General features: G+C 37.9%; 2 protein-coding genes across 2 annotated transcripts; one reads left to right on the forward strand and one right to left on the reverse strand.

Annotated features, from left to right (window-relative positions):
• Positions 1-10,876: 10,876 nt before the first annotated feature.
• Positions 10,877-23,561, forward strand: LOC113084961 (interferon-induced very large GTPase 1-like). The gene is given in 5 exon segments (XM_026255041.1): positions 10,877-12,476; positions 13,617-13,678; positions 18,772-19,776; positions 19,778-19,972; positions 19,974-23,561. Coding segments are annotated over 5 exon segments (6,450 nt in total).
• Positions 23,562-43,194: 19,633 nt separating this feature from the next.
• LOC113084960 (RNA binding protein fox-1 homolog 3-like) lies at positions 43,195-110,512 on the reverse strand. Its single transcript, XM_026255040.1, has 12 exons — positions 110,381-110,512; positions 82,623-82,859; positions 78,064-78,201; positions 68,417-68,470; positions 64,883-64,975; positions 63,856-63,916; positions 63,715-63,768; positions 53,292-53,424; positions 52,623-52,662; positions 49,443-49,501; positions 47,242-47,320; positions 43,195-43,616 (listed from the first exon to the last, which is right to left on the reverse strand). The coding sequence occupies exons 1-12, from the start codon at positions 110,495-110,497 to the stop codon at positions 43,572-43,574; spliced, it is 1,110 nt and encodes a 369-aa protein (XP_026110825.1). The 5' UTR covers positions 110,498-110,512; the 3' UTR covers positions 43,195-43,571.
• Between the last annotated feature and the right edge of the window lie 7,381 nt (positions 110,513-117,893).

The following is a 117,893-nucleotide window of genomic DNA, read 5'->3' on the forward strand; positions in this document are numbered from 1 at the left end:
CATCAAAGACAGATGAATCAGAGGCAGGCCAACTTTCAAAGAAAGATGAACATTCTAAGACAGAAGAATCTCTGAAAACAGAGGAATCACCAAAGAAAGAAGAACCTCCTGAGACAGACAAACCATCTCAAAGTGAAGAGCATCTAAATACAGAGGAACCTCCAAAGAAAGAAGAACTTCCTAAAAGAGAGGAGCCATTAAAGACAGATGAATCAGAGGCAGGCCAACTATCAAAGAAAGATGAACTTTCAAAGACAGGAGAACAATCTAAGACAGAAGAATCTCTGAAAACAGAGGAATCACCAAAGACAGACAAACCTACTAAGAGTGAGGAGCATCTAAAACAGAGGTATCTCAAAAGAAAGAAGAATTTCCTAAGATAGATGAGCCATCAAAGACAGATGAATCATCAGAGGCAGGCCAACTTTCAAAGAAAGATGAACTTTCAAAGACAGGAGAACCCTCTAAGACAGAAAAATCTCTGAAAACAGAGGAATCAACAAAGAAAGAGGAACCTCCTAAGCCAGACAAACATCCTAAGGGTGAGAATTATCTAAATACAGAGGTACCTCCAAAGAATGAAAAACTTCCCAAGAGAGAGGAGCCAACAAAGACAGATGCATCTTCAGAGGCATGCCAACTTTCAAGGAAAGATGAACTTTCAAAGACAGAAGAACCTTCTAAGACAGAAGAACCTTCTAAGACAAAAGAATCTCCAAAAACAGATGAAGCTTCAAAGAAAGAGGAACCTCCTAAGACAGATATGTCTTCTAAGAGTGAGGAGCATCTAAATACAGAGGTACCTCCAAAGAAAGAAGAACTTTTTAAGAGAGAGGGGCCATCAAAGACAGATGAATCTTCAGGGGCAGGCCAACTTTCAAAGACAGGAGAACCTTCTAAGTCAGAAAAATCTGTGAAAACAGATGAAACTACAAAGAAAGAGGAACCTCATAAGACAGACAAACCTTCTAAGAGTGAGGAGCATCTAATTACAGATGTACTTCCAAAGAAAGAAGAACTTCCTAAGAGAGAGGAGCCATCAAAGACTGATGAATCTGCAGAGGCAGGCCAACTTTCAAAGAAAGATGAAATTTCAAAGACAGGAGAACCTTCTCAGACAGAAAAATCTCTGAAAACAGAGGAAACTCCAAAGAAAGAGGAACCTCCTGAGACAGACAAACCTTTTAAGAGTGAGGAGCATCGAAATACAGAGGTACCTCCAAAGAAAGAACTTTTTAAGAGAGAAGAGCCATCAAAGACAGATGAATCAGAGGCAGGCCAACTTTCAAAGAGAGGAGCACCTTCTCAGACAGAAGAATCTCTGAAAACAGATGCATTACTAAAGAAAGAGGAACCTCCTGAGACAGATAATCCTTCTAAAAGTGAGGAGCATGTGAATACAGAGGTACCTCCAAAGAAAGAAGAACTTTTTAAGAGAGAGGAGCGATCAAAGACAGATAAATCAGAGGCAGACCAACTTTCAAAGAGAGGAGAACCTTCTCAGACAGAAGAATCCATGAAAACAGATGCATTACCAAAGAAAGAGGAACCACCTGACACAGATAAACCTTCTAAAAGTGAGGAGCATGTAAATACAGAGGTACCTCCAAAGAAAGAAGAACTTCCTAAGCGAGAGGAGCCATCAAAGAAAGATGAATCAGAGACAGGAAAACTTTCAAAGAGAGGAGAACCTTCTCAGACAGAAACATCTCAGAAAACAGACGAACCTCCAAAGAAAGAGGAACCTCCTAAGACAGACAAACCGTCTAAGAGTGAGGAGCATCTAAAAACAGAGGTACCTCCAAAGAAAGAAGAACTTTTTAAGAGAGAGGAGCCATCAAAGACAGATGAATCTTCAGAAGCAGGCCAACTTTCAAAGACAGTAGAACCTTCTAAGGCAGAAAAATCTATGAAAACAGATAAAGCTTCAAAGGAAGAGGAACCTCCTAAGACATACAAACCTTCTAAGAGTGAGGAGCATCTAATTACAGAGGTACTTCCAAAGAAAGAAGAACTTCCTAAGAGAGAGGAGCCATCAAAGACAGATGAATCTTCAGAGGCAAGCCAACTTTCAAAGAAAGATGAAATTTCAAAGACAGGAGAACCTTCTCATTCAGAAAAATCTCTGAAAACAGAGGAACCTCCAAAGAAAGAGGAACCTCCTAAGACAGACAAACCTTCTAAGAGTGAGGAGCATCTAAATACAGAGGTACCTCCAAAGAAAGAAGTACTTTTAAGAGAGAGGAGCCATCAAAGACAGATGAATCAGAGGCAGACCAATTTTCAAAGAGAGGAGAACCTTCTCAGACAGAAGAATCTATGAAAACAGATGAAGCTTCAAAGGAAGAGGAACCTCCTAAGACATACAAACCTTCTAAGAGTGAGGAGCATCTAATTACAGAGGTACTTCCAAAGAAAGAAGAACTTCCTAAGAGAGAGGAGCCATCAAAGACAGATGAATCTTCAGAGGCAAGCCAACTTTCAAAGAAAGATGAAATTTCAAAGACAGGAGAACTTTCTCAGACAGAAAAATCTCTGAAAACAGAGAAACCTCCAAAGAAAGAGGAACCTCTTAAGACAGACAAACCTTCTAAGAGTGAGGAGCATCTAAATACAGAGGTACCTCCAAAGAAAGAAGTACTTTTTAAGAGAGAGGAACCATCAAAGACAGATGAATCAGAGGCAGGCCAACTTTCAAAAACAGGAGAACCTTCTAAGGCAGAAAAATATCTGAAAACAGAGGAAGCTTCAAAGGAAGAGGAACCTCATAAGACTGATAACCCTTCTAAGAGTGATGAGGATCTAATTACAGAGGTATTTCCAAAGAAAGAAGAGCCATCAAAGACAGATGAATCTTCAGAGGCAGGCCAACTTTCAAAGAAAGATGAATTTTCAAAGACAGCAGAACCTTCTAAGACAGAAGAATCTCTGAAAACAGAGGAATCACCAAAGAAAAAGGAACCTCCTGAGACAGACAAACCTTCTAAGAGTGAGGAGCATCTAAATACAGAGGAACCTCCAAAGAAAGAAGAACTTTTTAAGAGAGAGGAGCCATCAAAGACAGATGAATCAGAGGCAGGCCAACTTTCAAAAACAGGAGAACCTTCTAAGGCAGAAAAATCTCTGAAAACAGAGGAAGCTTCAAAGGAAGACGAACCTCCTAAGACTGACAACCCTTCTAAGAGTGATGAGGATCTAATTACAGAGGTATTTCCAAAGAAAGAAGAGCCATCAAAGACAGATGAATCTTCAGAGGCAGGCCAACTTTCAAAGAAAGATGAACTTTCAAAGACAGCAGAACCTTCTAAGACAGAAGAATCTTTGAAAACAGAGGAATCACCAAAGAAAGAGGAACCTCCTGAGACGGACAAACCTTCTAAGAGTGAGGAGCATCTAAACAAAGAGGTACCTTCAAAGAAAGAAGAACTTTTTAAGAGAGAGGAGCCATCAAAGACAGATGAATCAGAGGCAGGCCAACTTTTAAAGAAAGATGAACTTTCAAAGAGAGCAGAAACGTCTCAGACTGAAAAATACCTGAAAACAGAGGAACCTCCTAAGACTGACAAACCTTCTAAAAGTGAGGAGCATCTAAAAACAGAGGTACCTCAAAAGAAAGAAGAACTTTTTAAGAGAGAGGAGCCATCAAAGACAGATGAATCTTCAGAGGCAGGCCAACTTTCGAAGACAGGAGAACCTTCTAAGGCAGAAAAATATCTGAAAACAGAGGAAGCTTCAAAGGAAGAGGAACCTCCTAAGACTGACAACCCTTCTAAGAGTGATGAGGATCTAATCAAAGAGGTACTTCCAAAGAAAGAAGAGCCATCAAAGACAGATGAATCTTCAGAGGCAGGCCAACTTTCAAAGACAGTAGAACCTTCTAAGACAGACAAATCTATGAAAACAGATAAAGCTTCAATGGAAGAGGAACCTGCTAAGACAGACAAACCATCTAGGAGTGAGGAGCATGTAAATACAGAGGTACCTACAAAGGAAGAAGAACGTCCTAAGAGAGAGGAGCCATCAAAGACGGATGAATCTTCAGAGGCAGGCCAACTTTCAAAGAAAGATGAACTTTTACAGACAGCAGAACCTTCTAAGACAGAAGAATCTCTGAAAACAGAGGAATCTCTGAAAACACAGGAATCACCAAAGAAAGAGGAACCTCCTGAGAGAGATAAACCTTCTAAGAGTGAGGAGCATCGAAATACAGAGGCACCTCCAAAGAAAGAAGAACTTCCGAAGAGACAGGAGCCATCAAAGACAGATAAATCTTCAGAGGCAGGCCAACATTCAAGGAAAGATGAACTTTCAAAGACAGGAGAACCTTCTAAGAAAGAAGAATATCTGAAAACAGAGGAACCTCTAAAGAAAGAGGAACCTCCTGAGACAGTTAAACCTTCTAAGAGTGAGGAGCATCTAAATACAGAGGTATCTCCAAAGAAAGAAGAACTTCCTAAGAGAGAGGAGCCATCAAAGACAGATGAATCAGAGGCAGGCAAACTTTCAAAGAAAGATGAACATTCTAAGACAGAAGAATCTCTGAAAACAGATGAAGCTTCAAAGGAAGAGGAACCTCCTAAGACATTCAAACCTTCTAAGAGTGAGGAGCATCTAATTACAGAGGTACTTCCAAAGAAAGAAGAACTTCCTAAGAGAGAGGAGCCATCAAAGACAGATGAATCTTCAGAGGCAAGCCAACTTTCAAAGAAAGATGAAATTTCAAAGACAGGAGAACTTTCTCAGACTGAAAAATACCTGAAAACAGAGGAACCTCCTAAGACTGACAAACCTTCTAAAAGTGAGGAGTATCTAAAAACAGAGGTACCTCCAAAGAAAGAAGAACTTTTTAAGAGAGAGGAGCCATCAAAGACAGATGAATCTTCAGAGGCAGGCCAACTTTCAAAGACAGGAGAACCTTCTAAGGCAGAAAAATATCTGAAAACAGAGGAAGCTTCAAAGGAAGAGGAACCTCCTAAGACTGACAACCCTTCCAAGAGTGATGAGGATCTAATTACAGAGGTACTTCCAAAGAAAGAAGAGCCATCAAAGACAGATGAATCTTCAGAGGCAGGCCAACTTTCAAAGAAAGATGAAATTTCAAAGACAGGAGAACCCTCTAAGACAGAAGAACCTCTGAAAACACAGGAACCTCCAACAAAAGAGCAACCTCCTAAGACAGACAAACCTTCTAAGAGTGAGGAGCATCTAAATACAGAGGAACCTCCAAAGAAAGAAGAACTTTTTAAGAGAGAGGAGCCATCAAAGACAGATGAATCAGAGGCAGGCCAACTTTCAAAGACAGGAGAACCTTCTAAGGCAGAAAAATATCTGAAAACAGAGGAAGCTTCAAAGGAAGAGGAACGTCCTAAGACTGACAACCCTTCTAAGAGTGATGAGGATCTAATTACAGAGGTATTTTCAAAGAAAGAAGAGCCATCAAAGACAGATGAATCTTCAGAGGCAGGCCAACTTTCAAAGAAAGATGAACTTTCAAAGACAGCAGAACCTTCTAAGACAGAAGAATCTCTGAAAACAGAGGAATCACCAAAGAAAGAGGAACCTCCTGAGACGGACAAACATTCTAAGAGTGAGGAGCATCTAAACAAAGATGTACCTTCAAATAAAGAAGAACTTTTTAATAGAGAGGAGCCATCAAAGACAGATGAATCAGAGGCAGGCCAACTTTTAAAGAAAGATGAACTTTCAAAGAGAGCAGAAACGTCTCAGACTGAAAAATACCTGAAAACAGAGGAACCTCCTAAGACTGACAAACCTTCTAAAAGTGAGGAGCATCTAAAAACAGAGGTACCTCCAAAGAAAGAAGAACTTTTTAAGAGAAAGGAGCCATCAAAGACAGATGAATCTTCAGAGGCAGGTCAACTTTCAAAGACAGGAGAACCTTCTAAGGCAGAAAAATATCTGAAAATAGAGGAAGCTTCAAAGGAAGAGGAACCTCCTAAGACTGACAACCCTTGTAAGAGTGATGAGGATCTAATCAAAGAGGTACTTCCAAAGAAAGAAGAGCCATCAAAGACAGATGAATCTTCAGAGGCAGGCCAACTTTCAAAGACAGTAGAACCTTCTAAGGTAGAAAAATCTATGAAAACAGATAAAGCTTCAAAGGAAGAGGAACCTCCTAAGACAGACAAACCATCTAGGAGTGAGGAGCATGTAAATACAGAGGTACCTACAAAGAAAGAAGAACGTCCTAAGAGAGAGGAGCCATCAAAGACGGATGAATCTTCAGAGGCAGGCCAACTTTCAAAGAAAGATGAACTTTCACAGACAGCAGAACCTTCTAAGACAGAAGAATCTCTGAAAACAGAGGAATCTCTGAAAACACATGAATCACCAAAGAAAGAGGAACCTCCTGAGAGAGATAAACCTTCTAAGAGTGAGGAGCATCGAAATACAGAGGTACCTCCAAAGAAAGAAGAACTTCCGAAGAGACAGGAGCCATCAAAGACAGATAAATCTTCAGAGGCAGGCCAACATTCAAGGAAAGATGAACTTTCAAAGACAGGAGAACCTTCTAAGAAAGAAGAATATCTGAAAACAGAGGAACCTCTAAAGAAAGAGGAACCTCCTGAGACAGTTAAACCTTCTAAGAGTGAGGAGCATCTAAATACAGAGGTATCTCCAAAGAAAGAAGAACTTCCTAAGAGAGAGGAGCCATCAAAGACAGATGAATCAGAGGCAGGCAAACTTTCAAAGAAAGATGAACATTCTAAGACAGAAGAATCTCTGAAAACAGAGGAATCACCAAAGAAAGAAGAACCTCTTGAGATAGACAAACATTCTAAGAGTGAGGAGCATCTAAATACAGAGGTATCTCCAAAGAATAAAGAACTTTTTAAGAGAGAGGAGCCATCAAAGACAGATGAAGCAGAGGCAGACCAACTTTCAAAGAGAGGAGAACCTTCTCACACTGAAAAATCTCCGAAAACAGAGGAACCCCTTAAGACAGACAAACCTTCTAAGAGTGAGGAGCATCTAAATACAGAGGTACCTCCAAAGAAAGAAGAACTTTTTAAGAGAGAGGAGCCATCAAAGACAGATGAATCAGAGGCAGGTCAACTTTCAAAGATAGGAAGACATTCTAAGACAGAGGAATCTCTTAAAACAGAGGAATCTCTAAAAACAGAGGAATCTACAAAGAAGGAGGAACCTCCTGAGACGGACAAAATTCCTAAGAGTGAGAAGCATCTAAATACAGAAGTACCTCCAAAGAAAGAAGAACTTTTTAAGAGAGAGGAGCCATCAAAGACAGATGAATCAGAGGCAGGTCAACTTTCAAAGACAGGAGGACATTCTAGGACAGAGGAATCTCTGAAAACAAAGGAATCACCAAAGAAAGGGGAATGTCCTGAGACAGACAAACCTTTTAAGAGTGAGGAGCATCTAAAAGTACCTCCAAAGAAAGAAGAATTTCCTAAGAGAGAGGAGCCATCAAGGAAAGATGATTCTTCAGAGGCAGGCCAACTTTCAAAGAAAGATAAACTTTCAAAGACAGGAGAACCTTCTAAGACAGAAGAATCTCTTAAAACAGAGGAATCTCTGGAAACAGAGGAATCTATGGAAACAGAGGAATCTACAAAGAAGGAGGAACCTCCTAAGACAGACAAAATTCCTAAGAGTGAGGAGCATCTAAATACAGAAGTACATCCAAAGAAAGAAGAACTTTTTAAGAGAGAGGAGCCAACAAAGACAGATGAATCAGAGGCAGGTCAACTATCAAAGAAAGATGAACTTTCAAAGACAAGAGAACCTTCAAAGACAGAAAAATCTCTGAAAACAGAGGAACCTCCAAAGAAAGAGGAACCCTCTAAGACAGAAAAGCCTTCTAAGAATGTGGAGCATCTAAATACAGAGGTACCTCCAAAGAAAGAAAAACTTTTTAAGAAAGAGGAGCCATCAAAGACAGATGAATCTTCAGAGGCAGGCCAACTCTCAAAGAAAGATGAACTTTCTAAGACAGGAGAACCTCTGAAAACAGATGAACTTTCAAATAAAGAGGAACCTCCTAAGACAGAAAAACATTCTAAAAGTGAAGAGCATCTAAATACAGAGGTACCTCCAAAGAAAGAAGAACTTTTTAAGAGAGAGGAGCCATCAAAGACAGATGAATCAGAGGCAGACCAACTATCAAAGAGAGGAGAACTTTCTCAGACAGAAGAATCTCTGAAAACAGATGCATTACCAAAGAAAGAGGAACTTCCTGAAACAGATAATCCTTCTAAAAGTGAGGAGCATGTGAATACAGAGGTACCTCCAAAGAAAGAAGAACTTTTTAAGAGAGAGGAGCCATCAAAGACAGATGAATCTTCAGAAGCAGGCCAACTTTCAAAGACAATAGAACCTTCTAAGGCAGAAAAATCTATGAAAACAGATAAAGCTTCAAAGGAAGAGGAACCTCCTAAGACATACAAACCTTCTAAGAGTGAGGAGCATCTAATTACAGAGGTACTCCTGAAGAAAGAAGAACTTCCTAAGAGAGAGGAGCCATCAAAGACAGATGAATCTTCAGAGGCAAGCCAACTTTCAAAGACAGCAGAACCTTCTAAGACAGAAAAATCTCTGAAAACAGAGGAATCTCCAAAGAAAGAGGAACATCCTAAGACAGACAAACCATCTAAGAGTGAGGAGCATGTAAATACAGAGGTACCTACAAAGAAAGAAGAACGTCCAAAGAAAGAGGAGCCATCAAAGAAAGATGAATATTCAGAGGCAGGCCAACTTTCAAAGAAAGATGAACTTTCAAAGACAGCAGAACCTTCTAAGACAGAAGAATCTCTGAAAACAGAGGAATCTCTGAAAACAGAGGAATCTCTGAAAACAGACAAATCTCCAAAGAAAGAGGAACCCCCTGAGACAGACAAACCATCTAAGAGCGAGGAGCATCTAAAAACAGAGGTACCTCCAAAGAAAGAAGAACTTCCTAAGAGAGAGGAGCCATCAAAGACAGATGAATATTCAGAGGCAGGCCAGCTTTCAAAGAAAGATAACCTTTCAAAGACAGCAGAACCTTCTAAGACAGAAGAACCTCTAAAAACACAGGAGCCTCCAACAAAAGAGCAACCTCCTAAGACAGACAAACCTTTTAGGAGTGAGGAACATCTAAATACAGAGGAACCTCCAAAGAAAGAAGAACCTTTTAAGAGAGAGGAGCCATCAAAGACAGATGAATCAGAGGCAGGCCAACTTTCAAAGAGAGGAGAACCTTCTCAAACAGAAGAATCTCTGAAAACAGAGGAACTTCCAAAGAAAGAGGAACCTTCTAAGACAGACAAACCGTCTAAGAGTGAGGAGCATCTAAAAACAGAGGTACCTCCAAAGAAAGAAGTACTTTTTAAGAGAGAGGATCTATCAAAGACAGATGAATCTTCAGTGGAAGGCCAACTTTCAAAGAAAGATGAACCTTTAAAGACAGCAGAACCTTCTAAGACAGAAGAATCTCTGAAAACAGAGGAATCACCAAAGAAAGAGGAACCTCCTGAGACGGATAAACATTCTAAGAGTGAGGAGCATCTAAACAAAGAGGTACCTTCAAAGAAAGAAGAACTTTTTAAGAGAGAGGAGCCATCAAAGACAGATGAATCAGAGGCAGGCCAACTTTCAAAGAAAGATGAACTTTCAAAGAGAGCAGAAATGTCTCAGACTGAAAAATACCTGAAAACAGAGGAACCTCCAAAGAAAGAGGAACCTCCTAAGACTGACAAACCTTCTAAAAGTGAGGAGCATCTAAAAACAGAGGTACCTCCAAAGAAAGAAGAACTTTTTAAGAGAGAGGAGCCATCAAAGACAGATGAATCTTCAGAGGCAGGCCAACTTTCAAAGACAGGAGAACCTTCTAAGGCAGAAAAATATCTGAAAACAGAGGAAGCTTCAAAGGAAGAGGAACCTCCTGAGACAGATAAACCTTCTAAGAGTGATGAGGATCTAATTACAGAGGTACTTCCAAAAAAAGAAAAGCCATCAAATACAGATGAATCAGAGGCAGGCCAACTTTCAAAAAAAGATGAACTTTCAAAGACAGCAGAACCTTCTAATACAGAAGAATCTCTGAAAACAGAGGAATCACCAAAGAAAGAGGAACCTCCTGAGACAGATAAACCTTCTAAGAGTGAGGTGCATGTAAATACAGAGGTACCTCCAAAGAAAGAACTTTTTAAGAGAGAAGAGCCATCAAAGACAGATGAATCAGAGGCAGACCAACGACCAAAGAAAGATGAACTTTCAAAGACAGGAGAACCTTCTATGACAGAAGAATCTCTGAAAACAGAGGAATCTCTGAAAACAGATGAATCACCAAAGAAAGAGGAACCCCCTGAGACAGACAAACCATCTAAGAGCGAGGGGCATCTAAAAACAGAGGTACCTCCAAAGAAAGAAGAACTTTTTAAGAGAGATGAGCCATCAAAGACAGATGAATATTCAGAAGCAGGCCAACTTTCAAAGACAGTAGAAGCTTCTAATGCAGAAAAATCTATGAAAACAGATGAACCTTCAAAGGAAGAGGAACCTCCTAACACATACAAACTTTCTAAGAGTGAGGAGCATCTAATTACAGAGGTACTTCCAAAGAAAGAAGAACTTCCTAAGAGAGAGGAGCCATCAAAGACAGATGAATCTTCAGAGGCAGGCCAACTTTCAAAGAAAGATGAAATTTCAAAGACAGGAGAACCTTCTCAGACAGAAAAATCTCTGAAAACAGAAGAATATCCAAAGAAAGAGGAACCTCCTAAAACAGACAAACCATCTAAGAGTGAGGAGCATGTAAATACAGAGGTACCTACAAAGAAAGAAGAACGTCCTAAGAGAGAGGAGCCATCAAAGACAGATGAATCTTCAGAGGCAGGCCAACTTTCAAAGAAAGATGAAATTTCAAAGACAGCAGAACCTTCTAAGGCAGAAAAAATATCTGAAAACAGAGGAAGCTTCAAAGGAAGAGGAACCTCCTAAGACTGACAACCCTTCTAAGAGTGATGAGGATCTAATTACAGAGGTACCTCCAAAGAAAGAAGAGCCAGCAAAGACAGGTGAATCTTCAGAGGCAGGCCAACTTTCAAAGAAAGATGAAATTTCAAAGACAGGAGAACCTTCTAAGACAGAAGAACCTCTGAAAACACAGGAACCTCCAACAAAAGAGCAACCTCCTAAGACAGACAAACCATCTAGGAGTGAGGAGCATGTAAATATAGAGGTACCTACAAAGAAAGAAGAACCTCCTAAGAGAGAGGAGCCATCAAAGACAGATGAATCTTCAGAGGCAGGCCAACTTTCAAAGAAAGATGAAATTTCAAAGACAGGAGAACCTTCTAAGACAGAAGAACCTCTGAAAACACAGGAACCTCCAACAAAAGAGCAACCTCCTAAGACAGACAAACCTTCTAAGAGTGAGGAGCATCTAAATACAGTGGAGCCTCCAAAGAGAGAAAAAGTTTTCAAGAGAGAGAAGCCATCAAAGACAGATGTATCTTCAGAAGCAGGTCAACTTTCAAAGACAGTAGAACCTTCTAAGGCAGAAAAATCTATGAAAACAGATGAAGCTTCAAAGGAAGAGGAACCCCATAAGACAGACAAACCATCTAGGAGTGAGGAGCATGTAAATATAGAGGTACCTACAAAGAAAGAAGAACCTCCTAAGAGAGAGGAGCCATCAAAGACGGATAAATCTTCAGAGGCAGGCCAACTTTCAAAGAAAGATGAACTTTCAAAGACAGCAGAACCTTCTAAGACAGAAGAATCTCTGAAAACAGAGGAATCTCTGAAAACAGAGGAATCACCAAAGAAAGAGGAACCTCCTGAGAGAGATAAACCTTCTAAGAGTGAGGAGCATCGAAATACAGAGGAACCTCCAAAGAAAGAAGAACTTCCGAAGAGAATGGAGCCACCAAAGACAGATGAATCTTCAGAGGCAGGCCAACTTTCAAAGAAAGATGACATTTCAAAGACAGGAGAACCTTCTAAGAAAGAAGAACCTCTGAAAACTCAGGAACCTCCAACAAAAGAGCAACCTCCTAAGACAGACAAACCTTCTAAGAGTGAGGAGCATGTAAATACAGAGGTACCTACAAAGAAAGAAGAACGTCCTAAGAGAGAGGAGCCATCAAAGACGGATGAATCTTCAGAGGCAGGCCAACTTTCAAAGAAAGATGAACTTTCAAAGACAGCAGAACCTTCTAAGACAGAAGAATCTCTGAAAACAGAGGAATCACCAAAGAAAGAGGAACCTCCTGAGAGAGATAAACCTTCTAAGAGTGAGGAGCATCGAAATACAGAGGTACCTCAAAAGAAAGAAGAACTTCCGAAGAGAATGGAGCCACCAAAGACAGATGAATCTTCAGAGGCAGGCCAACTTTCAAAGAAAGATGAAATTTCAAAGACAGGAGAACCTTCTAAGACAGAAGAACCTCTGAAAACTCAGGAACCTCCAACAAAAGAGCAACCTCCTAAGACAGACAAACCTTCTAAGAGTGAGGAGCATCTAAATACAGAGGAACTTCCAAAGAAAGAAGAACTTTTTAAGAGAGAGGAGCCATCAAAGACAGATGAATCAGAGGCAGGCCAACTTTCAAAGAGAGGAGAACCTTCTCAAACAGAAAAATCTCTGAAAACAGAGGAACCTCCAAAGACAGAGGAACCTTATGAGACAGATAAACCTTCTAAGAGCGAGGAGCATCTATATACAGAGGAACCTCCAAAGAAAGAAGAATTTTTTAAGAGAGAGGAGCCATCAAAGACAGATGAATCAGAGGCAGGCCAACTTTCAAAGACAGTAGAAACTTCTAAGGCAGAAAAATCTATGAAAACAGATGAAGCTTCAAAAGAAGAGGAACCTCCTAAGAAATACAAACCTTTTAAGAGTGAGGAGCATCTAAATACAGAGGTACCTCCAAAGAAAGAAGAACTTTTTAAGATAGTGGAGCCATCAAAGACAGATGAATCAGAGGCAGGCCAACTTTCAAAGAGAGGAGAACCTTCTCAAACAGAAAAATCTCTGAAAACAGAGGAACCTCCAAAGACAGAGGAACCTCCTGAGACAGATAAACCTTCTAAGAGCGAGGAGCATCTATATACAGAGGAACCTCCAAAGAAAGAAGAACTTTTTAAGAGAGAGGAGCCATCAAAGACAGATGAATCAGAGGCAGGCCAACTTTCAAAGACAATAGAAACTTCTAAGGCAGAAAAATCTATGAAAACAGATGAAGCTTCAAAAGAAGAGGAACCTCCTAAGAAATACAAACCTTTTAAGAGTGAGGAGCATCTAAATACAGAGGTACCTCCAAAGAAAGAAGAACTTTTTAAGATAGTGGAGCCATCAAAGACAGATGAATCAGAGGCAGGCCAACTTTCAAAGAGAGGAGAACCTTCTCAAACAGAAAAATCTCTGAAAACAGAGGAACCTCCAAAGACAGAGGAACCTCCTGAGACAGATAAACCTTCTAAGAGCGAGGAGCATCTATATACAGAGGAACCTCCAAAGAAAGAAGAACTTTTTAAGATAGAGGAGCCATCAAAGACAGATGAATATTCAGAGGCAGGCCAACTTTCAAAGAAAGATGAACTTTCAAAGACAGCAGAACCTTCTCAGACAGAAAAATCTCTGAAAACAGAGGAACCTCCAAAGAAAGAGGAACCTCCTAAGACAGACAAACCATCTAAGAGTGAGGAGCATGTAAATACAGAGGTACCTATAAAGAAAGAAGAACGTCCTAAGAGAGAGGAGCCATCAAAGACAGATAAATATTCAGAGGCAGGCCAACTTTCAAAGAAAGATGAACTTTCAAAGACAGCAGAACCTTCTAAGACAGAAGAATCTCTGAAAACAGAGGAATCACCAAATAAAGAGGAACCTCTTGAGACAGATAAACATTCTAAGAGTGAGGAGCATCTAAACAAAGAGGTACCTCCAAAGAAAGAAGAACTTTTTAAGAGAGAGGAGCCATCAAATACAGATGAATCAGAGGCAGACCAACTTTCAAAGAAAGATGAACTTTCAAAGACAGGAGAACCTTCCAAAACAGAAGAATCTCTAAAAACTGATGAACCTTCAAAGACAGGGGAATCTCCAATCGCAGACAAGGCTCTGCAGTCAGATGAATCTTTGCAAACTTCTATAATGGAAGGTAAAATTAATTATCACATGGTTAAGAAATAATCTGCTTTCACACTCAATAGTTGTATCAAACCCAGGTGCGTTTGCAGTCACTTTACGTCATCGCAAATGCACATGGAAATCGCATGGAGAACACAACGCGACTGAGCATAGTTGTATTTTTTGTTATTTTGGTGCTATTTTGCACAGCATAATAATTTATTTAAATTATTTCATTTTAATTAATTTAATTTTTACTTTTAGGAGTGTGTGGAACCAACCTCGGCTCTCTCGTGTGTTGAGGAAACAATGATATTGACAATGTTACGTATGCGCAGGATACTTTACTTCCTGAATAAGTGCGCACCCGAGTCCATGTTGCTTGCACATTCACGTGAACCGCGCCATAGTTCGGGAGCAACCGAACTCAGACCACCTTCTCCAGGTAGTCTCGGGTTCCATACCCCAGTGCACACCAGGGTCCGATGACAGCATTTACATTAGCGATTTTTCATGCGAACCGTGCCCCTTTCCGCACTAAACTGCCAGTGTGAAAGCCCCCTAAGTATTCAGACCCTTTGCTGTGATACTAATATATTTAACTCAGGTGCTGACCTTTTCTTTGTATCATCCTTGAGATGGTTCCACACCTTCATTTGAGTTCAACTGTATTTGATTATACTGATTGGACTTGATTAGAAAAGCAACACACCTGTCTATATATGACCTTACAGCTCACAGTGCATGTCAGAGCAAATATGAGACAGAACAGAATTGTGGCAAGTCACAGATCTGGCCAAGGTTACAAAAGAAATTCTGCTGCACTTAAGGTTCCTAAGAGCACAGTGGCCTTCATAATCCTTAAATGGTAGACGTTTGGGACAACCAGAACCCTTCCCAGAGCTGGCTGTTTGGCCTAACTGAGCAATCGGGGGAGAAGAGCCTTGGTGAGAGAGGTAAGGAAGAACCCAAAGATCACTTTGGCTGAGCTCCAGAGATGCATTTGGGAGATGGGAGAAAGTTGTAGAAAGTCAACCATCATTGCAGTCCTCCACCAGTTGGGGCTTTATGACAGAGTGGCCCAAGGAAGCCTCTCCTCAGTGCAAGACACATGAAAGCCCACATGGAGTTTGCTTAAAAAAAAAAAAAAAAAAAAAAAAAAAACAATCACCCGGAGAAATAAGACTTTCTGCTCTGATGAGACCGAGATATAACTTTTGGGCCTTAATTCTAAGTGTGTGGAGAAAACTAGGCACTTGTTTGTGTAGCCTAGCGAACCAAACTGAGAGACCATTTTGAAGGCTCAGGAAACCTTCCTTCTGAGATTATTAAGGCCTCTTTTTTCTGAAATCAGTACTTCCATTCAGTCATTGATTAACTCGTCCCTGAATGCTGGGGTAGTCCCAAAATATTTTAAGCATGCTGTAGTTCAACCTTTCCTTAAGAAACAGGGTTTGGAGGAAAATTACCTTGATAATTATCGGCCTGTCTCTAAGCTTTAATTTTTATCAAATCTTTTAGAAAAAGTTGTATATTTACAAATGATTTCCTTTTTGAATGCAGCTAAATTAACAGAACCTGCCCAATCTGGTTTATCTGCCCATCATAGCTTACTTTGCTTAAAGTGTTCAATTACATTTTGCTTGCATGGGTAGTGGTAAAAATACAGTTCTGTTGCTTCTTGATTACATCTGCTTTAGATACAGTTAGGTATAGGTTAGGTTTAGATACAGTGAGACAGGTAAGTTTTCTTTATCTGTTGCTCCTCTAGGTTAGGACAATACACAAATAGACGAAACTCAAAAAGACACAGACAATTGAAAACAAAACGTGAACAAAAGGCGAAATAACCAAAACTATCCAAAGAAATAAATCAAAGAGTTAAAACAAAAGGCCAGGATCCAAAAATGAACTGCAATATCAAAAACAGAGTAAAAGAAAACCTAAATCAAAAAGAAAAAACAAAAACTAGATTAGGATGCACACAATCAAAAAACAAGACATAGATAGAACTAAAAGGCCAAAAAGGAGCCGAGGCTATAAAATAACTAGATAAGAAATCAAAAAATAGTTTAAGCAAGATCAAAAGGTAAACACCAAAAACAAACCAGCAGAGACCCAAGGAAACTGAACCCAATATATAGAGCAGTCCACATGAGGATCAGGTGAAAACAATCAAGCCAACAAGGGCTAAACAAGGGGCATGACTGGGGTAACAAGGAGGTGGGACAAGAGGAGAACGTGGAAGAAACAAACAAAGACAGAACCATGTGCTTAGACACAAAAAAACTAAGAAACATGGAACAGAGACAATATGTACAGGACTGTCAGCAGGATCCTGACAACACCTTGAGTCCTTTCTACTTCTGTTTGAGTCTGCTTATGCTGCATCACCGCGGTCTGTGGATTGAAGAGCGCGCTGAAAGACAGGGAGGAGATGAAGTATGACGACGTCTTCATATGAAATTAGGTGACTGACTCTGACTCGGTTTTGTGGGGCTAATCACTGCAGACCCGCTAAAAAATGACATAGCGACCAGGACGGAGAACCAGGACAAATATTTCAGTTGATCACCCAGGCATTAAGTGCCACCGAAATGAGGCACCGAAATCTGTGTTCTGATTCGGTTCGGTGCATACCCAATCCATAGGTACCGGTGCCATATTGGTTTTGTTACCCAACCCTAGTCAAAAGTTTGGACACATTACTATTTTAATGTTTAAACATTGCATATATTTATATTATTTGATAAAAAATACAGAACAAGATTGTAATATTGTAATATCTTGGTGGGGGGTCTTGCCAAAAAAACGCCTTGACACCACCCTCCCGCCCCACCCTCTTCCTGATCAAAAAATATATATATCCGGGATAAAGATTAAAAAATGTTTCTCTTCAAACTACGCAGAAAAATAATAATTGATTATTTATTTGACATTTATTTGTACACTGAACCGAGAACTGTTTATGTCGGACGCGACAATCATCACCAATGACGTCATTACATTGAGCGCAAAATAACTGGTGAACCGTTTTTTTATTTTTTATAAACTTGTTTATTGAATCAAATTGTCCGAAAGAACCGGTTCGCCGAAAAGAACCAAGCTTCCCATCACTACTGGTGATCCGAAAACCGATGCAACTGGTTCTTGACTCGAGAATGAGTCAATCGTTCGTTCGTTATCTGACTCGAATCTGTGTTCATCTTCAGTTCTCTATTCACAGCAGTTCAGACAGTGTACTGTTTAAAGTTTTGACCCTTTAAAGTTTGAGCATATTGTATGCAAACTGCAATTGATTAATTAATTAAAAACAAAGCAGGTAATATGCCATATGTTTTTGTTGTTTAGTAGCAGTAATATGCAGTTATTAGCAGTGCCCACTGTATTTTTTGTTGGTTTTCATGAGATGCCTTCATGAGAAATTCCTGCAAAGTTTCAAACTTGTAATTTTCAAAAAGTTCCCATGGAAATTTTCCTTTGCAACCCTGGGTATGAAAACAGCTCCTTCTGACATTCAGTTTAATATGATAAAAGTCCATTGCATGCTAGATTAATCCAAGTTCCCTAATATATAAATGTACGGAATTATTTATTTATTATTATATTTCAAAATTAACTAAATGAATAATATCTGAAATAATGGTTTTCAAGTTAAAATAAAAGTTTAAAAATAAATGTTTTAAGTAAAAAAATTGATTATATTATATAGAGAAAATAAAAGAAGGAAAAATAGCCAGAGGCAGAAGAGAGAGAACAGGCTGGTCACTCCTTTGAGGTCAGAATCAACAGACTTGTCTTAGAAAGTATTGCCTTCTTTTATTTCATTTGATTTCAACTCAGGCTGTGGCTGGAACTCTGCTGTAGTTTTTGTGTTTCTGCTCGTCTCATCTCTTTTTTCTTTCCTTCAGTGATTCTGCTTATTAACAGCAGGTGTTTGTCGTTAATAATGCACAATCAGCATTAATTAAACACATAATTATCTAATTGACTGCATTTGCACTGCGTGTAAGGGGAAATGGCAGTGTTCCCAGGTAAAAGTTATCCATAAACTTTATTTAACCAAATTAAACTGCATAATTTAAAAAGTGTTAAAAATAAAACTCAGTGTTAAATCCCACAATGATTTTGCATTGTCAAAAACAAGTAAAACAAAATTATTCTGCAAATCTGTTGTTGGCCATTTAATCATTTTAATTATTTTATAATATAGTATTGTTCAATATTCAGTCAATATCAGACACCGAGTTAACCAGCTAGAACAGCGGTCTGTCTAAAGGCTTGTGGTCAGATCAATTATTAATAATGTCATTTCCAGGTGTAAAAAGAGAGTGGAAAGAAGGATATGAAAGTGAGAAGGATGGGGTGAAGAACATCTGCACTGAAACTGATAATTCATTTCAGGTGAATGTTCAGAGGAAACTCTAGAAAACTGAATTTATACACTAGTATAGAACAGGGGTGCCCAATACTGTTCCTGGAGATCTACCTACCTACACCAACACAGCTGTCTGTAATTATCAAGTGCTACCTAAAATATTAATTAGATGATTCAGGTGTGTTTGATCAGGGTTGGAACTGAATTTGCAGGATTGGGCACCTCTGGTATAGGATATGGAAACCAGAAAGGAAAAAAACACATAACATTCATGTTGTTTTTGTCTATTAAACAGAGCGAAAACAAAGATGTTGAAACAGCAGGAGTCAAAGCTGATCAAGATAAAATACAGGATCTATTTCACAGACTTAACCTTGAAGGCAGACGCCACAATAAACTGAGAGCTGCAGATGCTCTTCAGATAACTGAACATTCGTTACAGTCTCATGAGTCTTGTGTTGAAGAGGAGCTGGTTCAGACTTTTATTGAAAAAATACTGATGATGGACTACAGAGCGAGATTCATCAGTGTTAAAGAGACAAATGAACAGGATCAACAGAGAGATGCTTATTCGTCTGAAGATGAGGGTGATTTGTTTGAATGTGTTCTTCACATTACTTCGTCAAACACAGTAACAGGCCAATCTGAGCGAATCCACCCGATGGATGTTCAGATGGCTGTGTTTCTTTCTGCTGATGGTTTCCTGAAGCAGCTGATGGTGACTAAACTGTCCCAGTGTCAGTACGCTCTGCCTCTGCTTGTTCCTGATCCAGTCACAAAACAGATTGAGTTTCCTCTCTGGACATTCAGACAAATCAACAAGAGCTGGAAGATGAGAAAAACCAACAATGAAACCATCAGTAAATCCCAGCCGATCTACAAGGCACAAACTCCAATGGTGTTTTTCTTCAGGTTTGACTCTGTGTCTTCATCCAAGTCTCAGCTGATGAACAGTCTGATCAATGAGAAACACAACACGTTCTTCCACAGGAACTGTCCAGGCAGCAGCAGAACCAGAGTCCTGATGGATGGAGTGGTGGAGATCGCCTGGTTCTGCCCCTCTGGGAAAAACACAGATCAATTCACTGACTGTGTTGCGTTCTGTAATCTACACGGTGATGCAGGAGACCATGAGAAACAGCTGCAGATGCTCACTGAAATGGCATCAGTCAATGTTGTTCTTCTAGCAAAACTAGACAGGAATGACAGAAGTGCAGCAATGATGAATAACCTGTTTGGAAACAAAAAGCCACTCATTTGTCTTTTTACGGAGGATGAATTTACTGTAATGAAGATGAAGAAAAAAAAAAATCAAAATCGGTTTGAAATACAGAAATCAGTCAGATGTGTCTGAAGAACTTAGAAGAACTATAAATGAGTGCCTCTCAGAAACATCTACCAATTTCAGACTTGAAGATGTGTCCAAACACTCAGATATCAGAGTAGATGAGGAAGATGATGACTGCAGGAGAGGAAGAGAAGCAGCACAACAGATGATTGAGTTTACTGGAGAAGAAAGATCTGACAGAAATCAAAGAATCATTTCTGCCTCATCAGGGGAAACTGTGGCATCAATGGAGTCAGAAGAACAAAGAACTACATCGACCTCAAGGAGAAGAAATAAAAATGGAAATAAGTGCAAAAGCAATACAAATGAATAAAATACGAGGAAAACAGCATGAATCTGACATGAGTGAGTTTATGAAGATATTTATTAAAGAAATGAGCTCACATAATGAACATGGAAAGATGTTTTTCCTCAAATGGCTCAGAATCCTGTTGGATGAACATACATCAAGTGACCTTTCTGCTCTTCTTCACAAATATGATAAAGCATGGTCAGGAGTCTTGAAACTGAAAGACAGCAGTAATAAATCTGAACGACATGAAGCTAAACAAACTGAACTTGAGAAGATATCTGAGGAGCTTCAAGCTGCAGCCTTTGGTTTGGAGCACATCATGAGGGAGATCGGTCAGATCTATGAATCATGTTCATCTGTGCAGGAGAACAAGAAAGATCTGGAGGTTCCCTTCTCTTCTCTCCCGAGTCTTGCAGCAGAGATGATGATCTCTGGATTTCCTCTGGAGCTGATGGATGGAGATGCTGCTCATGTTCCTGTGATCTGGATCTCTGCTGTTCTAGATGAACTCGTCCAGAAACTGGGAGACCAGCGAGTCTTTGTGCTGTCAGTTTTAGGGATTCAGAGCTCCGGGAAATCCACCATGCTGAATGCCATGTTTGGACTTGAGTTTGCCGTCAGTGCTGGAAGATGCACCAGAGGAGCTTTCATGCAGCTGGTCAGAGTCTCAGATGAGATGAAAACACAGATGAAGATTGACTTCATTCTGGTTGTTGATACTGAGGGTCTTCGTGCTCTAAAACTGTCTGGAAGATCAACAAGAGATCATGACAATGAATTGGCCACATTCGTCATTGGAATTGGAAATCTGACCTTGATAAACATCTTTGGAGAAAACCCGTCCGAGATGCAGGACATTCTTCAGATTGTTGTTCAGGCCTTCATGAGAATGAAGAGGGTCAGGCTCAATCCCAGCTGTGTGTTTGTGCATCAGAACGTTTCAGACGTCACAGCTGAAGAGAAAAACATGGAGGGAAGGAGACGACTGCAGGAGACACTGGATGAGATGACAAAACTCGCTGCTAAAGATGAAGTCTGTGATGCAGAATGTTTCAGTGATGTCATTAGATTTGATGTTCAGAAAGATGTGAAGTATTTTGTTCAGCTCTGGGAGGGCAGCTCACTAATGTCACCACCAAACCCAGACTACTGTGAGAACATTCAAGAACTAAAGGAATCTGTTATTTCTCATGCTGCAAAATCTCATGGAATTATGCTGAAAGACTTAACAGTTCGTGTTGAAGATCTCTGGAAGGCTTTACTGAGTGAACGATTTGTCTTCAGCTTCAGAAATTCTCTGGAGATTTCAGCCTACAGGAAACTGGAGACTGAATACAGCAAGTGGTCCTGGAGGCTACGCAGTGCCATGATGGAAACTGAGAACAAACTACACAACCAAATAGAAAATGAAGTAATTCATGAGGTTGAGAGAAAATATCTTGAAACCCAACTGAAGAAGACAAGTGAAGAAGTAGAACAATCAATGTTTGATTTAATTGAAAATGACAAAGATAAAGACATACTGATTCAGTGGAAAACATCATTTAAAATCAAAATCGAAGAACTTCAGGAAAACATTGTGAGGGACACAGAAAAGAAACTAAATGAGGTTCTTAAACAGCGAGACTTGAAGAAAGAGATTGATGCTCAGAGGAAACATCGTGAAGACACTCTCTATGAAAAGAGCAAAGAACTTGCCTTAGAGCTCAAATATAAAAATAACAATGAAGAAACATTGAAGAAAGAGTTTGATTCCTTTTGGGAACACTGGATAAAGGAGATCATCACAGACACCTCTCCGATAAAAGAAATTAACATAATGAGAGATGTGAGAGAGATCCTCAGGGACATCTATGGAAGTGTTATAGATCACTTGAGGGAGAGCAATGACTACAATAAAGTTGTCACTGTGCAGAGTTATTCAGAATATGTACAGTTTAAAAAAAACAGTGGATTTAAAGGACAGGTTAAACATGCCTTCAACTCAGCTTTATGTTTTGATCCTTTATCTAATGAGGATGAAACCCAGATAAGATCATTTGTCACAGATGTTGTTCAGCAAACAGACAAAGAGATTCAGTCATTTAACATTTCAAAGATGGGCTACAACAAAAGCTGCATTCAACAACTCACAGGTTACATCAAGGCAAGAATAATACAACATGAGGAAGGATGCCTGAAATATGTGTTGAAGAATGAATTCTTTATGGATTTGGTTCTTTCCATCTGTGAGAGAGCAAACAAGATGATCACTGAAGAACACACAATGTTTACAGAAGCCAATAATCCTGTCATATATGTTCAGAAAAAGAGAAAAGAGTACTATAGTATTTTCCAGAAATACTGTCAAGGAGCAACATCAGCTGCTATTTGTGGTGAGATCATCTGTCAGAAACTGAAAGAGCCCATTGAGCAGAGTGTCTACAAGAAGACTGCTAGAGATCTGGCAAATGAAATGAGAACAGAATGTCCATCACTGAAAGAAAACCGATTAAAACTGGAGAAGCACATCTTGGAGACACTGGCAGAAGAGGAGGACTTTGACAAATACATTAACTACATTCATAATCCCAGAGATCACTTCAAGAGTTTCATTAGAGATGAAGTCAATCAATATATCACTGCTAAGTTCAGTGACAGTGTTTTACCCAAAATGATGGAGAACACTGAACTCCTGCAGCAGAAGATCATGAAAGCAGCTCATGACTCTATTGAACAAGTTCAAGAAAAGAGAGGAGATAAATCCACTAAATATGTTCAAGAGAACAGAGGAGATGTTGGTTTGTGGTTAAAGAGTTTCACACAGCATCTCTCAGATGAGCTGATCTTCTCTGAAAAAGACCTCAGTGGAGTGAAATATGACGATTTTGATTTCAAACTCCTAGAAGATGTGATGAGAAAAGAACTTGATCATGTGATCTTTATTTGTGAAAGTAGTTTCAACACAAATACTTTTAATGAAAAGCTGGACCTAAAGTTCAGACCAGATGAGCTTCTGTTTTCTCATTTCTGTCAGTGCTGTTGGGTTCAGTGTCCGTTCTGTGGAGCTTTCTGCACCAGCACAATAGACAACCATCCTGGAGATCACAGTGTCCCTTTCCACAGAGTGACTGGAATTAAAGGAACTTCTTACTATCAAACAGATGATCTCTGTGCTGATTTCTGCACAACTTTAGTGACAAGTAGAAAACAATTTCGTGTTTCAGATAAGAGTTTTCCATGCAGTGACTACAGAAGTGCAGGAGGAGTTTATGCAGAGTGGGACATCACTCCTGACCCTCATGGACTGCCATATTGGAAGTGGTTTGTGTGCACATTCCAGGGAAAACTGGAAAATCATTATAATAAAAAATTCAAGGATCAGGGCGAGATTCCACCTGAATGGGGAATGAACGAAAAACAAGCTGCTATTCAGAGTTTGAACAAAATGATTGTTACAAACTAATGGAACCGATAAGACTTAAACGCCCTTTTATACCACTCATTTAAAGAACAATCTAAAATATAAACATACAATTCCCCCTACATTATAAGACTTGTCATGGCAGGTGATTCATTAGATGTGGGGAGGAACGCGGAGGAAAACAGGACAGAATCTCAACTGATGGAGCAGCAGGAAATTGTTTTTAGAATAAGAATGATTTAACTTATGCGAAAATAGGAGGATTTGAATAAGACAATTATGAGAATTCTGAAAGAATTGATTGTGTTGGTGAACTTTAATTTGGAGCTACAATCTCTCGCAAATTATATTAGGGCTTTGAGACTGCAAACATCTGCCGCTAAACCTGAAAAGCCTTGAAAGGCAATAATGAGATATACATTCTGTTAGAGTTTGCTCAACAGTTAAGACACATATATATACTTTTTGCTAACTGTATCATGATTGTGTGAGGAAGTGCATTTTGCAATAACTTTGCAGAATGGACCTTCTTTCTTAAAGTGTTGTATTGTGATATGTTTTAGCTTAGATGTGTTGTTTTTTGTGACTATAAAACATTATTGTTGGAACACATTCGCCACTGCAATTTGGGGTGAATACTTCATGCTATTTACTTTTATTGTTATTTGCTTAATGAGTTATTGTTTTAATAAAGTGAAACCATTTCCTATAGTGATGCATTAAACTTTTTAAAACATCTCTGAGTAATTATTAAGTGTAAATCTATTATCTTGCTCTATACCTGAACCTGCATTATGAGTTCCAAAGTGGCAATGACCTCAGCTGAGCTGATTTAATCTAGACACCGGTGGGAAGAAGTATTGAAGCTTCTATTGCATATGATAAATATCCGAGGTAAGAGCTATATTTATATATTGCAAATGCTTGTGGGAAACAAATATGTGAATAGAGGGTTTCTATATATTATTTAATCTGAATAAATAACACATACAAATCTGTGTCTTAAATAAGGCTGTTATTTAGACTATTTTCCATAAAGTGAATGGAACACAGTGCACTATAGAAAGGATAATGAACAATTCAGACAGTATAAATATGCTTTCCACTTGGGGCGAACTGTAGGATTTATGGATTCTAAATGCAATGTTTCAAGAGAGCAATCATGCATTTTTATTCATTTTTACTCATACATTAAAAAAAAAATTATTTATCCTTTAACAATTTTCCTAAATATGCAATTTAAGTCTTGGGTCTTCTTTGTGGCATCTTCCTCTTTATGATGTGCCAAATGTTTACTATGGGTGAAAGATCTGGACTTAGGCTGGCAATTTCAGTACCCGGATCCTTCTACGCAGCCATGATGTTGTAATTGATGCAGTATGTGGTCTGGCATTGTCATGATGGAAAATGCAAGGTCTTCCCTGAAAGAGACGACGTCTGGATGAGAGCATACAGTATTGTTCAAAATAATAGCAGTACAATGTGACTAACCAGAATAATCAAGGTTTTTAGTATATTTTTTATTGCTACGTGGCAAACAAGTTACCAGTAGGTTCAGTAGATTGTCAGAAAACAAACAAGACCCAGCATTCATGATATGCACGCTCTTAAGGCTGTGCAATTGGGCAATTAGTTGAAAGGGGAGTGTTCAAAAAAATAGCAGTGTCTACCTTTGACTGTACAAACTCAAAACTATTTTGTACAAAAAAAAAATTTTCTGGGATTTAGCAATCCTGTGAATCACTAAACTAATATTTAGTTGTATGACCACAGTTTTTTAAAACTGCTTGACATCTGTGTGGCATGGAGTCAACCAACTTGTGGCACCTCTCAGCTGTTATTCCACTCCATGATTCTTTAACAACATTTCACAATTCATTCACATTTCTTGGTTTTGCTTCAGAAACAGCATTTTTGATATCACCCCACAAGTTCTCAATTGGATTAAGGTCTGGAGATTGGGCTGGCCACTCCATAACATTAATTTTGTTGGTTTGGAACTTTGCCCGTTTACTAGTGTGTTTTGGGTCATTGTCTTGTTGAAACAACCATTTCAAGGGCATGTCGTCTTCAGCATAGGGCAACATGACCTCTTCAAGTATTTTAACATATGCAAACTGATCCATGATCCCTGGTATGCGATAAATAGGCCCAACACCATAGTAGGAGAAACATGCCCATATCATTATGCTTGCACCTCCATGCTTCACTGTCTTCACGGTGTACTGTGGCTTGAATTCAGAGTTTGGGGGTCGTCTCACAAACTGCCTGTGGCCCTTGGACCCAAAAAGAACAATTTTACTCTCATCAGTCCACAAAATGTTCCTCCATTTCTCTTTAGGCCAGTTGATGTGTTCTTTGGCTAATTGTAACCTCTTTTGCACATGCCTTTTTTTTAACAGAGGGACTTTGCGGGGGATTCTTGAAAATAGATTAGCTTCACACAGACGTCTTCTAACTGTCACAGTACTTACAGGTAACTCCAGACTGTCTTTGATCATCCTGGAGGTGATCATTGGCTGAGCCTTTGCCATTCTGGTTATTCTTCTATCCATTTTGATGGTTGTCTTACGTTTTCTTCCACGTCTCTCTGGTTTTGCTCTCCATTTTAAGGCATTGGAGATCATTTTAGCTGAACAGCCTATCATTTTTTGAACCTCTTTATAGGTTTTCCCCTCTCTAATCAACTTTTTAATCAAAGTACGCTGTTCTTCTGAACAATGTCTTGAACGACCCATTTTCCTCAGCTTTCAAATGTGATTGTGATTTACATTATATTAGCATTCCTGTACGTGATGCAGTGCCGTCTAAGGACCCGAAGATCACAGGCATCCAGTATGGATTTCCGGCCTTGACCTTTAAAGGTGCTGTAGGGAACTTTTGTAAAAAAAATATTTTTTACATATTTATTAAACCTGTCATTATGTCCTGAGAGTAGAATATGAGACAGATAATCTGTGAAAAAATCAAGCTCCTCTGGCTCCTCCCAGTGGTCCTATTGGCATTTGCAGAAACTCCATCGCTCCCGGTAAAAATTAACCAATCAGAGCTGCGGTCCGTAACTTTGTTTGTGTTCAAAATGTAGAAAAATGTATATAATAAGCGAGTACACCATGAATCCATTTTCCAAACCGTGTTTTTGGCTTGTCCAGAATCAGTAGGGTGCACCTATAATAAGTGTTTATATTTGGACTATTTTAGATTGCTTCGGGGATACCGCGGCGGAGTAACCAGTACCTTTGTGATTCTTCATAGACATAAACAGAGAGAAGTAGTTCCGGCTACGATGTTCTTCCGCAAGACGCAAGCAGTTCTGTTTATTAAATGTTAGAGCGTCAAATGTTCCCTACCGCATTTAAGGCAGGCATACACGGTGCGATTTTTACTGTTGTACGAGTTTGCAAGTGATTTTTTTCAGTCGTGTGGGAATAGTGTGTGCTCGTATGGTCGCGGCTCGTATCATGAGAGTGGAATTATGAGCCTAACATTGCTTTGGATATTGGTAGGCTGTAAAATTGCATTCTATATCACCTTATCCGTATGATTTTCAGATAAACTCATTCGTGAGGTGTGCATGGACATACTGTAGTATGATCTTCCAAACATCTGAATTCGCACCGTGTACGCCCGCCTTTATGCACAGAGATGGTTCCAGATTCTCTGAATCTTTGGATGCTATTATGCACTGTAGATGATGATAACTTCAAACTCTTTGCAGTTTTTCTCTGAGAAACTCCTTTCTGATATTGCTCCACTATTTTCCACCGCAGCATTGGGGGAAGAGGTGATCCTCTTCCCATCTTGACTTCTGAGAGACACTGCCACTCATAGCCTTATGCAACAATTACATATGTAAATTTTCAAAAATTTATAATTATGACATTACACATTTAAATTTCCATGTAACAGCCAGTATTTAGGGGCCAAGCACTGAAGGTGCATAGGCACCTATTGTTTTCGTTGGCGTTCTTCTTCTTCTTCTTCTTCTTCCGCTGCAAGTCTATGGCAGCCCATAGAACCGATTGCGGGAAAGTTGTATAATTTGGCACACTGATAGAGGACAGTCCCAGCATTAACTATAGCTAATTTGAAGTCTTTAACTCCTACTCTCTAGCGCCACCACATGTCCAAACTTTCAATGTTTGTATGCTAATAACTTTTGAACCGTAAGCCAGAAAATGGAAATTCTTTTTTCCTCTGAATCCTTGGCTCATGCCAAGTCAAAATTCAAAAATCGCAAGGTTTAGTTTTTTCGCTATTTTCGATTGTTCGAAAAACATACTTTTCAAACTCGTCCTAGACGGTTAGTCCGATTGCCACGAAAATTGGCTCAGATCATCTTCAGACAAGGCCGGCAAAAAGTTATGGAATTCAAGTTGATTTGTCTAAACGTTGTCGAATGACACGTAAACAAATTTGACGAAAAGCACGCAAAAATGCACGTGAGGCTATATCTCAGCAACGGTTTGTCATATTGAGACCAAACTTGGTGTGTGTTATAATAAGCATGAACTGAGACTACCTGCAGTGTTTCGACACAGAATATCGGTTTTTGGCAGCACTTGTTTAGTTTTAAAGTAGACATATCAACTTTCTATAGATATCTCTCTCATGTCTCTTCACTGAGTATTCACCGAGTTACAGTTCATTTTAATGACGTGTTTGTAAAAGACAAAGGCTGCAGACAGCACACATACGGATAAGACGCTCGGGAGAAAACAAACACATAACTTCATAATCATACTTCGCGTTGTGATTCGGAGATGCTCGTTGGTCTAAATAAAATTGGTAATGAACCCTCTTTTATGGCCAAACGCTTTGAAAATCCCGCCTTGTACTCACCGAGATTAGAAAAGCAGTCATCAGTGAAAGGGATTTGTTGTACTGCTCTGGTATTGTGGTAAAACTGAATTTTAGCCATTGGTTCTTCTGATCTTCATTCTTTGGCAGTGAAAATAAAACAAACTTGCCTTTACAATTAAAAACACACTGTCTCCTCGACATGATGCTAACACACCAAACAGAGCGTCAGTGTGTGGGGGTGGGGCAGGTCAGAGATCCGTTTCTCCCAAGACGGCAGGCGGAGATTATTATGCAAAGTGTTCCTAGTGACGTACATAGAGATGGGCAAAAGATTTGAAATCTATAACGACTCGTTTCAGAGATTCAGAGTCGACTCCTTACTTTAGAAGCCAATAACTTTATAAATCGTGTACTTTTTGGTTTAATTACTTTGCACATTGTTTACACTGATGGACAGCTACATCATACACTGTAATACAGGTAATTTTTGATTTTCCATCCCATTGATATGCCATGTCAGACGGTGACCACTCTACAGACCACGGGCAGGGTGGCTACTCCAGCTCAGCTGGTGAGGGATGCGTCCATTTCTAGCATTACATGGAACCAAGGAGCTCCCAACACCAGGTCCTGATTCAAGGTCCTAAGGTCCCCAAGGTCCCAACACCAGGTCCTAACCCTAACCCTAACCCTAACCCTAACTCTAACCCTAATGTAGGCAAGAATGGCATCTGGATGTCGAACAGCAATCTTCTCTGATTGAGCTAAAATCAACCAATCATCCATATAATTTAGTATGCGGATGCAGTCGCAATGGAGCCAGGGCAGCATCCACACACCTTGTAAATGTGCGAGGTGAGAGTGCAAGGCTGAACGGAATAATTCGATATTGGTACGCTTCGCCCCCAAAAGCGAACCTCAGAAACTTCCTGTGATGTGGAAAGATGGAGACATGGATATATGCGTCTTCGAGATCTACATTTACAGTTATTCATTTAGCTGACGCTTTTATCCAAAGCGACTTACAATTGCTATATGTGACCCGTCACGGAAACCAGTGACACAAGTCAGCAGCACAACTTTCGAGCAAAATGAGAAAGAAGCGTTTTTTAAAAAAAATTTTATTGGTGATTTTCATTTTTTTGCAGAATCTGTTAGTTGATATCACAAAGAAGCCTCTCCGTGTTTGAGATAGCAGTATTGGTATATTTAAAAGCGTACATTTTGAGGTTGAAATCAGCTAGTTTGTCTGCGATTCTAGCACGCAGTAGGGGCGTTTCATTGTCTCTCTGTATTTCCATACTGGATAAGCTGGCTTTTGTTTCTTTTGTTATTGCCCCTGCCCTCCGAGGGAAGCGTGGCTACTTAGTATGCAGCGCTCTGGCTGGCTGTAGCGAACAAGCACTCACTGATTCTGAAGACGATCTGAGTGAAGATGAAAGTGGCATAATAAGACTGTATAATATCCCTAATCTACAACTGAGCGAAGATGACGACGAGGAAGAATGTATTGGACTGGCGTCAGACGAGTTGGACTGTAAGATATCAGAGGCTATATCGATAGTAACATTTGATGGGGATAAAGACAGAGAAATGGGGAAAATCCGTAACATTTAGAGGCAAACAGACGCACAGTGCAAACTTCGGATCTGCAAGAATACTTTTCTGTTTCTTATGGGGTGAGTTTCCATAAACATCAAAGTTTGTCGTTTTGTGTTCATTCTAAGAACACACGTTATCTCATGTTTAGTCCATGTTTAGACCTTCCCATATCTACCTATTGTTATTAGCTAGCTCATCGGTTATCACAGAATCCTGTTAAAAAGTCCTAATGAAATCAATTCACCAAGTTTAATGTAGAAAAACAGCAAATAACAAATAAAATTAGCATCAATATGTACTTTTTGTTAACATAAACATTAAAATAATAACATAAAAAATGATGGCCACATTTGAAAGATTAAAGATTTTTTATAAAAAGATAAAACTCACATATTTCAGCCTCTAAATCATTTTTATAAAAGTCAAAAAAGATAAATTACAGACATTTATAATGCACATTCTCCTTTATTATTAATAGTAAGCGGTCCGATTTTTCCCGTTGTGGCTGTCGTTGCTATGCAGGGGGTATGGCTTATCTAAATGAGATGTAAATGAGCCCCATTGTCACTCGCAGCACTAAGACCTGCAAATCTTCAGAGGCTATTTCTGCTGTTTGAGCTTTTTTGAATGCCTACCTTCAAATGGCCACAACTTCTCCAAATATTATCAGATTTCCATGTGTTACACTTTCAGAATCTGTGAATAACTCAAAATGCCCCAGAACCGACTTGTGTCCCTACTTTCCGTGGTTGGTCACATATATGTCATAGGTCGCACGCCTCTGGAGCAACTAGGGGTTAAGTGTCTTGCTCAGGGACACATTGGTGTCTTACAGTGGATTCGTCTCTCACACCAAAGGCATGTGTCTTATCCACTGCGCCAACACCACCTCCTCTATCATGGTTGATCTATCATGACAAACCGGTCTTCAGACCTGATTTGAGGTGCTTGATGGTGAGCATTTTGTTCTTCAGTTGCATGATTGAGTGGTTTAACTGATGCAGATCAATGATCAGACACAACCCCCCATCCTTCTTTGGAACTAAGAAATACTGGCTGTAAAACCCAGATTCCCTGTTGTGAGGAGGGACCACCTTGATGGCCTCCTTCCTTAATAGGGTATTCACTTCCTGTTTCATAACCAGAGCCTGCTCAGGTCTGAAGAGAGTCAGAATAACCCCGTTGAATCTCGGTGGTGGAGAATCAAACTGAATGCAATAGCCTTTTTCTACTGTGTGCAGGACCCATTGAGATACATTTGTCAGTAGTTTCCATGCTGCTAAATAATCTACTAAGGGAATCAGTCTCTCGAGACTGACCTCTGGTGTTCTTGAGGCAGCTAGATCGGTACCCAGAATGAGAGCACCCGCAGGGGGCAACCGGTCTAACTGTTTTAGAGACACCATGATGGGGTAGCAAGCCTTTCAGCTCTGCTATACTCGTGGGTGGAAGAAACTGAGAGCAGTGCTCGCTGGAAGCTGCTGCACCCAGGAGCTCTGCCAGGGTTGGCAGATCGACTTTCAGAGTGCCACATGTTTCATTCTGTGGGCTGTCAGTATGATCTATCCTGGATGCAGATTTGTGGTAATACCAGACTCCACTTAATCTACTAGTCATACTGATTTTCAATAGAGATCAGAATAAATCAAATATAACATTTTATTTGTCAGGCAAAAATGTATCACGCTAATTAAATAATTAAGCAATGAGAATCCAATTTAGAATTAAATTCAGTTAAAATGAAGATGAATACATAACATCAGTTACTCAAAGTTGAATCTAAAAGAGTGAGAGACGCATACCCAACATCTCTTCCCTAGATTAGCTTTATCGTTTTGTTGCATGGCATCTGTTTTGTGGAGTTCCTTGAGTTTGGTCTAATGGGGAAATCATTTCCGGATACATCACTTCCTGATTATGTTTGCAAAAATTCAAGAATCACTGAGATCTGCTGCTTGTTGTGAAACAATCTTCTCCAAACGCCTTTTTTTGGTATTGACTTAATACTGATTCCTATTACCATTTTTTTTTTGTTTTTTGTTTTTTTTATCAGGACATTTTCATGGACACTAGGATATTGTCACTATGACAGCAGAGAGTAGTGAATTATTAAGACACTCGCATATGGTTTGGTACTTTTACAGAACTTTCTGTGGCCAGACATTTTGTCTCATGAAAATAAATCATAGATATCATGACTGATTTTGATATTCACTGTTCAAACCTGGGGTGCGTTTCCCAAAAGCAAACATTCTGAAACATCTACTTCAAGTTTTGAATCAGCTGCAAAATTTTACCATTAGATGTCAGTATAGCCACACAGAAGTTTCCAACACGATAAACATCAATGCGTTTATGTGCTGTAGCCTTTTCTGGTTAGTATTAGTATTTCCATTAAATAGTCACACATCCATCGACAGGTGTTCAGTGGTCTCTTTATTCTGTGAATTAATTTGACAATGAGCTTTTTAACCACTTGGCTTGTGTCTGGTTTTTACTGAAATTCACTGGAAAGAGTGACACAGTCCTAATTTATTTACATACATTTATGTATTCTCTGTTATCTAGCACCTCTAGCATGTGTTTATGGAAATGTTTTACAGTTCCTGCAAACTCTTGTTTATTGTCCATTGTGGTCTATATGTCTCTGTGTAATGGCATGCATGTTTCTGCAGGGTCAGATTAGTTGAGATCGATGCCGCTCTTAGGTAAATTGTTGCCTAGGAGATTGACAGGTGCTTTCGATCTTACAGTCTTGAGAGGGAAGCAGGAAGACAAATTCTCTCTTCCGTTCTCACATCACCGTGGAAACACTGGAATGCAATCGACCAGACGTCCAGCTCAGCACACTTGGATTCTATTAGCAAAGATTTTTGATTCTTACATGCGTAACCAGTGCAGGGTAAATTACTCACAAATTGTAGTTCATTACTGATTCCAAACTGCACGACAATACTAATTTTTATTATTTTTGACCCAATGCCTTTTTAATGTGCTTGAAAGACAAAAGCCTTCCAAAGACACCTTAATACATGCTTAAATGATAATTAGTTCATCAGTAGTTGATGATTTTAAAAGGAACATTTAAAAGACGAAAAAGAAGAATTAGGAAGAATCAATAAATTCTGAATAATTTATTGCCATTATGTTAATAATATAATCATGCAATCCACAAAAAGCAGTTGGATTACAACTATTTAAAATCTAATCTAATCACAAGTACTTAATTTTTCTGAATCTGATTACGTAATCTAGATTCAATTTTTCATCCCAGTACTGTGAATAACCTACTGCAAACTAGAAATACTTCACTGCTGATGGGGAAAGTATAGCTAATGTATCGTAAGACTTGACTGGATGTGCATAACTACATATTTTCAAAATTAATTCAATGTTTTCTTGAGGGCAATTATCTTAGGACTCAAGGGGTTTCAAACTTTCTATGCAAAACATTATGATCCCCTTCCTAAAATATAACACTGAATATATGAATGTTCACGTATTGAGTTCTAAAGTCATGTTTCCAGAATGACTAGATTCAAGTAGAACATAAATGATTAAAACATTATCTGGAAATATTAAAAAAGGAAAGGATGGATGTTTGTAAACAATATAGAAACAAAAACTCCACCAAATGCTGCAGTAGACAAGTTTATTTATGTAATAATAATGATGGTGTTCATATCAATGGGTACTAATAAATATGATGTCATAATAATAACGATGATAACTTTAATGTCAGAATAAGAAATAGAGTTTTCATCTGAGGTTTGTAGCAATAGCAGAAGAGAAAGAAAACACAAACTGATACGGTCACAGATCTGGAGGGCTTCAGAGAGACACATTTATCTTTCAATATTTCACCTTTAAACCTTTTTTTTTTTAAGATATTTTATCATTTGAATGCTTACAAAAATGAGAAAGAGAGAGATTTTTAAAAATCCTTACAAATAAACCTTAGCGCTTTAGAACAAAATACAAGATTTTGCTTGGTTGAAGGGTAGAGGAGACGGGGCTGATATTTACAGCACGGCAGAGATAGAAAAACAAGCGTTTACCACGGTAAAACCAGACAGATGCACTTCTCACACACACAGTTCTTCACTTTCCTCCTTCACCTTGAAGGGTGAAAACTTTTAGACGTAAACATATAGACGTATGAGAATTATGCTTCAGAATTATGATAGATGAAAAGCATGTGATCTCAGCTGTTTAAGCAGAACCGGATGAATCTCTATTTTTCATGTTGATTTTGAAGGGGAATCTGTGAAATTCTGTTGAATTCATTGAAATAGTAAAATGTGCAAACAAACAGAAATGGGATGTAGATGTATAGAACTTTATACATCTCCATCCAGATTTAATAATCCAAATTGGGGCTATTAAAATAAAACTAAAACCATTAAAACAAACAACAACAACAACAAAAAAAAGTTCCCAGTACTTGGAATATGTTAACTAAATATAAAACATAAAAAAGTTACTTAAAAAACATAAAGAAGGTTTGATAAAGTGTATAAAAATAAAAACTAATCCAAAATATTGATCAAACTATAAAAGTAGACACTGAACTGGCCGAACTGTTGATCATAAGTGAGATTTTCCAAATTGATGTTTGCAAAACCCTGGGGATTTACCAGGGAACTGCAATGAAAAGCTATAACTTATTTACAATTAGAAAATATTATTGAAAATAAAAATGATAAAATCAACCACTTACTAAATGAAATAGTTCATTTGTTTACCTGCATGTCATTTGACCATAAACAAACATCAGAGAACTATGAACACATGAATGTTCTGTTAAATTATTGAAATATGAATGTATACAAAGACATCAGGGGGTTCCGCTGACAGAAATTTTTTGGAAACCCTGATGTAAACTCTTTAATAATCAGTAAATGTAAACCTTTAAAAGTGTTCTTTTACCATGTATCATCACACTTGGATAAATCCAATAACGTGATTTCACTTTGCATATAAAGCGCCTTTACTAATGTTCTGCTTGCTACTTCAAGTTTTACAGAAACGTAGACTTGAATTACTTATAAAGAAATTTCTCTAAAGATTTGGTTGGACAAATAAAACTGCTGAATAAAACACTAAATCAAGTCTTAATTGAACTAAACAATACAGAGTTTCTGTAGGGCATTTAGAACGGCAAATATAAGAAGCTTAATACTAAAACAATAGTAGTCAAACTGAAAGAGTATTGATGTATTAGAAGCTTAATAATAAAGCATGATTTGATTATGGTTGGATTAAAAAAATAACAAAATACACATCTCACCCATTCAGACACACACATACATACACCCCGTGCCATCAACCCCGTCAGCCTGATAATAAATATGTTATGTATGTACAAATACAACTACTGTTACACTCTTAACATATATCAATTCACTCTTGAAAACACGTGGATAGGGAAAATGTGCTTTAAAAATTTAGCTGTTTCCCCAAATAAAATGTTCTGTTTGTTATGTTACATCCCATCCCTCCCTCCCTCCCTCCCTCCCTCCGAGGCGTATCAAACCCCAGAAATACTTCATACAGCTGACAAAATTTACCAAAGAACAGGTTAACAGTCACTGTTGGTGTAAAACATTGTTTAAAGGAAGCATTTAATGTAGGCGTAGATAAACATGTGGATATATTTGTCATATAGCACTATGATATTTCAATGAATAATACTTTACTTTTCATCTATCTCTCTTTTTTTGTTTCTAAGTTAAATACTAGATGCATCCGCGGTTCGGTTCATTTTGGCTGGAAGTTTGTCCCCTGGTTTAAAAGTAAACATTTTAATCTCACGCTTCAGTCAAGTGAGTTTCATAGACCACAAGTCACTGAACAATTTTTCTCTCGGCACATGATGTGAACGGTGGGAGTGTTTGTTCAGGTGAAGTGTTGCTTTGTATTTATGTGTAAATGTCAAGCCTATTTAAAAAAAAAAAAATGTGCATAAATTGTTGCATAAATATTATAATTAAATCACATAGATGATCATTATACCCAAAACATCGGTCGGGTGCGGATTGTTTTTACATTGACCCACGCATCACTGATCCTTAGTGAGTAATGGTATTTGTTTATAAAAAAAACAACAACAACAACACAAAAAAACTAAACAAGACAAAACAAAAAGATCTTCTAAATTGTAATAACTTTTCACAGTATTATTGTTTTAAATTATCAATATCTGTCGTTTTGATCAGATAAATGCAGATTTGGTAAGCAGACGAGATAATTTAATAAACATTAACACATTTGAACTATTCCTTAATTATTCACATCTTCTAAATGGTAGTTCAGATTAAGTACTCTTAGGGAATGTTCACACACAATGTGTTTATTTTCCAGTTCAATGCATTACTTTTCTATTGTTTTTCTACATAAACATGCACTAGGTGATGTGTATGACCGCTTGTGTCATTTGTAGCATCTTGCATGAGCGCCAATCTCGATGTCATGTCAAATTTCATCTGCTCATCCGTGTCAGTTCCAAAACACTGGACCAATCAGACATCCCCAGAAGTGGGGAAAGGGTTGCAAGCTTTTGTGTAAAGAAAAAAAGTTTAAAGGCTTTGCAACCGTTTTATTCGACAGCGATTTGGCAAAGCACCTGTCTTGTGTTTTTAGATGCAAAGCCACATTCTGTGTGAACAGGCCCTCATTCTGAATGAAACAAGAGCAATAGAATGAATATCAATGTAAACTGTGCATAAAATCATTCTTATATAAATTGTAAATTCGAAATTTTGCTGTGCCCCTTCTGAACCAACACTCTCACCGTGCACTCTACTGCTGTACATAATTGATCAGTAGTTGACATCTTTAGTTTAAGAGTCCTAACCAGGAACACCACAGGAAGTTGGTCAGCAGCATGGCCAATCAGCTGAGTTATGACATCAGCCACAGGAAGTGAATGAGCGGCTCCGCCCACACAGGATGAACTGTATCCTGCAAGCGGTCTGGCGACGTCTCTCCACAGGAAGTGGGTGAATGAATGACCAATAATGATGTGAGCTGAAGCACATGATACAGGAAGTGTGGTGAGATTGATATCCTTACTGGGAAGTTTTGCAAAGCAACCAATCACAGCACGCACAATGACTCCACCCACAGGAAATACATTAGTCATGCAGCCTTCGGCATGTCTTGGCTCCTCCCCCATCGTAAGTCGCTTCCGATTGGTGGATCAGTTGTGGGCGTGGCCGTAGCGTGAGGATCCCTGCACGGTCATATCAGTGTCAGTTTACCTTCGTCTCTGAGATGCACACACGTCTCTGCTCCATCCATGAACATTAACATATGGAAAAATAAAATGTTTCCAAATGTGTTTTCTTTCTTTCTCTTCCATCTGTTTGTATTTGTGTCCTTCTTGTTCTCTGCTGGAACTTTTCTTCATTCTCCTCTGATTAATAGATTTTCTTTTCTCATGATGGTCCTTGCTTTCCTGAAGTGCTCAGTACAGATCTCGCTCTCTCTCGTTGTTTTTTCTTCTGCTGTATTTACTAAAAATCAAAAGCAGATAAGAATTTATTCAGTGATGATTGCTGGCTTCAAATTATATTATTTCAGTTTCAGGATGAAATCTACAGCAGCCCCCCAAATCTCCCATGTCAACCCAAGGTCACTTGTACACTATATTATACGTTTTATGAGTTGAATGATGCTTTATGTGAGGAAAATTAACCCAAATTAAAGTTACTGACTGTAACAAATACGTTAGATTTGTTACATAATGGTAAAACATCCGTTTTTAAATAGTGTTACCATGACTAACGTTTCAGTATTTTCACTGAGAAGTCTATCGGTCTGTACCTCACATAAAGATATCATACATTGCAAAATAAACAAATACAAAATAAATAAATGGATGAAATAATGAAAATAAAACAATAGGTACATTTAAAATACAAAAAAAAAAAAAAAAAAAAAAAACTAAAATAATAGTTCCCTTTCAAGGGAACTTCGAACTGCATCCTCTAGGGTGCGCTATGGAGAACACCTTTTCATGACCCTTGTCTGAAGCATACATTAAAAAAACAACAACCAGCTGACCATAGCCCTCCAGCTCAGGTGAGCCTTCCATTTCTGCCTGATCTCCATACAGAGATCGAAAAGAAATGAAAGAGACCATTTTCTTCTCGCATCCATCGGTTTTGACTTAAGAGTTGTGCCGACATCGAAGCGATGCGCGAAAGCGGCTATGAGAGGATGCCACCTGATCAGGTAGCCGAGCTGCGCCGCACCACGGATCTCACTCCATGCTACCAAGCAGGCTGCCACCACCATGGGCAGGACTATGGCGGCCATGGTGGTAGTGGAGAGACATCTATGGATGAACCTGGTAGACATCTGGAAGAAAGGAAAGGCTTTCTTCTCGATGCTCAGGTTTCGCCTTCTGAACTTTTCATTATTTCCATTGAGACGGTGATCTGGAAGTTCAGGGAGATGAAGGCACACTCCGCTGCTTTCAGATCCTTCGTTCCATGAAGGTCCAGGTCTGAGCCCGAACAATATAAGGGTCCTGGCCTGTCTCGATACGAGGATCAAATACGGGCACAGAAGGCTAGTGTCGCGACTCTTGCTCTTGCCCACCAGCAGGTAGTGTTAAAAGGAATCGTGGGTCACGAGGAGGTAAGCAGAACCTTAGCAATGTTATCCAGATGAGGCAGCGTTATCATCTGAATCAGAGTGATACCTAGGTATCCCTTTGTGGACTTCTGCTTTTATACTCTTCTTCCTAATTCCCCTGTAACCACTAGCTCTCCACCTGATCAAGGTTAGGTGGAAACCCCTCGCATAACAGTCTCCAATGCTTGCTTACCTTACTGATGGTCTGTAGGAGGCGCACCTTGAGTGGGGCTCCAGCGCAGGAGGCTGGGAGAGTATGTAACCCTTTGCTGGTGGTTATGTGTCTACAAATAAACTCTGGGAGTTTCCTTTGCAGTGCTCAGTTACAGTGTTAACACTGTACACAATTCGCATGCTAGTATTCTGCGTTCTTTCTACAATCCTATATGGTGAGGGCTTCGTGCGGTTGCTTCGTGCCCTTTTTTTGAGTTGGTAAAAGCCCCGTTCATCTTGAGCACCGCTCAACATATGTATCCTCGGATACCTATCTAAACAGGGTGCTGCTATTAGGGATCTTTTGAGACAGCTCCTTCAGCAAGCTTATGCGAAAGCAAGCGGTAGCCCCTGTGTGACAGGCAACACTTGGTATAAAATGCTAGGTTATTAGCTGTATCCCTTTAAAGGAATCTTTTGGATTCCAAGCCTTCAGTTCTACCCCGGGCCGAGGCCCTAATGATCAAGTTGGGTATGTAGCTTAGGCCTTTTGGCCGTAAGGGGTACTGTCACAGACAGCCGTCTAAACGTCCCAGGGGCAACTCCCTTGGAAATGATAGAGTTGGTACTTAGTGCTCACCATAATTGTGGCCTGCACTCCCCTCAGCATGGCGGCGTGGGTATACTGTTCCCCATAGCGCCCCCTAAAGGACAAAGTTCGAAGTTTCCTTGAAAGGGAACGTCTCAGGTTATGAATGTAACCATGGTTCCCTGAGTCGGGAACGAGACACTGCATCCACTAGCGCCTGGCCATGCTTTGGACGCAATCTTCAGATGAATAATTGAATGACATGTTTTCCCGGTGCCTTTTTATAGACACTCCGGTAGTGACGTCAGAGGCTGTTGCTGGCCAACTCGTTGGTGTTTTTTCAATGTATGCTTCAGACACGGGTCACGACAAGGTGTTCCCCATAGCGCCCCCTAGAGGATGCAGTGTCTCGTTCCCTACTCAGGGAATCATGGTTACATTCGTAACCTGAGACGTTTTTCATGTACATTTAATTTTGTTTTAAGGACGTTTAAACATTTTAATTAAAAATGTGATACAGAATGAAAAGATTCTTTAAAAAAATATTGTCTTCAAAAAAAAAAAAATTGAGATTATGAGAAAAACACAAGGGTGAATCAACTATTACTTAAATCATAAAATAAAATATTAAAGCAACTGTAATTTATTTTCAAGAAGGACAGCAGAGGCATTTTGTAAGCACAGCCTTTCTTAAACATCATTGCAATGTATCTAAATACGTTTTGGAGCTGCTGTTTTTTATATACATATAAGAGAAGAGACCTCAGCTCATGTAAGCTCTTTATTTTTTGTAGACATATTCATGAATTATAATGAACTTGTATATATAAACATCAAATATTTTTATATTCAAAAAGACCACGTCATATACATGTGTTGAATATATCAAACAAAAGTACTTTTGACAAAACTCTCAGACAAAAACAAATGAAAATAAATTACATAAAGTTTAAAGAATAAAAAATTTCAGACACAAAATCCATTATACCTGTGTACTGAAACGCTTATAGAGAATCATATGATATTTATGAAGTATATATACATGTATTTAAAAACATGTTTGTTTTTTTTTTTTTTGCTTTTTGTTCTTTTCTTTTTTGTAATTGTGTCTTTAATTTTTTTTTTTTTTGCTCAAACAGCAGGTAAACATGCTGGTCTGAATGAGTCGAGACCTGAAGACTTCAAAGACACGAGTAATAATCATATCAGCCCCTGTGCTGATATGGTGAATAATTTGGTGACCCCTCATTTACTTAATAATATATTAAAACAATAAGCAAACACATGACAAATGTATAGTTTACTGTCTGCTGGTTCGTTTTATATTAACTTGCATTGAAATAGTGGAAATAAAACATCAAATAACATCTTTCACATCCACAGGGGCTCTTTCTGGTTGAACATCAGAAGCAGCAGCCTTAACAGGTCAAAGCAGAATAAAATTGCAGGAGATACAGAGAGGAAAACACTGAGCAGTTGTCTTCTGAAGACTTACATATACTGCAATCCAGTGCTAAAACGTGTTTTATACTGGAGTGTAAACTGTTCTCTTACGCTTTGATGCAATTTCCCTTCACAGAATATACAATTTATACACAACAAAAAGACAACAGCTCCCTCAAAACAGCAAAAAAAAGTCCCTAAAGGTCAGTCAAACAATGTTGTGAATGTGACCGTGAATTTAAGAAATGAAAAAATCGGAAAAAAAGGAGATGAGGAACCAAATGTCCTTAAAGATTCTGCTGATATGTTTGGGTGTAAACATTGTTAACTTGTACTAAACTTATTTTAATCCTAAAGGCCCTTTTACATGAGTCACATCACTCAAAGTTAAGTTTCAACATACACCTCAAGGATATAGCCCTAATTTTGTGAATCAAATGACATTTTACAGCGCATGGGAGCTGAATTAAATCCAAAGCATCATAACATGAGCTCAGGGATGTGAGTTTCTTAATTTTTAACAAATATCACACTACTTAAGATCTCTATCCATGTTTTGCATTTGAATCAATGAGGTAGAGACTGAACTGATTCACATTTAATCATTAATGCATTCAGATTGAAGGTGTGGAAAAGGAATTGCAGGACATTCTCATGACATCTGAATGAGTTTCTCTCTATTTCTTTCTCTTACACTTTCCTGTGATTCTTTATGCCTGACTGTATCTCGGTATGTTTATTAAGGTAAGACACTACAGGTGAACAGAGTAAATATTTGGGCTAATATATCACCCATACATACAGTACACAAAGAAAACTCTGTTGTATTATACGTTTTCAGAATTGTTTTGTTTAAAAATGCAAATAAAGCATTTTCTAATTAAATATGCACTAATTTGCAAAAATTGCAAAGAATAAATCTTAACACTGGATAAAACAAGATTTATTTATATTTTTCTTGATTTTTTGACATAGTAGTGTCAAAGGTTTTTACAGAAGGGATTTTTGATATATCTTTTTATCACTCTTTAAATCATAAAATACCACCAACAGGCAGAAAAAAAAAACATTTCCATTATGTTTTAAGAATAAAATGCAATATATATCGGTGCAAATGATATATGAACAAACCCTTCTATAAAAATCTTCAGAATATAGATAGAAATAAAAATAAAATTTGGTGTTCGCGAGTGCTGCTAAAGCGGAGAAACAAACTTATTTCGAAAAGTTATTTTGTAAGTGCTATTGATGAGGAAATACTGTCGAAGACAGAATATATTTTTTGCATGTTTTATAAAATAAAATGGTACATAAATATTTTTGAGTAATATATGAACAAATCCCTCAGTAAAAATCTTCAGAATATAGATAGGAATACAATTGTAAAGTTTTGTATATTTCAGTACTACTGAAATGGAGATAAACTAATTTGAGACAAGGTCCTTTAAATATATGTAATGTAATTGAAATCTACAGACATAAATAGTTATAGTGCAATAATGAAATCAAGTGAATGATGTATGAAAAACCCTCTATAAATACCTTAGGAATATAGATAGGAAGAAAACAGTTGGGTTATGTAAGTGCTACTGATGAAGAAAAACTGTCAACAGACAGGAAAAAAATGCACTTTCAGTTTTTAAAAAATAAAAAATAAAATGGTATACAAATCATTGTGAATGACTTATGAACAAATCCCCTCAGTAAAAATGTTCAGAATATAGATAGGAATAAAATTGTACAATTGTGTATATTTCAGTACTACTGAATTGGAGAAAAAACTTATTTCTGTGGAAACTTACTTTAAATATATGCATTGTAATTGAAATCTACACTTAATACTAAACTTAATAAAAAAAAAAAAAGAAAAAAAAAATATATATATATATAATTTTTTAAAAATAATAATAATTTAAATAAATTTAAATAGATAATTTAAATAGAAAATTCTTTGCACATCTCTTCAAGTCCCGCCAAGTTTCCTTGTATTTTCATGAATCTAATTATTTGTCCTTCTTTTGAAAATCCAGAAAATCATATTGCTCCCAAAGTCACTATGTTAACTTGTAAAATTACTTTATGTAATATTTCCATATATGAAATGATCTTTTAATCCTTATATGTTAATGCACAAGCACTCACACATTCATTCAGCATTAGTTAGCGTGAGTTAAATCTGTCCACTGTGTACAGAGGTAAATATGTTAGTGCAAACGTGAGAGAACACATGATGAGTCCTCTCATCTCTGAAACAACATGCATAGAAACCCTTAAAATAAAACCCCAGCAACTAAACAAGAACAGCTTATTCATACAGCAAACACACAGTTTCAGACCACAGAGAATAGAGTATGCTGGCAATATCTGGTATATATATATACGTATGTCTGTCTGGGGTGGTTTTGGATCCAAAGAAAAGTTGAAGAGAGTCCTGAGATATTGTCTCATGTCTGAATTCAGTCTAGCAGCTTATATACATAACAAAATTATTAATAATGAAAAACAATCATCTAAAGGACCACATGATAATTCACTTTCTTCCCATTTTAAAATGCTTTTTCAAACACTGTCCTTGCATTTGCAGACAAAACACAAATGAGAAAACAAATTTGACTTTAAAAAATCTGACATCAACTTCACATTTATGAGCTGCTCTTCTGATTTTCCCACTGATTTCCACAATGTCCACTTGAGAGAATGTTGTCGGGATGAGGTCATTGGGTGACCTGGAAGCATTTTTGATTGAAATCACACTCCGTGTAGCAGAAGGAGTCTAGTGGTTTTGTGTGTTAGTTTGAGTAATCAGTGGTTTAGTCTCTCTAGTAGGGTGTGAAGCGGCTGTAGCCTCCTCTGTACAGGCTCGCCTGCAACATCAAAGATGACAGAGCACCAATCAGAGTCAAGCTGGTGGTCACGGCAACGACGGAATTCCTGCTTCTCAAATTTCCTTCCTTTAGAATTCTGGCATTGTTATAAAGGAACAGTCCACTCAAAAAAGAACGCCAGTTTGTTTGTAGAAAAGTTTATTTTTCTTTTCTTTTTTTTCTTCTTCAGTAGAACAGTTTTGGATAAATATATAAAATTACATAACTCACCAATTGATTATCTGTATTAAATGTATTAAACTCCAAACAGCTGATTAAATACATGTTGCCACAATCCACCGACATTTTGTGTTTTGGCCTGTTTTGGTTTGTAAACTATGGAGCCCCGCACATGACATACAAGAAAAAATAAATAAATTGTGTGCACGATTTACTAATTAATTCCCTTGATGTACTAAAGCATACGCACGATTACTATTGCGTTCCCTCGATTTACTATTGCGTTCCCTCGAATCATGTGCACAATTTATAAATCGAGTGAATGCAATAGTAAATCAAGGGACAGTAGTGATCGTGTGCATGTTTTAGTACACTGAGGGAACGAATTAGTAAATCGTGGACATGATTTAGCCTTATATTTTTCCTGCGTGTCATGTGTGGGGCTCTGTAGTAAACAGAGCTAGAGCTTTGCATATTTCTCTCCTGATTCAGACAAGACGACCTTTTCACTAGGAGAGCAATATTATGGACTATTTTAGCCACTATTTTAGCAACTTTTCTCCTCACAAGTCATTAGCTGATTGACTGGAGTGGTGTGGATACTTGTGGATTATTGTGATGTTTTTATCGGCTGTTTGGACTCTCATTCACTGCAAAGGACCGATTGGTGAGCAAGTGATGTAATACTACTTTACTAATTTCTAAGACTAATAATTTCTCCAAATTTGTTTTCTTGAAGTAAAACACTCATCTAACATCTTAAGGCGGTCGAACACCAGACGAGAAGCGCTGCGTTGCGTCGCACCACATGTAGGACAACTCAAGGTATCGCACACCGGACGCACACATTCTATATGCACGAGCTCAATTTCGCAGCAAGATGGGTTAGTTTTAACTTAATCTATTATTATTATTTTAAATATATGATTTTAATTGATAAAAGCTGAGTTTTGAACGTTAATTAATGAAAAGAATCTGTGTTATAATTAATCTGTTATTGTTTTGTTGTATCTGTTGTCTAGGCAACTGTGCAGCCTGACTGAAAACGTAACCAAACACTTTGTAATGTTTTATTTGAATGAAACAAGTGTACTGTATTTTAGTTTCAGTTTCAGTTTATAACATCTGGGTTTTTTTAATATAAACTATGCAGATGGCGCTCTGTGGCGAGGCAGAAATTTGAACAGCGTTCTGAGTCGTAGCTGGGCACCGCGGACAGACACCGAATGGTGCCGCCGGTGTGTGTACACTCATAGAGAATAATGTGTTCGAATTTTAAAGACGTGGTGCTGCGCTGCGCTTCTCGTCTGGTGTGGGACCCCCTTTACATGTCCTGAAGATGAGAAAATGTTCAGCAGATGTACATTTTTGGGTGAACTATTCCTTTACCGGTTTGTGTGTGTGTGTGTGTGGGTGTTCACTAATGCTGATGAATTATGAGAACTGATTTAGAAAACTTCTCAAAACTTAAGTTAAATAATGGTGAGATCAAGGGGTCACGTGCTGCCCATGAAGGGTTCTGCATTCTTTTTGGAATCTCATTACGGAGTCACTAACTAGTTCCGTCTGGACGCATTGTGGCATCGGCTGACTTTGAACGCATTATAGACCTCAAACTACGGTGCATCAAATGAATTCCAATGGTGTTCAAAGGCACATACAATTATTCTTTTTAAAGTTTAGTGTGCAGAAAGCTTGCAGGCGTGGGAGCGAGTGATGATCTTCGAACACGCCCCGCGATACTGGACCATACGTGTAATTTACTCCAGAAATCATAGACCTTCAAAGGAAAATTCTCCCTAATTTAGGGGCGACCCAGCTCGCTGGTCTGGGTGGAAGCCTTCTGCAATTTCATGACGCTGGTAAAACCAGCAAAGAGAATTTAATGCAACCTCAGAGGAACTAATTATTAAAGGAATTTTAAAAGCGTAAAGCTCTCCCATCTTGTGCTGTTGCGTTAATCAGTTATGATGAAAGAGCCGAAAACCAAAGTGCTCTTTTTCTGACAGACGAGGGATCATTTGATTGCTCTGTAAATCAGAGTTCTCAGGTTCTTCTGCATCAGTACTCTCTCTCACACACACACACACATAGATAAATGGACAATTTGGGTCCGTTCCAAAACCTAGTGAACTCCAAAAATAGACAGCATTGTAAGATCATGTAAATTATATTTAATACAGTATTAGAATTTATTTTTATATTCAAGTTTTTATTGTCATTTTTTGTTGTTGTAATTTTATTAGTTTGTTTTAATTAGTTGTTAATTTAATTAGCTTTTTGTTTTCATTTTAATTTTAGTTAGTTGCCAATTCTTTACAAGTTTGTACCTTAATTCAACTTATTTCTCATAAAAATAATTTTATTTTTAGATTACAATTTTATTTTAAATATTGTGATTTAATTGTGACAAAATACTATGGCAGAGAACTTAGTTTTTGCAATTCATCCATGTGTGTGGTCCCAGAATGCATTGCAACAAAACATCCATCCACAATTGTGTAAGAAAATAATACTACAACGTAATATAACTGATGTTATATATAATTAAATAAATGAAAAAGGTCAGTCTAATTAGAAATGAATTATTAACACTTTTTAACATGTTGTGTCAAGTTATTAGTTCAACTTTGAAAAATGGTGCTCTCTCTAGCAGTTGTTAATGAAAGAGCCTTCTCTTTGGAAGCAGTAGACAGGTGGCTCACTATGTTTTGGAACGGAGCCACTGACGGGGCTTCTCGGCTTTGTGATGGGGTCATTTTTCTCACTGTTGATGAAGAAACAAGGAAGGAAATTTGCAGGGAAGCAGGAATTAAAGAAAAACGTACAGTCAGAGTCTTAATTAAGTAAATGAAGAGAGTCTCAAACAAAGCGTCTTAATTAATGAAAGCTTTTAGCTAGCAGCTGCACCGGGGAACTGTTTACTACTGCCTCTTTTTTCTATTTTCTTATTCTGTTTTAATGTGTTTTGCTGACGTCCTTGTCGTTGAGAAATTGCATGCATGCCGGAGTGCCAAACAAGAGTCTTTTTTTTTGTTCTGTCTGATAGAGAGAGGTGGTTGGAAATAAACCATCCTCTGACATCTCCTACCTTTAATCGAGTCTGTCCCACGGCACACTGCTGCATGCGTTACATGCTCGTTAATTTAGGGGAAACAGAGAGCAAACGACGCAGCGGAGAAGAGCTCTCCTAACTCTGACGGCCCATTAGTGCCTTCATCTTTGATGTTAGCTGCAAACGCTAGCTAAAAACAGACATTAACCAGCTGACTTCCTCTCGTCAGGGAGCATGTCATGGAAAAACGACTCACAGAAACACCTGCCACAAATGTGGTGGACAAAAAAGGTGGGAAACAGTTCTTAATACAATTCTGGCAAAGTGCGCAATACATTTGCGTGCTGTTTCTGACACTGTTTCACTGTTTGTAACAGTGGTTTATCTTACCATGGTCCCCACGCTGTAGGTGGCTGCCGGGGCGATGGTGTGGTGATATGGGTCAGTAGTTGCATAGACTCTCCCATAACTGCAGAAACATTAATCAGGAGATGCTTTAACACGTGCAAACACTCATTCACAACATGAAACAGCATTTACAATCTATTTTACTTCTGTAATGTCACTCAAATGTCTTATATGAGTCAAATATCGAAATTAAAATACACTTTACGCAACAAAACTATTCTCACCAAGTTAGAAGCTTCACCAGAATATTCTGACTTGGTGTGAATACTATACTAAAACCAAATAAATACCAATTAAAGTAAATAGAAATACCAAATTATAACAACCGGCATCACAAATGTAAAGCACCGGGTGCGCTACTGAGCAAGCTTACCATGTCAGAAAAGCCATACATATGGAGCTTGCTATGTGATGCAAATATCAGAAAAACCAGGTGCTATTTAAAAAAGTTTTTGAGGTCAAAAGATAGTATTGTGCATGAATATAAGTTTATTAATCAATAATATGCCCCTGTAATCAAAATGTGTGCACAAGAGAATAAAGGTTGTTGGTTCTTTACTGGAAACCGCAGTGAATTCTATCTTTTGTTTTTTTCCAGTGAGGGAGGCTGGAATTTCTACAGAAAGAAACTACAACAGAACTTTTAGACTTGAACGGGTTCATAGGGAGTCAAATTGTGTTAGCTTTTTTCTATTTTTATTTTTATTAAAATCTGCGTAAGAAAAACTTTCTGTCGAACGTCCCTCCTAACATATTTTTATTTTTCCAAGAAACAAATTCAGGTAAATGACAAGAACAGAGAAGAAACATTAAACATGAGCACAAAAGAATGAGTGAAAAGAGATAATGAGTGAGGGAAAGAAAGGTGAAAGAGGCAAGCGAGGTGCCGCAGGCTTGTGTTGCTGGTTTGGAACTAATCCTCCACAGGAAGGACAACACGTGTCATTTCCTTTCATTTATATATTGCACATTTTCCACTCTCTTCTGATTCTTCTCCACATACAGCTTGCAAATGAAGGTCTGCAGAGAGCAGATAAGAAAACACAAACCCTCGGCTGCGGGCAACAACTCCAGCAGACGAACGGAGGGCGAGAGAGAAAAGGCCAGCTTTACTGTAAGAGATATATACGCTTTAATGTCTGTGTGTGTGAAACCGGACGTTAATTGTGCTGACTCAGTCTGGATTGGCAAGAAACCTGCTTTGAAAGCATAACACTGACTTCAGCACAGCGCAAAACGTCATTTCATTCATCTTTGTAATCAGTATTATTATTTTGTGTTCCAGTAAAAATGGCTAAACATCCTTTAAAACAACAAACTTCTTTGCAAAGCAAAACTGTGTATTAAAACTGTGACTTGGTTTCTGGGACCGGTCTTAAATTAAGTTTATTTCTCTTCCTCATTAGCAAATTGCTGCTTCACTCAGACTTCCAATACAGACTGTGGCTGAATATCCTCTTTAGTGAAATAAAGTAGATGGAAAACTTAAATGAACGTTGTAGAAAAATAAGCTTAAGCACTAAAATGACTAAAACTGAAATAAATGTAAATTAAAGCTGAGAAGTATTTAAAAAGCAACAAAACAATAGAAATAACAAACACATACAGACTGAACAAATAAAAGCTAAAATATTAATATATAATATTAATATAGTAGTCAACATCTGAAGTGGATCAAAAAAAGATCATCAAAGTTGTCCTAAGACAAGAACGCATTTTGGTTTGAGTTTTTAGGACAACTTCAAATATATATATATATATATATAGATTTTTTTTTTACTAGTGTACATGACTATATTAACATGATACTGTTTTCAGGTCAGTTTAAACAAAAAAACTAAAATCTTGAAATAATAAAACATGTACTACTGCTATAGAGAGTGAGCAGTTGCATAAAAAAAGATGAATTTAATAATTAAAAACAATATATTAACTTCAACAGTATAGTACTGTTCATTATATATAAACAAGTAACCCAATAAAAAGCAATACGTTTTTGTAATCAGTGGTTATATACAAAAAAAAAAAAATCTATAAAACAAAAATTTAAATAAATACAAACTGAAGCTAAACAGAAAAAAAAAACGAACTGAAATTGTAATATGAAAAACTGAAAATGCATGCCAAAATAAATGTTTCTGTTGATATGTTATGCAACACTGCATGTGTGAATAAAGTCGAACCTGTCGCTGTACGCTGTAGCCGTTGCAGGCTGAGTATATCTGTACGCCGCATATCCACCCTGAAAACACAAAAACACAAAACAATCATTTATCGCTCACACCCCAACATTCATACAACACACACCTACTGTGAAATACTTCATCATCTGATGGCCTCTAAATGACCAACATGATGCTCCATGCCTTCTGTCGTCTGATTGATAGTTTAGACTTTTTTGCAAGTAAAAGGCCTTTTAGTATAATTATACAAATGTACATCTTCAGCTTGTGAATCACGTGTCTCTTTTGAGGAACAACATTTATTATCTCTCAACTATCATTGTATTGTATTGTATAAATCATATCATCATCTTACTAAGACATATTATTGGAGACATAGATTGACGACTGATATTTATATCGTTTTACGTAAGTAGGCCTATCTGTTATACAGTTATAAAGATCTCATTGGCTAACAAGCTATTAGAATTTTTAATCTCACTTTTTGTCCATTCCAATATCAGCATCAGCACAAAATTACATATTTTTGCTCAGTTTACATGAGTTTCCCCTCCTAATTTTCATTATCTCATACTATAATAGCCTACTCAACAATAACCACATATGCAAACTTTTGTGTAAAGTTTTAATAAACGGTTCCATTTTTAAAAATAACTTTATTATTTCATACGTCAGACTTTACAGGGTTAATTCTGCAGCCTAGTTTCTGTATAGCATCCTCAGAAGTGTGCGTATGATGCTTTCAGATGTCGTCTTTATAGGGTTTGAAACACATCTCTCTTGGTTCTTGCTGGTTTCTCCGGAAAACGGAGCAGATTCTGTAGATTTGTCGCTTGTATCATAATCAGCAGAGACTCTGAGGTGGAGTGGAGCTCATTTGTCTGTAGGCAGATCGCTAATAACACACATTAATCAGAGCGTCAGAAAGAGAACAGCCGCTGTTTTACATTCTCCGGCCCGACAAACACACAACGCCCATGAGCGAGAGCGACACGCCACTGGGGGGCGCTGCAACACGCGATAACACTGCTGATTTCTGTTTGAGATGCTGAGTGTGGAGGCTTACACTGATAATGTGTGCCGCATTTAAATCGGGCACGGAAAGTTTATTGAGTGGAGAATTTGAGACAGTCAGCACAGAACGGTTGGTGCGCTACTGAAACGAGCACACGGAGACTCTCCAACGCTACGGGAAGGGCTGGGTTTCCCATCACTCGGAAAACAATTTGAATCGGAAGAAGTTTGGGAGTGAAAGTAAAATGAAATCAGGTTAGAGGTTGAGCGGGGGATTGTGAGGTCATGTGACCCCTCCCCTGGGGACAGGAAGTGAAGAGGAGCAGGCGTGGTGAACTTCCTGCGGGACCGCACTGATTGGAGCCCCCGCCTGCGAACACACTGGGTAATAAATCAGACTGTCAGCACCTCCGGCCCAATACACAGAACATGGCTTTATCAGGACACTAAATATAACAGACCACACCGCTGAAGATGAGACGGGGGGAAGAATGAGAAGAGCCACGAGGAGAGAAGGGCAGAAGAGAAGAGAAATGGGGAAGAAACACAATAGACGAGAAAAGATAGAAAGGAAAAGAGAAAAGATAGGAACCGAAGTGAAAAGGAGTGAATCTTGAAGAGGAACAAAACAGACAAAAAGTGAAAAGAAAAAAGGAAGGAAAGAAAAGGAGAACCATGAAAGAAAATAAATATAAAAGAACATAAAAAAAGGAGAAAAGAAAAGAGAAAAAAGAAAAGAGGATAAGAGAAAAAATAGGAAGGGACAATGAAAAATAAATGAAAATAGAATAAAGGAGCAAATAAAATTAAAGAGAAACAATAGCATCAAAAAAAAAAAAAAAAAATCAGTATGTTCCTCACAGAGTCCCATTTGGATAAAATCAATTCACAAAATAAAAATAAAAATATATTAAAAATATGCAGTATTTCAAACTTTTTTTAAGGTAAGGAATGAACTGAGAGCAGAATGAAGAGTGAAAGAGAGATGGGTGATTGAGTTTGTCCTCCTGCGGGTCAGTGTGTCACTATCAGGGTGTGTGTGTGTGTGTGTGTCTGTGTGAGAGAGAGAGTGAATAGCAGCGCCGGCAAGAAGATGAATCCATTTATCTGAAGCTGCTTCACCTCTTCAGTGACTCACTGCAGAGCAACCACAAAACTCACACTACTGAGGGTTCACAGCCAACAATCAACAAACCACTACAACACACACACACACACACACACACATGCACCCACACACACTCACATCGTCCAGTTGAAGGTTAATTTTTTTTTTATCCATTTATTAGCTACAAAAAAATTATTTTACCCTTATTTTACCCACTTCATTGACACACAATGTAACTTTTTCGCAGTTTCTTCTTATTTTTACCATTTGTATTTGCTAATAAATGTAATTTATTTTATCATTCATTTCTTATTGTAAATCATTTTAATTGGCCACCAAATTTATTTTTTTTTTTTTCTCATTTTATTGCACACCAAATGCACCTTTTTGAGAGTTTATTCTTCTTTATTTTGACCAATTTTGTATTTAATTATCGTATATGTCCAACACTTATTTTCCCCCTTTTCTGGCCAGCAAATACCTTTTTCACCTTTTTCTTATTTTCCCCCATTTCATTGGCTGTAAAAAGTATTTTTGAATTCTCTGCTCTCAGTTATCCTCCTAACAGCACAAGCAGCAGATGCAAATAAACACTAAACTGGAGTCTAATTTGTTCTCTTTGAAGTCTCACCTCAGTGTTTTACCAACATACTGCTGTTTAAACAAGTCAAGTTTTCTATTCTTTTTGAACTCTTCAGGCCTGTAGCACTGAACTAAGGTCACGGGTTTGATTCCCAGTGAATGCACGAACTGATAAACGTATAGCTTGAATGCAACACAAGTTGCTTTGGAGAAACACTTCTGCCAAATGCAGGAGTGGTTTGAAAGCATGCTTGTGTGTGTGTGTGTGTGTGTGTGTGTGTGTGTGTGTGCTGAAGCTGGAGGACATAGAGAGCGCTTTGCTCATTTGCCAAACTCTGTGTTTATGGTGACTGAAGGGAATCTAGAATTGGGTTGTCAGGTTTCTTGGCAAAACTGAGGCATCTCTTAATCAATGCCAGAGATCCTGGACTGGAATTACACTCCGCTCTCATCCCTCAAGAAACAAAGTTACTCACGTAGATCTCTGCACCGTAGAATCCGTCCTGATACACCATCCTGTGAGACAGAGAAGAGACGACGAGAGCATTTCATTATCACACATACATGTACCACAAAACTTAAGTCTTAAGTGTAAATTTTTCAAAAATTTGATTCATACATTATCTGAAAGATGAATAAATAATATTTCCATTGATGTATGGTTTCTTAGGATAAGACAAAAGTTGGCTAAGATGAAACTATTTGAAAATCTGGAAACTGAGGGTGCAAAAAAACCTAAATACTGAGAAAATTACCTTCAAATATGTCCAAATGAAGTTATTAGCAATGCATATTACTGATAAGAAATTAAGTTTTGATATATTAAGGTAGGAAATAAAAAAAAATATATCTTCATTGAATATAATCTTTCCTTAATCTCCTAATGATTTTTGGCATAAAATAAATAAATGTAATTTTGACCCGTACAATGTATTTTTGGGTTATGCTACAAATATACCCCAGCGATTTAAGATTGTTTTGTGCTCCAGGGTCACTTATAAGCATCAAAACTGCTGCATCAGTGAGAAATAAGTGACTTCACGTCCAAATACAGCTGTCAATTGATTATTTTTTAATTGCATTAATGATGTATCAGTTGATGTAATTACTATGGCACGGATCAGTATTTGCTGAGAAAGACTCACGCGCCGTACGCTGGGATGGGTGGAGGAGGAGGAGCTGTGCGGAAGGTGTTGTAAATGGCCCGGCCTCTCCCCCGCAGGTGAGCGCCTCTGTACGCCACCGCTGCTCCTGCCGCGGGATACGGGAAACCCGTCACTGCGCACACACACACACACACACACACACACACAGGGAGCGTTTATAAGGAAACACAGGGCAGTAGATGAGGTGCATGTGTCTCTATCACACAGTGAGGCTTATAAAGACGACCGGATTGCTGTTAGAATCAGTCATTGAAATTACATACTGTTCTCTGTTTATGCTGCGCCGGCGTCCGTGTCATGTGATATATGTAAATGAAGCTGATAATGAGCAGGCGATAGGCTACACTGCCTCAATAAAAACACATTCATCAAACCAGCTGACATGCTGTGGCACAAAACACCAGAAAAAAAAAAAAAAATCTCAGAAGAGCAGAAAGAGAGAGAGACATAAGAACACAGAGAGTCAGTGAGGGGATGGTTAGTCTGGTAAGCAGCCGCTCAGCTGTTTAATGCTGGTTATTGTGAAGAGTTGCAGTGAGTAATCCACACACAGGGGAATAGACACAGATTCATCAAATCAACAGCAAGTGCTTCATTATGTCCTTAATGTGCCGAGAAACAATCAGAGAGCTCATCTCCACTCATTAAAACACTTCAGACCGGATCAGACCGGACTATACGAGAGCTTAAAGAGAGAGATCTGAAGAAAAATCAACATTGTGTCATCACTGACTGCTTTAGGGGCTTTTATTTGCTTTTAGGAGCTTAAAAGTGTGCATTCAAGTGTGTGTGTGTGTGTGTGTGTGTGTGTGTGTGTGTGTGTGTGTGTAACTTTTAAAAGCTTTATACTATTTAAACATTTTTGTAAGAATTATAACTTTTTATGTAACAGAAATAATATAATTAGGTTTTGATTATATAATTATTGTGACGACCTGGGTATTCATTGGGTTTTTTTCCAGTAGAAGTCGGATGACTCCGCCCCCCGTAACCTGGTTGCATCCGTGACACCTGTGCCCAATTTCCCTTGCCTCTTTATAAGAAGCAAGCTTGATGGCAGAAGAGCGGGCGGCCAACTTGATTGTTTTTCGTTATAGTTTGATGTTTCTTTTTGCACACATCACGAGACCACACCACAGGATACTACATTCTTGCCCATGCCTTTAGGATGCCGTTACTGACTTTGAATACTATCTTAAGACGTTTTGGTTGATCTAAATAAAACGTTTTTTTTTGTGAATTGGCTTTCTTATGTCCCAGTTTTTGTTGCGTCCCCTTTTGAGTCACGGGACGTAACAAATGGGGGCTCGTCCGTTCTTAGGCTAATTCTATGCCTTAGTTGAACATGTTTGATTATTTGGATTGTTTTGTTGTTTTCTATTCCTTTAAAGGGGATTGGAAATTATTTGGTCGTGACGTTTGGGGGATCCCAATTTGAATAATTACGTCATGATAGCTGCTTTGGGACATCTGAAAGCGTTTGGTGTAGCTAGTTGTTTGGTCGTCGTTTGAATCCTCCGACTGGTAAGTTTCCTTTGTGCAATAGTGTTTGTTTTGACTTGGAATTTATCCCTGGTAGGTTTAGCGGTGTGTTTCCTTTGAAACATATCGGGTTTTGTTATTTTTGTAGTGTTGTGGTGAACGCGGGTAGTAGCAGTTGTCTCGGGAGCATTTCCATGGTGTTGAGAATTGTCGCTGGTTTAACCAGTTGCAGTTCCACCCACTGGGCTTGTGTGCTTAATTTCCCCCCGCCAGTATCCACATGAAGATTTAGGTTTTAGTTAAGTAGGTAGATTTTTGAGGGTTAGATAGTGGGCTAATTTCCAAGTATTTGATTGCACATTTGAATACTTTCAGTCTGTGGTTTATTTGCTTATGGCTGATATTGACCAGTTTGTTGAATCGCCGTCGCACGAGTTGTTAAATAAATGTACAAAAGAACAACTTTTGAAAATCGCTGAATATTATGAAGTAAAACTTAGCGATAAGAGAATAAAAGAAAGTAGTATTAAAACTGAGCTGAAGAATAAACTGGTTGATAAGAAAGTTCTGACAGCTGAAATGAGTGAAAGTGACCAGCATGTAAAAAGTTTGACTACACAGTCTGCTTTAACTTTTGACCAGCAAAAAGAGTTATTATTGTTACAAATGGAACATGAGAAAATAAAGCAGAAATCGGAGCGTGATAAAATAGAATTGGATAAAGCAAGGATGGACTTGCAGTATTTAAAGCTGAAGCTCATTGAAGAAGGTAAAGTTGGTGACGTTGGGTCAATTGTTGGTCAGAGTGAGAAGTTTCCACTGAATCAAAGCTTAAAACTTGTTCCTAAATTTAATGAGGTTGATCCGGATGTTTTTTTTACTATGTTTGAACGTGTTGCGGTGTTACAAGGTTGGTCTAAAACCGATTGTGTTCTGTTACTACAGAGTGTATTGGTCGGTAAGGCGCAGTTAGCTTTTGCTGCTTTGAGTACAGATGACTGTAGAGATTATGAAACCGTTAAATTCGCAGTTTTGAAAGCATATGAGTGTGTACCAGAAACATATAGACAACGTTTTAGGTCTTGTAAAAAGGAGCAAGGACAGACTCATTTGGAGTTTGTGCAAGATTTAAGACGACATGTTACTCGTTGGTGTGCGTCGCTAAAGGCCAAAACATTTGAGGAACTGCTGGAATTGATTATAGTTGAACAGTTTAAACTTTCAGTTTCTGATCCAATTGCGATGTATATCAGTGAGCACAAAATTGAGTCTCCTGAGGCGGCAGCATTGTTGGCTGATGACTTTGTGCTCACTCATAAAAACACTGCTGCTGATTGGAGAACACGTGAAGTTGCCGCGAATCGTGTTACATATGCTGGTTATCAGGGTGGATACTTTTCTTCAGGGAAGTTTGATTCGTCTAAAATATGTAATTACTGTCGGGGAAAAGGCCATTGGAAAGGGGACTGCCCTATACTTAAAGAGAAAAATAAACAGATTGACGTAAATAAGTTTAAGCCTGCTGCAGTGGCAAATTCTGTTCATTCTAGTGGTGCTGAGTCTGAGGATAAACGGTTTAATGATTATTTGTCCACTTATGCTCCTTTTATTACAGAAGGTCGAGTGTCATTGTCAGATGGAGTTGAAGTTCCTGTCAGAATTCTACGTGACACAGGTGCTATGGATTCTTTCATTTTAGAGTCCATTTTGCCGTTTTCAGTGCAATCTGAAACTGGTAATAGTGTTTTAGTTCGAGTTCGTGTTGGAGGTTGCACACGAAAAGTCGGGGCATTCTGGGGTGCGTAAGACCTATGATCGTGTTTTGCAGTATTTTTTTTGGCCACATCTAAAGAGCCATATTTCAATCTATATACGGTCATGTCACGTTTGTCAGGTAACCAGTAAGCCAAATCAAAAACTGAAACCAGCTCCATTACATCCGATTTCTGCTGATTGTAATCCCTTTGAACATCTTATAGTTGATTGCGTGGGCCCTATGCCACCTTCAAAATCGGGAAGCAAATATTTGCTTACGGTCATGTGTTTGGCTACACGTTTTCCTTCAGCCTATCCATTGCGAACAATTACATCGCGGTCAATTGTAAGAGCTTTGTCACAATTTATGTCATTTTTTGGCATTCCTAAAATCATTCAAAGTGATCAGGGTACTAACCTTACCTCTCATCTCTTCCAACAGGTTTTAAAACAGCTTAAAATCAAACATAATCTTGCTAGTGTGCATCATCCGCAAAGCCAGGGAGCGTTGGAGAGATTTCATCAAACGTTGAAATCTCTTCTTCGTGCTTATTGTGTGCAGTTGGACAGAGATTGGGAGGAGGGTTTGCCCTGGTTACTACTGGCTGCACGTGGGGTTGTGCACGAAAGCACTGGGTTTAGTCCCAATGATTTAGTTTTCGGTCATAAAGTTCGTGGGCTTGTGGGAGTGTTACAAAGTTCCGTCAAAATTTCTGACTCACCGAAAAATCTGTTGTCGTACGTTTATGGGTTTAGACAGAGGTTAATTGAGGCTAGAGCATTGGCCAGAGTTCAACAAAAAAAACAACAGGCAGGCATGAAACGGTTGTATGATCGCCAGGTGGAATGTCGTGTTTTTGAGCCAGGAGACCAAGTTCTTGTGTCACGTCTTTTGCCATCTTCTCCTTTTGAGGCAAAATTTGAAGGCCCGTATGTGGTGAAGCGTAAATTGAGTGATGAAAATTATGAGATTTTCACTCCGTCTCGGAGAAAGTTAACTCAATTATATCATGTGAATTTACTGAAACCATATTATGAGAAGTCTAATGGGGAAGTAAACCCTGTTTGTTCTGCTCTCCTTGCTGTTTCAGGTGTTGGAGCTGGATTTTGCTCAGGGCAAATGGAGAATGAGGGTAAAGAACCAGATGATGGTATTTTACGTGGACGTTTAAATAATTCTGAGTCTTTGGAAAGGTTAAACGATGATCTGGTCCACTTGTCTCCTTCGCAGGTGGCGGAGTTGAGTGCACTTTTGCGGAGTTTCCCTGGGTTGTTTGGAGATACGCCGTCTCGAACAGATTGGGTTGAGCATGATATTGATGTGGGTAATGCTTCCCCTGTCAGACAGCGTTATTATCGTGTGTCACCAGAAAAAAGAGATTTGATGGAAGCAGAGATTAGGTATATGCAAGAAAATGATATTGCAGTTTCTTCGTGTTCCAACTGGGCGTCTCCATGTCTATTAGTAGGAAAACCTGATGGGTCTGTAAGGTTTTGTACAGACTTTCGAAAGGTAAACGCTGTGACAAAGCCTGATTGTTTTCCACTCCCTCGGGTGGACGATTGTGTTGACCAGGTAGGCTCAGCTAGGTATGTAACTAAACTTGACCTGCTAAGAGGTTACTGGCAGGTGCCTTTGACTCAGCGAGCTCAAGAAATCTCTTCCTTCATTACTCCATCAGGTCTTTACTCCTATAAAGTAATGAGTTTTGGGCTTAGAAATGCTCCTGCCACCTTTCAACGCCTGATGAATCGTGTGGTATCAGGCCTTGAGGGGTGTGCTGTGTATTTAGATGATCTGGTTGTCTTCAGTGACAGTTGGGATTTGCACTTACAACGTCTGCCTGCAGTTTTGATGCGCCTTTCGGAAGCTAGCTTGACTGTGAATTTAGCCAAGTGTGATTTTGCTCGGGCCACTGTGACATACTTGGGTAAAGTGGTCGGAAGTGGTGAAGTTCGACCATTAAATGCAAAAGTTCAAGCTATTCAAGAATACTCTGCGCCTACTACCAAAAGAGAGCTTATGCGTTTTTTGGGTTTAGTGGGTTATTATCGTTCCTTTTGCTGTAACTTTTCGTCAGTTGTTGCATCACTTACCGATCTTTTGAAAACCAAAACAAAGTTCATATGGTCGTCAAATTGTGCGCTAGCGTTTGAAAATGTTAAGTCTCTATTGTGTTCGTCTTCTGTCCTTGCGGCTCCTTGCTTTGAAAGGTCCTTTTCTTTGCAGGTTGACGCAAGTCAGGTTGGAGCTGGAGCTGTTCTCCAACAGTCTGATGAACAGGGGGTTGTTCGGCCTGTCAGCTTCTTTTCGCGCAAGTTTAACTCATACCAGCTAAATTATTCCGTGGTGGAAAAGGAGGCTCTAGCATTGATTTGGGCGTTACAGCATTTTGACATCTATGTTGGCTCAAGTCAACCTGTTGTTATTTATACAGACCACAACCCCTTGACGTTTTTAAATTCTCTTCACTGTCCTAACCAAAGGCTGATACGTTGGTCTTTGTTTCTTCAGGCTTATTGCCTTGATATTAAGCACATTAGAGGGTCTGAAAACGTTGTGGCAGACGCACTGTCACGTTCCCCTATGAATGATGCTTAAGTTGGTGTGTAAAAAAAAAAAAAAAAAAAAAAAAAAAAAAAAAAACACTATTTTGGCTCTGGTTGCTGTCTTTGGTACTTAATTTTTTTCTTTTCTGTATGGTGTTTGTTTTAGTTTTAATTGTTTGTTTGTTTGCAGGGATTCTTAACAGATCCCTGTTCTAAGGGGAGGAGTGTGACGACCTGGGTATTCATTGGGTTTTTTTCCAGTAGAAGTCGGATGACTCCGCCCCCCGTAACCTGGTTGCATCCGTGACACCTGTGCCCAATTTCCCTTGCCTCTTTATAAGAAGCAAGCTTGATGGCAGAAGAGCGGGCGGCCAACTTGATTGTTTTTCGTTATAGTTTGATGTTTCTTTTTGCACACATCACGAGACCACACCACAGGATACTACATTCTTGCCCATGCCTTTAGGATGCCGTTACTGACTTTGAATACTATCTTAAGACGTTTTGGTTGATCTAAATAAAACGTTTTTTTTTGTGAATTGGCTTTCTTATGTCCCAGTTTTTGTTGCGTCCCCTTTTGAGTCATTCTTGAGAAAGAATTTTGCATTGTAGTATTATTATGTATTTTTATATACTTATACTAATTTTGATACTTTTTTTATATATTTTATATATTTAAATTACTAATATCATATATTCAAAACAATTAAACTATTGAAATACTATATAAACTGTATAATTATACAAATGCATATCTTTACAATTTGTTATATACTTTTATAAATATTTTACTTTTTATACTAATAATTATTTTTGTTTTGTATTTAATATTTAAGTTACTAACAAAATAGAATTTAGAACAAGGCAGCGGATATTTACACTAAATTTACACACACACACAAAAAGCTATAGATACCATAAATAAGTCCATGTATAGTACCATAAAATGTTCATCCAATCAAATTATTCAGTCGAGCGATTACGATTACGGTTGTCCTACCTGTCTGTCAGTGTATGTATTTGCACCTCTGGAAACTGTTAGCGCAGACATGATACAATATCGGCATGTTCATTACACTATTGCCATTGTACTAACATGTACTTATAATGTACTTATCTAAGAAAGTTCTGGTAATACAAGGTAACTACATGGGGTAGGGTTAGGTTTAGGGGTAGGTTCAGGGTTAGTACCTAGTTATTACATAGTTATTGTAATCACTATAATAAGTACATAGTATGTACATGAGGAACAGGACTGTAAAATAAAGTGCTACTGCAATTCCAACTGAGAATGGAAGGTGTTATTACTGTAATATTATACACTTTGTACGTTAATGTTTTCTCAGCTGGGAATAAGACATGAGGTAATCTGATAGCGTGTCGCTGGTTAGTCTGGTTACTCCTTTGAAGGAAATCCTGATATAGAAAACCCCTTCTATCACTGTGAGAGCTGCTATTCTTCTCTTGTTAAAGTCATCTGAAAAGATCTTTAGCAATCACTGCAGCGGTTACTCTCTGAGCTCATTACCTCACACTCATCACTCATAATACTGCAAAATATACACACCTCTCAATAAAACACATGCATGTGACAGCAAAACACGCGTACACACATACAAACACAAACACACACACACACAAGTGAAACTGCACTTTACTGTAACAAACACAGATATGACCAGAGACTGTCCAACTACAAAACCATGCAAAAGGCACCATAAAAGCATACTAGGAGTATCTTAAAAATAATATCCTAGTATTAAATATGTTTCTAAGGATAAAGTATTTTTTATTTAAATATACAATTACATATCTATGCTTGCAATTATTTATGCTATGTACCTACATAATTATATAACTATATAAAACAGTATATATGACTTGGTAGATGCCACTTTTAAGTGCAAAAACATCTGAGTGCAGTGAAATCCACATGTAAGTGTGATTGAGGGGGCCTAAAAAAACAACAACAACAACAAACTAACAAATAAATAAAGTATTGATTGTTTGGAAGGGATGGATGAGCGAGTGTAAATGATGATTTTTTTCTTCTGGTGATGGAAACTCTTTCCTGAGCATGTTAGCGTCTGCAGGCTTACAGCCAACCGCTGAACATGTGCTGATGTTTAGTCCGGATAAAGTGTGTCTCAGCAGCAGACGAGGAAACACACACCCCTGAGAGGAGGCGCAGTGTTTAAAGGGTCAAGTGTAACGGCAGAGATCTGAGATGGACCCTGAACTTCCTCCCGATTAAACCATAGCGGCTTGTCTCATCAGTAAACGGAGAGAAACCCCCGTGAGTGTGTGTGTGTGTGTGTGTGTGTGTGTGTGTGCTGGCAGCATCACTCACTCCAGCGCTCTCGTTCTGTTAGACGACTGAAAGCTAATCTGAGACACACGCAAAGTCCACCAATAGTACAGAGACCCACAATCTGATAAGATAAGAAAGAGTTAATACCTATAAATACCTGGGCATATGGCTTGATGAAAGGTTGGGTTTTAATATTCATATTGAAAATCTCTTAAAAAACCTCAGACCCAGATTGGGGTTTCTTTGTCTTTTAAAGAAATGTCTTCCTTTTGAAGCAAAAAAGAGCATTATTCAAAGCTGTTTTGTTTCTGTGCTGGACTATGGCGATGCGATTTAAATGTATGCTAATGTATCTTCACTAAAAAAAGTAAAACTGATTGTATATACCATGCTGCAATAGGATTTGTGACTAATGCTTCTACACGTACCCATCAGTGTACTTTGTTTGATTTGGTTGGCTGGCCCTCCATGCATCAGAGGAGAAAAATGCATATGCTGATGTTTATTGTCAAAGCTCTAACAGGTAAACTGCCTTTGTATATCTGTAGTCTCTTATCTAATTGTTCTGGTAGTTATAAAACTAGATCGTCCTTTAAATTACTTTTAACTGTGTCTAGATCATACTCTGAGTTTGACTTCTGAAAAAGTTAAAATCAATTATTTGTATGTACCATTATAAGGACCGCTGTAACATTTTTATAGTACCATAACTAATTGTGGAACTACTCACTTTTGGGCGTTTTCGCACCATCGCAACTAGGTGCGATTTTAGTAGCGGACTGCCTTTTTCAAGAACCAAATTAGCTCCTTCTCTGGAGCGGGGTCTAAGCAGCACAACCGGTACTACACGTGACATAAGTAGACATTTATTGGCCAGACGAGTTCGAAAATGCCCTGACCAGCCATGATTTAAGACGCAGTGTAACATACTGTAAACATTGAGTCAATTTATTTCGCAAGTATGGTGAACAGAGATAAATGCATGGACACTTAATTGCATTCACTTGTAGCAAATCTAGCACTGCCAGTTGTCATTGGAGATTCTTAATCCTCCTTTCCGTTCTTTCGTACAGGGAAATTGCGCGAAATTGTCCGGGTACTTGTAACTAAAGTGGTGCGAAAGGCCCTATATTTACAATATAATTCTGAAATCATGAAAGCATTTGATTTTTTATTATTATTTTTTGTACGTTACTAGTTTCACAACTCATCAATACAACTTCAGTGACAAAATAATAGGTTTGTAAATAAGTAAATAAGTTTGATTCATTACTGTGAATCAGTTTAAAGTGTTCATTTCAAGTAAATTGATTCAAAACTCTTATAACTCTCTCTGGCATCTTCACTTAAACTGTTTAACAAGGATTTAAATATGTAATATAAATTCTATCATCTATATATCAAAATATTGCAATATATTATTATTATTTAAAATGTAAACCTACATACATATCTGTGTATGTCTATCTATCTATCTATCTATCTATCTATCTATCTATCTATCTAGATCTGTAGGTAAACCTGTGTGTTCTGGTGAATTAGCTGTGTGTGTGTGTTAGTGTATGGCTCTGCTGAGCTCAACTGTCATTTCATTTTCCTTATGAAAGACTTTTACAGTCATCGAGACTCGAGGGCGAATCAGAATGAACTCAAAACAGAGCATGTGAAGCGGACTAAAGCCAATTACTCTGCGCTGAATTCTTCATTTGTGCCACCGAGGAGTTTTAAAAGAAATGTGATCCGTGACTGCTAATCAAATGGAGCCCAGAGCTAACTAGCAGCGCTAATGATACGGCCACCATCTGACTGCCATAAATTACAGCAGCCTTCAACAGCCTGTGCCTTTACTGGGAATGGAAAGCAACGTGGCGTCTAGTTTGGCTAATATCACGCTAGCATGAGTCGTTTTATTGGTTGTACTGGATTGGCGGCTGAGGAGTGCAAACGCAGCGCTCTCTGCTTCACCTCCATAAAGTGGGAAATCACTGACATCAGCACTGCGCCTCTGAGCAAGACATTTAACCCCGCATCGGCCCGGACGGGACAGAGCCACTAATACATGACAGACATCACTACTGATCAAACCTCTACACCATATTATCTATCCATCCATCCATCTATCATACTAGAAACCAGCTCGAACACCCTAGAAACCATTCTTTGTGTGTGTTTTCTTTGGAAACTAAAGAGCAAAACATTCTTGACAGATCATCATTATGACACAACAAACTCAAGCTAGTTTACATTTGAGGGATGTGGGGAAATGATTCATTTTGAACGTTTTTCAGTGAGAAAGCTCCTCACCTGCGTAGAGCTCTGGTGCGTAAACTGCTCCGACCACCGGATTGAGTTTCCAGCCTGCAGAAACGGGACAGAGATGTGCTTGAACAGATCCCACAGAGAGTCAGATGTTTCAAACAGCTGTGTGCTGAGAGGAGCTCTTACTGTTTGTGTACGGGTTTACCACTTTCTTATTCGTCATCACTCTCGCCGTGGCATTGTTCACCTGAGATAGAGAGAGAGGGATGAGAGTGTGCTGCAGAAACATATATCAGAAACGCATGCATATGAACACTGCGCTCATGCAAACACACATGCATGTGATTAATATCCGTCTGTGATTCCTGTAATGACCCACAATGCATCTCTTTTGGCTGTTCTGAGCCATGCACAACACACTTTACAGAATGTGTTTTTACAGTCTGATATTTTGCTTCACTTTTGCAGTTTTTTTTGTGTTTTTTTTTTTTACTGCAAATAGTTTGGAATTGATGACATACACAAGCAATGGATAAAAAAAACAAAACATGAATAACAGCAGTAAACAACACTTTGATCATGATATATGATCTCAAATACAGTTTGAAAATACAGTTACCCAATAAAAAATGGTGGAAGTTAATGAACATAATAAAATTCTGCACTTTTTACTTAATATATTTCATAGTTTCAGCTTTATATATATTTAATAATTGGTTTAGCATCCAACAGATTAAATTCCTCTCAGATATCAACAAAAATTAAAGAAATATTCTGGGAAATTTTCAATTTAATATCTATTGACAGTTTCTGTCAAATATTTGGTATTTTTTTATCTAAACTGAACAAATATAATATAATATATACAAATACCTACAATTAAATGCATGCTAAATTCATCTCAATTCAGTACTATTATTTTTATCACTGTACAGTAACAGGAATTTTAATTATTGTTACGATGCAACAAATATTAAAATTAGTAAAACAGTATAAACATACTGTATACAAAATATAGTTTATTTTTTATTTCTTTTGATTTTGGGGTGAAATGTTGTTAGAGTATAACCCAGAATATTGCTTTCAGGTGTCACAAACACACACACACATATGCACAGCTTTCGTGCAGATGCTGAAGAATCTCAGGATGAGGACAGGAAATGAGGTCAGCAAGCAGGAAAGGAGGACGGAGAGAAGGGGAAAAGGAAAGCACCTCGATTTTACGTCCTTCTACGATTGTACCGTTTAGTTTCTCCCGTGCACGATCTGCGTCTGTGCTCGTTTCAAAAGTTACAAAGCCAAAGCCCTGCGGACGCATGGAGTGAAACAGAAGGAGAGAGAGAAACAGCACTGAAGGGGTTTGGAGAGAGTCAGGAGCCCACGACAGGAGGAACATGATCAGGAGCATTACAGAAACACCAGCAGAGAAACACAGATGCACAGTCTGTGTGTGAAGAGCTTCATTCAGATCATGTTAGTGACACCTACAGTATAAACCTCTTTTACAATATCACATACCTTGCTCAAAGTTCAAAAAGTGACTAAAGAAGCTTTAAAGCAAACCAGTTCCTTCGCCGGACACATTCATAACATATTAGACAACTATTTTAAGCAGTGCATGTACAACTCTGGCTGTAGGTATAATTGATATATTTTTTTTTACTCTATTGCAAAAATAATACAAATATATAAATAAATAGAAATATAAATAATATAAATATATGCTGTGGAAAGGGGGTGGGGCTTCATATGATGGACGGATGCTGTTTGACCAGGGGTGCCGCTAGCAATTTTGGGCCGTATGAAAGAAAATGAGGCTGAGCTCCCTGCTGTTCCCATTCCACACTTCCATAATCTTTGTCCCCAATTTAATAATACTGACCTTTTAGTTATAGTTTTGCTATTGCTTTTGACCACTAAGTATCAGTATTTAGTAAGAGACCTACCCATAGTCGCAGGAATATATTTTATCTGGGGTGCAGGGGGGCGGGGCTTGATGTTGAAAAGTGGGGGGTGGAGTGCGGGGGTGGAGAATTTTAAACAAAATTTTTTATTAAACACTTAGAGATCAACATACAAATTAATGAAGTGTTACATAAAAAATATTTATATTTGTGCTTTTGTGATTTAATCTCAATAATATTTTTTGGTTCTTTAATATTTGTATTATTTTAAAGGGGGGGGGGGGGGGGGTTACTAAATATTAACCTCTAAATTCTGCACCATTTATCTTCTGCAATATCAGGGTGTAACATCTAGATGGCTGTAGAGCCCTTTATATAAATACATATAAGTACCTTTTTATTGTTTGCAGCAGAGTGAGAGAATTAGGATGTAAAGCGCGTTACTTGTATCAGGTTATTAATTGATATATTTTCAGACGATATTAAAGACAACATTCAGTAAAAGTTGATATTTATGTTGATTTGAAGTGTCAGTTATTATTACATCTAGACATATAAAGCGTTTTGTGTGGCTAATCATGCTAGCTACAGTGTGATCACTCAAAGTTATCATAATAAATATTGGCTCAGTGTGACCAGGGCAATATTTTAAAACAGAGTGTTTACATACAGTGATGTTCTGTGGTTAAGATGTACACCCTATTTGAAAAAATCTGCATCGCAGTCAGCAACTGGTAAATTGAGATTCAAGTAGCTTTATTGGCATGACAAAAAGACTTTATAAAGCATTCACAGTACTTCAAACCAATGGTATTGAGCATTAGAGGCTACAATTCATAGTTTTCAGTCAAGTGACTGGTTCGAAGACCTGTCGGGCAAAACATCCATTAGAAATGCAGCAAAAGCTTGTCAATTTTCCTTTTGTTTCCAATCCACAAATATTTAGATCTTCGACAAACTCGAAGACTTCTCTAATTTGACAGTTTACCTTTGACTCTAGTCTGCATGCAGTGAACAGTAGTAATGCAATCACGCAGTAATTGTTGCCGAAATGCTGTAATTTAGTTTTATTTGTAACTCTTTGGTAGATATACCTTTATAATTTCCATTGCAATACTATTAGTACTGTTACCGCTAATAAAACAGATCTCTGAGGGCCCCAAAAGTGTGTGTGCCCTTAGAATTGTCCTAACTGTGTTGGGCTAATGCAGGATGAGCTACTAGCAGCTCGAGGGGTGGGTTTCTATCAGTCAGAGAGATAAAGGAATAGACGGAGGGCCGTATGAGTCCCGTGGACGTCTCACACGCCTGCATCTGCTCTGGTTTATCACGCAATAATGAGCTTACACAGAGGGCCAAAACACAGCCCATTTTTCAAAAGGGACAAACATATTGAATGCAAATTGCTGCTTCTTAGAGAATAGATTGTTTATTAATGGGCCGGTTGGTTCATTATACTGCAACGCTGTAGGTGGGGACAGCAAGGCATCATGGGTAATGGGCTTTGTAGGGAACACAGCAGCGAATGGTTGTCATCTTCATCTTATCTAGCCGTGGGGGACAGAGGACACTGACTGCTGACAGAAACTTCAGCACGCACCTGTCGAACATGCTCCGTCTGCGGTCAGAGAGGTTACTCATAAGGCAAACAGTAGCTAATATTAAAGCATTTCTGTTATATAACTGTACTGTGATATAAAACTGTACTGTGAGTGTTTATGAAAAATGCATGGCGACTTTTTTTGTATAACAGGGTTAAAGCTTCAGTCAGTATATATACTGTAGCTGTAGAGGAGATCTGGGCTAGTTGTCACAATAAAACCACACTGACATACATTAATTGAATCAGGTCAATTTTGTAACAAATACAGGCATTTTTTTTTTTATTTCTATTGAAAATTAAATCTATTGCAAATCAATTTATATTTAATATGTTAATTTTTGTTGTATTTCTATGATTTTAAATAGTATTATTTATGCACCATTCGAGTGATATTAATATTTTGAATTATGTTTGATTTTGAATTGGATTTCTTTATTTGTTTGTTTTAAATATTACTATTGAGGTTCGATTGGTTTAATTTATAATAACCTAGGTTTACTTTTATTATCTTTTTGTAATTTTAGTGCTTTAAGTTTTACGTTTTTTCACCTAATATTTGTTTTACACCCTAAATTAACAAAAACATTTTGAGTTATTTATTTATTTATTTATTGTATTTTCTCATTTAGATTCACTATATAATTAAAGTGCTTTTAAATTTGTTTAGTTTTTTGTCATTTTTTTTTTCTGCTTTTAAACATTAATAGGTTCAATTTATTAATTCATATTTTAATGCTTTATTTAGTTCATATTTTTTGCATACAATTTTAATATTTTTATTTTCATTTATATTTTATTTCCATTTCAGTTTTATTTTATTAACAATAACATTTTTGTTCATTTTATTTATTTATCTTAGGTTTTAGATACACATTTAGGGCACTTTAATGTTTAACGTTCCAGCAGTAGGTTTTGGAGGGAAAACAGTTCACGTTGACATTATTAATTTTAGTTTTACACATACAGCACTGAAGTGAAGATCAGCAGCACAGGAGTTTGTACTTTATTCTGTCTTTTGTCCGGACACACAGTAGATCAGGTCCTCAGCTGACCTCTATCCATGACCATTGTTCTGATTATGTGCACTGCCGAGTCTGTTTTGTTCTTTGACTTTATAGTCTTTAATCTGAGTAGAGAAAGATCAAACCGGCGTCTCTAAGCCAATAAAGAGTTCAGAAGAGAACGAGAAAGATCGTGGCTACACAAACAGAGAGGAGAAGAAAGCAAGCGTCATACATACCTTTGATCCTCTTTCATTAAAGATAATCTCCACGTCTAAGATCTTCCCAAATTGCTGCAGAAAAGGAGAGCGAGAGAAACAGAGAGCGAGGGAGAGAAAAGCAAGATGAAGACGGGAATAAGAGAGAGATAAATCGATTAGGAGCCTCTGTGTCCATGAGAAAGTGGGGTTCGAAACCTGGGATGAAATAATAACATCACGCATCCGGCAAACTGGAAATTATATAACACACAGGACATGTTAGATGCTTCCCACTACAGGCTTCATAAAACAACTTTTCCTGAGTTTAGATGGTGAAAAACTTTTACAATTCTGCTGCTACTGTATAATCACATTCCACAGCATTATTAAGTGTCTGCAGACTCTGAGGTCTCTGGCGTGAGGTATGTAATGTGAAGCCTGCGGTGTGAGGTTTCTAATAAGATGTTTTTGGAGTGAGGCTTCTAGCGTGAGGTCTGCAAGGTGAGGTTTTCATGGGAAGTCTGTGGCGTGAGGTTTCTAACGTGATATTTTTGGAATGGGGTCTCTGGCGTGAGGTCTGCAAGGTGAGGTTTTCATGGGAAGTCTGTGGCGTGAGGTTTCTAACGTGATATTTTTGGAGTGAGGTCTCTGGCGTGAGGTCTGCAAGGTGAGGTTTTCATGAAGAAGTCTGTGGCGTGAGGTTTCTAACGTGATATTTTTGAAGTGAGGTCTCTTACCAGAGGTTTTCTTTAGAAGCCTGTGATATGAGGTTTCTAATGTGACACATATGAAGTCTATTGCATTAGTTTATATTGTAAAGTCTGTGGTGTGTGGTTTCTAATGTGATTATTTTGCAGTGAGGTTTCAGCGGTAATGTATATGGAGTCTCTGGCATGAGGTCTCACATGTGAGGTTTTCCATTAGTGTGAGGTCAAAAGGTGTTTTTGCACCACATAGTGCTAGGATTCGTTTGTATGCATTTGAGAAATCAGTGTACACTTAAGTTTACTCTGAAGTAGGAGCTAATTTAGTTCCCACAACTTGAGTTTCTAGAACTAAAAACTAAAACCACCCAAAAATTGGTATATTGGTATATTTTAGTATTGGTATATATATATATACAGTCTTGTTCAAAATAATAGCAGTACAATGTGACTAACCAGAATAATCAAGGTTTTTCGTATATTTTTTTATTGCTACGTGGCAAACAAGTTACCAGTAGGTTCAGTAGATTCTCAGAAAACAAATGAGACCCAGCATTCATGATATGCACGCTCTTAAGGCTGTGCAATTGGGCAATTAGTTGAATTAGTTGAAAGGGGTCTGTTCAAAAAAATAGCAGTGTGGCATTCAATCACTGAGGTCATCAATTTTGTGAAGAAACAGGTGTGAATCAGGTGGCCCCTATTTAAGGATGAAGCCAACACTTGTTGAACATGCATTTGAAAGCTGAGGAAAATGGGTCGTTCAAGACATTGTTCAGAAGAACAGCGTACTTTGATTAAAAAGTTGATTAGAGAGGGGAAAACCTATAAAGAGGTGCAAAAAATGATAGGCTGTTCAGCTAAAATGATCTCCAATGCCTTAAAATGGAGAGCAAAACCAGAGAGACGTGGAAGAAAACGGAAGACAACCATCAAAATGGATAGAAGAATAACCAGAATGGCAAAGGCTCAGCCAATGATCACCTCCAGGATGATCAAAGACAGTCTGGAGTTACCTGTAAGTAACTGTGACAGTTAGAAGACGTCTGTGTGAAGCTAATCTATTTTCAAGAATCCCCCGCAAAGTCCCTCTGTTAAAAAAAAGGCATGTGCAGAAGATGGTACAATTTGCCAAAGAACACATCAACTGGCCCTAAAGAGAAATGGAGGAACATTTTGTGGACTGATGAGAGTAAAATTGTTCTTTTTGGGTCCAAGGGCCACAGGCAGTTTGTGAGACGACCCCCAAACTCTGATTCAAGCCACAGTACACCGTGAAGACAGTGAAGCATGGAGGTGCAAGCATCATGATATGGGCATGTTTCTCCTACTATGGTGTTGGGCCTATTTATCGCATACCAGGGATCATGGATCAGTTTGCATATGTTAAAATACTTGAAGAGGTCATGTTGCCCTATGCTGAAGAGGACATGCCCTTGAAATGGTTGTTTCAACAAGACAAAGACCCAAAACACACTAGTAAACGGGCAAAGTCTTGGTTCCAAACCAACAAAATTAATGTTATGGAGTGGCCAGCCCAATCTCCAGACCTTAATCCAATTGAGTACTTGTGTGGTGATATCAAAAAATGCTGTTTCTGAAGCAAAACCAAGAAATGTGAATGAATTGTGGAATGTTGTTAAAGAATCATGGAGTGGAATAACAGCTGAGAGGTGGCCACAAGTTGGTTGACTCCATGCCACACAGATGTCAAGCAGTTTTAAAAAACTGTGGTCATACAACTAAATATTAGTTTAGTGATTCACAGGATTGCTAAATCCCAGAAAAAAAAATGTTTGTACAAAATAGTTTTGAGTTTGTACAGTCAAAGGTAGACACTGCTATTTTTTTGAACAGACCCCTTTCAACTAATTGCCCAATTGCACAGCCTTAAGAGCGTGGCATATCATGAATGCTGGGTCTTGTTTGTTTTCTGACAATCTACTGAACCTACTGTTAACTTGTTTGCCACGTAGCAATAAAAAATATACTAAAAACCTTGATTATTCTGGTTAGTCACATTGTACTGCTATTATTTTGAACAAGACTGTATATATTTAGAGTGAAATCTCTCAAGTGAGGTCTATTATGTCAGCTTTCATTAGAAGTCTGTGGCGTGAGCTCTCTAATAATGGAATTATATTTATAATGTGATGTCTATAGAGCCTCTGGCGTGAGGTCTATCATGGGAAGATTTTTTTCTTTTCTTTTGCAGCAGAAGTCTCTGGGGTGAGGTTTGCATTGTGAAGTCTGTGGTGTGTAATATGATGTTTTTGCAGTGAGGTCTCTGGCTTGAGGTCTTCAGTGGAAGTCTGTCGTGTGAGTTTTTTAATGTTTTTGCAGTGAGGTCTCTGCCGTGAGGTTATATATCTATCGGTGGTGTGAGGTTTCTAATATGTTGTTTTTTCAGTGATGTCTCTGGTGTGAGGTCTCTCAGGTGAGCTTTTTCTTTTTTATATATATTTATTTTTTATCTAGGTTTGTGGTGTGAGGTTTCTAATGTGATGTATCTGGAGTATCTGAAGTGAGGTCTCAAGCATGAGACTTATAAAGTAAAGTCTGCAGCGTAGGCTTTCTAATAAGATGTTTTTTTTTTTCAGTGAGGTTTCTCAGTGGAAGACTGTGGTCTGAAGTTTCTAATGTGATATATGGAGTCTCTGGTGTGAGGTCTACCAGATGAGTCTTTTTTATTTATTTTTATTTTTTTAATTTTTTTTTAGAAGAAGTCTATCGTCTGATATTTGTAATGTAATGTATCTGGAGTGAAGTCTCTTGCATGAGGTCTATCATGTGAGCTTTCTAATATGATGTGAGGTCTTTGGGGTGAGGTCTCTCAGGTGAGGTTTTTCATTAGAAGTCTGTGGTGTGAGGTTAAATATGTTGTATCTGGAGTCTCTGGCATGAGGTTTCTAATGTGATGCGTTTTGAGTGAAGTCTTTGCTGTCAGGTCTCTCATGTGAGGTTTTGTTCGGATCTGTGATTTGAATTTTCTGAATGTGATGTATCTCTGGAGTGAGCTATCTAATGTGAAGTCTGCAGCGTGAGCTTTCTCGTGATTTATTTATTGATTTTTTTTTTTTTTGTAGTGAGGTTTTCTAGTGTGAGGTTTCTCATTAGAAGTCTGTGATGTGGATTTTCTAACGTTATGTCTCTGCAGTCTCTGGTGTGAGGTCTCTGGCTTGAGCTCTTATCAGAGGCCTGAGAGTGAGGGGAAAAATAAGTAAAACAGGCTTTTAATTATGTACACATTTAATTTGTATTATTATAAATATAAGCTAAACTATGTGTGTACAGTCTGTTTTTTTTCTTCTGTCTTTGACTGATGACAAGCTCCTTTTTCCTCTCTCTTCCTCTCTCTCTCTCTCTCTCTCTCTCTCTCTCTCTCTTGTTTTTGTTGTGTGGCATTGCTCCCAAGGGGGGAAACGTTCGACAATCTTCGATTTAGCTTCCGTGCTGTTTGGATCGTTAGAAAGCAGAAAGGGATGAGGGACGAGCGCAAACCCCTTTAATGAGTGCACAGTGAGGGTGGCTTTTAATTGATGCCTGTGATGGTCGTATTATTTCATTAAAAGTAATTACCCTGTCGAGCATGCTGCATCGCCATTATTTGGCCACTGCGGTAGAAAATAAAACCTCTGCGAGTGGCGTGCAGGATGGAGAAAGATGACACTGGAAGTGCTAATAGGATCAAAAGTGGTGCAGTTGTCTACAGACACAGACTACAAAAAAGGGATCGACGCTAATCAGGGGTCAATGCTAATCAGACTACATGCTAATGTTAATTAGCTGTTTGTGTGAGAGAGGAGAGGTCAGGAAAGAGTCACTAGACATGAGATGCAAAGATTCGGGAAGCCTTCATCTTCATTAACAGTACTGCAATTAGGATAGAAAAAAACACACACACACACACACAAGATGTGTTTAAAATTGTGGTTGTTTCTCCTAGACATCGGTTAGATGAAATGAAGAGTCAATGCATTCTTTTGAATAAGATTCCTGCTTCTCAGATGAGAAAAAAAAAAACTGTTCCTCCTGGACTTCAATGAAATGAAATTGAGACGTACAGTATGCTGAAGACTTCCATTTCTCCAGGCAAACAGACTCCAGTAATCTCGCATTTCTCCTCTAGAGTTTGAGTAGAGATCTCAACAATGTCTCACACTCTGCTCAGATTTACCAAGATACTAAAATCTGCAAACGGCAATATTTCTCATCAAATGAGCTCATATGCACTAAAAATTAATTTGTATGCCTCTAGTTTTATTTCCCCAAACTTGAAGTGCAACATCTGAAAGCATGCTGATGCTAAAACAAACCGTGTGCGATAACATTTCAAGAATGTCTCTGTGCTCATGGTCTTTTTGTTTGTGCTACAGCTGCAATGGCTTATTGCTCATCCAATCAGCATCTGTGTGAAACTGTAGGCTGAAATCTATCAATTTATTCAAATGAATGCACATTCTGCAGAGGGCTCAATCAGAGACACACAAACACATTAACTCCCCAGCGTGATCTCCGTGTTGTATGGTGGGGTTTTCCCTGGCTAGCGTGCTGCAGATGCTAATTGTTTTAACCAGGCCTAATGGACCAGTGATAGAGATTGATTAGTTTGGTTGGGAAGTTGCGTTTGGCTGGGGAAGTGGTCGTCTCTACTGAGCATGCTCAGTTACCCCCTGTGGTGGCAGCTTTCTCATGCATATATGCAGTAAAACCTTAGCACAGCGCTGCAGGGAATGAAGCACTTAGTAGTTTTGCAGAGGATTGAATACAACTGAAGCTGCTTTGAATAAAAGTGCCTGTCAAACACATAAATGTCTGCCAAATTATTACATTATGATATAATTGGTTGTGATCAACAGCTTGCCAGTATCACAGTTTGCTAAGGGAAAAAAAACTGTATACTGGAAGCTTACAAAGTGAGATTTTAACAGAAAAGCATTCAAAGACGTTCTACACATGTGCAGTGTATTCTGGGAAATGACGTGTTCTGAAAGGCCAGTTTAAAAAATAGCAAATTTTAAGCTTATTTTCACAAAATTAGCTTTTCTAGTTTAGAAAATAGTTTTAAATGATTGATTATCAATCCTGTTTGCAACCTCTATTCATATGCAGTAATTAAACTGCAATTTAAAAGGCATTGTCAATTAAATTCTGAATGGCCAGAGTGAAAGCAGTCTCCTTCAGAAGCTGGATTAGCTGGATTCCCCGGCAGGGAATTATGCACAAAGTACCCTGCCAAAAAACTCATGTCGTATTCTGCCAACCACAGCAGTATTGAAGGCAGTTTCTGAGCCCTGCGTCTTTTGAAGTGCTCCGATTGGTGGGGTTTTTTCCTTTAATGCGAGTGTTCTCTCCATACCGATTTGGAGACTTGTTCACTGCTCACAGGAGTCAGATTTAAGCAGATCTTTAATTCCGTCTCTTAAAAGTGGAGAGCCGCAGGTGGAATGCTAACATAGTGTCTGCACAGCGGGAAAGCCGATGATGAAGGTAAGGCCCCCTGTGAGAGAATTTCCCAGCAGCCCTTGAGGCCCACGGGGCAGAGGGGAAGAAGAAACAGCCCTAAAGCCAACACAAAGCCAGAGGTTTTACTTCTAGGAATGCTCTCTCCTACCTCACATTTCCGTACGGACATCCTCAGTAATAAACCACTCGGCTCTGGATAATGAGCCCAGTACTTCTGCACTCATTAGCGACTCCCAGACTCCAGCGCTTTAGCATGTGACGCTAACCTGACACCCCACTCATTGACTCTCCGTTAGCCAAGCAGCTAATTAGCTGCACTACTTTCTCTTGGCAAATCTTCAGCCCTGCTAACCACAGGCTAAATCTCCATTAGCCACGAGGCTAATCAATGCCGCCAAGCTTTGTAAGCGTGGGATCAAGTCATTAGCGTGGCTTACTTGAGTCTGTGCAGCCAGATGGAGCTTATAGTGAGTGATTACGTCTTAAGTGTTGGGCTTACACGGCTAAAGTATGGCCATATTTCCTTTGTTTATCTTCTGTGACTTCTTATGCAAATGCGGCTAACTTTCATCATGCTAACAGGATGCAAAAGCACTGTAGTGCTTCAAGCAATTACAGCAGAGTGCAATCCATTTGGTTCTACTACAATGTAAAACTTTTTTTTTTTTAAGTTGTAAATAAACCAATGATTACTGGAGAACGGTTTAAAGAAAATCATATTTCATTTTTCCTACTTCAAGGGGTTTTTGAGTAAAAACATTTTACTTTTGAAGGAAAACAAATTCGAATTTGCTGAAAATGCAGTCACCTTCAGGTCATAAAATATGTGATTTCTTCATCAGAACAGATTTGCAAAAATTTAGCATGTTCTCTGCAGTTAATGGGTGCCGTTAGAATTACAGTCCAAACAGCTGATAAAAACATCACAATAACCCAGAAGTAATCCACACTACTTCCACATTTTTTACTTTAAAACGCTTCTCCCATCCAAAATAAAATACAAAAATAATATTAATATTAAATTAATTAATACATAGAGTCATTTATAATGTTTTCTCCAGTCATAAAGACGAGGCGACTTGAGAAAGAAATATTATGGATCATGGATTTTAGCAGGAACTAATCGACTGAAGTTAAAAATTGTTGTTACTTTCAAACATCCTTTGCTTCTATTGTGGATGTTTTTATCAGCTGTTTGGAATCTCATTCTGACGGCACCCATTCACTGCAGAGGATCCAATGCTGAGATAGTGGTAGGATTTTCTCAAAATGCATCTTGATTTAAGAACATTCAGATATTTATAATGGAAAACAAGACCAAAGTATTGAGTAAGAAAGGATGCCAGCTTGGTTAGTAGTGATTAAATAAATCTCCCCAGTCGCCCATATTGTTTTTGGCATCCATACTGAGTTTGCATCATATATCTCTGGACGACCTATGCACAATAACTGCAAGCTAATTACTGTGCTGATTTGGCATACACAAACCTGGCAGCCTCGGAGAACAATAATCCAGCTATCACAGAGCATGATGGGAAACGAGCGAGGGGCCACAAAGCATGTTGTATGTAATTTATATGGCTATGCGGCGGTCTGTGCTGTAATTAACATCATCTTTTCGACAGAGCCACCAGCCGACACCAGCCCAAACAAATGAGTGCTGTTTAAAGCAGCTTTCCTGGCCAGCCTGCTGCTGACGGGTCATTAAGATGATTGAGATGATTTTAGCAAATAAGAAGGAAGCGGTGTGTGTGTGTGTGTGTGTGTGTGTGTTCATTTAGTCAGCCTGTAGTCGTCTTATTTACCCTAAAGGTAAGTTCACCATATCATATGCAGAGAACGTTTAATGTAATTCATATATTCAGATATATACAAATGTTCTAACTCAGTATTTTTGTCTTGTTTTCCATTGCAAATATTAACTCAACTCTTAAATAAACATATAGATATACTTGAAGCAAAACAACTTAAAGGGTTAGTTCAACCAATAATCAAAATTATGTTATTAATAACTAACCCTCATGTCGTTCCAAACCCATAAGACCTCGGTTTATCTTCAGAACATAGTTTAAAATATTTTAGATTTAGTCCGAGAGCTTTCTGTCCCTCCATTGAAACTGTGTGTACGGTATACTGTCCAAAATAACTTTTGGTTTTGGTAAATGTATTTTCGATGCTTCGACTAAATCGAAAATATCTTAAACTGTAAGTTTACCCTAAGTGAGTTTATGCTTAGAAAAAAAAGCTCTCTGCCAATGAGGAAAGAAAAATAAGGAAAAAAAAAATGCCCTTGTTTCAAAGGGAAATCGAGATTATTTTCTTACCCCAATGGCATTTCTTGTTCTCAATTTTCAACTTCATTTTTTTTTTTCAGATTTTTTTTTTTTTTTTTTGAAGATGTGATATCTTAAGTAACAAGAGCATTTAATTATACTTGATAATACTTTTTTTTATTAAAATTACGTGATAAGTAGTTTTGCTTTTCAAGTAAATGTAAGTTAATTTAACAATGCCTAGATACTCATAGTGGAAAACACAACAAAATATTGAGTAGTAATTATTATTATTATTGAATTGTATTTTTTTTTAATGAAATAGCTAAATATTTAATATTTGACAACTGTTTATGAGACAGATGACCAACAGCAATTATCCTGGGATACAAACTATTCATTCTTTTTATTTAATTTCACCATACTAAATTAAAAGATCAAACTTAACATTACATCACTTGCTCACCAGTGGATGCTCTGCAGTGAATGGGTGCCATCCGAATGAGAGTCGTAACAAAACGTATATAGTTCAAAATGGCAAATATTTCTCTTATACCAAAAATCATTAGGATATTAAAGAAAGATTGTGTTCAATAAAGATATATTTATTAATTTCCTACCTTTAATATATCAAAACTTAATTTTTGATTAGTAATATGCATTGCTAAGAACTTCATTTGGACAACTTTAAAACTGTTTTCTCAAATTTTCGATTTTTTTGCATCCTCAGATTCCAGATTTTCAAATAGTTGTATCTGAGCCAAATATTGTCCTGTCCTAATAAACCTTACACCAATGGAAAGCTTATTTATAAATCTATGCATAAATATTAGCTTAAAAAAATGTGCCTGGTTTAGTTGTCCAGAAAGCAATATCATGGATAGAGATGGAGGTTAAAAACATGTTATGATGGATTTGTCTATCAGAAAGATATTAACTGATGGACTGGAGTGGTGTGGATTATTGTGATGTTTGTATCAGCTGTTTAGACTCTCCTTCTGACGGCACCCATTCACTGTAGAGGATCTGTTGATGAGCAAGTGATATAATGATACATTTCCCCCAAATCTGATGAAGAAATCTACATCATGTATTGCCTGAGGATGAATACATTTTCAGCACATTTTTGTGTGAACTATTCCTTCAAAAAGCATGAATCCTGAGGGGATGGAACCAGGAAAAAAAGGCTGCTGGATAAAAGCAAACAGAAATGTGTCACAGTGCAAGTAGTTGTCAAACTCACCCCAAACATTTGCCGTAAATCCGGGTCACGGAAGCGGAAGGGGATGTTGGAGACGTGTAACCGTTTGGGCTGCTGTTTTTCCGTGGACTCTGAATGCGGCACCAGCTGGGAAACTTCTGTTTGTGTCACGTCTTCCGTCTGTCCGAGCACAACAAAGACAGAAGAGCCGTCCGTTAATGAGAGCCTCCAGGTTAAACTCACAACCAAAGAAAAGGGAATAAAAAAAAAAAAAGATGAAGGATAGTAAGTTAGCCTACTTATCCGCGGCTATCATTTTTCACTCCGGCGGTACGCGGCTAAACAGACGTTGAGTTATGGTGGCCTACCTGAGGTCATGCATCTACAATAAGATTATTAATCTCCACCTGTTACTGTCTGAGGAGCCAAACACACCAGATATACTGACAAATATCCAGCAAACACACACACACACACACACAGGCGCTCTTGGAGGCCATTGGCTTGTTGTTTCCATCATTATGTTGATGATCCGCCACAAATGAAACTTTAGACGTGTGTGACAGATGTTTTCTCTCTCCGCTAGCTCAGTCGAGCAGAACGACACACACACACACACACACACACTCATTTTCATGTGCTCGCTTACAGCAGCATGTCATCAGAATGTCATCATTGAGGTAAAAAATGTTCAGATTCATTCAAACATGCACACGCACACACACATATGCATGTACACAACAACATCAACAAATCTCCCCAGAGCATCATGGGCTTCATCAAAACATCCACACACAGCACCAACATTATTGCATCAGCTCGTAACGGAGACACACACACACACACACACACACACACTGTGTGGCACGTGTGCAAATACATGCAGTCAGTTCTGCCAGTATTTTGACAAATCTCACAAAAACATAAAAGTATCCTGTATGAGATATTGCCAGAAGTATTGTAAATGTAACAGATGATGCTTTATGAGAGAAAAGGGCACAGATTTAAGTCATTATTCACTGAAAAACTCATCTACTGCTGGTCTAAAATGTGACTTACAGAATTATTATCGTTAACTAAAAGCATAAAAAACAGTTCTTATAAAAAAAAGCTTAAGTATAAAAATTCAGCATTTCTCATTTTTTATGTTTAGTTTAACTATATGTACTTAAATAACTATATGTACTTAATAATAATAATAAACTATACAGATATATATATATATATATATATATATATATATATATATAATTACAAAAAACAAGAATAGAATAAATAAGAAATTAAATTTAAATGAAAACAAATCCTTAAAACTATTCGTATAATATAAACAAAGTTGTACTAAAATAACACTGGTCACTTGTAAATTTCAAATACTACTGGTTCTCACAAATGCATGCATGGCAAAAAAAGAAAAAGAAAAAAATAAACAAAAAGGTTATCACAAAAACACATGTTAAAATTAAACCTTATTTTAATACTATTGCATTGCACTGACAAAAAAGCCAATAAACACATTTTCAACACAAAATCTCATTAGTGTAACACATATGTTTGTTTATAGCTCACATTGATGATTCTCATTATATTCCCATTACTGTAATAGTCTCATTTTTTTTATGTGATTGTCGTAAAAAACATATATATTTTTTTTTCTTCTTTTGTTTTTAATCAGCAAGCTAATGGCATTAAAAAGTAATAATGCTACAAATCCTGTAATTTAAATAACATTATTTATACTTTTTTTTCTCCATTACAGGATGTAAAAATGGGGAAATGTATATAAAAGTCATGAAATAATGTTCTAAAAATATGAATGACTTATTTTCCTTTTGATTTCAGGGTGAAATATGAGCATGTTTTAAATTAAATGATCATATTATTATTATTATTATTATTGACAATACAGAAAAAAGTTGAATTGGTGGATTTCAACTTCCTTACAAGTTTCCTGACATTCACCTTGTTTTTTTTTTTTATACATGCGAAACACGGCTTGTGCTGGTGTGGAGTCATGCGGCGCGTGATTTATGATCACACGTATGTGCATGCAGACACATGCAGTACATAATTCATTACACACACACTCAACGCGCTGCTCTGTGCGATACATCATTCTCATTTATCTCCCGGCATTAATCACCCCAGCATCATCATCACCATCATCATAACCAGCGTAACGACCGTCAGCTTTATTGTTGCCATTATGATAATCAGTGTCCCGGCAGTAACGAGGCTCGTTTGTGCTCTTTTATAGCTCTCGCCTGCGCTCTGACACGCTCTGTTCTCACTGACAGCTGTCTGACTCCATCGCTCTGCCAGTGTGTTTCTGGGGCCGCAGGTGAAGACGGGGCCACCAACCCCGCTCCTCCCCCTCCCGCCTCACTGCACCCTGGGTAATGGGAGGACGCGAGGAGACGTGTGGAGGTTAATATCACACAAAGATTTAGCTCTCTTTCTATCTTATTCTTTTATCTAATAATTTCTTGTAATCATAATTCTAACTAAATTATTATATTTAAGCTTAAAGCTGTAAACACTTTTATACTTTTACATTGTTTTATACATAAATGTGTGTTGGCAGCGTCTTTACGCAACCACCCTATTATGATAAATACCCAGTGCTTCTATTTTTTTAATGCCAATAAATCACCAGAACTGTCACAGATCAAGACATTCTCAGATTCTTGGCTGTGTGATGTCACACGGACGAAGGCCACTCCCACCATAGTTGATTGACAGTCCGCCATTGTTTCACCGCCGGAGCAGATGTAGACAAGAATGTCTCTTAAGTGATTGAGATGATTTGTTGTTGGGTGTAATAGCAGTGGTCATTTACTCCTGATATCTGGGCTTGTGAAGACGCAGTGGATTATGTATTTAAAAAAAAAAAAAAAAAAATGAAGGGAATGCACCTACGAGCTACATAAATGTGTCTATGTTCGTGCGAATCATTCGTGATCCAGCTTCACCTACAGAATAAGTATAAGGTGTTTTTAATGAATCTTTGCAAACTGCCTTTCCTAATATTGTGCTAATTAGCAAGTTACACAGCTAAATCCTGCTAAAGTTCGTGAGAAGGGCTCTTCATCCCGAGGAAGGGAAGGGCGGGGCAAGCAGAGCTAATTAGCATTTAAAGGCACATACACTTCAACGGACTGCTTTGAAAAGAGCTAAGAGAAAAGAGTAAAAAGGGTGTTGTTTTACACTACCATTGAAAAATTATAACATAAAAGTATGTTATAGATTTTTCATTAACCCTCTGGGGTCGGAGGGTGTTTTGGGGTCCTGGAGAAACTTTAACATGCCCTGACATTTGTGTTTTTTTTTCCAGTATCTTAAAAACTAACTAACTGAAGACCCTAAAGAATCACATAAACTTGTGTAAAATGGGAATTCGATGGCCCCTTTAATACACGAACAAAATATTATTATTAATATTTTTAAGCACATTTAATAAGCCATACTCTCCATCAACACAACAATAATTTATAATGAGGTTTAAGCGCAGGGCCCTGAGTGTCTGAGAAGCATTATCAGCCACAGAAGAAAGAAATCCACCTGGCCCAACGAGATTAACTAGTGAGCGTGTCCACCTTTCTGCTACGCTAAATTATTCATGCTACAGCATGTACACGCATAAAGAAAACAGGCCAGGAGGAAAAGAAAAAGCAGAAATCTAAAAGAGCATTACAGAAAGACGAGACGATTTTCTGAGCACAACCGCTGAGAAAACTACACTTTGCTTATTATATAAGATGCAATATGCTAAGAAAGGCCTCAAAAACTAATGAAACTGTCAACAGGAACTGCATAAAGGCCGCTGCACTGCATTCGTGTTAACACTCTCCAATGCACTGAGTACATAGTGCTGGTTTTTTATACGAGTCTTCAGCACAGAAACATCAATTAACGTCCCGACTGCATGAAGCAGGAATGATGCAAACAGACACGGCACTTATTCGGTGTCACTCTGTCTGCGAGAGGGAGCTAGTAATACATGACAGTGATGATGTCATTCCACCCGCAGCGAGGTGACACGTCGTTACAGTGGCGTCAAACGCTCGCTCTCGCCTCATTATTTTGGACAGAGGAGCATGTACTCCCAAAACACAGCAGCGCCTCACACACCTGCTCATGCACAGCTTCCTCCACGGCTTCGTAATCACTGCATCATCCCGATATTTTACAGTGACTTATGGGAGACGAACCCGGTCCACTTTTAGATGCTCTGTGACACAGGTTCATCAGATGAAGTTCAAGTGATGTTTCTGGTGTGAAACCCAGATTCATTTTCTTTAAATGCATGTTTGTAGTCTTTTAGATTGAACAATTCATCAGTGCACGTTACTCTAAAGGATTGCAATGACTTTAAAGGGTTAAAAAGGCTAACTATATTACTTATAAACAACTATTGGAAACCATTGTCAAATATGTCAAATCAAAGTCAAAATATATATTCTCCAAAAGTAATATTGCTTCTGAAGTGAATGCATCTTGATCAGTGAATGTTCAGATGCTTGTGTTGGAAAACAAGACGTACAGCAGTCTGCAGAGTATGGTGACTGTGTGTAATGTGTTGATGAGTGTGTTTGACGCACCGGTGCTGTGTTGCTGCTGATGGCTGGCGTGTTGCTGTCAGCGTTGGTCAGATCGCTGTGGGTCTGTGCCGGCGTGTAGAGCGCCAGGCCGTGATCCGGGACGCGGTTCTGTCCTGCGTAGTCTTGCGTGGGAAGCGCGGTGAACTCGGCGGGGATGCCGTTCTGCGGGGGATGCGCAAACTGCGGGGCGTAAGTCTGGGCCATCACGTCCGCCGGATTGCTGGCCTCCTGATTACCCTGCAAACACACGAGCAAATGAAAGCATACATTAAACCCCTGCGGCCTTCGCATAAGTCACAATATAGAACAGCCACATAAATGTCATGGAAATTAATTTGCAACCCATGCATCTAAATTTCTGGACAAAACTCCTCTCAGTCAAATAATACCATGTATGAGATGCACAATTATGGATGTTGCTAAACACTGCTGATGCAATTTAACAAACAATTTTGGTCAAAAGTAATCTAAATGTAATCCAAAAGTAGTACCTAGTATAAGTAATCTAGATTACATTACTGACATTTTTTATTTTTTTATCAGACAATTTGTAATCAGTAACAAACTACAATTTGTAAGTAATCTGGCCGCATGTTCAATCCCAACAATGCGGTGCATGTCTGAGGCGAGTGATGAGGCATTTTTATCCGCGCCTCTGATGGGCCGATCTGGGAATTCGGCCGCCCCACACTTTAAATAGGCCAGGAAAACAACGATCACATCTCACGGATGATTACAGACACGCTTGATCATTCCTAATGAACAGACTCTGTGTTGTAGAAGCCGCTCTGAGAACCGGAGGCCACTGGGACTTTCAACAGCGCGGGAAAAAAGGGAAATCAGCCTCCTTACGATGTTTTGACTGAGAGCTTTGATTTTCCTGACAGGTTACTAATGTTAGCAGTGCTCAGACGCGTCTTCACATAATCACTTTCTGCACAGTGCTGTTTGTCAAGTGTTGAGCTATAGTTAACTCTATAAAGCCTGTGGTATCATATATGATACATTTCTAAAGCCTCTAAATGATCAACATGACCAAAACTGCATGACTTCTGTCATCTGATTAATAATTTAGACCTTTTTTTTAGTGAGTAAAAAGCCTTTTATAGTATACTTATACAAACATGCCTTCTGTTTGTGCATCGCATCGTTTTACTGTGACATCTTTATGGATTTTATAAAGTAAATGCAAGAATAACTTTTATATCTGCTTTTATCCCTATTTTTTTCTTGTATATAATACCATATGAACCATAAAAGCCTGTTGTATCCAATATGATACGCAGCAAAAAAAAAAAAACAAAAAAAAAAACACATAAGCAAACTTGGATCACTTTAGTCTAAGGCTCAGTTTCACTGGACTTAAGGGTAAAAAAGATAAAAAAATCTGAATCTGTATTATACAGATAAAGTAAATGAAATCTCTGAACACAGGACGGAAATAAATGCTCTTGATTTTCTCCATTGTCTCTTGTAGTGTTTGTCTTGGCTGTTGTTGCTGGAGATCTTTCCTGGAGTCTTAATGAGGCGAGAGCCGTCAGTCGCCGTTAATGAGAGCGAATTACAGCTACACAGAGAGATCCTGAACAAACCACTGTTCCCAATGAAAGCTCAGAGCGTCTGGAGCTGATACAGTGAGAGAGGAATCAGTGCTCGTCAGTTTACTTTCACTTCACATCAATCAATCTTCCTTCAGCATCACTGAGACTATTAGAGCTTTAATCAATATTCGGAATTAGGCTTTATTTCGGATCTCCTATTATATTGTGTATTTCTTTTGTCTTTTTATAGTTTTAACACATTTTTATATCAGTTTGGTTTACAAAAATTTAAAAAATAGATGGTAGTTTAAGCAGTGTAAATATGGAAAATAAGTTGTGAAAATCTACTAATATTAACGGGAAGTCCAAATTGATGCTATTAACATACCATGAAAGTAAAAATCACAAATAAGTGCATAATATATATATATAATGCACTTTTTTGAGATTTTTACTTTACTTTTTACTTTTTTTTTTGGTGAAATTTAAACTAAAAAGGTGAGGAAAAAAATGTCAGAGTTGCAAGATAAAAAGTCATAATTATTATTTTTTTTATTTTGCATTTTGTAGCAGAAACAAGCTTCTGTTTATGTATGACAGCCCCAAAAGTGTACAAACTAAACTTACCTATCTGGTGCACTTAACAACTCCGAAAACACACTTTCATGACGCAACACAAAACATGGTACAAAGCAGCATTGAGTTTCAAAGCAGCGAAACACACACACACACACACACACACACACACACACAAACAGGCTCTTAAAAGGTCAGTGCTGCGAGTCACACAGGGAGAAGAAGCTTATTAGTGAAACACAAAGCTACGCTTGCTGCTGTGTGTGATCTCTGCTGCCGCTCTGAAGTGTGTGACAAACACATTTTCTGAGGGCAGATGAACCAGACGAGAAAAAAGAGGCTGGTAAATCAGAGGAGACGCTGAGAGACCTTCAACCCCACAAGTCCAGCGCCGATGCCCTCACATCCCACACACTCACACACACACACACACTTCTCACACCAGACCAGCGCTGAGCCATTCAGTCCTGCACTCCTCCTACAGTATGATTTATAACATCACATCATGAGCTCATTAACATATGGGCGGAGAAAAGGTTTCAAGAGTTTGAAAATGTAAACATGGAAAGGTTTTGATGTAAAATTAAGTTAATTGTATTGCTAATACTATATGTGCTTTCATTAAAGCAAATGGACGACAAACTAAATGCCATTTTCAAATGACAATGGCATTATACACTTTTTCTTTAAGCCTTTTGTTTTTTGCTAATATAATGTTTAAACATATTTATTATTTTAATTACATTAAAAACTGTAAAACTGTTGCATATTATTACTATTTAAAATAAGTAAATTGACAAATAGAATTTATAGAAGTAGACATTTTTTTACATTTCCCTGCCATTGAGTTTGACTCCTAACCCTAGGGTTGTTCAGTTTCCTTACAAAGGTGATCATGTAAAACTAAAGTACAACTGAACGCTAGGAGGAGGAATCAAATGTTTGGGCAGCAGGAACCACTTGATCATTTCCAGCTGAGAGTCCAGTGAAATAATGCAGCAGTTCAGGGTTAACCAGCAGCAAGTGCTGGAGGATCCCCCTCATTCCCTCCAATTACTGCTCAACAACACAAGAAAGAGCTGCCGAGGGGCAGCAGGCCAATTTACAGCAGCTCTGTCCATCGCCTGCCACTTATTAGTCTTCATTCTGCACAGCTGAAAGCTCCGCTGTGTCGTTTTTACACCTCATTTGTGAGAGAATAAATTTGGCAAAACAAACAGCTTGTCTGTCCTCAGTCTCAGCGGCTCTGCCGAAAACATCCCAGCGTCGCTCTGCGCCGTTTGACCTCAGACATTAACCTGAACACTCAACCAACGAGTGAGAGGAATCCGCTGAGACAGGAAAGATGCTCATGAGACTTCAGTTCTCAGTTGAGTTTCTTCTAAACTTGATCTCAAATGTTTCTCCTAAAGGTCTTTCAAAATAATTTGATTACAATTAGAAACAAAAAAGTCATTAGTCAGGGTTAGAGTCAGCCAGTATTATTTATATTCCATTATTGTTTCTGTTAATATTTTAAATTTTATATATATATATATATATATATATATATGTGTGTTTATTTTTTAAATTTCAATTAAAATGTCACTGTAATATTCAAAATATTTCTGTTCAGCTTTCATTTTTATTTCAGTTTAAGTAAATGTATATATATATATATATATATATATATATATATATTATACCTCAGTTTTATTTCAATTCCGAATAATAATTTTTTAGTTTTAGTTCTAGCTAAAACACACACACACACACACAAAAACAACAGCACCATTTTTCTCATGCAAACACTATTCACAGAATGTAAAATCAATTTGTTATTGATAATTCTCTATTTTCTGCATTAAACGGCCACGTACAGTATCACACAAAATAAAGAGAGAAAGCTTTATATTCTCGTACTCAGATGTGTGTGTGTGTGTGTGTGTGTGTTTTAGGAGATTGCAGCTTGGCGAAGCATCCACGACCTGTTCATCCTCCGAGACCCAGAGCTGAAAGTGTGTTAATAAAGCCCAAAGACAGAAGATCATTTTAAACTCTTATGACACACGGCGAGGCGACCTGTGACTCTCAGCGGACCACACACACAGAGCAACCCTCCACCGTCCTGAACACAGCACATCCTGACTGAGAGAAACCTGCTGACCATGAACCAAATGTGCAAGACTTACTCCAATTCAACTGACGTTAGGTGTGGTCCTTCGTATCAAAGCCTACGAATTTGCGCCCCTGTAAAATACCTACAATTTTTCACAAATCGCATGAACTCGTGCGAGTTTGCACGAATCAGCCACCTTGTCAAAAATGTACGAACTGCAGGGAGATCAGATTACAATTAGAGTAGGTTCTTCCAGGCGTTACAATGGCAATTAATGCGGGGGCGAGATTTTGTAGACCAAAAAAGTGCATCCATCCATCATAAAAAGTGCTTTAATCTGCAACAAGGGGTTAATAAAGGCCTGAAGTGAGTTAATATGTTTTGTGTAGGATTTTAAGATTTGTGAAGAAAAAATGAAAAAATGATTTTAATATAAGCCAAAATTTGAATTTTGTAAACAAAACCTGGTTGTCGTGAGACTAGATTTTTCTCCCTGGGGTTTACACTATGCCTACACCCTACATCATCCGCTGCGATTGAAATATAATGAAATATATCTCTGCTCAGAAGAGTGTTTGCTGTGGTTCAGATGGAGGATGAAGTGAACTCGTGTTCGCCTTCCCTCAGGCGCTCAGAGATGAAGATATGAAGGATATAAAAGTGTTGATGCACGATCCTCATCTTGTTAATGGGAAGGTTATTAAGAGTAATTATCTCTGATAGAAGAAAGATCGTTCCTGAGAGCTTGAGAAAATCTGACATCAAGTCCAAGAAGACCAAACACTCACAAGATCCAAACTATTCTTTATGTCTTAGTTCCTGAAAATTAAGAATGTTCCTGGAAATCATTTTAAAAACTAGTTTTGTTGTTGATTTTTTCTAAGACAAAATTTAAGAAGAATTCAGATTCTTGAAAAGAAGGTTCAGTTATTTAACATTAGTTAACCACATTAGTTGACATGAAGAAAAAAACAAAACATTAATTTAATCTTAGTTCATCTTTTTGTAATTTTGTTGTATGTCATTATTATTATAATTAGTATAAATGTCTATAGAATTCTTATTTTTTTATTTAAGTTTTAGTTTTAGTTAGTTATTTTAGTACATCAAGTTAGAGAGAAAATGTATTGGCCACTTACTGTAATAAAATGTAAGTTTTATTTATTATATATATATTTTATTTTATTTTAAGTAACTTTTTTTTAGTTTTAATGGACGAAACTTGCAAAGTTGCATTTATTGTTATGTATTAATATTTTTAACTGCATTTATTAGATAAAAATGAATATACACTGCAACAAATTAACTGCTCAATGTTAGTCGATTTTAGTTAACTGTGTTAACTTCTGTGACCGTATTATAAGGTTGTTTTTATTTTCGTTAAAGTTTAGTTTTTGTCATTTTTATTAGTTTAATGAGTCAACCTAATCTCTAACCAGTCTTAAATCCACAAAGTTAAGATTTTCAATGAATTTACTGTGTTTCAAACATTAATCATATGATATTTATATATATTTTGGACATAAAAATAGACATATACTTTATATTAAGACAAATAGTCATCACACTATATTATCAGAAAATGTCAAAGCCTGTCATATTATTCTTAGAGCAAATGAAGATGTTCTTCAGCAAATCTCTCTCTGCTGAAACTTTAGACTGATGTTACATAATAAAGGTGTGTGTGTGTGTGTGTGTGTGTGTGCGTGCGTGCCCTACACACACGATATTCAGCACTCACAAGCTCTAATGAGACAAAGTTAAGCAGTAAAACAATATGATGCAAACTGACAAAACCTCCCACAGCTGGCCTCATTACTGACCGCTGAGAGACTGAGACACGACACACTTCATCGCCTTCCTCCAATTAAATGTCTTCAATTGGACGGAGGCCTGGTGACCACATACATCCCATAATTGATGCCACAGCCACCGTGTGTGTGTGTGTGTGTGTGTGTGTGTGTGTGTGTTTTATGTCTTTCTCAGTTTCATTCAGATTAATTTATCTGCATGGTCCCATGAGCAAAAGCGCCGGTCAGTCACTTGTAATTTTCTACCTCAGTACATTGCACAAAATATACAATTTAATTAAATCATTAGTAAATTATATATGTAAAATCTAATATTTATGTAAAAACAAGATTAAATATAATCAATTATAGAAATGATCTGCACAAAGACAGTGACACACTATTGAGTGATGAGTCTGTGGATTGAAAATTAACCATCCAAACACATAATTGCAATAACATGAACAGACTTATACCATAAAACTTTTGAATATTAGATCCTGATTGGCTCTTATAAAGTTGTTCTCAAATGCTATTATACAATTTTCTGAACTGAAAGTAACTTGCATGCTGATTACATGATACTTTCATTACTAACAGCTGCTTTGGTTGTTGAGAGATCATTTTATTAATGCAAACTTGTGTGATAAACATGGTAGCTTTGGAATAGAGAAAGTGACACTTTTGTTAGTGTAAATTCTGTTTTAAAAACAGCTGAGCTGCTGATAAATGTAGTGAAGTTGTGTTTAAGTGCAACACTGCGATGACTGACTCAAACAAGAGGAGTGAACAGGTGGAAGTAGAGAGTGAATGGAGAGATAGAGGAGGTGGAGAGGGCGAGAAAATCGATGTCTCGCTCTGCGTGATTGATCGGTGGACTGGAGAGTTGCGCGAGGAGTTTGTGTCACGGTGGTGGGTGGACGGAGGCGTGTGGGTCGGAGATTGATGCAGACATTACCGGCTTCAGACCCGAGTCAACCTCCGCCAGCTGTTCCCAGCTCCAAACTTTCACCTAACTCCATAACCCAGCCAATTAGAGCGGCAGCGGCGTGTGGAGGAGCCGTGGGTCGAGAGATCGGGCGGCTGTTTGAGTTTCAGGAGGCAGGTCTCTCGGTGCTCGTGACGTGGCGGCCGCTTCGAAGTGTGGAGAGTGTTATGAAGAGGAAAACGAATCCATCACAGCTCCAGATCATCTGGAAATCAATGGAGCTCGCCGGGGTTTGAGCAGATGCACATCTATTTGCCCAATCTCCACGCGCAATTTTCTGGAAGAGGCTTTTAGGGTTTAAGGAGCGCGGCGCGCAGCTCCTCGGGGCTCCATATGCGCTGCTGAGAAACACATAAAAGAGCGCGAGTGCCCGGATGGACGGACGGCTCCTTCTGCGTGGGAAATATCAGAGCGGCCAGCTGTGATGCCCGGAGGAAGAGAGAAATTTACAGAGGAGAGAACTAAACGCTGAGGTGGCAGAAAAGCCAGAGAACCATGAAATCCACATTAGAGGAGAAAAAAAGGACTGGCAGACCTTGCTGGAGATACTGTCTTTCTCTCTCTCTCTCTGTTTGTGTGTGTAGATAGAGATCTGGGCCCGCATTCACAGAACATCTTAAACTCCCCATAAAATCTAAGCTAAATAAAAGTTTTTGGGGGGGCGTTCATATTAATATGTTAGTGTTAAGGTTATCTATAAGGCAGTGTGCTCCAAAACAGTGACAAAATGTGCATTTAGAAGATATAAACATTCAATGCTTGCAGTTCGCCACTTCCGCCAAAATAGCTCAATGATTTTTTTTTTTTTGACGTCACATTGTACTTCATCTTCTCATCAAATCTTCTGACCAATCATATGCTCTCTAGAAGCCGAAGCGCCCACCTACAGTATTACAAATAGACGCTGAAGTGCCGCTGAGATCAGTCACATATCCGGGCTACGGAAATTTCTGGTGGACAGCGGATCATATGTGCAAGTCGCCATTTATTAAAGCCTTTTACAACTACACAGCCAAAGCATGATTATGACCACTATTTTGTTTTACTAAGAGTTTCATGAAACGATACTGGTCATTTTAAAAAGGGGTGGGCTGCTAGATATGTCCTGCCCTTTCTTCCTGTTTTATCATAAATTACGTCCCCACAGAGAATGATGCTGCATGTTTCAAGGCACTTTGGGGGACCTTTAAGGCTAAAAATCTGTTTTTTAGGCTGCATTAATTAGGTAAACCGAAACCAAGAACACTTCCCATAACACCCGATGTACTTACTACATCATTAGAAGAATGGCATCTACGCTAATATTAGTCTGTTTCTCTCTTATTCCGAGATCACCATATCCAGATCCAGTCTGTATCCAGATCAGAGGGTCACTGCAGTCACCCGGATCCAGTACGTATCCAGACATGATGGTGGATCAGCACCTAGAAAGGACCTCTACTGCCCTGAAAGACTTGACTTGACTAAAAGTAGCTCATAACTCTTAAAAATAGGTTAGGAGTAGGGAAAATGACTCCTAAGTCACTAAGATCAAACCACAAACTATCATAAAATGTCTGTTTCCAGCAATCTGCCTTGGAACGTAAGCATTTTAGAAATATCTGAGTGTAATAAGCTTTTATAAAGGTTTCATCTTTGGTTTAGAAAGTTATTCCAACTCCACTTTTTCCTTTTGATTATATCCTTGTTTTCATTAACCAGTTGGGCAAGAAGTTTGGTTTTCATTGACGTTTGCATGTCTGACTATCAGTCATGATTATTCTATATATATATATATATATATATATATATATATATATATTATACTTTCCCAAGAAAGTTAGAAAATAATAAAACAAGAAGAATTGTACACTAGAATCATTTAAACAACCCAATGGTAACTTTAATAATAAAAAAAAACTTAAATAAAACTATATTCCATAACCGCTCTGAAAAGTTCTTATCCCACATGGATCTCTCAGAGGCTGGTAATCTCTCAGTATTACACTAGGTTCAGTGTTAGTAATTACACTGAAGTGATACTCTTAAAACCGTTCAATCATGTCTCTGTGTGACATTTGCTGAAATCCGAGATTCACGGCATTAAAAGAATGAGCAACAAAATGCAGGGCTTGATTTCACGCCTCACACGGGTTCATCAGGAATTATCACAGAATACAGGCTGGATTTAGACGGGAAAGACTGAAATGTCAAGGAGCAGATGAGAATCTGATGGCTTTCAGTAGAAACGGGCATGATTTCATGATGAAGTGCCAATTTAAGACTTTTTTTAAGATAGCAGATAAAGCATGAAAACCATTCTCCCAGCTGCTGCTCATGTTGCACGGAGTATTTTTTACTGACATGAACACAAACATTTTATTAAATACTGTAAATCTGTATGTGTGCATTTATATAATCAAATGATTTTTCATTATAAATTACACCCACTATGATAGTGAATTTGATCTGTTATGCTGCTCTATGTACATCGGTCGTTACATTATATAAACCCACATTGGTGGACCACTAATTAGACAACAACCCTGATCTATGGAGAGAGATATCTAACACGCAGATGATTCATACATCACTGCTGAGGTGATAACAGTGTGTGTATGTGTGTGTGTGTGTGTGTTCATCAGTCAGAACGGCTCCTCCAGGAAAGACCTGGACACACTCTTCTCTCGCAGCACAGTGTGAATGTGTGAGAGTGGACGAGTCCGGCTGCTGTTAAAAGTGCTCTAATGCATGTAATGAGAGTAGAGAGCGTTCCTGAGCGCATTACATCCACACTCACAGCACTTACAGCCTCAGATCATCACCAATCAATCCTGCCTTCATCTACTGAGACACAAGAGATCAGTGTGCTACAAAAACACAACACCAAACTTCCTCTCTGGTCCAAAACAGCATTTACTGCAAGTGAAACAGACCTCAATAACAGTAGAAGGGAACTTTAGGGGAAAGTATCATAAAACATATAATGAGTCCTTTAGCACCTGACATCATTGCTTGAAGCTCACTGTATTTCTGAACCTCCATGGCCTCTCTCAAACACTTACACTTGCACACACACACAGAGAAAGAGAAAATAATAATAAAATAATATGCACTAAAATATGAAAGGACAGTCAAAATTACAGTATTATTTCTTTATTATTTTGTAATATATCACATCTATCCATCCATCCATCCATTAACATAAGTAAAAAAAAAAAATTAAATCATTTTAAAAAAGACCCCCGTAAGCTCTCTGTGTTTCTGAAACTCCACTACCCATCTCAAATGGGTGCTTTCTGTCAACCCCCCCCCCCCCTCCACCCCATTCCCCCTAATCCATAAACACCCATAATGGACACAATGAGGCTCCTGAAGCAGGAGGAGGCAGCTGGTGTCACCGACTCGAGTGCTCAAACTATTGTGTTCAGTAAGAATCAATCAGTGCTTCTCAGTGCAATTCCATTCTATTCACACAGGAGCAACGATTCAATCTGAAAATGGAAATGCCACTTTACTGGAGGATCGGTGAGGGAGGAAACAGCCGATGTGGGAATGATGGAGCGACAAAACCATCATAATCTTCACGTGGGCCAGAAAAACAATACTTAACAGGGATTTTATGGTCCAACCATAAAGCTGCCGTTCCCAACGGAATTGGTGGGATTCAAATACGGTCGCAACTTCTGAAAATCTGCACACAAATGGGATGAACCGCTGAGAAAAAAAAGGACCTAATTGCCCTAATAAATTAACATTCAGCATTCAACATTACCAAAGGTAATGTAAAATAAAACTAGCTGTGGGAAAATATTACTGAGTAAAATACAAACAAAAAAACTACTGTGCACTTAAATTTAAAAGAAAATTCTAAATTACATTACAGTATTATATTATCTCACACAGACACATTATATATATATATATATATATATATATATATATATATATATATATATATATATATATATATATATATATGAATATTCTCATTTGATTAATTCCATGTTGTTTTGAGACTTTGAAGAGATGTAAGGTTAACGTGAGCAAAACCGGCCTGAAATATGTAACAAAATTTAAATCTAAAGTTACCATTTATGAGCTAAAAAGCTTAAATAAAGCTTAAAAAAGACACCTGGCAGAATCTAATTTCGTTCTCCAGCTACAGTCCTGTTATCACAGCTTCCTCACTAAACTGACTCTTGACACAGCAGAAGTCACTCGGCTCAAAAAAGGCAATTTTTCATTCCCCCTGCAACAGAAAAACGAAAGTCTCCGACCGTCTCCGTGTCAATTTGGCAATCAGAGCCAGTTTGCGCCATTACGCCAGTGAATTATGGCTGTTTCCACAGCTCTGCGTGAGCGTGAACCAGCGATTGGAGGTAAAGAGATCTGATCCTAATGCTCTTTTCTTCCTCGAGCTCGTCTAAGAGGCTGAGATTTCCCAGCGGAGGGAGAACAGAGTCTTTCCTCCAGCGCGCGTTAATGACTGTCTCTCAGTAATGACACCGCCGGGGGAGCAGCGAATAATCAGGTCGCCCCGATCGAGTGGGGGGTTGAAGATCCGGTCAGCTTCCTTCACTGCCACTCGCCTCTCTCTCCATTCCATCCTCCATCTCTAGCACTCATGTGATTGTCACAGAGCCTGTCTAATTGGCACGAGGAACCAATCCCTGAATCATTGATGGAGGCGTTTGGAAGAGGCCCGGTCAGGAGTAAAGCTACACCCACAGCGGGGCTCGGGATCGGGGTTAGATCGCATCAAGAGTAACCAAAGCTGTGCCATAAAATGACTGCATTCCTGTGCAAAGCCACTTTGTTTTGCTTTGTTTTTCAACTGTCACATGGTTCAAACTGTATCCACCTTATTCCTAGACATGGAAGTAAGTCTATGGGTGAGACTTAATAAAGAGATAATAAAGAAAAGAGAAGAGTAACAACGTGCCATAAACTGTAAAACTGTTTGCATTACAAACCAGTGTGTTCACAATTAAGTTAATACACTAAAATAATATGGTAAGACACCAATTTGCAATATCGAACAGTTTTTTACAGCTAGAAACAGCTTGAAGCAAATAATGTCAGAAGCAAGTCCCATAGAATGTACAAATGGCCACGCCCTTTTTTTACGGGAAGAATAAGGTGGATATTACGTCAGCGATTGCTCGTGATGTCACAGTCATAACATTTCAAATTTGAACATGAAAGGAGATTTGATTTTCCACATAAAATCGCTTTTAAATCTCACGAGAGATCTTTATTCTCATTTGTTTTCATGTATAGTCATTGCTGGGCAGTAACTGATTACATGTAATCTGGATTCCGTACGTCAGATTCTAAATATTATTAAGTATTATTATTCTATTGTTCTCATGTGTAAATCGCTTTGGATAAAAGCGTCTGCTAAATGTAAATGTATTTACAATGTATTTTAAAAATGCTCATAATCAGATTGCAGTTTCTTTTTATGAATTACATGATTATACATTCACACAATGTTTATGTGTTAAAACGATATTACAAAGTCCTTTTAAGACAAGTCATGTCACTCGAAGGCTGTCTTTGAAATGCCTCTCAAATTCTCCAAAACTGTTCACTAAGCTTACGATGAAATGTCATATTTGAAATCACCAATGAAATCTGACAACAACTGTGTCATAAATGTTGTTTCTTTTGCTCAAATAGCGTTATAAAAAGCTTTTTTGACTGTTTTTATAGCCACCAGGATTTCTTACGGCAGTTGCAGTGACACGGTAACTTTACAGATTAGCGATTGGCTCTTTCATTCAGGAGGCGGGGCTTCCTGCGAATGAGCAGCGATATTGAGCATTGCATTTTTCCCCATGTAAAACTTTACGAGTGACACGTCTTGGATATTCTATAGTCTTTGATATTGCATTTTTATTTTTCACAGATTCTTTCTCAGTCTTTAACACATGAGAATTTTGTTCTACTACACTCACATTCTTTATTTGTTTGTTTTTAATTCTGTCAGTGCCAGAAGGCACAACACACTTATATTCACTAATATTTTATGCAAAGAGTTGCTTCTCGAGAAGATTTACCTTGTTTCAAGGATATTGAGAAGTGTTGACTGCAAACAAAGGGAAAAAAACTAAATTAAAAAGTCATTGTGAAATCTTTTTTTTTTTTTTTGCAGTGTTGAGGCAGGTAACATGAGCATCTGAATCACACCGATTTGATTCCAGACAAAAAAATGAGCTGTGAGTGAAAAACGAGACCCTGAGTAAACCACTTAACCTCAGATTATCGGCCTGTGCATCACATTAAATGAACGAAACCTGATAAAACAACACCTAACCCCATGTTTCCCGCACACAAGTACACAAAGAAGCACTAAATGCTGATGCTGATGAGATAAACAATGCATCTGGAAATAAATATCATACTGGATCCATATTTTATGCATCTGCTGGAGTTTGACTTCAGCAAAGAACTTTCTGAAGTGTATTTTGCTGTTACTCAAATGGTTCAGGTCAAACTTAGAAGGGAGAGGCTATTATGTGAGTCTAGGAGAGCATGAGTCTAAGTAGACGTCCATGACATGTGGAGTCCCACAAGGCTCAATTCTTGCACCGCTCTTGTTTAGCCTGTATATGCATCCACTAAGTCAAATAATGAGAAAGAACCAAATTTCCTATCAAAGCTATGCTGATGATACCCAGATTTACCTAGCCTCATCTCCAAATGACTACAGCCCCACTGACTTCCTCTGCCAATGCATTGATGAAATTAACAGTTGGATGTGCCAGAACTTTCTTCGGTTAAACAAGGAAAAAACTGAAGTCATTGCATTTGGAAACAAAGATGAAGATTTCAAGGTGAATACATTCATTTTATTCTAGGGATCAAACAACTAAAAATCAAGTCAGGAATCTTGGTGTGATTCTGGAGACAGACCTTAGTTTCAGTAGTCATGTCAAAGCAGTAACTAAATCAGCATACTATCATTTAAAAAACATCGCAAGAATTAGATGTTTTGTTTCCAGTCAAGACTTGGAGAAACTTGTTCATGCCTTTATCACCAGCAGGGTGGACTATTGTAATGGGCTCCTCACCGGCCTTCCCAAAAAGACCATTAGACAGCTGCAGCTCATCCAGAACACTGCTGCCAGGATTCTGACTAGAACCAGAAAATCTGAGCATATCACACCAGTCCTCAGGTCCTTACACTGGCTTCCAGTTACATTTAGGATTGATTTTAAAGTACTTTTACTCATATATAAGTCACTAAATGACCTAGGACCGAAATATATTGCAGAAATGCTCACTGAATATAAACCTAACAGAGCATTTAGATCACTAGGATCGAGTCAGTGAGAAATACCAAGGGTTCACACAAAACAAGGGGAGTCCTCCTTTAGTTACTATGTTGCCCCCAGTTGGAATCAGCTTCCAGAAGAGATCAGATGTGCTAAAACACTAGTCACATTTAAATCTAGACTCAAAACCCATCTGTTTAGCTGTGCATTTATTAAATGAGCACTGTGCAATGTCCGAACCAATTGCACTGTATTTTCACTGTTTTTCATGTAAAACCATTTTCTGTTTCTAACAGTTTTTAAATTCATTTTAAATTAGTAAATTTTTAATCATTTTCAAAGTTTTAAAATTGCTTGTTTTATTTTTGTTATTATTTTTCTTCATGATTATTTTACCTTTATGTAAAGCACTATGAATTACCATTGTGTCCGAAATGTGCTATATAAATAAAATTGCCTTGCCTTGCCTTAAAGATGAGCAAATCTATCAGTAGCTTCAGCAGGAATTAGTTGTTTATTACCCAATGTTAATTAGCATTCAAAACTAGACTAGGCTAGCAAATCAGAAGACTGTTTGTGAAAGATGTTTGTCCAGTCGTGGCAGATTTCTTTTTATCTGCGGTGAGCTACAGATGCCTGTCAGTGCCGGTGATGTGTGATCAAAGCATGGCCATCCCAAACAGATAAATCGCCCGCTCGCACCTCTCCATCGGCCACAGAAGGAATAATTATGGCGGCTTTGTACAGCGACACACAAGAAAACACAGATGCCGAGAGCCGGGAGGAGAAGAGAAAAGAGCAGCGGCCTGGTGAAGTAATTAACCAGCACCGCTTGTCTCACATGGCAGAGTCCATTATGTTCACGTCGGGCCACAGGGAACCGCGGACACACAAACCTCGCAGATTAGAGGAGCTTTTCCTCACGCCAACACTTTCCCTTCCGTATGCAATAAACAATATGGTGAAAGCAGCAACTATTGATCCATAACACACACACACACAGGCTCAGTTTCTGAGGGGAAAACAGCAGTAAATCACTGTGAGTGGATACAAATCACAGCAGGAAGGTCTGGATAGGCTCGTCGACATTTAATAACACCGTTTGCAGCCATATGGTATTGATATTCCTCAAACATTGTGGTCAGAGTTTGTTTTAAACACAAAACGCAAACTTATGCGATTCATTTGAAGTGTCTGTGCCAGGAGAGTCACTAATTTGAATTGAAATTCAATCTCATCTTCCAAATAATTAGCCCCACCCATTGGTTGAGTTAAAGGGATACTCCACCCCAAAATGAAAATGTTGTCATTAATCACTTATCCCTATGTCGTTCCAAACCCGTTAAACATTTGTTCGTCTTCAAAACACAATTTAAGATACTCTGACTGTCCCCTAGTCTGCCAAGTAAATTACACTGTCAAGATCCAGAGAAGTATGAAATACACTTTTAGAATAGTTCATCTGTCATCAGTGGTTCAAAAGTAACGTTATGAAGCGGCATTATAAAGAAACAAAACTAAAGACTTTCAAAATTTTCATTTTGGAGTGGAGTATCCCTTTAATGTTGTTGTTTAAGTCACAATGTTGCTTCCCACTTAAATTGAAATTAATATTTTTATTCAGCAAGGATGCGTTAATTTGTTCATATTGTTACAAAAGTTTTCTGCTTCACTTTTTTTTTTTTTTACTTTTTTCATCAAAGAATCCTGAAAAAATAAAATGCATCAAGCTTTCCACAAGAATATGACGCAGCACAACCATTTCCAACATTCCTACCCTATTCAACAATCCTAAATTTATTTTAAAAGGTTTACAAAAAGTAAAAAGACTGAAGTGATGTATAAAACTGTCTGTATCATCAGTGATTCAGGCTAAATTAATTGCAGTAGTTTAATAATTAGTTGAAACAGCTGTAGAAAACATCACAATAATTCACAAGTAATCCACACCACGTAAGCCCATCAATTACTTTCTTGTGATGAGAAAATCTGCGTGTTTGTAAGAAACAAATCCATCAAGATGTTTTTAAATTCAAACCTTTGCCTTTTGGCCAAAATACATGTCCATGGTCCACAATATATTAATCGGAATGGAGTGGTGTGGTTTACTTGTGGATTATTATTATTTTTTTTTTTTACTTTTTTTATCAGCTGTTTGGACATTCTGACGGCACCCATTCCCTGCACTTATCAGCAAATTATATTTTTTGGCTAAACTATTCCTTTAAGGAAACACAAGGTTGAGGGTTGTAGATTCACTTCGGTTTTTCCAGTGTAACATGCATAAGCTTTGGCTTTATAATTTATGAATAAAAATGAATAAATTATAAATATTACAATAAATATTTAAAAGTTAACATTCCTCATTTTGCGCATGCATGCACAGAGTCCGTCTAAAATGCATTGTGAAGCTGTGCATAATGTGTTAGCCTGCTAAACAAGAGAACCCTATTAAATCAATGGTGAATGAGTTTAAAAAAGGTAATAAAGAGTTTATTCCCCCCCCGGACAAACAAGGATGATGCTGTTTTGTTTAGACAAGTGTACGCATTCAAGGACTAAAACACAGGGTCTCTGTGTCTCTGGACTGAAGCAGATTTTAGAAGAACACACAGGTCCATTTTCCATGTGCAAATCATCTGCTAATTTAAACACAGAATACCTAAAGCATGAAATATTGAGAAACATCCAGCACTCTTTGGCTGTGTGCTTGAATAATGCCACTGCAATTAAAATAAAGCATTGCATTACTGCGAAACTATACGAGATAAAAGAGTTTGAGCAGCTATATATCAAACATTATCAATATTCCACATGTGCTCTTTGATCAGCGTGTTCATGTTGAGCTCAAACAGACTGAGTGAGCAGGAGGAGAGGACGAGCAGTCAAACCCAGAGCATTTGTACGGCTGAACGCTGTATCAAATATTCATTCACTAAGTGCTGCTGGATTGTGTTCTGTGAGCTCAGGTCATGACGGGACGGATCTACATCACAAAACACAATGCAGAAATATCGTCCATCTATCATCGTCTGTGATGGATTTGATCACATCCTGAGTGAAAATACATGCATGACAGACTTTAGACTGAGAGAACTGCACAATGTTTATTGTCATAAAACCAAATTTGTTAATATTATATTCTGTGAACTTGCATAAACACGAATGCTGCAAGGCTTTATGCTTTAGAAGCTGTTCAGATATTGGCAATTTATATCAAAAATTTACCATCAAAAGTTTGGGGTTGGTAAGATCTTTTAATGTTTATGAAAGAATTTTCTTCTGCTCACAACGGCTGTATTTATTTGATTAAAAATATGGTAAAAACTGTGAAATTGTGATATATTTTTACACTTTAAAATAACTGTTTTCTATGTGAATATAAAGTAAACTGTAATTTATTCCAGTGATCAAAGCTGCATTTTCAGCATCATTACTCCAGTCTTCAGTGTCACAGAAATCATGCTGATCTGCTTCTCAAGAAACATTTCAGATTGTGTTAAAAAACAGTTGTGCTGCTTCATGTTTTTGTGGAAACTGAGACACACTTTTATTTTTCTGGATCAAAAGGACAGCATTTGAAATAGAAATGTATCGTAACATTAGAAATGTCTTTACTGCCACATCTTTGCAGAATAAAAGTATCTCTTTCAAAGCCAAAAGTCTAAGCTAACTGATGTCAAATAATGCAGCAGCTTTTATTGTTAATGAGACCTCCATCACTGAATTAGACATGAAAACATTGAGTTCAGGAGCACAGAGACCCAGCGTTCCTGCTCGGCTCCCGAAACACACGGATCAGATCCACACGGATATGATCTACAGACCTCAAGTCCACAATCAAGTGTCAGAGACCTCAATATGAACTCAAACCTTTCTCATCATTTATTTTAGTGCTATTGGTTGACACATTTGTGCCCATTTTTATTTCTCAAAGAGTGTTAGAATTTGACGTGATACTACAAGGAAACCAAAAACTCCTGAGTAACAACTGAGCAATATACATTAATGTAGTAGTATTATAGCATTTGTCTTTTCTCACACAAGTGGACATGGAAAACAACCAATACTGACCACTGAGATCATCATCACAAGGTACATCCACTAATTTACGTCCCGTTGTGAGACACACACACACACACACACACACACTCCACCGATCCCAGCAGGAAGTTACTTTCATTTGCAATTCTGCTCATAGCGAGAGAAGATACAGATCAATACAGCAGCAATTACTGTATGATCAAGACAAGACAAGAGCAGCAGATACACACCATCATCATCATCATCATCATCACACACACACACACGACAGTGACAGAGAGGCACAGGTAATAATCCACATCACACTGAAAAACCTGTAGAGAGTGACTTCCAGCTTCACATGTGACAGGACTTCCTAAAGCGAGTAATGAGTAAAGACCTGCTGAAGTGTGCGCTCAGTCTTCTGTCAGACCTACAGGCCATGATCTGATGAGGGGATGTCCTCCTACAACATCACACCGATGCTTACCAGGAGCCCTGGGATCCAATAAAGACCATATTCCAGCGGCTGATGCGACTGAATCTGTGTGATTTGAGCGAAACACAACACAACAGACAGAGAAACACACTGCTGGATACCTGAGCGGGATTCAGGGTTGTTCAGAGATGAATTAAGAATGCTTTTAAGTTCCATTTATCTCAGTGTTAACTTAATTTAAATGTTATTTATATTTTTAATTAAAATGGACTGAATAACAAATAATTGTGGAGGTCCGCACTTGAAATTCAAGAAAAAATTAATTTGTTCTCTCCATAAATAAATTCATTTTTTAGTATTGATTACCCAAAAACATGGGCACACATGCTACTTATTAGATACTTACAGAAGCATTAGTTAATATAAATAATCACAATATATATATATATATATATATATATATATATATATATATATATATATATATATATATATATATATATATATATATATATATATATATTGCAAATGGCACCAACAATGTTGTATTTAACTTACAAAGGGTCAGTTAGTTAGTTCGTTTATTTATGAAAATTTTTATTCATTAATCAAATCTTTTAATCTATTATCTATTTTGATTAATCTATAAATCAATAACAGTGAAAAATAAAATGCATGTCAGTTTACACAACAATATGAAGTAGCACAACTGTTTTCAACACTAATAATAATCAGATGTGTTTCTTTAGCAGCAAAACATCATATCAGAATGATTTCTGAAGATCATGTGACACTGATGATGCAAATTCAGCTTCAGCATCATTGCAATAAATTACATTTTGCAATATACTCACATAGAAAAAACAAAAAACAAAGATATTTCACAATTTTAATGTTTTTAGGAACAAATAAATCCAGCCTTGGTCAGCATAGAAGGCTTCTTTCAAAAGTATCATGGAGTTGATTGTTAAATCACTAATTAAGTTTGATTTTCTGTGAGATCAGACGCTCTGAAAGTCTTGAGTGCCTCACAGTCCGCTGGGTTTCTCCAGATGATCAAATTACACCCACCACAACAACCCACTCACACAAAGTGAAGTGGACTGAATGATTCAGAGTGCGCTGTTTACTCTAATAAACTTCTGTGATGGACCCTGTGACCCATTAGGCTCCGCCTCCAGCATACTAATTATCCCCACTGCCTGCTGATTCATTTAGACCTCAGTAATAACAATCTAAACATTCAACTGTCCAATTAGCATATGAAAATGAGTTTTAAGGTTACACATACAGTACAGACACACACAGGAACTTGTTTTCCTCCACCGCCAGGAATTAGCATCAATATTTATTTTTCTCCTCTCGTTTCAACTCATTATCATTTACATGCTAATTGCTGCGATTTGCATAGAGCTAAAGCAACTACCTGCCAAATCCACACACGGAGAACAACAGTGGTTTTAGTAACTTAACTACAACCTTCAGGAGCTTTACAGCAGTTACTGTATTTAATTTCCTCTCATTCCAAAAAATAAATCAATAAATCAATCACTAACATTTTTACAAACCCTTTGAGGGATTCTGAGGAGTATAAATTCAGAATTGCAAGAAATAAGTCAAAATATAACCATTTAACTGTCACTCATGTTTTTGAAGATAGACTTGAAAGTGCATGATCCAAACCTAAATTTTAATAATTCATGACTGAAAAATGTTTTAAAATGATTTTGATGTACCATTTTCATGATAATGCAATGTTTTCATTTAAAATGGGTTTCAAAGGATAAATTTTGAGATTTTGAGTTTTGATATGATATATAATTTCTGATGATTTCTAAAGTGTGAGAGAAAAAGGCAAAAAAGAAGACTTTATTTTTTATTTTATTTTATTTTTTTGACAAAAGTTTTGAGGTGCACTCTTGCCATAAATTAATCTATTACTTTTCCTACATAGTTTTTTACAAAAAAGATTGGTAAAATATCTATTCAGGAGTCTTAGACCTTTCCAGCGATATATCGTTTGTCATGATTAGATTAGGATTTAATTGTAATATAGTGAAGTAAATGTAGGGGGCCCACCGAGGGGCCGGGTGACAGTTAACAGGATAAACTTGTAATTACAAAGAAAACTAAAGTTAGAATTGCAGGATATAAACTCAAAATTGCAAGGAAAAAGTAAGAGTTGCGGGACAAAGTCAGAATTGCAAAGAAAAACTAAAATCGGAATTGCAGGATATAAACTCGAAATTGCAAGAAAAAAAGATCTGAATTGCAAAGAGAAGCAAAAGTTAGAATTATGGATTTAAACTCGGAATTGCAAGACAAAATTTTGAATCGTGGGAAATAAAGTTGGAATTGAAAGGAAAAAAAGTCAGAGTTGCTGGATATAAACTCTGAAGTATAAAAACAAAAATCAGAATTGCTAAATCAAAAGTAAGAATCCCAAGATATAAACTTGGAATTGCAAAAACAAAAGTCAGAATTGCAAATTCTGAATTACAAGAACAAAAGTCAGAATTTTAAAAACTGTAAAATAAAAAGTCACATAATCTTAATTTTTTTATCCTTTGATGGAACAAGTTTCCATAAGAAGTTCAATTCATTTTAGTTCAATTTAGTGATTATATAAACGCCAACTTAGTCTGCAGTGCAGGATTTGACATGATCTGTTTTGCTGAGAGATAAAATGATGCTGTTCATCACTATGTTTTCAAGCTCCACATAATAGTTTTATTTGCTGAAATGCTTTGGTTGAATCAATGCTGTCACTCTGATGGATCTCAGTCAGGACAGCAGCTTTAATCTGACGTGAATGAAAACGAGGCTGAAGGACTAGCGCGTGCTTCTACTGTTGTGTGTCAATCACTCAGACAACGGAGTATTGACCACACTGAGCAGACTGGACGTCTCTCCCTCACAGACCCGCTCTCATTCACATCAAATTAAAATTAACATCTACCCGCACAAAGATCCTTTGAGATCGCCATCGATTTTCTCCTGTTAAATACTCCTCTGATTGAAAATAAAACCCAATTACATAATCTGATAGCTACTGTATATGTTTAAGACGATATAGTGCTCCCTTTAATAGTTTCAAAGCAGCTTGACTACTGTAGGTACACTCTTCTGTAACTCTGTATTTAAAGGAATAGTGAAAATGAAAATTTACTAAATGAGAATTTACTCAGCCATCAAATATGTAGATCAGTTTCTTTATCAAAACAGTTTTCCAGAAATGTAGCATTACATCAGTTGTTCAGCAGTGAATGGGTGCCGTCAGAATGAGAGTCCAAACTGATGATAAAAACATCTCAATGATCCAAACCACTCCAGTCCATCAGTTAATGTCCTGTGAAGACAAAAGCTGTGTTTGTAAGACAAAAACCCATCGTTAAGATGTTTTTTAACTTCGAACCATTGCTTCCACCTGAAATCCAAGTCCATAACACATAATATAAAAAATCTGAATCGGGAGAGAAATCTGTGAAAATGTATTTGGTTCTTACAAACACACAGCTTTTAACTTCACAAGTCATTAACTGATGGACTGGAGTGGTGTGAATCATTTAGATGTTTTTTATCAGCTGTTTGGACTCTCATTCTGACGGCACCCATTCACTACAGAGGAACTATTGCTGAGCAAGTGATGTAATGCTATATTTCTCCAAATCTGATGAAGAAACACACTCTACATCTTGGATGACCTGAGGGTAAATGCATTTTCAGCAAAGTTTCATTTTTGGGTGAACTATTTCTTTAAATAACAGGCTTAAAAACACAATAGCCGTAATACCAACTGTGTGTTCAGATCAAAACGCACACACACACATTCAGGATAGGAAGTATTGGAGCAGACACACATTTACCTGGATAAAGAATCATAACCTGATCTCAGTAACTTCAGCTGATGATGGTTTCAGAGGCCTGTCTCGTCCCGTTCTCCTCCTCGTCTCGTCCGTTGAGATCTGACAGCATGTGTTCAGTGGAAGTGAATTATACTGGAGATTAAATCATTCAGCAGCAAAACCCAAAGATCTGGGCTCAACCCAAAGCCTTTTGTTGTGCGGACGCATCACTTCCTGTGAGCACAGTTCTGTTCAGCCAGCAGACGAGCGAGACACAGCACTCAGAGAAAGAGAGTCAAGAGCGCACATATAGAGCGGCCCGAACTAAACTCAATAACCAGCGCTCCATAATCTACTTAAACTGTGGATCGGCTCCAAATCCTAGTGAGCTGCTCTAACTAGATCTCAGTGCAGGAGGATTTATTCTGTGTCTACTGAAACTCGCTAATTTCATCATGTCTTCACAGCAGCGAAAGTATCACAGATAAAGCCAAATCCCTTTAAAAGCACCAACAATCGCTTACAGCATGCACTGAAGAGTCATTCATCGCATATCATATCTCTCTGAGTGTATATTTCCAATAAATCAACAGTTTGTCATCAATTCATGCACTGCATTGTCCTTCATATCAACTGTTCCCCATTTACCTGACCCTTATCAGCACATTAAAACAAAGAACCAGAATCCGCTGCAATGTGGACTCAACACAGAGTAGGTTCAGAGTGTCCTGAAGGATATCGATGGGAGTTTGTCGAATCTGTGATTTGAGCATGAATGATGGCTCTTTAGCAGCAGGGTAAAGGATGAGCGTTTAAAGACATCGCTCGCCGCATCTGATGGAAATGAAATTAAACTCCAGCACGCAAGACAAGACGATCACGCCATCATTAATAAAGCGGGCGCAGGGCCCGAGGAGGTGAAGACTGATCCAGCGTCTCATAAATCAGCGGGAACGGCTGGCGATTGATGATCACACGCGTCTCACGGCTGTCCATCATTTCCCGCTTTCTGTCAGGATAATTCAGCCCTAAACTGTCCGAAGAGATGAAGAATACAGCGAGAGGCAGGCAGACGCTCTTCAGAAGTCACACGTCAGTGACCCGTGAAGAGAGGTTTCTGCTCAAGACATGATGGAGACCGCTCCTAACATCAGCAGCCTCCCTCGGGACACTGTCTTTCTGACAGACGTAACATCTGGCTGTGTAAATAACTGTAAATACGTGTTATACAGGGGTTTTATAGACTGACTCTGCTTTTCATTCAGCTCTAAAAAAATAAGTTAAAATAAGTTAAAAAAAAAAGTACATAAAGTAAGAAAAGTAAAAGTAGGCTACTAAATAAATGTTATTATTATAATGTTATTATGTATTATTATTATTATTATTATTATTATTAATTAATTAGCTGGTTTTACTTATTTTAGTTATGAATCCAAAGTAAAATAAGCAAGTTAAATTAAAATAAGTAAATTAACTTGGATGACTTTGTATGTATTTATTTTACTTTTTGGTTACCTTTTATTTTATTTTTATTTTTATTTTTTTTATTACTTTTTACTGATTTTACATTATTTATTTATTTATTTGCATATTTATTTTTTTAACAATATAATTGTTTTTATTTTTATTAGAGAAGAGAGCCAATGAAAAGTAATCTTTATTATCTTTAAACTTTTTATTCATTTGATTATTTTAATTTATTTTATTGTTATATGAATTTACTTTTTTATATATAAGTGAAACAAGTAAATAAATAAATGTAAATACATTTATAGTTTATTTAACTTTTTATTAACTCATTCACTTGTATTTTTATTTGCTTGTTTACTTATTTCATGTCTTTCTATTTATAAGTAAAATAAAAAGTAAACAAAAAGTAAACTTAACTTCTACTTTATTTTATTATTATTTACTGATTTGCATGTTTTACTTATTTACAATAATTGACAAGTAAATACATTTATATTACTTTATTTCACTTATTGTGTACATATGATACTTGTTATTTACTTCTTGACTTTTTATTTATCAGTAAACAAATCAAGTAACAAATACATTTGACCTTTTTTACTTTACTATTTTACTTAACATTTTTATAATTTACACATTTATTTATTTTACTTAGTAGTATACACAAATATAATGGTTTGATGGATTTAGATAAAAGTCTGACTGCAAAAGACTAGCACACAGTAACTAAGCGAAAAGCATTTTCTATATTGATAGTGAAGGAAACATCTATGTACACACACACACACACACGCACACACACACACACACACACACACACACACACACACGCACACGCACACACACACACACACAGAGAGAGAGAGACTGCCATGAGATTGGATTTCACCCTAAAAATGTAAGCGCATCAGAAGAGCCTGCTGCAACATCTTGCCATTTACACAGAGACTTTTCTAGCTGCCCATGTCTCACACACACACACACACTCTCAGAATTAATTAGACCAGCAGCGACAGTAATCAGCAGACAGAACGACGGAGAAAAGACTGTAAGACTGTGCAGGAATTCATTACACTTTATTACTGAGATAGAGTATCACACTCACACTCACTGAAACACACACACACACACACACTTTACCGCAATGAAAAGGCTGCACAGATAAATTAGGCCTTTGTGTTACACAATAGCAGCCTGTGAGAGGATTTACTATGACCAACAAAAGCAGCCCGGATCAAATCTAGCTGTAATAGATTTATGACGAGCACATCATCAGTCACACTCATTAACTATGTTTGCTACTGTACCTTTAAGACACACCCACATAATACATGCTATGAGCCAATCAGCGCTAAAATGAGCTTTACCATGTTTTACTTTATCTTCTGCTGAAAATTACAGTATGTTATGTACCACAACAAACTCTTAAATCAAGATAAACATGTGCTGACAAAACTATTTCATCAAAGTATTCTCATTCTGTCATTTACTACTGTAGACAGTATTTCAATGCTCTCAGCATCTACAGAGCTTCATCAGCTCCTCATCTCCATCTCTAGATGACAGTCGTTGGGTGTGAACGTCCTCCAGAGAAGATGTGAGTCTATTCTCTTTAATGCCTTGTGAAGAGAAAAGCTGCATGTTTGTAACAAACAAATCCATCAAGGCTTTTTTTTTATGCCATAATCCATAATAATGTTTCCTGCAGTGAAAAAGTCCCTCTCCTGTTGTCCCTTCACATCAAAATTTCTCTCCTGATTCAGACATTTCGACTTGTATTTGAATGTGTTTTATTTTGATTGTGGCCTCAGTAACATCTTCTTATCAAAGGCTTCCTGTGAGGATCTTCTCCTCATGTTAAACACTAAGCAATGGCTCTTCTCCAGCCACAACGAGCATGGACTTCAGGTCACCACTTCTGCAATAATCGATCACTAACACAGACAACAGCAACATCAGATTTCTCAAACCCAACCTCAGACAAACCCTCCTCTACAAGACTGAGTTTAACACACTGCGAGCTTCCCCTTCTCCAAAACACACACACACACTTCAGCAGCTGTCTGATGCGTTTCAAACACACAGCACTTCACTATCGCTCGCTCGCACAGTACTGGATCTGTCTCGTATCATTCTCACATCTCCGTTCCTCATTGAGTCGCCTCACATTCATGAACCACACCGATAATTCAGCGCTACACACTGCAGCAAACGTGTGTGAATATCAAATCAATTAAGCACAAACACACTCGCTCATAAACACGCAGCCTCATGAATAATGTCTGCTGCTCTCCGGAGGATCGTTTGCCCTGGATTCTTCTCAGGGCGACTCGACACCACCCCAATATGTGTGTGTGTGTGTGTGTGTGGACAGATGGGGGAGGAGACGCTTCTCCTGCTGTCTTACAGTGATTTAAAAGCAGGAGGAAAGCACTCATCTCATTTATCGCTCTCTGGTGTCTCACGGCTGTAGCACTCACATACATACAGGCTCCACGAGCAAAGATGCACTGCATGCACACTCATATTGATCATTTTAGGGGTATTATGACTGCTAAACAAACTGCTTTGCATGATGTTTTAAAACAGTGTTTATACTGAAGCTCAAATCTACAGTTCGACACATAAAAACAAGTCTTGCTAATAAAATACATAAAAATATAAATACATAAATAAATAAATAATCAGTCTATGTACTGTAAGTCAGTATCAAATCCAGACCAGTATTGATCATTTAGGATTGAAACGCTTATTTCGGTTGATATGGCTACATAGAAACCCATAAATCAAGCACTGCTCATAAAAAATAAACCATTTTAATATCAAAGCCCAGTGCACTTAAACAAATTCACAATCTAAGGACTAATTCAACAAAGTAATTTGCGTTAATGAAGAACATTGATCAAGTGATCCAACACCGGCCATGGAGCTGAATAATTCATGAGAGGATCTGCATATGCTAATATCGCTGATTATGAGCTGAGATGAGTAAGTGCTTTCTGTCTGACACATGCTTGTCCAAAATAACTCCATTTGTGTCTAAACTGCACACAACCTTACGGCAAACAGCAAACTATGATAATAGATACACACATATTATCAGCTAACATCAACCGATAATGTGTTTGAGAGTCACATCAGATGCTTGAACATATAATATACAGCACAAGAAGCTATAGAAAACTGATTTGCTTATTGAATTAAAAAATCATTAACTCAATATTGGCCAATTCAGACTAATTCTGATCAAGGAACACAGTGATAGATTTATCAATCATTTAAAAAAGCCAGACATATGCCAATAACCAATAGGTGAATGTAATAACATATTCTACAAAGCAAACAAAGTTCATTAAAAACAGCATTTAGTCATTTACCACAGGGAAAATCACATAAGTCCTGTATAATATAGCATAAAAATCTGAATAACTTAGCTTATTGTGACCTAAAATGAGCGGCAGTCTTTTGTGATTGACAAAGCGACAAGAATTGAATGTCCACAATAAATTAACCAACAGATTTCTCCACTTCAACACTAGAAACACACACCTAGTTGACATTAGCCATAAAATGACCACGAGAGTAAGCCAATAAACCTAAACAATGGGAATAAAAGCATGAAAAAGTGGACTATAAACAGAACGTGGACACCAGACGGACCAGAGGTCAGAGGTCAGATGGAAAAGCACGCTCATCCAGAGGAGATGAAAGCGGGACGCTCCTTACCTCGGACAAGTAGAGGAAGGCATGCGGCGCGTGCAGCGAGTGAGGCAGCATCCCGGAGCCGGACAGCAGCACGCATGCAGAGTTTGCCATGGAGCTCAGAGAGGACGCTTTCCACATTTAACTATCTCTCTCTCTCTCTGTCTCTATCTGTCTGTCTCTCGTCCTGCTGTCCAGAACGGCTTCCCTCGCTCTCTCTGTTTACTCTGCACACAATAAAGATCACTTAAACATTCACATGCTGAGGTGGGAGGTGCATGAGAGTAGAGGAGGGATGCACGACTGTGTGCGTGTGTGTGTGTGTGTGTGTGTGTGTGATGGTATAGCGGCTCTGCATGTGTGCTTTAATTGCCCACGACCCCCTTCAGAGACCCAACATTCACAAAGACCCCTGAAAACACACTCAAGGACACACACACACACATGAATGACTTCTGCTGCTTCATATAAAGCTAATTATAGTCCCTGCACACCCATAATATGACATTCATTCATTTAGCTGATGATTTGATGGAAAACACCTAAAAAAAAAAGATTTTATTTATTTTATTAATAGATAAAGCAGCAATTACATACATATAATTTTTTGGTATGTTTACACATTATGCTTAAAAACAAGTCTGATTATAATTGTACACTGTTAGAATATTTTACATTTAAAGTCGAGCTGTGATGACATCATTATAATATTTGCATACTCGCATTCTGATTGGTCTTTATTACACTGCAACGATGCTGCTTTATCGGTCAAAGGTCAGTGCGATTCTTTTCTTTTAATACTTTCATTTAGTAGGGACGCATTAAATTGACCAAAAGTGAAAGTAAAAATGTTTATTATGTTGAAAGAGATTTTGGTTTCATATAAATACTGTTCTTTTGAACATAAATTAATTTAGAAAATTGCATCTGTTTCCAAAAAAAATAAATAAAAAAAAAAAAATATATATATATATATATATATATATATATATATATATATATATATACACACACACACACACACTTATATATATATATATATATTAGGGGTGTAACGATACGCGTATTCGTATTGAACCATTCGGTACGACGCTTTCGGTTCGGTACGCGGTACGCATTATGTATACCGAACGGTTCGTTGGAGTAATTAATTATATTTGAAAAAAAAAAAAAAAGAGAGAGAAATATAATGATATGCGTTCAACAAGGTAGCCCAATAACCCAAACAACGCAACAGGCAACGCCCCTGACACTCCCGAAGAAGAAAAAAACACCAAATTATATGTTTATGTTAGGCTATTCAGTCAGGCGCTCGCTCACTCAGTACGCGCTGAAGGCTCGTTGCAAAATAGCCAATGCGTTTAACAGACTAGAAATGAGAAGATCCTCCAATAACCAACAGGTCTGGTGTTTGGGTGCACTTTGGATTCCCTTTAACCCTATAATGGTGATGGCAAGAGAGTGGTGGATAAAAAAACAACGGTATGTTGCATCTGCAACATGACAGGGTACACCAGCGGGAATACAAAAAAAAAAAAAAAACACCAGCGGGAATATCTGGGATATATGCGTCAGTATCTGGGAAAAGACAAAAAAAGGAGAAACATGCACGCAACAAACTATCCCTGCAGCATTTAGACACCGGTATTATAGCTTACAGGGAATCCAAAGTGCACCCAAACACCTGTTGGTTATTTTAGGATCTTATATTTCTGGTCTGTTAAATGCATTCGACATTTTGCAACGAGTCTTCAGCGCGTGCTGAGTGAGCGAGCGCCTTAGGGGCCGTTCACATGTCGCGCCTAAAAACGCATGGAAAACGCTAAGCACGTCTTTCTCCTCCTTTCCAAAGCGCTCGGGCAGAAGCGCTCCTGAGGCGTCTGTCTTTGCTAAGCAACAATGACGTGCTCTCTCCATGAGACGCGGAAATTTCAGCGAAGGATAAATGGATTTGCAGCTCTAAAAATCGCTTGCAGTAGCTCTGCTACTAAATTTATTTCAAAATTGCAATCCATATACAGCTATGATCAGCTGTTCCTTCATCTTGGCTGAGCTCTCAACGTTGTTACGGGAAAGGATGAAGCTGATTGGTTAGTTCTTGTCACATGACCGGCGGTGCGCTTGCGGCATTCTGAAAAGTTGAGATGTTTTTACATTTTGCTGTATCTAAAACGTACCGAACCGAACCGAACCGTGACATCAGTGTATCGTATCGAACCGAACCGTGAATTTTGTGAACCGTTACACCCCTATATATATATATATGTATATATATATATATATATATATATATATATATAGCAGCACAACAGTTTTCAAAATGTATAATAATCATAAAAAAAATAAATAAAAAAAAATAAGGAAATGTTTAGCCTGAATGCAATGTAATTTGCTTTGGATAAAAGTGTCTGCTAAATGCATAAAGGAAAATGTAATCAGAAATGTTTCTTGAGCAGCACATATACATACATATACAGCAGATTCAAATATAAGACACTTAAATTAAATATAAAAAATACAATAAAAAAAACATTTTACAACATCACAATTTTTACTGTATATTAGATCAAATAAATGCAGCCCTGGTGAAGCAGAAGATACTTCAATAAGAGAAATCTTACTGACTGATGTAGAACAATATGCTAGATCTATTTTAAGGGTTACTATAGAATCAGTTCAGTTTGAAATCCTCTACATACTTGCAGCACTGAAATCAATAGATTCACAGCACTCTCTGACGCCTAGTAAGTGCTCTTATGTGTTCATTCCTGTCTGCAGTCGATAAAAAAACAACATGCATGCTTAGCACATCACCTCATTCAAGACTAAACCACAAAAGCACACTATTCTAATCTGTTTCTCAGCTTGTAAGAGGTTGATAATGCACTAAAAGTGTAATACTGTGCCCAAGTATCAAACTAGATCACAAATGTATGGTTTCTATACGCTCTGGGCACTATTACAGTATTTTAACATTCAAAACAAGACAAAACACTGGGCAGAATGTGAAATAAAGCATGAATGATGTTGTACATACAGTGCTGTGGTCATGTGCAGATTCTCACTGTAAAGACATGCACTCACACATAAGCAGAGGCATCAATCAAACGCTGTGTGTCAGTAACAGATGTTTTGTGTACGGCGCCCATCACACACACGCGCACACACACTAATGTGATTTCACTACAAATTACATCACTGCAACACTGTGTGTGTGTGTGTGTGTTCAGCAGCAGGCTTGTCTGCGTCTCTGATGTGTTACACTTCATTTGAGCCCCACATTTTCCGCAGCATCTCGCCCTCATGTGGTCACATGACCACAGGGCCGTTTACACGCGGTTATCAGAATTAAGTCCAAGACTACTGACAAATTCAACTCATATTTCATGTACATTCAACATCATTTTCCAGTCATTATTCCAGTTTCAGGTGTGCATTTTTACCATTTATAAACTTTATACTTAAAACAGTACGATTAAAAAGTGAAAATCTCCCATTGATGTAAAGAGTGGAGCTGTGATGACATCATTATATTATTTGCATGATGTATTCTGATTGGTTCTGATTCTGATTGGTCTTTGTTATGCTGCAAAGACGGCATTATTTTAGACTACTATTCAAAAGTTTGTGGTTAGATTATTTTTATGATTATTATTTGAAAGAAATTACAACTTTTATTAATTAATAGTGATTGAATTGATAAAAAGTCACAAAGACATTTATACTGTTGCAAAAGATTTATATTTTTAAGCAAAAGCTCTTGTCCTTCTTGTTAATCGAAGAACCCTGATTAATCCTGGTTTTCATAAAAATATGAAGCAGCACAGATGTTTTTAACATTGATCAAATAAGATTGTTTTTTTCTTGAGCGGCAAATCAACATATTAGAATTATTTCTGACTAATCATGGCAAATTCATTAATGCAGGATAAAAATTTGTTTCACTTTTAAGAACTTTTCCCACTTTGTATGTTTTGTTTCTGCCTCTACATTACTTCATGTATTAGTATGTATGTACATTTAAAGTAACCTTGAGGTCCTGTTAAGAACAAAACAAAACAAAAAAACAGTAACTTTAATTCTGAACCGGGTGCACTACTGAGCAAGTTTACCATATCAGAAATGCCATATACTGTATACAGAGCAGATTTTGTGATGGGAACATCAAAATTTGTTAGATTTCAAGTCATGCAAAATAGTGAATGTGTTTTGATGTCATAACATAGTATTGTGCATGAAAATGCGTCCTTATTAATTAATAATCTGCACTTAAACATAATTTGAGCAAACGGGAATAAAAGTTGTTGGTGTTTTACTGCCACTAGTGTTAGCTTCACCTGGAAATGTCAGGGAATTTTATGTATAGGTAAGATTTTGGAAAAAAACAATTTTTTAGACAGACATTTTAAATTAGCCTAGCATGTTTTTTTTTTATTTATTTTTTTTTTTTAAGATTTATCTATTTAAAAACAGAAAAAAAAGCATTTTGAGAGCGTGCTCTTTTTCCATCCCTTCATGCTCTGTTTTTAAAAAAGCTGCTTCAGAGATGGAGAAAGTGATTACATTTTAATGAAGATCATAAAAAGGGATTGTTTTCTTGGGAAATAACAAACACAGACTAATTCTTCACAATAAAACCAGAAGCATGACACCAGCGCATCCCAGATCCACCAAAAAGACCTTCTGATGCCATTTGGCCCGCCAACTCAGCCCACATAACAGACACACCGGTGACAGTGTGTGATGAGGAGCCGCAGGAGCTGACAGAGACACACACTTCACCTGAGAGACAGACAGAGACTGTGAGAGGTGCTGCACTGCAGATGCTGCAGGGCAAGAGCAGGAACATGCCGCACCATTAATCACTCCCAGAGAAACAGAGAGAGAGAAATAGAGATGGAAGATGAGCAGAAATACAGGACACAGCGGTGGAGGAAGAGAAGGTGAAAAGTGAGGCAGGCAAACAGCCAGAGGAGCGGAGAGATGAGACGGAGGAGTGAGCGCTGGGGAGGATCCTGTTCACTCATCAGTGCGGCCCTACTCACTACTGCAGTCACCTTGATTCCTATAGCGCTTTATAACCACACAGATCGTGTTCCAGCTGCACAATGAAGCAAACCTGATCAAATATGAGGCTAGTCCAAGCTCTACAGAAAACTGTAGTGTCTTAATTCAGCTCAGCAAGTTGTGTCAGTGTTGCAAAGTTCATCAACATCACACTACTGAGGGAAGAGCGCTTGCAGTGAGACGTCAGACACATGTGACTGCATTTATGCTCCGAAGCCTGTTGATCTAAAGGATCCCTCGAATGCTTCACGTGAGTTGTGGAGACAGATATTATTGTCATTACACAACAAAGCTTTTATTTGCTTTTACTTTCAATCATACAGATCTGGAGAGATTTCTTTGGTTACAAATGTGTAATAATGTTACAGTTTTATGTTTGTTCTCAATATGTACGTTTCAGCATCTATTCCAAACAATAAAATATTTTTTTTACTTGTGAATATTATGCACCTACACCTTACTAAGAGTCTTCATATTATTATTTTTTTGACTATAATTCTACAGATCTGTAGAGAGTTTATGTATCTTTCTGTAAATTATTCTGTACATGCATAATAATATTTATGTTGTCGATGTTGTCACTACATCCATATTGAATGTTTTGTCATCTATCCAAATGTAAAAAAAAAAGCAAGCTGTAAATGTCATTATTTTTCCCTCATAATTTCTTAATTTTTTTAAGACTATTCCAAACTATATAAATATTGCATCTGAGTATTTGAGCTGATTTTAAATGTGAAGTTGCATTGAGTGACAAACTGATGATTAATATTTGAGTTATCTCGAGTAAAATCTGGATAGTTTATTGTAACGCTAAATTTGAAGAAATCTAATAGCAACAATCACTTTTTTTCAGGATAGTGCAGGATTTCCTAGCACTTGTGGTTCATGAATTGATGAACAGCTAATAAATAATGAAAAAATAAGATCAAATTAAAATAAACGATTTATAAAAAAATACAAATATAAATAAATGAATACAATTTAAAAATAACAAATATAAATCCTATTTATAAATTAAATACACGTAAACATGTTTTAAAATAAACCACAAAAATCTAAATAAGCGCTTACTAAAATAAATGAATGTCTATGTCTATTCATGAATAATGAATAAAGTAAACATGTTTTATTATTGAAATATAACCTTAAAATCTCATGAGGTACTTCAAGTGAATATTTAGGTCAAATGCACAAAAAAAGTCATAACTAATGAGTAAATATCTGACTGTATGTCACCGCTACATTTGCATATCACCTATTTGCTTTAATGACAGCCATTAACAAATGAAATGTCTGTCAAACACAGCATCGTGCCTCTTTAGCTTTAACTTTTGTGTGAATTTAATAACCAAAACACATACATGCAACTACGAGAGGCAAATATTCTGCTGACACACTCTGACTGTAAAAGGGCAACGGATGGTTTGAAATCTCATGCTGGATCTTTTGTTTTGAGGATTGGAGTGTGAGTCTATGTGCTCATTAACATTAGAGTCCATTTGTAGCAGATGGTTTCTCATCCATCTGCTCTCAGACACACCCTGAGACACATCACTACACAACAGAAACTAGATCCCCTCAATATCAGCTCTCTCTCTGTCCATTAGCACACTGGAGCAGCCCGGCACACATTCCCTCACTGTGTGTGTGTGTGTGTGTGAACTACAGTCACTCAGAGTGTTTGTTCATGCTTCAGGAGCTGAACACCAGACATCTGCTGTATTCTGCTGCACAAAGTACAAGAGAAGCCAAAGAAAACAACTGCAGATTTACTCAGTAACACACACAAACACATACAGTACTGTGCTACAGATACAATATGGATGTATGGATGTATGGATGGATAGGGGTGCACCACGCTCTAATTAGAGAACGATGTGTGGGAAAGTGTGAGGATTTGTAAAAATCATCAGCTTGTAGTTTGAGAAGCAGGACGCAACACGCTGTTTATTAAGGCACTAAATATACACCAACCATCCAGTGTGGGGCGTCTTGATACAGACCGACTCCACATGACATCCGTCCAGAGTAAAAACAGCACACACTCCCTCCGTGACCTGCTGCTCTCTGCCACAACACACACATTCATCTCCGGCTCGGACGCGGCCTTGATTAGCTCCATAAACTCTCCAAAAATTGGTCAATACCCCATAACACTAATGTCACTCTGTGCTCCCATTTTACAGCCGTCCGCACGCGCGCACAGTCACTGCAGCACCGCAGGGCTTCACTGGCCCCCGGCCGCACCGTATAAAGCAAATTAAACAGCTTTACGACCCTTAATGGAGAAACGCTTTTGAAGGAAAACACTGAAGCTGATATGACTTCATCCATCTCACAGCAGAGCCTCCTCACTCACACTCAGAGAGTTTAAACAGATCATCACTGGGAGTCTCTTTCAACTCTTTGATGTGCTAGGAAAATATACTGTAGATCAAAACGCTTATTGAAACTACAAAAGCAGCTC

This window comes from Carassius auratus, unplaced genomic scaffold (assembly GCF_003368295.1).
Source record: "Carassius auratus strain Wakin unplaced genomic scaffold, ASM336829v1 scaf_tig00040972, whole genome shotgun sequence".
In the NCBI taxonomy this organism is placed as follows: Eukaryota; Metazoa; Chordata; class Actinopteri; order Cypriniformes; family Cyprinidae; genus Carassius; species Carassius auratus.

Coding starts and splice junctions, on each gene's coding strand:
- LOC113084960 (XM_026255040.1), bottom strand. CDS start 110,497: ATGTGGAAAGCGTCCTCTCTGAGCTCCATGGCAAACTCTGCATGCGTG. Junction 68,471..78,063: donor ATTTACGGCAAATGTTTGGG/GTGAGTTTGACA, acceptor CCTTTTCTGCAG/CAATTTGGGAAGATCTTAGA. Junction 64,976..68,416: donor TTAATGAAAGAGGATCAAAG/GTATGTATGACG, acceptor ATGCGTCCGCAG/GGCTTTGGCTTTGTAACTTT.